General features: G+C 44.1%; 5 protein-coding genes across 9 annotated transcripts; 4 read left to right on the top strand and 1 right to left on the bottom strand.

The window, feature by feature from the left end:
• Positions 1 to 23,746: 23,746 nt before the first annotated feature.
• LOC120044529 (neurogenic differentiation factor 2-like) lies at positions 23,747 to 24,826 on the bottom strand. The gene has a single exon (XM_038989186.1). The coding sequence runs from the start codon at positions 24,824 to 24,826 to the stop codon at positions 23,747 to 23,749; it is 1,080 nt and encodes a 359-aa protein (XP_038845114.1).
• Positions 24,827 to 39,080: 14,254 nt separating this feature from the next.
• Positions 39,081 to 80,760, top strand: LOC120035669 (protein phosphatase 1 regulatory subunit 1B-like). The gene is made up of 6 exons (XM_038982240.1): positions 39,081 to 39,195; positions 39,453 to 39,632; positions 76,445 to 76,528; positions 76,644 to 76,719; positions 77,716 to 77,853; positions 78,841 to 80,760. Exons 2-6 carry the CDS (start codon positions 39,519 to 39,521, stop codon positions 78,975 to 78,977), a joined length of 549 nt encoding a protein of 182 aa, XP_038838168.1. The 5' UTR covers positions 39,081 to 39,195; positions 39,453 to 39,518; the 3' UTR covers positions 78,978 to 80,760.
• A 491-nt stretch (positions 80,761 to 81,251) lies between these two features.
• On the top strand, positions 81,252 to 95,197 carry LOC120035627 (stAR-related lipid transfer protein 3-like). 5 transcript variants are annotated; one of them, XM_038982217.1, is made up of 14 exons: positions 81,252 to 81,318; positions 84,284 to 84,504; positions 85,461 to 85,538; positions 85,742 to 85,819; positions 85,946 to 85,999; positions 86,549 to 86,666; positions 87,366 to 87,467; positions 87,609 to 87,757; positions 88,084 to 88,146; positions 88,943 to 89,038; positions 92,384 to 92,463; positions 92,639 to 92,743; positions 92,942 to 93,035; positions 93,144 to 95,197. In XM_038982217.1, exons 2-14 carry the CDS (start codon positions 84,286 to 84,288, stop codon positions 93,246 to 93,248), a joined length of 1,341 nt encoding a protein of 446 aa, XP_038838145.1. In that variant the 5' UTR covers positions 81,252 to 81,318; positions 84,284 to 84,285; the 3' UTR covers positions 93,249 to 95,197. The 5 variants fall into 5 exon arrangements, with proteins under 5 accessions (XP_038838145.1, XP_038838141.1, XP_038838155.1 ...); XM_038982213.1 differs by having other exon boundaries at positions 81,266 to 81,318; positions 84,281 to 84,504; XM_038982227.1 differs by lacking the exon at positions 85,461 to 85,538 and having other exon boundaries at positions 81,266 to 81,318; positions 84,281 to 84,504.
• A 2,009-nt stretch (positions 95,198 to 97,206) lies between these two features.
• Positions 97,207 to 100,770, top strand: LOC120044528 (melanoregulin-like). The gene is made up of 5 exons (XM_038989185.1): positions 97,207 to 97,372; positions 98,100 to 98,262; positions 98,848 to 98,938; positions 99,193 to 99,356; positions 99,582 to 100,770. The coding sequence occupies exons 1-5, from the start codon at positions 97,275 to 97,277 to the stop codon at positions 99,801 to 99,803; spliced, it is 738 nt and encodes a 245-aa protein (XP_038845113.1). The 5' UTR covers positions 97,207 to 97,274; the 3' UTR covers positions 99,804 to 100,770.
• Positions 100,771 to 107,426: 6,656 nt separating this feature from the next.
• Positions 107,427 to 109,216, top strand: LOC120044527 (telethonin-like). Its single transcript, XM_038989184.1, has 2 exons — positions 107,427 to 107,797; positions 108,129 to 109,216. The coding sequence occupies exons 1-2, from the start codon at positions 107,649 to 107,651 to the stop codon at positions 108,517 to 108,519; spliced, it is 540 nt and encodes a 179-aa protein (XP_038845112.1). The 5' UTR covers positions 107,427 to 107,648; the 3' UTR covers positions 108,520 to 109,216.
• The last annotated feature ends 21,091 nt before the right edge of the window (positions 109,217 to 130,307 follow it).

The following is a 130,307-nucleotide window of genomic DNA, read 5'->3' as shown; positions in this document are numbered from 1 at the left end:
GCTCATCATGGAGACATGGAAAGATTGAGTCGATTTTAGTCAGATTTTAGAAAGTGTCTTACGCTAGTTACTGGTGCTGAGCTTGATGTTGATTTGATCGGACACTAAATAGAACATATAGTCACGTTGACCTCTGCGGTAGGTAGTGAACTATTTTTCTAACTGTTAGCTAACGTAACCTAACAAAGCTAACGTTAGCTTGCAAAGTTACAATTCACATTGCCATATAGCAGCTGACTAACTACATTGATGTGCTTTGGAATGTCTAGCCAGCATATTATGAAAGCTAGCTAGCTAGATTTTGGTTCAGCCAAACAAATGTAGTTTGCTCGCTAGCTAACGTTAGTTATCCATGTAAAGTTAGCTACGTTACCTCGGCTTGACTTATTTTCTGCTGCTCTGATGCCTTCCTCTTTGAAGTGAAGGGGAAAGTCTATGGAATAGCATCACTTTTCAACATTCAACGACATCAGTTGAGACAGTCCCATCTGTTTTGAAATCCTCTGGCTGACAGTGCTGGCTACAAACACAGACATTTTCTACTGGATACACATCCATGGGGTGGTACTATGTCCTGAAATCGCTATGAATTCGGGATATTGTGGTATGCTTATAACTAGGAAATGTAAACTGTCCCGTTTCTACTGGTGAAATGAAGAAACGCTCGTATTTGCATGTTGTGAGGAAATTCTACATTTTATGACACTTATGATATGTTAGTAACATATTAATGGAGCAGCGGTGAAATTTCCCTTTAAGCCAATCACAGTCTCACCAATTGCAGTCTGACCGTGGATCACCAGTGGGGTCATCTGTACATATGCTAGCCTGCCCTGTTGCCTTATGGGTAGACGAATGGGCTCAACTCCAGGAGGTGTGGCTCAGCCAACACTCCGAGTCATCACTCTAATATGGCTGAACTCTATGGAGGCGTGTGTGTGTTCTTTGTGTCTATCAAAAGCTGCATCAGTCTGTCTATCTGAGGATGATGCCTTTCCTTCACATGATGTACATGGTTTTGTAATTTGGGTTTGTGCGATGTGCTGATACTATAAACATGTAAGTGCGTGTGTCCTGGCAGGGCAGTGGCTAGCAGGGCCGGAGTGATTGAGATATAGAGCATTAGCTGGTGTCAGGAGTAAATGAGGGGCCAGATCTGTTTTATAATCAGAGCACAAGCAGCGTGTTAGAGGAATTAGGGCGACAGCTGCTGGGAGCTTTTTATTCCTCTCTCTCTCTCTCTCTCAGCCAGAGACAGGCAGAGCCCAGCTCAGGGACCACCTCTTTACTGGAGCCACCTGTCAACACAACGGAGTGTGTATATGTATGTGTGTGGTGTGTGTGTGTGTGTGTGTGTGTGTGTGTTACACTCCCATTTGCATGCACACACTCTACTCATACACGTATGGGTGCACACACATATTAGCAGTTAGAAGCTAGCGCATGTGCATGGCAGTACACACACCATGCCGGTATGCACAAACGTGCGAAAACACACACATACACCGTCTGTTGGTACACTGACCTCCCTCCAGCTCTTACATTAATGACAGTGCAGGTTTGGTGTGTCTGAACCCATTGGTTAGTTTTTGTTTTATGTACAGTATGTGTGAAAGGGCCTGGTTCAATTTAAACATGGTAGTGTAGTGCGTGACCTTGCACATGTCGGTTTACTATGCATATCAGGCCATAATGCAATGTGAAATTAGCTATGGTTTTGTACCGCTCTATGGGGCAGTCTCAGGGCTTTAGACATTCATTTGATATTGGCATCATCCCTCCTCGTGCCTTGCTGCCCACTCACTCTTGTGGAAGCCCTTACTGTCCGTGTCCAATCAGAGGAAGCATGCAGGAATGCCTGCTCTGATTCCCTCCAATGACAGAACGTAGAGATGCAGTGACCGAGAGAGGCGCCTCAAAGTGACCAGGTGGAACTGTAAGGAGGTACAGTGCCTTGCAAAAGTATTCATCCCCCTTGGCGTTTTTCCTATTTTGTTGCATTACAACCTGTAATTTAAATTGATTTTTTGGGGGATTTCAGGTAATGGACATAAGCCATTTTGCCACAACTTTGGAAGTATGCTTGGGGTCATTGTCCATTTGGAAGACCCATTTGCGACCAAGCTTTAACTTCCTGACTGATGTCTTGAGATGTTGCTTCAATATAGACACATAATGTCCCATCATGATGCCATCTATTTTGTGAAGTGCACTAGTCCCTCCTGCAACAAACCACCCCCACAACATGATGCTGCCACCCCCGTGCTTCACGGTTTGGATGGTGTTCTTCGGCTTGCAAGCCTCCCCCTTTTTCCTCCAAACATAACGATGGTCATTATGGCCAAACAGTTCAAATTTTGTTTCTTCAGACCAGAGGACATTTCTCCAAAAAGTATGATCTTTGTCCCCATGTGCAGTTGCAAACCGTAGTCTGCCTTTTTTTTAAATGGGGTTTTGGAGCAGTGGCTTCTTCCTTGCTGAGCGGCCTTTCAGGTTATGTCGATATAGGACTCGTTTTACTGTGGATATAGATTATTTTGTACCTGTTTCCACCAGCATCTTCAAAAGGTCCGTTGCTGTTGTTCTGGGATTGATTTGCACTTTTCGCACCAAAGTACGTTCATCTCTAGGAGACAGAACACATCTCCTTCCTGAGCGGTATGATGGCTGCGTGGTCCCATGGTGTTTATACTTGCGTACTATTGTTTGTACAGATGAACATGGTACCTTCAGGTGTTTGGAAATTTCTCCCAAGGATAAACCAGACTTGTGGAGGTCTACAATCTTTTTTCTGAGGTCTTGGCTGATTTCTTTAGATTTTTCCCACAATGTCAAGCAAAGAGGCACTGAGTTTGAAGGTAGGTCTTGAAATACATCCACAGGTACACCTCCAATTGACTCAAATTATGTCAATTAGCTTATCAGAAGCTTCTAAAGCCATGACATCATTTTCTGGAATTTTCCAAGCTGTTTTAAAGCACAGTCAACTTAGTGTATGTAAACTTCTGACCCACTGGAATTGTGATACAGTGAATTATAAGTGAAATAATCTATCTGTAAACAATTGTTGGAAAAATTACTTGTCATGTACAAAGTAGATGTCCTAACTGACTTGCCAAAACTATAGTTTGTTAACAAGAAATTTGTGGAGTGGTTGAAAAACTAGTTTTAACGACTTCAACCTAAGTATGTAAACTTCCGACTTCAACTGTATGTATTCACCCCCTTTGCTATGAAGCCCCTAAATAAGATCTGATGCAACCAATTACCTTCAGAAGTCACATAATTAGTTAGATTGCACACAGGTGGACTTTATTTAAGTGTCACATGATCTGTCACATGATCTCAGTGTATGTATATATATATATATATATATATATATATATATATATATATATATATGTATATATATAATAATCTGTTCTGAAAGGCCCCAGAGTCTGCAACACCACTAAGCAAGGGGCACCACCAAGCAAGCGGCAGCATGAAGACCAAGGAGCTGTCCAAACAGGTCAGGGACAAAGTTGTGGAGAAGTACAGACCAGGGTTGGGTTATAAAAAAATATCTGAAACTTTGAACATCCCACGGAGCACCATTTAAATCCATTATAAAAAATGGAAAGAATATGCCACCACAACAAACCTGCCAAGAGAGGGCCGCCCCACCAAAACTCATGGACTAGGCAAGGAGAGCATTAATCAGAGAGGCAACAAAGAGACCAAAGATAACCCTGAAGGAGCTGCAAAGCTCCACAGCGGAGATTGGAGTATCTGTCCATAGGACCACTTTAAGCCGTACCCTCCACAGAGCTGGGCTTTACAGAAGAGTGGCCAGAAAAAAAGCCATTGCTTAAAGAAAACATGCATGTGGGAGACACCCCAAACATATGGAAGAAGGTACTCCGGTCAGATGAGACTAAAATTGAGCTTTTTGGCCATCAAGGAAAATGCTATGTCTGGCGCAAACCCAACACTTCTCATCACCCCGAGAACCACATCCCCACAGTGAAGCATGGTGGTGGCAGCATCATGCTGTGGGGATATTTTTCATCGGCAGGGACTGGGAAACTGGTCAGAATTGAAGGAATGATGGATGGCGCTAAATATAGGGAAATTCTTGAGGGAAACCTGTTTCAGTCTTCCAGATTTAAGACTGGGACGGAGGTTCACCTTCCAGCAGGACAATGACCCTAAGCATACTGCTAAGGGTCATTGTCGGGTGGTTTAAGGGGAAACATTTAAATGTCTTGGAATGGCCTTGTCAAAGCCCAGACCTCAATCCAATTGAGAATCTGTGGTATGACTTAAAGATTGCTGTACACCAGCGGAACCCATCCAACTTGAAGGAGCTGGAGCAGTTTTGCCTTGAAGAATGGTGGCTCTACAAAGTATTAACTTTGGGGGGGTGAATAGTTATGCACGCTCAAGTTCTGTTTTTTTGTCTTATTTCTTGTTTGTTTCACAATAAAACATATTTTGCATTTTCAAAGTGGTAGGCATGCTGTGTAAATCAAATTATACAAACTCCCCCAAAAATCTATTTTCATTTCAGGTTGTAAGGCAACAAAATAGTAAAAATGCCAAGGGGGGTGAATACTTTCGCAAGCCACTGTAAACCCCTGGCCCCATGCACGCACACACGCACACAACCTAACATACCCTAATCTCTCTTCTTTCTCTCTCTCTCTCTCTCTCTCTGTCTCTCTCCTTCCCCACCCCATGTCTCTCTCTCTTTTGCACATCACACACACATGCCCGGCCACACACTCATACATACACACATCTACAATCAGAGGCCTGGAGAGGAGCCAGGTCTGCAGCAGCTCATGAGTTAAATTATTAACATCAACTGGGAGAGACAAAGAGAGGAGAGAAGCAGGGAGGAGATGAGAGCAGAGGAGGAGATGCAGGGTGGGAGAAGAAGAGAGGAGGAGAAGAGGGGACATATAGGCAGAAGATGAGTGAGGAAAAAAAGAGTAAAGACGATCAATTCACAAAAGGGGTGATAAAGAAAAACGAGAAGAGAAGAGAGAGAGAGAAGGGTGTAAAGACGTAGAGAATGTGGGGATGTTGGTTCTGATCCAGAGAGTTAATGTTGCGATCACTGATGGATAGAGTGCCAGCCGCGAGGCTCCTTACCCACACAAGATGGATGGAAGACCAGCCTCCCTCTCTCTCTTTCTCTTTCTCTCTCTCTCGGCCCTACCGAATCTAAATAACAGAAAGATCCAGATCACAATCAAAATCCCCATCACAAATCACACTCAAATCCTTCTCGTGGACAACCCAAGTGCAGCATGTGTGTGCATGCTTCATGCAGCTTTGCAAAATGGAGTCATGTATGCGGCCTGTTTCACTGTTTTAATATGTATGGGGTACAATATAAAAGTGTGTTTTGTGCGCATGTTTGTTTGTGCGGGTGAGAGACTGTGTGTAAGAAAGAGAGAGTGTAAGCTTGAGAATTTTGTGCGTGCGTGCCCCCCCCAGCACCCCTCATTTCTGGCGGGGGCATCAGGGGTGAAGTGATCTGTGCGAAAGCCTCCTGTTCTGCTGCAGCGCAGGGCTAAGGCAGAGGGGAATTGTGGGTAGCTGTCTGCGGGGTGGGGGGGGTGCAGCAGATGGCATGCCACACTGAGGGCCGTCGGCTGGCATCCAGAGGAGGGGGAGGGGGGCACAGGGATTGGAGGGGCACTGCTTCCAAAGTGCCAGCAGGCATCAGGAGAGAGAGAGAGACCGAGAGAGAGGGGCGAGAGGATTGGTGGGAGATGGAGTGACAGACAGACAGAGATTGAGCGGGAAGCGGGTGACAGCAGCAGGAAGCTGAACCCTGAAATGAGGGATTTACTAGAGCTTCAGTGGAGGTTTCAGGGCTAATTGCCTCAACTGAAGGAGAACAGAACGACAGATCTGATCTGCCTGGAATCCAAACTCACTAGTGACTTTTGACCTTCTCAGCTCCGTACAGATAGTCAGGTGTCTTAAACCCCCACAGAACAAGTGATTTACATACGCACATACCAGATTGGGAGAGAGGGGTGGTGGTGGGTGCTCTGGCATAGGATTGATATAGGACTGCCATTAAGGGGGCATGAGGTTGGCGTGTGTGTGGCATAGGGTTGGCATGTGGAGGGTATGGATTTGACACTGGGTCTGTTTGGCAGAGGTCTGGTGTTGAGGTGGCATAAGATTTGCCCAGAGTTGGCTCACTCGGTTAGTGTGTGTGTGTGTGTGCGCATTTGTGTGTGAACATGGCAGGAACTCTCCCTGTCACAGTCACTCAGGAAACAGCACACACAGCAGCTGAATATTTCATGGTTAAAACTTTGCCCGTAATTTCACATACAGATGTGAACTCACGTACACACACATCTATCGTTGCGTCTCTCACCCACTCTAGCTCACACACAAATAGACTTACACACTACCGCACTTATGTGTTTAACAGTTGATTTAGGCACAGAAATTAGATAATCAGTCAATACATAGAAAAGAACTCCAGTTTCTGGTCTAATGTCTGTCAATGGGGTTGTGGACTCTGTTACAGAGGTGATCTCAGTGTCGTGGTGTTGAATGGTACTGTTTGTATTCTCTTGGCGTGTCTGAGAGCACTACAGATTACCTGGTGTTATTGTTGAAAATGAGTCTCTGTCTACCTCACATTAAAGGTCCGGTAGCAGAACACAGAACAAACACACACACACACACAAACTCACACACTTAAATAACCAGCTCCTACTTCCGAGCTCGGCAGAACAGATGTTGAGGAATTTAAGATGCAAACGGCAACTGGGACTCTCTCTCCCTCTCCACCATCTCTCCCCACCCCACGTCTCACACATACATACATGCACAACATTATCATACATGCATAACACAGAAAGCACACAGATGCACACTGTCCATCTCTCATAAACACAAGCACACACGCGCACACACACACATCCCCCTCACCCCTCTCCAGACTGGCCCTGCTCGTGGGGGCACCATGTGGAACTCCATTCCCCCCTGGCACCATGCTCCCACTCTTCCAACTTTGCATTGTCCTCTGCCGACTGGAGAGCAGGCACCCAGATCATGCCTTCTCTATTCCACTGTTATTTTCCTCCCTCTCTCTCTCTCTCTTTCCCCTTCTCTCTCTTTTTCTCTTGTTTCCCTTACTGAGATGGATGGCGGTGGCAAGCTTTTGGTCTCTGAAGTGCAAAAAGTTCAGATAAATATGTGTGCGTTACTATGTGTTATTGGGGAATCTCGTTCCCATGACGATGATGCTGGTAGCTCATTGTTTTCTACTTTCCCAAACGGCCAAAATACATCTCTGTACTTCCTCGCATAATTGATATGCATGTCTCCATTAGGAAAATTCAATACTATACCAACATTATACCAATATTTATTATATTGTGAGCTGACATACTCAACTGATTCATTAGGGTCTGCATTTGAAAAAAAAATACATTTTCAAAGTTATTTTATGCTGGTTTATTCATTGAGGTAACAAGAGCAAAAATAGAAAGGTTTTGGTTGTTCGGTCATCATCAGTGTGTATGCCTACTCAACTGACATGGGGCCAAATCACATTGAATCATAACTTGAAATGCACTCACTCACATAACCTGAATTTATGTGCAAATATCCCACCGACATGAATGTTCTGTAGGACAACACAATTATTCAGCCCATGGTGCTGGCTTGGGTCAAAGAAACCAGGACCAGTCTGAAAGAGCAAACTGACAATAAGACACCAAAGTTCCCATGATAGTAATGCATTGAGGATGAAGCCTGTTGGTTCCCTGCTACCCTGGAGAGTAAAGGGGACATGCTCTATCCCATCACAGATGTCGCTGTGCAGAGAGGGTCCATGGGGCTCCGGGTAGTTTAGCTAGTTTAGCTCTCTGTGTCTGGGTGAGAATTAGACAGCTTTACCGCTTCGCCTTGCTCTCTAATCTCTTAATCTGGCCTTCTGAAGAAGAGAAGGGCTGCAGGGAGATGGGGTGTCAATCCTCGTCTCCACATCATTCTCTCAAGCCATTTCTATTTCCTGTCCTGGCTGGCAGTAGAGACACAATGGCGGGAGAAAAGTTAACAGAGAGAGTGGGGAGGGAAGTTCCAGGTTGTGAGTTGTGCCCTGTTTTGATTTACAGAGAGAAAGTGGGAGGTGTGTGAGTGTGTGGGTGGGGTGAGAAGAGAGCAAGAGGGAGCATGAATTCAGTGGTGCCTTGCTTGTGTGAATGATGGATGCTAATGTCTTCTTTAATATTACCCCAACACACATTAGGTGTATTAACATGGAACGATGGTCCTTGGATTCTTGGAGCTTGCCACTGTGAAGTCTTAACCCTTTTAATCTAATCAATTTAATCCTTTAATCTAGTAATTTGATCAGGTAAGGAATATATATATATGTATATTATATTTAGGGCTGTGACGATACTAGTATGGCATTATTTTTTCCATGGCAAAAATAAAAACACGAAGCAGACCAAACCCGTTGGTCCTTTAAAAACCTGCTGGAGGCTAGATCTGCAGGACACTAATCCAGACGCTTAAAAGAAATCCCGCTACGACCTCTGACTCCGACACTGTGGCAGCGCTTGCAAACGATCACGGATTACAAAGGGAAACCCAGCCGCGAGCTGCCCAGTGATGCGAGCCTACCAGACAAGCTAAATGACTTCTATAATTGCTTCGAGGCAAGCAACACTGAACCATGCATGAGAACATCAGCTGTTCCGGACGACTGTGTGATCTCGCTCTTCATAGCCGATGTGAGTAAGACCTTTAAACAGGTTAACATTCACAAGGCCACAAGGCCAGGCGGATTACCAGGACATGTACTCAGAGAATGTGCTGACCAGCTGGCAAGTGTCTTCACTGACATTTTCAACCTCTCACTGACCCATTCCGTAATACCTACATGTTTCCAGCAAACCACCACAGTCCCTGTGCCCAACAATGTCAAGGTAACCTGTCTAAATGACCATTACCCCGTAGCACTCACATCTGTAGCCATGAAATGCTTTGGAAGACTGATCATGGCTCACATCAACACACTCATCCCAGACACCCTGGACCCACTAGAATTTGCATACCGCCCCAACAGATCCAAAGATGATGCATTCTCTATTGCACTCCACACTGCCCTCTCCCACCTGGACAAGATGAACAACTACACTGCATTTGGAAAGTATTCAGACCCCTTCCCCTTTTCCACATTTTGTTACGTTACAGCCTTATTCTAAAATGGATTAAATAAAAACAAATCCTCATCATTCAACACACAACACCCCATAATCAAAGTAAAAACAGGTTTTAGAAATGTTTGCAAATGTATTAAAAATACCTTATGCAGACCCTTTGCTATGAGACTCGAAATTGAGCTGCATCCTGTTTCCACTGCTCATCCTTGATGTTTCTACAACTTGATTTGAGTCCACCTGTAGTAAATTCAATTGATTGGACATGATTTGGAAAAGCACACACCTGTCTATATAAGATCCCACAGTTGACAGTGCATGTCAGAGCAAAAAACAAGTCATGAGGTCGAAGGAATGGTCCGTAGAGCTCCGAGACAAGATTGTGTCGAGGCACAGATCTTGGGAAGGGTACCCAAAAATGTCTACAGCATTGAAGGTCCCCAAGAATACAGTGGCCTCCATCATTCTTAAATGAAAAAGTTTGGAAACACCAAGACTCTTCCTAGAGCTGGCCGTCCGGCCAAACTGAGCAATCAGGAGGAGAAGAGCCTTGGTCAGGGAGGTGACCAAGAACCTGATGGTCACTCTGACAGAGCTCCAGAGTTCCTCTGTGGCAATGGGAGAACCTTCCAGAAGGACAACCATCTCTGCAGCACTCCACCAATCAGGCCTTTATGGTAGAGTGGCCAGACGGAAGTCACTCCTCATTAAAAGGCACATGACAGCCCACTTGGAGTTTTTCAAAAGACACCTAAAGGACTCTCGGGCAATGAGAAACAAGATTATCTGGGCTGATGAAACCAAGATTTAACTCTTTGGCCTGAATGCCAAGCGTCACGTCTGGAGGAAACCTAGCACAATTCCTACGGTGAAGCATGGTGGTTGGCGGCATCATGCTGTGGGGATGTTTTTCAGTGGCAGGGACAGGGAGATTAGTCAGGATCGAGGGAAAGAGGAAGGGAGCAAAGTACAGAGAGATCCTTGATGAAAACTGGCTCCAGAGCGCTCAGGACCTCAGACTGGGGTGAAGGTTCACCTTCCAACAGGACAACGACCCTAAGCACACAACCAAGACAATGCAGGAGAGGCTTCGGGGCAAGTATCTGAATGTCCTTGAGTGGCACAGCCAGAGCCCGGACTTGAACCTGATCGAACAGACCTGAAAATAGCTGTGCAGCGACGCTCCCCATCAGACCTCACAAAGCTTGTGAGGGTCTGAGGAGAAGAATGGGAGAAAATATCCAAATACAGATGTGCAAAGCTTGTAGCGTCATACCCAAGAAGACTCAAGGCTGTAATTGCTGCCAAAGGTGCTTCAACAAAGTACTGAGTAAAGGGTCTGAATGCTTATGTAAATGCAGTATTTTTTAAATTTTTTATACATTTGCAAACATTTCTCAAAACCTGTTTTTGCTTTGTCATTATGGGGTATTGTGTGTAGATTGATAAGGGGGAAAAAATGTAATCCATTTTAGAATAAGGCTGTAACGTAGCAAAATGTAGAAAATGTCAAGGGGTCTGAATACTTTCCGAATACACTATGTTAGAATGCTGTTCAGCTCAGCATTCAACAGCATAATGCCCTCCAAGCTCATCACTAAGCTCTGGGGCTGAACACCTCTGCCTGCAACTGGATCCTGGACTTCTTGACAGGCCGCCCCCAGGCGGTGAGGGTAGGCAACAACCCATCCGCCACGCAGACCCTCAACACAGGGACCCCTCAGGGGTACGTGCTTAGTACCCTCCTGTACTCCCTGTTCACCCACGTATGGCCACGCACGACTCCAACACCATTGTTAGGTTTGCTGACGACACCACGTGGTTGGCCTGATCACCGGCGACGATGAGACAGCCTATAGGGAGGAGGTCAGTGGCCTGGCAGTGTTAGCAAGACAAATGAGCTGATCGTGGACTACAGCAAATAGAGGGCCGAACACGCCCCATTCCACATCGGCGGGGTTGTAGTGAAACGGGTCGAGAGCTTCAAGTGCCTCGGTGTCAACATCACTAAGGAATTTTCATGGTCCACACACACCAACACAGTTGTGAAGAAGGCACGACAACGCCTCCCTGCCATCCAGGACCTCTATACAAGGTGGTGTCAGAGGAGGACCTTAAAAATGGTCAAATACTTTAGCCACCCAAGTCATAGACTGTTTTCTCTTCTACTGCACAGCAAGCGGTACTGATGCACCAAGTCTGGAACCAACAGGACCCTGAACAGCTTCTGTCCCCAAGCCATAAGACTGGTAAATTGTTAGTCCAGTTACAGTTGAAGTCAGAAGTTTACATACACTTAGGTTGGAGTCATTAAAACTTGTTTTTCAACCACTCCACACATTTCTTGTTAACAAACTATAGTTTTGGCAAGTCGGTTAGGACATCTACTTTGTGCATGACACAAGTAATTTTTCCAACAATTGTTTACAGACAGATTATTTCACTTAGAATTCACTGTATCACAATTCCAGTGGGTCAGAAGTTTACATACACTAAGTTGACTGTGCCTTTAAACAGCTTGTAAAATTCCAGAAAATTATGGCATGGCTTTAGAAGCTTCTGATAGGCTAATTGACATAATTTGAGTCAATTGGAGGTGTACCTGTGGATGTATTTCAAGGCATACCTTCAAACTCAGTGCCTCTTTGCTTGACATCATGGGAAATTCAAAAGAAATCAGCCAAGACCTCAGAAAAGAAATTGTAGACCTCCACAAGTCTGGTTCATCATTGGGAAAAATGTCCATATGCCTGAAGGTACCACGTTCATCTGTACAAACAATAGTACGCAAGTATAAACACCATGGGACCACGCAGCCGTCATACTGCTCAGGAAGGAGACGTGTTCTGTATCCTAGAGATAAATGTACTTTGGTGCAAAAAAGTGCAAATCAATCCCAGAACAACAGCAAAGGACCTTGTGAAGATGCTGGAGGAAACAGGTACAAAAGTATCTATATCCTCAGTAAACCGTGTCCTATATTGACATAACCTGAAAGGCCGCTCAGCAAGGAAGAAGCCACTGCTCCAAAACCTCCATAAAAAAGCCAGACTACGGTTTGCAACTGCACATGGGGACAAAGATCATACTTTTTGGAGAAATGTCCTCTGGTCTGATGAAACAAAAATAGAACAGTTTGGCCATAATGATCATCGTTATGTTTGGAGGAAAAAGGGGGAGGCTTGCAAGCCGAAGAACACCATCCCAACTGTGAAGCATGGGGGTGGCAGCATCATGTTGTGGGGGTGCTTTGCTGCAGGAGGGACTGGTGCTCTTCACAAAATAGATGGCATCATGTGGTAGGAAAATTGTGGATATATTGAAGCAACATCTCAAGACATCAGTCAGGAAGTTTAAAGCTTGGTCGCAAATGGGTCTTCCAAATGGACAATGACCCAAAGCATACTTCCAAAGTTGTGGCAAAATGGCTTAAGGACAACAAAGTCAAGGTATTGGAGTGGCCATCGCAAAGCCCTGACTTCAATCCTATAGAAAATGTGTGGGCAGAACTGAAAAAGCATGTGCGAGCAAGGAGGCCTACAAACCTGACTCAGTTACACCAGCTCATTCAGGAGGAATGGGCCAAAATTCACCCAATTTATTGTGGGAAGCTTGTGGAAGGCTACCCAAAACGTTTGACCCAAGTTAAACAATGTTAATGCAATGCTACTAAATACTAATTGATTGTATGTAAACTTTTGACCCACTGGGAATGTGATGAAAGAAATAAGCTGAAATAAATAATTCTCTCTATTATTCTGACATTTCACATTCTTAAAATAAAGTGGTGATCCTAACTGACCTAAGACAGGGATTTTTTACTAGGATTAAATGTCAGGAATAGTGAAAAACTGAGTTTAAATGTTTTTGGCTAAGATGTATGTAAACTTCCGACTTCAACTGTAGCTATTTGGTTAACTGTCTGCATTGACCCTTTTTGCACTAACCCTTTTAACTAATCACATATGCTGCTGTTACAGTTTACTACCATGTGATGTGACTCTGGATGACAACATTATGGCTGTTTTCCTAAAGAAGTTACATCTGCTTCCTGTTTTGTTTCCTTGCCACAATACTAACGAGTATCGCGATACTGGTATCGTCCCAACCCTAATTATTGTCCTTTAAGGGTACTACCTGTATCATAACCCCTCTTCTTCTTCATCATCCTTCTTTCTCATGTTGTCTCTCTCTCTCTCTCTCTCTCTCTGTTCCTCCTTCTCTCAGACACATGCAACATATTGAGTGCCTGCAGCGAGATTCTTCCCCTTGAGCGGCATTCCAGAGCAGACCATCCCATGGGAGGAGGAGAGTGGGACTGGGCAGGGGGGGCCAGAGGCTCCTTAGAGTAGATGGGACCTGAGTGGAGGGAGAGAACCCCATTGATGTACCCCATCATTACACACACACACGTGAGTACTTGCGCATACATACACACACACACACCGTCAGTGAGTGTGTTCTGGACCAAGCTAGGGAGAGATGTCCCAACTCCCACATTGTTTGTCTGGTGTGGTTGGTGTTTGCATCAGCCTCAGTCATGCCAAGCAGGCCTCTCTCCAGTCCCCCAGTCTGCAGAGGGGCATCAATTCAAACAGCTCCTATCCACCTATAGGTAAGGCCTGTAGCTGGAAGAAGCAGGTAGGAGAGGCCCAGTTCATTGTAGTGTCTGTCTCTGTTGAGCATCAGTCACATGCAAATGAGTGTGAATGTGAATGATCATATGAAATCAAATCAAGAACACAAACTATAGTTTAGTCTTTTCCGTGCTTTGTCCTGTTTCAGTTCACCCTGGCCTGTTTTCACCACAAACCGTAATGTATGTCCTGTCACATCACATCATACTGCTCATGTGGGAGTGTGTTAGAGTGACTTTTGGATTTGTCAGACTCTGTTCCTTGCTTAATTCAGTTAGAACAGGGACTTTGAGTGCGCGTGGCAATGCTTATCCGCGTTTGTGTGTGTGCATTTTTGTCACATATTATCTTATCATTTCTCTCGTTCTTTCCCTTCGTCCTTGCCTCTTTCTTCATTCTTTCTGTCTGCCACTAAATATTTAATTTGATGTGCAGTAGAGGCAGGCTGCTACATTAACCAGAGGTGCCAATTGAGCTCTCTGCTTGTGGCTCGCTGTATAAAAATAAACACACTCTACTTGTAATGAACAGATGTCACAGAATTTAAACGTGCACTCGCCCCCTCCTCTCCCCCTTCCTGCACATGCACACACAGCATACATACAGATGCACTAGTGCAAACACACACACACTCACTCCTACACACATAGCGCAACTCGGTGGCCATATTCACATGAACACTCTCTGAAACACACACACATACATTGACATGCATATGTAGAGCACACACACACACCTATTCCCATGTGCACTTTGCTTGGCACAAGACTTTGTATCATTCTGCCAGCTATGTCTCCCCTCTTCTCTCTCGCTCTCTCTCTCTCAGAAGGTAAAACAGCATGTGGGCCTGTTGTTAAGTTATTGCATCTGCACTGTTTTCCTGTAGTCCTCCCATCTCTCTCCCAGAGCCAGCCAGCCATCCCAGAATCCCTAGCGACAGCATCGGCTCCCATGTCTGTGCCGAGGGGAAGGGTTGCGTGTGTGTTTCCGACCCCCTGTTGTTCCCACCCTTTTCCCAGGGTGTGTGTGCCAACTCTCCATGTTTCCTGGCTGATAAGAGTGAAGGAGAGACGATGGAGAGACTTGCTACATACCTGGAGACTCCCGGCTGCCAAGGCTGGGCATGGCTTCCTCTAGCTGGGGATGAGCCTTCAGACTGCTCATAGCAAACCTTCACAACCTGTCTGTATTCAGAGAGCTGAGACGTCGGTATTAGTCCAGTAATACATGGAACATTAATTACATGTTGTTTAAATTATTGTTAGTGACCTACATGTAACTGAACACTAAGGAGTGGAGAGTGGGTAGAGGACAGGTGGAAGAGGACTAGGAGGAGAGTTGAGATGGTAGAGCTGAGGAGAGGAGTGGAAAGGACAGGTGGTGAAGGGTAAGGGAGGATAGGAAAGGGAGGAGGAGAGAGGAGGAGAAGACAGGAGATGAAAGGAGAGGTGCTGGAGGACAGGAGGGATGGAGAAAAGAGGAAAGGAAGATAGTGGAGAGGTCGTCAGGGGGGTGATCAGTGAGGTGGATGGGATGCCGTCTGACAGGTCCAGCTGGGAGACTGCCCGCCCCCCAGCACTGCAAACTGGTCAATATGGAGGCCAATTACTGCTGCCCATGTGACTGTGGCATCATCCAACCCTATCACACACACACACAAGCACGCAAGAGCACACTCACACACACTCCTATAACACATGCCATCTGTGCAGACCAGCAACAACCCACAGCTACCCCCTCTGATCCATCAGTGTCCCCATGCACACTCCTACTTAACCTCCTAAACATGGTTCAACCACACCCATCTCAGGGAGGGTCTCACTGGTGACCAGCCAGAACATAGCTCCACTGCCCTCGACAGAGATGACTGACAGTTGTCAGATGGAAGCATCCATCTGCAGAGAGTAAACAATAAACTATAGTTACCAAGCCATTGTCCCCTCACCCTCTCTGGTGTCTTCCCAATCTCCACCCCTGCCTGCATTGTCCCCAAAACCGCAAAACCCCAATACATGGCAACCCCAAAACCTCTAAACCTATGTGGCAAGTGGCAACCCCCCTAAGGTTCCAAACCTCTGTCACCCACCCTGGCTGTACCCTTCCTGTGTCCACCTCGTTCCTCCCCTGGCATTCAGTCCAACAGTAGCAGATTCTCCATTTAGCTTCTGCCTCGTCTGCCCCCGTCGCCAGTGCCCCACCGCCGTGCCCCATTGTGCGATAACAAACAGATGTTGTGGAATTTCCACTGAATCGCCTGCCAGTGACAGCCTTGCCTCCTTGTCTGGCATACAGTCTGGCACTGGGGCTGAGAAGTGCATGCATGGGGCTGGCTGTGTTGGATTGTGTGCATGCTTGTATTCACTATGTGAAAGGCAAGATATTTAATGTAAGCTTACTCTCTCTCCCTCTCTTTGTGTGATGTGTGTGTGTGTGTGTGTGTGTGTGTGTGATGTGTGTGTGTGTGTGTGTGTGTGTGTGTGTGTGTGTGTGTGTGTGTGTGTGTGTGTGTGTGTGTGTGTGTTCAATGGCACTAGATATGACCTGATGTTGATTTACTTTACTTACCTTCAGCATCATGGTCTCTTCTTAAAAAAAGTCCTCTCCTGTAGCTTTTATGATAATGACATAAAACAATGTATATTTGTATTTTATTGATACACACTGTATTATAAGTAGGCCTATAGGTTCTTAAATGTTTCCTGTTTAATTTGCGTTTCTAATATTTAGACTTGTTAATTGGAATTCACACCAGTTAAGGATACTTGTGACATTTTGATAATCGCACTATATTGCCTGTTATGTCGGACAAACACTTTTCTTTGATATATTCCACCAAGTTTAGCGAGAAAAGAGTGGGCACACACGATAATTTAAACAGCGAGATGTATTCTCTCACTTTGCAGAGGGCACGTGAATACTGTGTGTTCGGTTTGTGAAGTTCGTAGCCTTCAATACGATCTCTATTCCATTTCTGTTGCAGTGACTCCCTCCATCTCTCAGATCTGAGGATTGTGCTGCTGGTGGTCAACAATAAACACCATCCTGGGCAGAGAGGAGTTACTGTAAGGCCACAGTTTACGTTGGCCTAAATATTTTCATACGTAATTTAAAAATAAATCAATGTTTAGAAAGAATATGAATTGACGTGTGGGAACCATCCTATCACCTGTGCGAGCTCGTGGACAGCCTAGGCACTCGCCCAGGTCGGGAGCTCTCTCCATTGTGCAGAAAATTAGCCTACTGCCACTCTGTACAGGGTATCTGCATCCGTCGTGGTTCGGGCAGAAATAAGGGAATGATTATAATGCAAAGTTTTAGCCAGATACCACATTCGTTAACAATACCAAAATGTAAATTCCTGCTATGTCAATTGATCAAAAAACAGCATGAAGACATTTTCACCAGAGGATTTGTTCAGCACTTACTCGGTGTGTGTGTGTTTTGAAGTCAGAATAAGAACTTTCTTTTTAAACGTGCTGGATAATGAACAGATGCCGTGAAATTAGGAAAGAAATACAGACTCCTCCCAGCAGCGCCACTTTGGCCGGCAAACTGGCACGAGACAGCGGCGAGGCGCGCGGGTGTCCTCTCCAGAGCTCGTGCTGGTGCCGGGGAACATTAAGGAACTTGGCACGCGCAGCTCTGCACGGCTGCCAACTTCCGCCTCTGGAAAGCGCGCACCTCACGCAGGACGGGGGAATATTTTGATAGATGCCCTCTCCAACTGGCTCGAGCCTGCTCCACCGCCTGCACCGACTCTATAAACGCACCAGCACACTTCGGTTTTTGCTGATTTGCCTAAAAACGCATTTCAAAGAATAGACTAGGCCTATAGCATTATCATATGCTATTTAACCTTTTTTTATGCAATACATCATGCAGTACTCAACTTTCTGCACACAACTTTTATATTCCGTTTGTCAAGATAGCGTAAATCGTTCCGGTAATTGTATTATCCCAAAGTGAGTGAAGGCTCAATTTAGTCACATCACAGTCACGTGTAAGGGAATGCATCAATGACCACGTAGCCTAGACTTTAGTTTATTTCTCGTCCTCTCGCGCACTGTCATCGCAGAATGAAACGCGCGAGTGAATTGTGCTCAGTGTTCAGTTTGAAACGAGAGAAAGGAATAGACTAGCCTAAAAAATAGCCTAGATGATTTTAGTTACATATACTGTATAAGCAAACTCAAGTATTACTGAGATAAATGCACTGGATTGAGCCTAGGCTACATCAGACTAATTCCAATTTCATGCACCTGAAAATATCCTGCGTGCAAAATAGCCTGCTTTGGGGATTAAGTAAAGTTGTGTCTATTTTTATAGGCTGATATCCGATATGTAGTTATGTTCGTTTTATATTTGTATTTAGTCTATTGATGTAAAATGTAGCTAAACTTTCAATTTAGATTGCTGTCCAAATGTCACACCAGTTTTAGTCTAGCCTCTAATGCAAATGGACAACAATACAACTGGGGTTACAAAATGAATTTTGTCCATATATATGTTGTTTTATTTATTATATTTTTAACAAGGCTGTTCTCAATTTATACTGTTGGCTGTGCTGGCCTACATTGCTGCCGGTCATCATCACTCCACGGCTCAAGTCCAGCTCCCTTTCTTCTGTGAGCCGGAGTGTCCTCAGCTAATCGCACCCTGGACATTTTGAGGAACATATGGGTCCCGGGGCAGCGCTCCAAACCAACCCGGGTGACATCGTCTCATGCACAAGGGACGCGCGAGGGCAACTGCTGCCCCTTGCATTGTGCGTCTAGAAGGCTTGCCTCAAAATAACACCTGTGTGTTCAAGAATAATACAAATGAATGTCATTCTTTTTTTTCTCTTCACGTTATCATGGCATTGAATAAGCTTCATGAAGAGTTCAAGAGTTGCGACGACAATATTAGACCGCCCGAGCTGCCGGACATGATCGTATTGGGACTAGGCCTGTTGTCTCTTAAATGACATTTTATTTTCTCATTCCGATATGTACTTTACAGCACATGTCAATGTGTTTTTAATTATAGTTGATAGTCAGGAAGTAATCCCCTCCGTGAATTTAGTGATGTCTTATATGCTCCATGAAATTTTGAGAGATAGTAGGCTATTATCTAGTGCTGGAGACGTGTGAATTAAAAAATATATGTATTTAGGAATATGAATGTTTTACTGTTGTTAATGTGCTTATGCTAAAAACTGAAACGTATAAATATTTGAGTGCAGTCATCAATACCAAAAGCATTAGACAGTGCGGGAGGCCATTCAACTAGTTGATAGTCAATTTTGAAAAGCATGTTTGCACATTCAAAGACACGTTCATTCAGTGCATTTTACTCAAAATCCCAAAATTTAGCTCATAAGAATGCACCATGTACATTTTTTAAGGTTAGTGTAGAGATTCATTAAAAACAAATAATTTCAGTTGAAACAATAAGCCACTGTATTTTCTGACAAACAACAATCGACGAAAAAAGTTTTGCATCAAGGGAATACAATCACACAATACACTTTTGATTAAAGTTAAAAGCTGTAACTGTGACCTAGAGAATTAGCTACGCCTGGCAAAATAAATGCTAAAAGTCAAGCACAATGGAAATCTCTTTCTCTCAATTCATTTCAATTTAAGGGATTTATTGGCATGGGAAACATATGTTAACATTGCCAAAGCAAGTGAACTAAATAATAAACAAAAGTGAAATAAACAATACAAATTAACAGTAAACATTACACTCACAAAAGTTCAAAAATAATAAATACATTTCAAATGTCACATTATCTGCAAATAGTTAAATTACAAAAGGGAGAATATATAAACATAAATATGGGTTGTATTTACAATGGTGTTTGTTTTTCACTGGTTGCTCTATTCTTGTGACAACAGGTCAAATGTTGCTGCCGTGACGGCACACTGTGGTATTTCACCCAATAGATATGGGAGTTTATCAAAATTGGGTTTGTTTTCTAATTCTTTGTGGGTCTGTGTAATCTGAGCGATATATGTGTCTCTAATATGGTCATACATTTGGCAGGAGGGTAGGAAGTGCAGCTCAGTTTCCACCTTATTTTGTGGTCAGTGTGGACATAGCCTGTCTTCTATTGAGAGCCAGGGATGCCTACAGCAGCCTTTTTCAATAGTCTTTACATAGTCAAAGCTTTCCTTAAGTTTGAGTCAGTCTAGTTTGCTCAGTTTTTGTTGTTAATTCTTTCCAAAGTGTGAAATAATTATATTTTTGTTTTCTCATGATTTGGTTGGGTCTAATTGTGTTGCTGTCCTGGGGCTCTGTGGGGTCTGTTTGTGTTTGTGAACAGAGCCCCAGGACCAGCTTGCTTAGTGGACTCTTCTCCACGTTCATCTCTCTGTAGGTGATGGCTTTGTTATGGAAGGTTTGGGAATCGCTTCCTTTTAGGTGGTTGTAGAATTTAACGGCTCTTGTCTGGATTTTGATAATTAGCGGGCATCGGCCTAATTCTGCTCTGCATGCATTATTTGGTGTTTTACGTTGTACATGGAGGATATTTTTGCAGAGTTCTCTCTCAATTCAACGGGCTTTATTGGCATGGCAAACATATGTTAACATTGTCAAAGCAAGTGAAATAGATAACAAACAAAAGTGAAATAAACAATATCAAATGAACAGTAAACATTGCACTCACAAAAGTCCCTCTCTATATCTCTCTCTCTTTCTCTTTCGGTGTGTGTGTGAAAGTTATGGATGTTATGATGAGTTATGATGTCCTGCTTAGTCCATCAGGGTAGGCTACCTGTGGAGAAATAAAGGTGGGGTTGAAGAAATGCGCTGTGTCAAATACATGACTTTCTTTTGCTTGTTCCCAAAACATTCCAATATGGAGTACATGGGCTGTATTAAGGTCCTCGGCTGGCCGAAATATTTCAGCCTCTTTCCAATGCCGTGTTTTGATTACAAATGATATCCTTTGCTAGTTTGGGATCCCGTATGTTTCGTGCTTTTTTGGGCCACAAATCTCGATAATTTAATGTCAATGAATAGGGCCTATAGTCTCTGTATTTCTTCCGCGTTTCAAAAATCATCTCATATACATATACACCGCCCATTTGTCTCTATCCCATGCATTGTGACCCTTGTGTCCGCTTGAGTCAAGCTTACCTTTGATGCCAAGAATATTCTGGCATGCGCTCAAAGGGAGCAGGAGCACGGCTGCTTGTATGCACAAACGCAAAAGAAGCCCGAAAAACTCACAAACGCATGATCTAGAGCCGGGATGGGCACCATTGATTATCAGACTGCATAACTGCAAAGATTTGTCTTCACCCCATGGCAAAATATGTAGAATTGCAGCAAACTTGGTTTAAAATGGCAACATTTTCTCTACCCCCCCTGGCAAAATGTGTAAAATTGCAGGAAATTAACTCTAAAACGTCAAGTTTTTCTCTTCGCTGTAAAGAGGGGGGCTGCTAAAATGTTGGACCGGCTCTGACTGCATCTGAGCCGAACTGGGTATGGGTGTGGGTATGCAGACCCGCGAGCCACTGCGGCCCCTCATGATGAGTTCCTATGTTTTGTGACCCCACCCACATCAAAGTTGCACACCCCTGACCTAGAAGTTAGTTGTCATAGCAGTCCCTCCCTTCAAAGGAATTCGTTAGGCTTATTTCGGCTCCGATATCATTTGAACATCCTAGAAATCCCAGAAAGCTTCAGACAGGCCCTTTGGTAACTGTTAGGGATTTTGGCTCGCCTGCAGATCCGGAGGCCGTTTCCCAATCTGTCCAGATCCTGCTGTTCAACTCATTAGAGTCCATTGCAGGGCTTCTTTGTTGACACATTTGTCTTTGTAATATGTTCGTTGTGTTCTGGAAAGATGGTGTTGGCCTGTTGATTTGATCCTATAATGCCCGTTTCTGCCTCCATGCCTAATCATTAGGAATGCTAGCATCTCCCACCGTGGAAGTCTTTCGAAAATGGTTTCGAACTCATTCTGTAACTCTTTTTGTGGGCTTAATTGAAGAATGGGATTTACAGCAACCTATTGACATAGCTTATATATGTCTGCCATATTAAACCATTGGATATAGCCCGCCGAACCTGTTAGAGTCACATGTCAAGTGATGCTACTTCTTGAAATCGGTAAACGCACTTACCGAAAGCAGAGCGATATGGGGATGTTTATTAGTAAACCTATCCCTTTCCAGGCCACACTGCGTCATTTTTTCATAGAGAATTTCCAATGATAAGAATAATCACAGGAAGACTATAATACAGTCCTTACGTAGTTGATTATTATGCTGATAATTTAACCAGCTAGCCAGAATATACTTGTTTTACACTATGTAATGGTTCTCAAATTCACCGAGAAAATACAACGTTAACAGATAACTTGGATATAGGTTTAAAATGAAATGATGTAGCGCAATTTCATGTATTATCATTTTATTTTACCACACACACACATTGTTTAAATACAAAGTTTTAACTTTCACTTTCAATGAAAAATGCAACACATGTTGACGACTCTGGGGACCCTTAGTGGAAATATTTGCATTGATTAGTTATTATAGGCAAAATGATGCATTAAATAATACTGTTTGTAAATAATAATAACAATAATAATAATAGTCATGTTATTTCAGTGCAATATATCGACCGACCTTCTGATATAACTTCGACTATTTCGAAATTGAGTGCTAAATCCTGGCCCTTACACTTTTAGAAATGGGCCTATTCAACAAGTCAATGTGCTCGATGGATTAGAAAGTTACTTGACTTGCCATATTTATTCCTGTGGCATGACATGAAATATTGTGTTTAGCATATTTTATTGTCGGCCTATCCCATTCTCCGTTCAGTCACTGACAGGATTGTAGATGTATAAAGGCCAGTAGATGTATAAAGGCAAAGGCTATTGGCTTACATTAAACCATTTTCGATTGCATTTTAATGACATCTCAAATTTAGTGCAAACGTGCAAATCCATTAAAGGTAGCCTAATCTAATGAACGTAAACACTATCGAATCGTTTACAATAGAAAGACTTGAGCCCATATGTGCTTCTTTAGAATCATTCATTTAAAATGTTGGCTTTAGCCTTATAGGCCTACTCTGCCAAATATTGTTTGCTTTTCCTTTGCTTTTCCTTATCCATTGGTGGTATTCTAGGGATCGAAAATTGTATTCTCTGTGTCATTATGGTGACTTGAATCCATGTCCCTCAATAGAAAAATAGACGTCAAGCAATTCCCCCCGTGTGTGTTATGGCAAGTCAGAATAGGGGCCGAGAAGCAATGAAATGATATTGTTGAGAAGTATTAAATTAATGATTTAATGTACACTATTTTAGATATAGCCTATAGTTGGTCCTTGTATACTCGTTTGGCGTAGGCTATTTCTTGCATAGATGTGAAATATGTTTAATTTTCTGACATAGCTGTTGCCAATTGTCGACATTAAAAAATATATATCTTGCTATCTCTGCGACATGCTTGCTTTTAAGTGCACTGCTTGCTTCTTAATTTAATCCTCTATTTTCATATTAGGCTATTATTTCCAAATTAGTTACAGCATCATCGGTTGTTACAATGTTATAAACGCAGCTATGCGGTTGCATTTTAACTCTGTTCATCTAGCAATTTCAATAATAACCTATACGTCAATCACCGTCAAATCTGTACACATTCCATTTCAAATGCAACATTTTCACAGCATCCCATCGTCACAGAATAGAAACAAAATAAATACAATTATATAAAAGGACATAGAAAAACAATAAATAAAACGCTGTTTCCGCAATGATCAGTGTCTGGTGTCATAGTCCTTTGAGACTAAGTTTAAGGGTAGGGGCTGGGGGGTGACCGTGCACGCTCCTTGCCAAAGGTGGGCAACTAATTGATTGTTGATTGCAAGAAGACTCCCACGCATGGAAATATCACTGCCGTTTCAGTTGTGGAAAAACGCATTGAGTTCATCGTATACGGGGACCGGGGCCCTTTCGTGGTGCAGGTGCATGTCGTGGTAAGGCGATACGTTTTCAGAGTGGATGCTGCTCCGCACACCTGAAGAACCGTATATGTGGCCAGCAGTGGGGCGAGAGCCGGCCAGGCCGGAGTAATGCATAGAGTAATGATAGCTTTTCTCGGCTACCTCGGGGGACGTAGTGCCCTGGTGCTTCAGAGAAAAGTTGCCATTGATGCACACGGGAGGGGAGATGGGCCCCTCATACTCTGGGCTGTTGTATTCTGGAGATCCACTGCCACCGTACAGTGAATCGTAGGCTGAGCAGTACCCTTGTGTCCGTAAGGGATGCGAGTTGGAACCAGACTGATACTGAGGGCTGGAGAGGCGGGAGCACTGGTAGGGGTAAGGATGCATGGAGAAGGAGTTGGAGCCGGGATAGCGTCCCCCCTCCGGACACTGCTCCGTTAGGAAGTTTCGGGAGTTGAGCTGCAGACAACCCGCAACCAGGTTGGTCGTGGGTTGGGACAGTCCTTTACACAGCGTCTGCACGTAGGACACAAGATCAGGCTTCTTCCCGGAGCGCAGGATCTCAGAGAGGGCCCAGATATAGTTCTTGGCCAAACGGAGAGTCTCGATTTTGGAGAGCTTTTGCGTTTTGGAGTAACAGGGCACGACTTTACGCAGATTGTCGAGCGCAGAGTTCAGATCGTGCATGCGCGTCCTCTCCCGCGAGTTTGCCTTCTGACGACGCAACTTGGAGCGCTCGATACGCGCAGGTGTCATTTTACGCTTCTTAGGGCCCCGTTTTTTGGGCCCGTCCCCCTCTGCACCGTCCTCTCCTTCGTCCTCATCCGCCTCGTCGTCGTCCTCGTCTTCACCGCCGATCTCAGAATGTGCCCGGCTGCTTCTCAGGTCCGGGACATCCATGTCGTCATCGCCCACGCGGCAGTGATCTTCATCATCCTTGGTCTTCGAGTCCTCGCTCTCGCTGTCCTCTGCCCAGGCCGAATACTTATGCATGTCGGGAAGCAGCGACGGGTCACTGAACAGCCTAGTCAACATTGCGGCACTGAAAGAAATAAAGGACGTTGTGTGAGGAGTGAGGACATTTCAAATCAGAAAAGGGCTAAAGGAAAAAAAGAAGAATGTAATGAAATTCATTCAACAACAATGGGATAATACTCAAATTAGGATTAATATCTCTTCGTGATAAATGCAGAGGACATGAATAGCCTAATAAGACTGAAATGATACGTGTTGGAAGGAACTAAAACAGCATGCCATCGGAAACATTTCAGTGAACACCCGGGTCTATCGCCCAACCGGTCCCCTATTTAATTCCCTGCTGTCGTCCATGTGCCCCCTCTTGCCCTCGCGCAGCGGGTCTCAACAGCAGAGGCCACATCACAGACCCGTGGGGCGCGCTGTGAAGCAACGTGCCCCTACTTTCACTCCCCCCCGACGCCCACATACTCCTGGCTACATTCCAGCACTATTCCACCGCACTACCCACCTCCACAGAAAGCATGGCAAGAGGATATGTAAAGTGTCTCTACCTCGGTGTTGATCATCGTGTCAGAAGATAACAAAATAATGTGTGTGGATATCGGAAATTATTTGAATTAATAGGCTATCATATTTTTTTGTAAAAATGTGACATTGAGATGACTTCTACCACACCTGCAGAGCCGCTGTTGTCTTATCACGCTCAGCCTTATAGCCTACCAGAGGGCACTATAGGATAACATGGGTTAATATTATCCACAAAGATCCATTTTGATTGCCAATAAATAATTATAATGATAATAATAATGTACATTGTTATTATGGCACTCAATAATGATTTAATGTGTAAATATCTTACCCAAACGCCAATTAGAATATCATCCAAATATTATAATCCAAAAATACGAAGTTAATTGAGCCAGCCCTTTTTTGAAAATGGCATCAATTATCCGAAAAGGGGAAACGAGATGGTATTTGAATGTAAATAGCCAGTGCAAAGATATGATAGATGGACAGTTTAAACCATCTCAAACCAGTAACATATTGTCATCCTAAATCACTGTAAATCTCTTGTATCACTGGTAGGCTGGAGAACTGTGGTTGGGCTACGTGATGTGTGTAGACCCAAAGTCAACCAGGAGGAATACGGTGCTAATTATCTCGAGGGTGTGCCAGAGGCAAAATCTCGTTTGGAAATTTCAGGCTCAGGAGATTTGCTCAATTAAAAAAAAAAAAAACGTTTAATTAACAAACCATGTAGACTACCTTACAAGAAAAATATTTCACACATAATTCAGTATGCACGACAGAGCGATTCCAAACCACTTTTAGTTGGAAATGTTTGCATTTACCGATGGAAATTGCTTGTATCCCTTTAGCAGTCGTTAAATATATATCAAAAATGCATTTCCGAAAGCAGATTTGTATTTTCTTTAAATTGCAACAATAATCTCCTCTTGGATGGCCTGTGCTTGCGTGATTTAGGGGAGCTATCGATGTATTGTTATGTAGAAGGTTGTGCTGTTGAAAGAATAATTGTGGATGATAAAACTACACAAACACAAATAAATAATGTCCGTATTAGCCTACTGTACATTCGCTTTCAATAACGCCCCACCCACCCTTTCATTTTCTCCAAGATGAACACTCAGATAAAATCATCGATAAATCTTCTCTCTAAGCCATGAGAAGGAGAAATAATTAGCTGACGGTGAAGAATAATTCTGCATCCCCTCTCTCTCCCTATGTATCTCTCTTTCTCTTCATCTCTCTGGTTCCATAGGTCCATGGAAACAGGCTTCCTTTTGTATTTTTCACTAATCAAATTAATGCCTTATACTGTCTGACTATAGAAATTAATTCAATTCAGGAGGAAGATTGCTGCTATTTTTTCGATTGTCCACAGAGATAGACGGTAAACTAGAGCTTGTCTTTGTGTATAGCTGTTTTCTGAATAAAATAAGCATGGAATATTATATTGCACTCCTAGCATATAATTAACACACAGAATGGAGGTCCGCGCTGTTAAAAGTTGAAGGACAAATGGAGCATAACATCGTGCCAAACGAAGAACCATAGCTACACCATAATCCAAATGTTCAAAAATGGCATATAGCTGAGTGAACTCAAAACAGACGTTTACAGGAGGCACAGAAATCCACCGAAAAACCGTCACGAATTAACCTTGCATTATTAATCTCTATTTATTAAATAAATTACTTTCCATATTGGGAAGGTCACTCGTCGATTTGTTTACACTCCAACTTACCTCCGCGGGAGCTCTTGAAGGGGTGGAAAGCGCGTGAGTTCAGACCATCTTCTGGGACCGCGAGCAAACGCTCCTATAGGTGCGGCAGGGTGCTTTCAGTGTGCTAACCGCGCGCGCGCTCTGAGACAGTGTGGCATCGCTACCAGGCAGGGTTACATACCAGCTATGATGCCAGGCCATATGGTTGGCACGTCACTGGCAAGAACCATCACATGAGAGCCGGTGATTGACATGCGCCCGCATTCGGAGAGATTGTCTTCCCGAGGGAAGAGGGCCCCGCCATCTGTCACTGCGCTCGCGCTCACACAGCCAGAAAAAGAGAGAAACTGAGACGGAGGCAATACGAGTGAAAGAGAGGAAACAGAAAAGTGGGCGAACAAAAATGTTTGTTGTAGACAACTGCAATTATTGGTGTATTTGCCTTTATTTTTTATTTTTGTACATTTAACCTAAGGGTTAAGTTAAACGATAGCATGCATAAAACAACGGTGCTCAAGGAGAGGGGGTTGGGGTGCATTTGCAGACCTGGGAACAGAAGGCGATATTGTTTATCTATTTATTTACCTAATTGAATGGCATTATAGTGATCTATTCAGGGGGAAAATAATCAAAACAAATAGCATTGCGCGCAGACTCTACGGGCAGAATGATCAATGAGACTCATCTTCAATAAAGACCGACAGACAGATAAATATAGGCTATTGAGACCCTATTGATTGTTTGTTATTTATAGGTGCTCGTGAGATGAGATCGGAGATTAGACGTGAGCACGGGTAGGAGAGATGACGAGGTTGCTTGAGCGCTGGTGTTTTCAGAGTGAGACGCTGAGGGGGGCCTGGGGGGCGAGCGAGCTCCAGTCCTCCTGCACAGCAACAACGATGGGGCCCAGGTGTGCGACCCCACCAGGGACGGGATAAGGGCGGGGATCGGTGAGGGAGGGGGCCAGGGGTTGGTTGGAGCTGGCATCTGTGCTGTTGCCCAGAGTGGGAGGAGCGTTGGCACACTAACCAAATCAATGGCGTTATAAATAAGAGAGCTGCAAGCCTGCAAATTCCTGCTTTTCTCTTCCCCACTTCTTGTGTCATTGGTATCTCTGAGTTATCTCTATTCCAAGTTCCAACTCCAATATCTCACCATTAGGCAGGCATTAGTGAAGTTAATCTGGGAAACGAGCTCTGTGACCACCAGGTCCAAGTTGGCATGCATGTGTCTGTCCATTGGCACAGCAATGACAGACCATTGAGAGGTGGGAAAAGGGACATTTTGAAGCAGGAAAATAGCACCATGGGTTCATGTCCTTGGACCAGGTTCTCCTCCAACTCCCCAGAGATCCCAGTTAGACACCCACCAGGGGAGGGTCACCTGCGGGGTCAGCAGTAGTGTGGCAACAGCTGTGGCTATGGGGGTCATGATTCTGCACATTCGATAATGTGTCCCATCCAGTCCCTGACGGTCCTGAGAGAGAGGATGGCATCCTGGCACCACTCCAAAGGTGGGGGATGGAAGGCATCACGTCAGGCCCTGCTGCCAGCCAAATCGTTGCCCTACCTCAGCAGCACTAGTGAGGCGGGAATGGAGGGCGGTGAGCACGGGTTGCCTTACCCGTGCATTTCAACAAGTCCCAATCATCCTTCAAATCACCTTGCCAAAAGAAATGGCAAATGTCAACAGCATCGTTTTAGCCAATGACAGGCTAAAGGAGACAACAAACATGGCGGCTGTAAACTGGTATTAGAATACTGGGAAGAGTTTATGCAAAATAATGTGTTCGTGTGTATGGATTTTCCCAGATCAAATCAAATCGAATTTTATTGGTCACATACACATGGTTAGCAGATGTTATTGCGAGTGTAGCAAAATGCTTGTGCTTGTAGTTCCGACAGTGCAGCAATATCTAAAATGTAATCTAACAATTCCACAACAACTACCTAAAGCACACAAATGTAAGTAAAGGAATGGAATAAGGATATATACATATAAATATATGGATGAGCAATGACAGAGCGGCATAGGCAAGATGCAATAGATGGTATAAAATACAGTATATACATATGAGATGAGTAATGCAAGATATGTAAATATTATTAAAGTGGCATTATTAAAGTGACTAGTGATCGATTTATTAAAGTGGCCAATGACTTCAAGTCTGTATGTAGGCAGCAGCCTCTCTGTGTTAGTGGTGGCTGTTTAACAGTCTGATGGTCTTGAGATATTAGCTTTTTTTCAGTCTCTCGGTCCCAGTTTTGATGCACCTGTACTGACCTCGCCTTCTGGATGGTAGCGGGGTGAACAGGCAGTGGCTCGGGTGGTTATTGTCCTTGATGGTCTTTTTGGCCTTCCTGTAACATCGGGTGCGTAGGTGTCCTGGAGGGCAGGTAGTTTGCCCCCGGTGATGCGTTATGGAGACCGCACCACCCTCTGGAGACAGCCTTGTGGTTGTGGGTGGGCAGTGATACAGCCCGACAGGATGCTCTTAATTGTGCATTTGTAAAAGTGTGTGAGGGGTTTAGGTGACAAGCCAAATTTCTCCAGCCTCTTGAGGTTGAAGAGGCGCTGTTGCGCCTTCTTCACCACACTGTCTGTGTAGGTGGACCATGTCAGTTTGTCCATGATATGTACTCTGAGGAACTTAAAACTTTCCACCTTCTCTACTGCTGTCCCATCGATGTGGATAGGGGGGGGGGGGGGTGCTCCCTCTGCTGTTTCCTGAAGTCCACAATCATCTCCTTTGTTTTGTTGACGTTGAGTGAGAGATTGTTTTCCTGACACCACACTCCGAGTGCCCTCACCTCCTCCCTATAGGCTGTCTCGTCGTTGTTGGTGATCAAGCCTATTACTGTTGTGTCGTCTACAAACTTGATGATTGAGTTGGAGGCATGCATGGCCACACAGTCATGGGTGAACAGGGAGTACAGGAGGGGGCTGAGCACACACCCTTGTGGGGCCCCAGTGTTGTGGATCAGCGAAGTGGAGATGTTGTTTCCTACCTTCACCACCTGGGGGTGGCCCGTCAGAAATTACAGGACCCAATTGCACAGGGCGTGGTTGAGACCCAGGGCCTCAAGCTTAATGATGAGCTTGGAGGGTACTATGGTGTTGAATGCTGAGCTATGAACAGCATTCTTACATAGGTATTCCTCTTGTCCAGATAGGATAGGGCAGTGTGCAGTGTGATGGCGATTGCATCGTCTGTGGACCTATTGGGGCGGTAAGCAAATTGAAGTGGGTCTAGGGTGTCAGGTAGGGTGAGGTGATATGATCCTTGACTTGTATCTCAAAGCACTTCATGATGATAGAAGTGAGTGCTACAGGGCGATAGTCCTTTAGTTCAGTTACCTTTGCCTTCCTGGGTACAGGAACAATGGTGGCCATCTTGAACTGGGGAACAGCAGACTGGGATAGGGAGAGATTGAATAGGTGCGTAAACACACCAGCCAGCTGATCTGCGCATGCTCTGAGGACGCGGCTAGGGATTCCGCCTGGGCCGGCTGACTTGCGAGTGTTAACGGGGTTAAATGTTTTACTCACGTTGGCCACGGAGAAGGAGAGCCCACAGTCCTTGGTAGCGGGCCGCGTCGGTGGCACTGTATTGTCCTCAAAGCGGGCAAAGAAGGTGTTTAGTTTGTCTGGAAGCAAGACGTCGGTATCCACGACGCGGTTGGTTTTCCTTTTGTAGTCCGTGATTGTCTGTAGACCCTGCCACATACGTCTCGTTGAATTGCAACTCAAATTTGTCTCTATACTGACATTTCGCTTGTTTGATTGCCTTGCGGAGGGAATAACTACACTGTTTGTATTCGGCCGTATTCCCAGTCACCTTTCCATGGTTAAATGCAGTAGTGCACGCTTATGAACCACCTGGGTGTTATCATTGTCTGTTGACGACCACCCAATATATACTATAATTTAGAGACCCTTCAATGGGTGTTTGCTCTATAAAGGGGTAGTCCTTTAGGTGCAACACTCACATGTACTTCAACACTGTGACTCTCATTGGCTGCAGTGGATTGGTTGGTCAGATTATCTACCACAGGGGTGTCAAAGTCTGTACCTGTCACCTCCCAGCGTACCACACTCCCACGATTCTGACCAGATTACACGTATTCCACTTTTCCGTCTGTGATGCAAGTCCTACACTGCAACTTCCACACACACACACACACACACACACACACACACACACACACACACCCTCCCCCGCCAGACTCCCAGACCCCATCTGCACTCTCCTCTCTCCAGCCTCCTAATTGCATATGCACAAATGCAAATGCCTATTAATTAATTACTTGACTAATTAGTGCAGTGGTATTAGAGAGCGATAAATCAAGTGGAGATGGGGCCGAGGATGAAGGGGCAGGATGAGGTCTGTGTGCAGCCAGCATCCACAATGAACACACACCAGGGGGAGTGCTGCTACTGCTCATCTGTGTGTGTATGTGCGCGCGTGTGTGTGTGTTTCTGTGTGCCCATAAGAGTGTGTGTGCACTGGAGCTTCCAAAAAATCATTAAAAGACTGAAGAAGTGAAGAGAAAAGAGCGAGTTTATGAATACAGAGAGTTTGTGGTTCAGCTCATGTATCAGTTTTGACGCTAATGGTAATGTAGCCTAGTTGAGAGGCATACAACAAACCTGGCAGCCCTGGCAGCTCTGTCTGTGTTTGTGTGTTTGTAGGTCTGCCAGGACACATCATAGGTGCCCATAGAGATCTCCGGTCTGAAATATTCATCCCTGTGCGCTCACCGCTCACCAAGACAGTGTGGTCCTAATTGCAGCATCAGACAGCTCCACCTCTCTGTCTCTGTGCTGCCTGGCTCTGGCTGCCTGGCTCTGGCTGCCTCTGGATACCAGCCGCATTTGTCTGTGTGTGGGTCCATGTGTGTCTGTCTGTCTGTATGGAGGTGGAGAAAGGTACTCACATTACTTTGTGCTTTGCTTACACTCCCTCTCTCTCTCTCTCTCTCCCTGTCTCACTCTCCCTCACTCTCTCTCTCTCCCCTTCTCTCTCTCTCCCCTTCTTTCTCTCTCCCTCTCTCTAGCTCTCCCCTTCTCTCTCAGTCTCTGTCTGTCTGTCTGTCTGTCTGTCTGTCTGTCTGTCTGTCTGTCTGTCTGTCTGTCTGTCTGTCTGTCTGTCTGTCTGTCTGTCTGTCTGTCTGTCTGTCTGTTTAGACTGCCTGACTGACTGGGTGTCTGTGTGTGTGTCTCTGTGTGTGTGGCTACAGGGTGTGCGTGGCTCAGGGATTCTTCATCAGTTCCCGTGCCAGACCATGCCCGGCCAAGCTGAACCATCTTATGGGATTTCTGCCTTTTAATTATAGTAACGATAGAGGATTAATTGTGGCAGTGGAAACAAGGGCCCATAGATTATTGATGATATGAGTGAGGGGCTTGGGGGTGTAGAGGGAGGGAGGGAGAAAGAGAGAGCGAAAGAGAGATATATAAAGAGAAAGAATGGGAGAGAGAAAAATAGGAGAGAGAGAGAAAGTGAGAAGGAGAGGGAGAGAGAGAAGGAGAGATAGGTAGGTAGAGAGAAAGAGAGAGCGGGAGAGAGAGAAAAAGAGAAGGAGAGAGAGGGGGACAGAAAGAGGGAGAGAGCGAGAGATAGCGCTAAATAAATCACTGCCTTAGTCACAGCCACCTCCTCTCCTCATAATGTCATAATGTCCACTGCCTGCTACAGTACCATGTCTAGATGTCAGTGTCGGGGGTTTATTCAAATGATCAAATATGAGGCAAAAGCGACATCTGTAGGATATTAAGTGACACTCCATCATGGCAGGGTTTCTGTTTGTTTCATTGCTGCATCTCCTTTTCTACCAGTAGATGGTGGACTTTGGACACAAAGTGTTCCTGCCGTGGATCTTTTCATCACTTCTTCCCCCTGCCTCGTCTGTAATCCACCACTCACAGTGGACCTGGTCCATGTCAACATGTGCTTTGTGATTCTCCCTTTTTCCCTATTCTGTTCCTCTCGCTCTCCCTCTTTCTCTGTCTCCCAGGGATTATCCCATTATTCGGTGAGTGCGCCGCTGTTGTCCTAACACATTCCAGATGGATGTAGGTCCAGGCCAGAGCTAGAGTACTCACTTTCTCAGTATGTTCAGTGTCTGGCTTTGTCATCATAATAGTCCTTATGGTACAATAATCTCTCTCTCTCTCTCTCTCTCTCTCTCTCTCTCTCTCTCTCTCGCTCTCTCTCTCTCTCTCTCTCTCTCTCTCTCTCTCTCTCTCTCTCTCTCTCTCTCGCTCTCTCGCTCTCTCGCTCTCTCGCTCTCTCGCTCTCTCGCTCTCTCGCTCTCTCGCTCTGTCTCTCTCTCTTTCTCGCTCTGTCTCTCTCTCTTTCTCGCTCTGTCTCTCTCTCTTTCTCGCTCTCTCTCTCTCTCTTTCTCGCTCTCTCTCTCCCTCTCTCTCTCTCTCGCTCTCGCTCTCGCTCTCGCTCTCTCTATCTCCCTTTCTCTCTATCTCGATCTCTCTAGCTCTCTCTCTATCTCTCCCTTTCTCTCTCTCAATTCAATTCAAGGGGCTTTATTGGCATGGGAAACATATGTTAACATTGCCAAAGCAAGTGAAGTAGATAATATACAAAAGTGGAAAAAAAAGAACAGTAAACATTACACTCACAGAAGTTACAAAAGAATAAAGACATTACAAATGTCATATTGTGTATATATACAGTGTTGTAACGATGTGGAAATGGTTAAAGTACAAAAGGGAAAATAAATAAACATAAATATGGGTTGTATTTACAAAGGTGTTTGTTCTTCACTGGTTGCCCTTTTCTTGTGGCAACCGGTCACAAATCTTGCTGCTGTGATGGCACACTGTGGCATTTCACCCAGTATAAATGGGAGTTTATCAAAATCGTGTTTGTCTCTCTCTCTCGCTTTCTCTCTCTCACGCTCTCTCTCTCTCTCTCTCACGCTCTCTCTCTCTCTCACTCAATTTTTTCAATTCAATTTGCTTTATTGGCATGACGTAACATTGTACATATTGCCAAAGCTTACTTTGGATATTTACAATATGAAAATAATAAGAATCAAAATTGTCAACGGGACAACAGTAACAACAATAACCAAGGGTCAAAATAACCATACATTCAACAATAACAATAAGCATACAGTAGAGGACATGTGCAGGTTGATTGGTCTGTCAGACACTGTCCCTCAACTTATGGCAGGCAGCAATGTAGTGCGCTGCCAACCCACAGCTCTCTGCGTCCTCCCCCAACAGGACGGGTAGCCTATCCTCATCAGAGAGGTCTTTGGAACCTTAAATAAGGGTTTCAAATTTGGGGAAATGACACTGTCTAATTGTTTTATATTTTTGGCATTTTGTCAGGAAATGCAGCTCTGTCTCAGGTTCTGCTGTTGTGCAGTGGTTGTGCAGTGGTTGTGCAGTGGTTGCACAGCCTTTCCTCGACAGCGAGCCAGGTTTTCCTGTGTCTACCCTTCTCAATGGCAAGGCTGTGCTCACTGAGCCTGTACTTTGTCAAGGTTTTTCTAAGGTTTTGATCAGTAACCATGGTCAAATAGTTAGCCACGGTGTACTGTCGATTTAGGGCCAGATAGCACTGCATTTTGCTTTGTGTTTTTGCTTGTGTTTCCCAATAAGCAATGTAGTTTAGTTTTGTTTTGATTGTGTTGTAATTTGTTTTATTCTGATTGATTGGATGTTCTTGTCCTGAGGCTTCAGTGTGTTATAGAACAGGTTTGTGAACTGAGCCCCTGTAACGGGTGTCGTCGTCTGAAGAGGAAGAATCGGACCAAAGCGCAGCGTGGTAAGTGTTCATGACTTTTATTTAAACTGAACACCAGAACAAAATAACAAAGTGCAAAACGAAACAGTCCTGTCAGGGGCAGAAAACACTCAACAGAAAATAACTACCCACAAAACACAGGTGGGAAAATGCTACCTAAGTATGGTTCCCAATCAGAGACAACGATAGACAGCTGTCCCTGATTGAGAACCATACCCGGCCAAAACAAAGAAATACAACACATAGAAAAATTAACATAGAATGCCCACCCCAAATCACACCCTGACCAAACCAAAATAGAGACATAAAAAGCTCTCTAAGGTCAGGTGTGTGACAGCCCCAGGACCAGCTGGATGAGGGGACTCTTTTCTTTGCTCAGCTCTTGGTGTTGCAGGGCTTGGTAATAATATGAGAGGGGGTCACTGTATTTTAGATGTTTCCAAAACTTAATCGCTCTTTTTTGAGTTTTAATTATTAGTGGATATTGGCCTAATTCTGCACTGCATGCATTGTTTGTAGTTTTCCTCTGGACATGTAGGAGAATCTTACAGAACTCTACATGCAGGGTTTAAATGGGATGTTTGTCCCATTTGGTGAAATCTTGTTTTGCAAGTGGACCCCACACCTCGCTGCCATAAAGTGCAATTGGTTCAGTGACACATTCAATTAGTTTTAGCCAAATTTTAATAGGTATTTCAATTTGAATTTGTTTTTTAATGGCGCAGAATGCCCTGCGTGCTTTCTCTCTCAGTTCATTTACTGCCTCATTAAGGTGTCCAGTTGAGCTTATTTTTAAACCTAAGTCGTTGTAGTGTGTGCAGTACTCTATATATTTTTTACCAATTGAGAACTTTGGTCTAATTCCCTGAGATCTGAGATCTTTCGCTCTCACTCCCTCTCTCACTCTCTCTCTCTCTCCCTGTCTCACTCTCCCTCACTCTCTCTCTCTCTGTCTCACTCTCTCACACACTCTGTCTCTCCCCTTCTCTCTCTCTCCCCTTCTTTCTCTTTCCCTCTCTCTAGCTCTCCCCTTCTCTCTCAGTGTCTGTCTGTCTGTCTGTCTGTCTGTCTGTCTGTCTGTCTGTCTGTCTGTCTGTCTGTCTGTCTGTCTGTCTGTCTGTCTGTCTGTCTGTCTGTCTGTCTGTCTGTCTGTCTGTCTGTCTGTCTGTCTGTCTGTCTGTCTGTCTGTCTGTCTGTCTGTGTCTGTCTGTGATCTCATAGTGGTGCTTGTACTCATGTTACCATATCATATACCATTATGGTGTGTGTGTGTTTCTACTTGCACGCATGACCGTATGCATATTCATCTGGTTCCCACAGTGCCATCCCTGTACTGACAGACAGGCCAGTAGATAGTGCCTAAACAATGGTCTGTCTCATCCTCAGTCCAGGAGCAAGGCAGGAGATACACAGGTGGATTTGAACTAGCTGCCTCACCTGTCCAGTGCTACCTTCCCATACCCTATAACGACCACATGATCAGAATCATTGTATGATGTGAACACGTAGTTAATATTTGCCAGCTGTGATGCGTCAGCGATGTAGGTAATGTAGGTGGAGAGCAGAGGGATGAGTTTAAGTGAGGACTGATAAACACTCTCTTTCTGTGTGACCTGTTATAAATTATGAGAACACCTGCCGTCCTGGGACAAAGCCTCTCTGTGATCCTTAGAAATGAATGATTTCACATTTTACGTTGCTGTTGACGTCCAAACCCCAGGTGCTTCAGCTTATTACCAACAGAACACTTGGCTGGCGCTCATGAGGAATTAGGGTGGGGCAGGTTTGGACCCGACTGAGTGGGGGTGTGGATTATAGTTTCAATGGTCCATTACCTTTCCATAGCCTTGCCATCTCCATGTACGCAGGTATCTACGTTTCTTTACATCGTATGATCTTCTCTGTTAACAGGACCAGCCACAGAGGTTCTATAGTTGACTATTACGTCATTATATGGGACCAGCTCTCAAACCTCCACTCTTCTTAGTCTGAGCTCATTGAGCCAGAGCAGAGCTGAGCTGAGCATGGCTGAACTTGCCTCTGGGGGGCTGTAATAACTTTGGGGAGAAGCACTGTCAACCCCTGCCCTATTGGCTGTCACATGGATAGAGATACCCATTTACGAGAGGGTAGAGTTACATACTTGTCCAGTCTGTCATAGGAGATGCATTCTTCTCTCTCTGTGTGTGTGTTTATGTGTGTTCCCTGCAGCAGCCAGAGTAATTTCCAGGAGTTTTATGGCGGATTTCTGTTTTTTGTATTCTCTTTCCAGGATGTCTGGCTCTAATTCTGCCAAGATCATAGCCGAATGGCCCCTGGCTCTTTCACTCTTACATGCTAACAGAGGAGGTAGATGTGTGCAGAGAAGGATGAGGCCAAACCCTCTAAAGCCATGCTTCTCAACTTGTTTTGCCTCGGGACCCAAATTGAACCAGGTTGTCTCAGCTGGACCCAATATTCTCATTACGAAAAATGATCGCCAAAATACAATCTGGAAAACTATTTGTAATGCTATATTGATAGTAAATGTAGCAAGTATATGACATGGGAACAACATTCCCACCTCTTTCATTGCCAATAATACACGTTTTCTGATATTCTTAATGAAGAACGATAATAAACTCAGGCCCGGAGTAATGCAGGGGCTTACCGGGGCCGAAGCCCCAGGACCAAGGCCCGTGGGGGATCCAAAGGCCCGCAACTACTAAACTTCAGCCATCGAAGAGAAGTGGGACAACATTCCACAGGCCACAATCAACAGCCTGATAAACTCTATGCAAAGGAGATGTGTCGAGCTGCATGAGGCAAATGGTGGTCACACCACATACTGACTAGTTTCTGATCCACGCCCCTACCTTTCTTTTAAGGTATCTGTGACCAACAGATGCATATCTGTATTCCCAGTCATGTGAAATCCATAGAGTAGGGCCTCATTTATTTATATCAATTGACTGATTTCCTTATGTGAACTGTAATGCAGTTAAAATGGTTGAAATTATTGCATGTTGCGTTTATATTTTTGTTCAGTGTATATATACAGTATATATATTTATATTTTACTCAGACATCCGTGACCCGTTCAAAACCTCCCGTGACCCACAAGTTGAGAATCGCTGCTCTAAAGCCCACTGATGAACTTCCGATCTGTCCTCCCACATGTAAGCAGAGTGAATAACACGGCTGGCAGCGTTCCTCCTCTGACTGGCCCCCTCTGTCACCTAGTTGCACTCCTCCTCCACCAACCGCTGTGCTGTCTCCCTCATCCCACTCCCACTCCCACTCCCAACCCAATACAACCAAAGTCCTTCCCTGACCAGGGGCCAAATCCACCCAGCTTGTACGCTGATGTGTCCGAGATGTTGTTTTAGTGGCAAAGGTGCATAAAGATGGCAGCCCCCCATGTACTTACCACGAATGCCTTGTTTGCTCAGTTCGCCATCTTGTACATTGCTCTTCGTCGCTCTTTTTTTTTTGTACACCGGCTTTTGCACAGTATACATGATCCCAAATCTAGCTCCAAGACAGTTGCAATTTGAAAAAAAACGATTTACCGGCACATTGAACCATGTCGTGCGCTGTCGTTGAAGAACTCTGTCGGACCAGTGGTAAAAACAATGACGTAACATCGGAATTCCTCCATCTTTATGCACCTTCGCCGTTGAACCATCTCAGCGCCTGATTCGCAGCTCTCTGTGGAACAGAACAGAACAGGAATGAGACTGTTAACATTCTTCCTGCATCCTAAGATCTGGTTCTTTATGGAAATTCATTAGATGAGTACCCAGCATGCCATGAGTCACCATCAGATATTCATAGCACCACTGTTCACTAAATTAGCCAGCCAGTCATAGCACATGCCTCTCTGCCTCCATGCCTGATGCTGATTCTTCTGCATCTGTCATGATTTATTCCTTGTTTTGCTCGGTCACCTCTCTGTTTTTCATCCTTTCTTTCTTCCTTTCCACTCTCTATATCCCGTTGTGTCTCTATTTCTCCCTGTTTGTCCCCCCCCTGCTCTCTCTCTTTCTCCTCCCCCTCTCTCCCTCTGAGAGCACAAATCTCTCATTCACAAACAGAGGCCAAAAGAAGCTCAGCTGATGGGATGAGATTATCTTTTTTTTCTGATTACAAATCAACGTCAGCTTAAATATATACAAAAACACAACTCCCCCCCCCTCCGGTCCATCTCTTCCCTCCCTCACTCTAGCTTCCTCCGCCCCCTCCCTGCCTCTGTCCCACCCCCTTCTCTCTCTCTCTCTCTCTCTCTCTCTCTCTCTCTCTCTCTCTCTCTCTCAGCTCTAAGGACGTGTCTCAATTACTCTTGTTGCACAGGTTGTGAGCGAGGGAAAGAGAGGGAGGAGAGAGAGAGAGATAAACACACACCACCTAGAACGTCAAACAAGAGTAAGTGTCAGACAGAAACAGGCAGAGAGGAAGAAGGGAGGGAACAGGGGAGATAAAGGATAGGAGAAATAGCTGACCGTGAGTGAAAGAGGAGAGCGACAAAGATAAACAAAGAGAACTCCATCTGTTTTGTTTTTGAAAGGAGACAGTGGCAGAGAGGTGTATATATATATATATATATATATAGAGAGAGAGTGAGGTAGACCCAGCAGAAGCAGGACAGCTGTACAGTGTGTTGTGTTGGGACCTTCCTCCAGGGAGCCTAGTGGAGCAGAGCTTGGTGCCTGGTGAGAGAGTGACCCCCCCGGGACATAGACACAGCCATGGATCCCTCTGCGTCGGATGAGGTTGGGGACGAGTGCAAGGAGAGCAGGAAGATCCACTTTGCTGTGCAGTCCTCGGCACCCACCCAACTGGACCCCCGGCAAGTAGAGATGGTAAGTGAGAGAATTGGTTTGACCCGGGTAGAACAGTGTCTGTGTGTGTACAGTCAGTATGTGTTTAGCTTGTCCTCAGTTACCTATGTGTGTGTGTGTGTGTTCATCGTGTTCTGTGTGTGTTGCGTCTGATCTGTGTGTCTAGTGTGCTTTCTTGTATGCATCATCAGTTTCTCGTGTTACGCACGTGTGCTACAGATGTTCGACCTCACAGCCAAGCTGCGGGATATAACTTATAGTTGATCATGGTCATTGTCAGGATTGGAACTTGTGTTTTACCAGACTGGGACAAACTACGCCATATTGGACCGTCAGTCTCATCTGCAGTGTGACTTCTCTTTTTTGTTGTTGTATCTTGATCTGTGGCCTGATCCTCTCTTTTTCCGCCACACGGTTGAGAACACAGTGTTGTCATCTCCTTCTCTGCTGTTTCTCATACTTTTGTCTTCGGGCCGATTTAACTATGTGTCCCGTTGTCGCTGAATGTTATCACTGTGGCCAGTTAAACCGTATAAAAGTCAACCATGCTTTGTTATATCGTTGTAGTCACAGAACTGTAGTTAATGATTATACAAGTGACTAATATTTGTCTTGGTCTGACAGATTTTCTTTTGGACTGATTGTCCTTCTAACTTCACTTCTTCTATTCACTGCTCAGTTTGTACAGTCTGTTTCCCTGTCTTGCCTGGTTCTTTTCTGCCGTTTGCCTGTAGTCATAAAAGATGGAACGGGACAATTCTGGTTCTTCTCCTTGGCCCTGCAGCCTGTCGACAGTGTGTTCAATTTTAGTCCAGGAGAAAGTGGGTCAAAGTAGGAGTTGGTTGATGCTGTGTGAGATCCAGGCCAGTGGCTCAGCCTCAAAAGATGCAGAGAGAGAGAGCGCGAGAGAGAGAGAGAGAAATAGAGAGAGAGGAAGACAAGAACGCTATACGATGAAGGAGTGTAGAGAAAAAGGCACAACCTGTTTTCTCTCACTTTCACCTGTCTGGTGTCAGTCTGCTGTCCCTGTTACAGAGCTCTATCTCACATCAGCTAATAGTTTGGCACCGTCTCCATGCTTTAGCCTGATTGAATCACTTACACTGTACAGTCTCTGACTCAAGGGCACGACTGCAGCACTCAAATATCTTGGGATGTGAACCCAAGATCTCCTCTCCCTGTCCAACGGCCTTCTCTGCTTCAGCCCTGAAACCCTCTCTCTCTCTTAGAGAAGTGTTAAAACCCTCTGGTCTGTTAGTCAACGTTTTTCTGTTTTCTGTTGATGGCTCTCTTTCTTCCTTTTTCTCAGAGGAACTGTTGCTCAATCTCCCCTTACATCAGATGTTGTGATAGATGATTTCTCTCAGCCTGCAGCTGCAGGCAGGCTGACCCTGGCCTTTGCCTTTGGCCAGAGCCTCCTGTGGGGCCAGCTGGCTGGCCTGCCCCCGCACCCTCCATGGGGCATCGTGTCTGGCTGGCACCCCCATCCGGAGAGCAGAGGCTGGGGTCATCTGGTTTATTTGAAAGCAGTTCAGATAGTTTACAGTAAAGTCCACAGTAACATTCACATCTAAAGAGAGGTGCAGGTTAAATGGTGCTGACTGTTGTTACGACTCTCGTCGAAAGGAGTGGACCGAAGCGCAGTGTGGAAAGTGTTCATGATTTTTATTTTCAAAAAACACTCAAACAAAATAACCAAAGTGGAAACGAAAGCGCACAGTTCTCAGGCACAGACCACAAAACAGAAAACAAGATCCCACAAAACCCAAAAGGAAAATGACAACTTATTCATGATCCCCAATCAGAGACAACGATAGACAGTTGCCTCTGATTGGGAAACACACACACACACGACAAAAAACAAAGAAATAGAAAACATCGACTTTTCCCACCCGAGTCACACACACCCGTGACAACTGTACTCTACTCTGGGAGGGGCTCCATGAAGGGACTGCTGTCTGTGAGTTGTGTTGTTTGTGTGTGTGTGATTGAATGTAAGTACCCATGTGTACGAGCTAACTTGTGTGTTTGTGGGCGAGTGTTGAGGTGTGTGTAGTTACTATACCACACAAGCATACTGTCACAGGAACAACAAAAGGGAGTTTGGGAAGAGTGGAGGATGTTTCACAGCTGTGTGTGTGTGTATTACTGAAGATACAATCTAGCAGTGGTTAGTTTTGGGGCCCCAGGGACAATGGGGTGGGCATAGTTAATGAGACCCTCATTATCCCACAGCATTAAACACATCCACGCATGTATACAAACACACAAACACACCCAAGGCCAGTGTTTGCTAAGGGGGTGTAACGGGTGTCCTCCTCTTCTTCCGAAGAAGAGGAGGAGTAGGGATTGGACCAAAGCGCAGCGTGATAATTGGACATAATGAAGTTTATTAAAGAAAAGACGAAACCCGAAAACACTTCAACAAACTACAAAATAACAAACGAACGTAGACTGACCTAAAACATGAGAACTTACATATAACACGAAGAACGCACGAACAGGTACAGACTACAACAAACGAACGAACAAACCGAAACAGTCCCGTATGGTGCAACATACACAGACACGGAAGACAACCACCCACAAACAAACAGTGTGAACAGCCTACCTTTATATGGTTCTCAATCAGAGGAAACGTCAAACACCTGTCCCTGATTGAGAACCATATAAGGCTAATTACTACTGACCTAAACATAGAAACACAAAACATAGAATGCCCACCCCAACTCACGCCCTGACCAACTAAACACATACAAAAACAAGAGAAAACAGGTCAGGAACGTGACAGGGGGTTTGATACACAAATCACTTCAATTATGTTAGCGCCCCAGTTTTAATGACAGCTATCAACTCTAACTACATAGACTGCAGTACAGTTAGTATACAAAACTAGCAGAGACCCATAGGAGCCATTTACCCTGAAGCACAGCTAACATGATTTAACAAACAGCACCGTCACAATGACCGGTTGTATACTACCTCAGGGTTGTTTCCATGACGACCGACCGCACAGCAACGTTCCACAGCCTCCCTCACAGATCACCTCTGAAAGGTCACTGTTTTAATGGAGGAATGTCTCCGTGTGGTTGGGTCGTTTGCATAGGCGCTAGCTTGCACATGTGTCAATGTATGAGTGGCTCCAGGATCCCGATTTCTGTGCCCTGGACCTGAGTCAGACAGAGAGAGAGCGAGAGAGCGAGAGAGAGAGAAAGAGCACAGAAACATGCCCCACGATAAGGTGACCAGAATTTGGATATGAAAACCGTACATTTTTGTTGTAGCTAGCGGCGCGAAAAAATTATAAAAACAATGTCATGGAACTATATTTAATACATTTTCACTATAGTCCCTTCAAATACTTGTAGTAATTATAACACAGTAATGGATTACCCATCCTAGACTATCTAGTAGTTTTCAAGTTTGGTTCAGTGGTTAAAATGTATCACTGATCAAATGTTTGGCTGAACATTCTCATAAAAGGGCTATGGCGAAGCCACGGGAGCAAACAAGTTTGGTACAGGGACAGACAACATTTTTACATGCAAATCTGATTGGATACAGCGTTGGATTATTGAAATATCAGACTCAATTTAACTCCAGAGTTGCTTTTTTCTTTCTGAGGGCCAATCGGGGACATTTCTGGGGACAGCTCTGGTCGGGGACAGCTCACCAAAATCGGGGACTGTCCCAAGAAATCGGGGACGTCTGGTCGCCCTACCGCATGGCCTCATTCACACTTAACACTCAGACCAACTAGACAGACCCCAGCACGTCCACTGGCTTGGTACACGTGTAGGCTATGACCACTCAACATCTGTTTTAGGGAAACTTCATGCAGATAAGATTTGTTTTTCTTGACAGTCGTTTCAACATTAGATGTGTCCATCCACGCTCTAAGATTTTCCCAAATGAAATGTACGATTTTAATAGGGAAAAATGTAATGCAACTCTTGTGTCACAAAAGTCATTGTGGTGGCCTACAGTACTGGATCAACAGCACATAGCAGCGTGTTTTTAACCTCTGTATTCCCCCATGTAATGCTCTGGGAGGGACTGGTGTGGGGGAATGTTCATAATGGACACAGATTAGGGTCATCGGTCAGACTGAGAGGCTCCAGTTGATTCACTCACAGTGAGTCGGCCCGTCCCATCCGTCTATGGACTAAACACACAACACGAGCCCTCTCCATACTAATCCTAATGTCAATCCACCTCTGATCCTATGGATTGATAGATAAACTCAGGGGACCAAGGGTATCAAAGTACACCAAAGGGCAACAACCGCCCGGTCACCTATTTTAGGTCCAATCTAAATGAATCCAGCAGATGGGATAGAGAGACTCTGTTGGGGTGGAAGGGTGAAAACCCTCGCCCCACCTCACTCTCCTGAGTTACGTGCCCTTCCTCTGGCTGGGCGTCACACAGCAACCTTTGGTTCAGCGAGTGTTTGTGTGGTAACACTGTGGATCTGATGGACTGTCAATATGCACTCCTAACCAGAGCTTCTCAGCGGAGAGCACAGAGCATTCTGGGTTGGTAAGACATCATGATCATTTAGGCTGCATGTGTGTGTCATGTCACCGGAGTGGGTTCTAATCCAGAGGTGATTCGTTAATGCAGTTTATCTGCCAATGGGCTGTTTCTAACGATGAGTATTCCTGTAAATTAAAATAGTAGTGAAATATTTTATGCTTATTAAGGTGTTGCATTAGTTATACCTCATTCACAAAAAAAGGCAGTGCTTTCCCCCCCTCTCTAACATCATCACCAGAGCTCTTGTTGATGAGTGTCTTGTTATCAATAACAGCATTAGTGGAATTGATTTGGCTGGTGTGATCAAAGCACTATGGATTGCCAAATGTGTGATACATTACAAAGTAACAGCTGTTATTAATTATATACTATTGTCCCACAGTAACAACAAAAAATATAGAACACAATGGCTTAATCATGCCCATACCAATAAGGCCTTATTTTTTTTTACTTACACCATTTTGTTTTGTTGTGTTAATTTGAAGTGTGCGTCTGTATGTCTACCTTAACCTCTCTGCGCTACAGATCCCTTTAGCGGGATGATTTTCCTAAACAACCGCTGAATTGCAGGGCGCAAAATATTACTAAAAATATTTATAATCATGCAATCACAAGTGAAATATACCAAAACACAGCTTAGCTTGTTGTTAATCCACTTATCGTGTCAGATTTTGAAAATATGCTTTACAGCGAAAGCAATCCAAGCTTTTGTGAGTGTATCAATTAATGCTAGAACAGCCAGCCCCAAATTAGCATGGTCACGAAAGTCAGAAAAGCAATAAAATTAATCTCTTACCTTTGATAATCTTCGGATGTTTGCACTCACGAGACTCCCAGTTACACAACAAATGTTATTTTTGTTCGATAAATATTACTTTTATAACAAAAAAACGCCATTTGGGTTGCGCGTTATGTTCAGAAAACTACAGCCTCGTTCCGTTCGGCGAAAATTCCAAAAAGTATCCGTAATATTCGTAGAAACATGTCAAATGTTTTTTATAATCAATCTTCAGGTTGTTTTTAACATACATAATCGATAATATTTAAACCGGACCGTAACCTATTCAATAAAAGAGAGAAAGAAAATGGAGAGCTACCCCTCTCGCGCGCAGGAACTAATCAAAGGACACCTGACTAGTTTTGAAAAATCTCGCTCATTTTTCAAAATAAAAGCCTGAAACTATGTCTAAAGCCTGGTCACAGCCTGAGGAAGCGATTGGAAAAGGAATCTGGTTGATACCCCTTTAAATGGAAGAAAGACGGGAAATGAAACACAGATTTAAAAAAAATCACTTCCGGGTTAGATTTCCTCAGGTTTTCGCCTGCAAAATCAGTTTTGTTATACTCACAGACAATATTTTGACAGTTTTGGAAACGTTGGAGTGTTTTCTATCCTAATCTGTAAATTATATGCATATTCTACGATCTGGACCTGAGAAATAGTCCGTTTACCTTGGGAACGTTTTTAAAAAAATAAAAAAAATCTGACCCTAGCGTCAAGAAGTTAAAGAGCAACTGCCTCTAAAAAACAACTTCTCATTTAGATATTGGCCTATGTGGCGTCGATATGAGTCAGACACAGTTATTCTACTGTCAAAATTGGCCACACTACAAAGTGTAAATAGGATAATTTTGGTCATCAAGTCAGTCTCGTCCAAAATTTAGTTTTGTGAGACTTGTGGTCTTGACGTACATTAAGGTTGGGTTTGTTTCAATCCTGCCCACAGCTGGCAGCACACAAGTAATCATCAATTCGGAGTGTAGCTTTAGGTGACGCAATCGTGGTAAATTTGGGTTGACTTTGGATATCACTATGGGGCTAGATAGGGACCATTGGTAAATTACACAATGTACATGCGACAATATATTACATTTGAATATCTCCAAATTTCAATGACTTAAAACCTCAAACCAACTATAAATTGTAGGAATTCATATACAAATTTGGAAAGCATTTCATGACAAAACTGCAAGGTTTGCCCCCTACCCTAGAGAAGTTTTAAGAGGCATTCGAAGAAGACAAAAAGGATCCATCAAACACATTATTTTGGTGTGTCATCATAGGGGTCTCTGACTTGTGATCACGCTCGCTCAGGTGGAACAAACTTTAAACTTGTGCCATTTTTCAATGCTGAATTGAATGTCATTGAGAAAACAGAAAGGTGTCATAATGTATTTTTTCGCTAACATCCTTTCAGAATTTAAAAGTCATCCAAGAAGTAATCATCTATTTTTTTCCCAAAAAGTATCTGTAATCTGATTACAATCTTTTTTGCTGGTAACGTAACCGATACAGTATTTATTTTAGAATCAGATTACATGTTATCAGTTACTCCCCAACCCTGGCTGTGAGGGTGTACATTTGCATATCTAGATTCGATCTTATTCTATTAGGAAAGTGAATCCCATACTAATACTGCTCCTCTTTTTAATTGAAACTCATTGATAGACTATTATTAATAAACTCAGGCTGATTGATATTCTGTTGTCCTTTACATGCTTCCTATGATCAATCTTTTCCATGTGGCTTCTCTCTCTCATTATTTAACTGTAGTCAATATGGATGTTTCTCTCTTGTGTAGTGTAGCAGACCTATTCCTTTTGTGTGACTGTATGTAGTCATACTTGTGTGTGCCTGTCCTCTGAGTCTGCAGGTGTTGTATAAACAGGTGAAGCACAAATATTGAAAGTAGGCAGAGTGATTTGTGGTGTGATGACACTGCACACAGTCATCAAAAGATCAACCAGAGAGCACTTCAAGAGCATGGGGGCTTATTATGATGTAACGTGTGTGTGTGTGTGTGTGTGTGTGTGTGTGTGTGTGTGTGTGTGTGTGTGTGTGTGTGTGTGTGTGTGTGTGTGTGTGTGTGTGTGTGTGTGTGTGTGTGTGTGTGTGTGTGCGCATGCGTGCGTGCACTGTTAAAATGCTACCACCCAACCCTGTGTTATGATAAACGAGCTCCCTGTTGCCTGTTGGATTTGGGTACACACATATACAACACTGCAACAGCGCTCTCCATAAATCACACCTAGCACGGCCTACCTAAATGTCAACTCCATAGGAATTAACATTACATCCTGTGAAATGATTACCCAATGCCTCTGAATATAATTTCAGTAAAATGCATTAATTTACATAATCTCAGACCCTATTCTAAACATGCACATCCACGTAGTAGGTTGTCTTGTGCACTCTTGTACTACCCATCCACTCCAGTCAGTCAGTCAGCCAGCCTGTGAGCTACAGGCTCTCAGCAGTGCACCCTGCTGCTGTGACAATAACAGCAGTACCATTTCCGTTGAGGGGAGAGAGAGGAAGGATTATGATCTTACAGCTCTGTTGCAAACAACAGTGGTGGGGGTCTGGATCTGTCATGCTAGCTGATCCTACCAGGAGTGGATCAGAGGGTTCGGTCAGTACCAGGACTAAGAACTGTTGACAGGGGTCTGGGTTTACAGTGGCAAGAAAAAGTATGTGAACCCTTTGGAAATACCTGTATTTCTGTATAAATTGGTCATACAATTTGATCTGATCTTCATCTAGGTCACAACAATAAACGAAACACAGTCTGCTTAAACGAATAACACATAAGCAATTATACGTTTTCATGTCTTTATTGAACACACCGTGTAAACATTCACAATGCAGGGTGGAAAACTATGTGAACCCTTGGATTTAATAACTGATTGACCCTCCTTTGGCAGCAATAACCTCAACCAAACGTTTTCTGTAGTTGCGGATCAGATTTGCACAACGGTCAGGAGGAATTTTGGACTATTCCTCTTTACAGAACTGTTTCAGTTTAGCAATATTCTTGGGATGTGGTGTGAACTGCTCTCTTGAGGTCATGCCACAGCATCTCAATCGGGTTGAGGTCAGGACTCTGACTGGGCCACTCCAGAAGTCGTATTTTCTTCTGTTAAAGCCATTCTGTTGTTGAGTTACTTCTGTGTTTTGGGTCGTTGTCCTGTTGCATCACCCAACTTCTGCTGAGCTTCAATTGGCGGACAGATAGCATAACATTCTCCTGCAAAATGTCTTGATAAACTTGGGAATTCATTTTTCCGTCGATGATAGCAAGCTGTCCAGGCCCTGAGGCAGCAAAGCAGCCCCAAACCATGATGCTCCCTCCATCATACTTTACAGTTGGGATGAGGTTTTGATGTTGGTGTGCTGTGCTGTGCCTTTTTTCTCTCCACACATAGTGTTGTGTGTTCCTTCCAAACAGCTCAACTGTAGTTTCATCTGTCCACAGAATATTTTGCCAGTAGCTCTGTGGAACATCCAGGTGCACTTTTGCAAACTTCAGACGTGCAGCAATGTTTATTTTGAACAGCAGTGGCTTCTTCCGTGGTGTCCTCCCATGAACACCCTTCTTGTTTAGTGTTTTACGTATCGTAGACTCATCAACAGAGATGTTAGCATGTTCCAGAGATTTCTGTAAGTCTTTAGCTGACACTCTAGGATTCTTCTTAACCTCATTGAGCATTCTGCGCTGTGTTCTTGCAGTCAACTTTGCAGGACGGCCACTCCTAGGGAGAGTAGCGACAGTGCTGAACTTTCTCCATTTATAGACAATTTGTCTTTTTTATTTATTTTTATTTAATCTTTATTTAACCAGGTAGGCTAGTTGAGAACAAGTTCTCATTTGCAACTGCGACCTGGCCAAGATAAAGCAAAGCAGTTCGACACATACAACAACACAGAGTTACACATGGAATAAACAAACATACAGTCAATAATACAGTATAAAAAGTATATTTACAGAATGTGCAAATGAGGTAGGATAAGGGGGGTAAGGCAATAAATAGGCCATGGTGGCGAAGTAATTACAATATAGCAATTAAACACTGGAATGGTAAATGTGCAGAAGATGAATGTGCAAGTAGAGATACTGGGGTGCAAAGGAGCAAGATAAATAAATACATTAATACAGTATGAGGATGAGGTAGTTGGATGGGCTATTTACAGATGAGCTATGTACAGGTGCAGTGATCTGTGAGCTGCTCTGACAGCTGGTGCTTAAAGCTAGTGAGTGAGCCTCAGTGTTTTTTGCAGTTCATTCCAGTCATTGGCAGCAGAGAACTGGAAGGAAAGGCGGCCAAAGGAAGAATTGGCTTTGGGGGTGACCAGTGAGATATACCTGCTGGAGCGCGTGCAACGGGTGGGTGCTGCTATGGTGATCAGTGAGCTGAGATAAGGCAGGGCTTTACCTAGCAGAGACTTGTAGATGACCTGGAGCCAGTGGGTTTGGCGACGAGTATGAAGCGAGGGCCAGCCAACGCGAGCATACAGGTCGCAGTGGTAGGTAGTATATGGGGCTTTCGTGACAAAATGGATGGCACTGTGATAGACTGCATCCAATTTGTTGAGTAGAGTGTTGGAGGCTATATTGTAAATGACATCGCCGAAGTCGAGGATTGGTAGGATGGTCAGTTTTACGAGGGTATGTTTGGCAGCATGAGTGAAGGATGCTTTGTTGCAAAATAGGAAGCCGATTCTAGATTTAATTTTGGATTGGAGATGCTTAATGTGAGTCTGGAAAGAGAGTTTATAGTCTAACCAGAAACCTAGGTATTTGTAGTTGTCCACATATTCTAAGTCCGAACCGTCCAGAGTAGTGATGCTGGACGGTTGGGCAGGTGCGGGCAGCGATCGGTTGAAGAGCATGCATTTAGTTTTACTTGCATTTAAGAGCAGTTGAAGGCCACGGAAGGAGCGTTGTATGGCATTGAAGCTCGTCTGGAGGTTAGTTAACACAGTGTCCAAAGAAGGGCCAGAGGTATACAGAATGGTGTCGTCTGCGTAGAGGTGAATCAGAAAATCACCAGCAGCAAGAGCGACATCATTGATGTATACAGAGAAGAGAGTCTACCCGAGAATTGAACCCTGTGGCACCCCCATAGAGACTGTCAGAGGTCCGGACAACAGGCCCTCCGATTTGACACACTGAACTCTATCAGAGAAGTAGTTGATGAACCAGGCGAGGCAATCATTTGAGAAACCAAGGCTGTTCAGTCTGCTGATAAGAATGTGGTGATTAACAGAGTCGAAAGCCTTGGCCAGGTCGATGAATACGGCTGCACAGTAATGTCTCTTATCGATGGCGGTTATGATATCGTTTAGGACCTTGTGCAGCCGTACTTCCTGGCTGAGGTGCACCCATGACCAGCTTTGAAACCAGATTGCATAGCGGAGAAAGTACGGTGGCATTCGAAATGGTCAGTAATCTGTTTGTTAACTTGGCTTTCAAAGACTTTAGAAAGGCAGGGTAGGATAGATATAGGTCTGTAGCAGTTTGGGTCTAGAGTGTCTCCCCCTTTGAAGAGGGGGATGACCGTCCTACCGTGGACTGATGAACATCAAGGCTTTTAGAGATACTTTTCTAACCCTTTCCAGCTTTATGCAAGTCAACAATTCTTAATCATAGGTCTTCTGAGATCTCTTTTGTTCGAGGCATGGCCTTGTCCCGGACCTGCTGTTTTCGACTCTCTCTCTACCTCACCTGCTGTCTCTAACTGAATGCTCGGCTATGAAAAGCCAACTGACATTTACTCATGTACCCTCTACAACCACTGTGATTATTATAATAATTTTTCTGACCCTGCTGGTCATCTATGAACGTTTGAACATCTTGGCCATGTACTGTTATAATCTGAACCTGGCACAGCCAGAGGAGGACTGGCCACCCCTCAGAGCCTGGTTTCTCTCTAGGTTTCTTCCTAGGTTTTGGCCTTTCTAGGGAGTTTTTCCTAGCCACTGTGCTTCTACATCTGCATTGCTTTCTGTTTGGGGTTTTAGGCTGGGTTTCTGTACAGCACATTGTGACATCGGCTGATGTAAAAAGGGCTTTATAAATACATTTGATTGATTGATTGCTACACGGTATAGCGTGATTGGAATTTAAAGGCAATGTTCCCGCTGCATATGTCAGCTCAATCGAAAATAACCCTTACATTTCAACCGCACTATACTGTGGATTTTCCACGATGCGGATTGAATCGACCCCTTAGTGTATATATAAGAAAGGACAAAGGTGGAACAGTGGAACACTCCTGTGTTTGTATTAGACTGACTGTTGACCGATGGCTAATTAACTGAGCAGTGGGGTAGTGCAGTGGGCAGGTCAGTGAGGATGGGTAGTGGGGTGGGCAGTTGGGTGATGATGGGTACTGGGGTAGGTGTGACATCATACTGCCAGTAGCTATAATTACTTCCTGTCTCTTCTGATGTTTGCTGGTTACTCATCGAATCCCAGTGAATGGTGCCTGGATATCATCATATATTCTACTGTGACACTGTGACGAGTGTAAGTGGATCTGACAGAGGTGTGACATGATAGAGCTCCCGAGTGGCGCAGCTGTCTAAGGCACTGCATCTCAGTGCAAGATGTGTCACTACAGTCCCTGGTTTGATTCCAGGCTGTATCACATCCGGCCGTGATTGGGAGTCCCATAGGGCGGCGCACAATTGGCACATCGTCGTCCGGGTAGGCCGTCATTGTAAATAAGAATTTGTTCTTAACTGACTTGCCTAGTTAACTAAAGGTTAAATAAAAAAATACAAATAAAATAGAGCTGTGTAGCTACTGTACTGTAAATTACTCTTAGATGTTAGAGAAGCTAGAGAGAAAGGGGCTGAGGTTCCTATAGGTGGGTGTGTTAAGGTTTAAGAAGAGGTACATGGAGACAGTATGGGGATGCTGGTGTTTTGTTTTATTTATTAGGATCCCCATTAGCCGACATCAATGCCGACAGCTAGTCTTACTGGGGTCCGACACATAACGAAAAATACGTTACAGACAAAATACTTTACAGTTTATATACATTTAAAAACATGAAACATTAATGGCATCAAACACATCAAAGATGTGGTTTCCATGTGGTTGATACGATTCCATTGACTCCATTCCAGCCATTATTATGAGCCGTCCTCCCCTCAGCAGCCTCCACTGACATACATGTCAGTACATACACACAACAAGTAGGTCACATGGGGGAGAGGCGTTGTGAGGTGTTGCTTTATTTGTTTTTTGAAACCAGGTTTGCTGTTCACTTGCACTATTTAAGATGGGAGTTCCATGCACTCATGGCTCTGAATAATACTGTACGTTTCCTTGAATTAGTTCTGGACCTGGGGACTGTGAAAAGACCCCTGGTGGCATGTCTGGTGGGGTAAGTGTGTCACGCCTCTCCCTCTCTCTGGCGCTCGAGGGCGCCAGGCTACCCGTCTTTACACGCATCTGTCACCATCATTACGCGCAGCAGCACTCATTGAACTCGTCTGGCCTCCTTCACGTTGTTGATTACCCCCTGTATATCTGTCTGTTCCTCGGTGGTGTTCCCTGTGTTCACATTAATTGTTCTTATGTGTTCCTGTCCAGACGCAGTTCCTGTTCCGTTTCATGTCCATCAACTATTAAACCTTCACTTGCTGTACCTGCTTCTCATGTCCTGCGTCATTCCTTACAGAATGCGGACACCACTACAAGAAGCATCAGGAAGTTTTTTAGGGTTTTGTTTTGTTGGTGATGTCGAACCCGGGGGCTGCCACCGATGGAACCGGGGGTGCCTAAGCTGGCTCGTCGGGCTGTCATGCCCTAGCTGGCTCAAGAGGTTTCCTTGCCCCGGTTGGCTCAGCAAGTTCCCATCTCACTTCATGCTTCAGTTGGCTCGTTGGGCTCCTATGCCTCAGCCTGCCCATAATTTATTTTGTTTTGTTGGTGACGTCGCACTTGGATTCCGCCGCCAATGGAACCGGGGGTGCCTAAGCTGGCTCGTCTGGCTGTCACGTCCGAGCTGGCTCTTGAGGTTTCCTTCCCTTGGTTGGCTCGGCAGGTTCCCATATCACGTCATGCTTCAGCCGGTCCATCGGGATTTCACGCCTCAGCCGGATCGTCAGGCTCCCACGCCTCAACCGGCTCGCCAGGCTCGCCCAGGTGGCGCCCCTAGAGGGGGGGTACTGTCACGCCTGCTCCCTCTCCCCCTCTCTGGCGCTTGAGGGCGCTAGGCTACCCTTCTTTACACGCACCTGTCACCATCATTTTGCGCAGCAGCACTCATTGGACTCACCTGGACTCCTTCACGTTGTTGATTACCCCCTGTATATCTGTCTGTTCCTCGGTGGTGTTCCCTGTGTTCACATTAATTGTTATGTGTTCCTGTCCAGACGCAGTTCCTGTTCTGTTTCATGTCCGTCAGCTAATAAACCTTCACTCCCTTTACCTGCTTCTCATCTCCTGTGTCGATCCTTACAAAGTGTGTGTGTCAGTGCTGTGTGTAAGTTGACTATGAAAACAATTTGGAATTTCCAACACATGAATATTTCTTATGAAAACAAGAAGTGAGGCAGTCTTTCCTCAACTCTTAGCCAAGAGAGATTGGCATGCATAGTATTAACATTAGCCCTCTGACTACAATGAAGAGCAAGACGTGCCGCTCTGGCTATAGGGATGCTCTGACCCCCTATTTCAGTTTGTTTACACAAAGTTCCAACGTGCTATCCTTCTATCCACATGCAGCCCGCATGTGCTGTACATCCCTTCCTTCAAACACGATGATCATCAATGTCTCTTGTGTTTCAGTTATTTTTAGTTCATAAGCTCATAATACCAGCAGCATTCTGTTCAAGTAGGGAGAGAGATGTTCTTTATTTCTCTATTATATTTTGTTATCTGTCACCAAAAGAATTTCATTACTTTTCGGGCTGTGCCGAGTTTCCAAACCACGTCAGCACCACCAGGCTTTTGATTTAAACCTTTGATGGTTTTGTTCTTGACAGAAGTGTTGCCCCGTTGCTAATGCCTCTTAATAGAAACAACATAATCGCAGTGCACAAAGGGAAGGATTACTTTTCACTTTATTGTGTCATTTCCTTTATCACTTAGAGCGACCTAAAGGTCCAACCATTTCATTTGTCTGGACTCTCCCAGGACCTGACACGGAGAGGAAGGGAGATGCCCCTGGTGAATTGAATAGAGTGAGTCCTGCTGCCTTAGAGTTCAGGCAGACACAGAGCTGTGATAGCAGAGGGTGAATGAGGCTTTGCAGCTATGTGCTCTTAATCAGAGATGGACAGAGCAGAGATGAATTAAAGAGAGAGAGGGGGACAGAGATGGAAGTGTGGATTAGAGGGAGAGAGAGAATAGTAGCAGATGGGATATTGACCTGCTTGTGGGAGAGAGAGACTTTAATGAGTTGTGTTTGACAGTGTTAGGTTGGATGGGTGGTTAGTCACTCCTCAGTCGTGAGTACGTGCCTGGTTGCACACGTAAGTGTACTTTTAATTGCATAAAAGTTGCCATGCACATATGCAAACACTATTCCCTACTCATGTAGCTCATGAGTGTCTGTGTGAGGCCGGGCATCCTAATTGTACAGTATATCAATCACTTGTAAATCTATATGCGTTTGAGTTGAATTATGGCCCAATCATTACAGTGAGAGAGACAAGGATGGAATGCCGTTTTGTGGGACCAAAGTGCTGCGTCCACCTCTATATCTGGGATCTGCCATACGCTGGGCTAATGAGATGGGCTAATGTAATGAAGTAGTACCTACCATATACCTGGAGGACAGGACAGGACGCCTCCTAGGGTTGACAGGGGAGTATAACATGGGGGGGGGGGTGTCTCTCGTTGTGTTGGCATTGCAGGTGCTGGGTGGATATAGTGTCTCCCTTTAGAGATGGTTGGCTGGTATGATGTAGTAGAGCTCTGCTTAGTTTTAGCAGCATTAGCTAGAGAGAGCCTCTCTCTCGCCTACGCAGGGTCCACTGGGGGTCCTCCAATCTAGTTTAGGCTGTTCTACTGCTGTCTTTTAATAGGCTGGCCTGTTAGCTGGCCTATCTACGAGGACCGCCTCTGGAGAGCAGACCCACATCAGCCAGATCTGCACCCCACTCAGCAATGCAAGGGGTGCTAACCCTCACACTCTCTTTTTCTACACACACACACACACACACACACACACACACACACATACAGTACCAGTCAAAAGTTTGGACACACCTACTCATTCAAGGGTTTTTATTTATTTTTACTCTTTTCTACATTGCAGAATATTAGTGAAGACATTTAAAACTATGAAATACCACATATGGAATCATGTAGTAACCAAACAGTAACCAAACCGATTCTTCAAAGTAGCCACCCTTTGCCTTGATGACAGATTTGCACACTTGGCATTCTCTCAACCAGCTTCACCTGGAATGCTTTTCCAACTGTCTTGAAGGAGGTCCCACATATGCTGAGCACTTGTTGGCTGCTTTTCCTTCACTCTGTGATCCAACTCATCCCAAACCATCTCAATTGGGTTGAGGTCGGGTGATTGTGGAGGCCAGGTCATCTGATGCAGCACTCCATCACTGTCCTTCTTGGTCAAATAGCCCTTACACAGCCTGAATGTGTGTTGGGTCATTGTCCTGTTGAAAAACAAATGATAGTCGCACTAAACTCAAATCAGATGGGATGGCGTGTCGCTGCAGAATGCTGTGGGGGCCATTCTTGTTAAGTGTGCCTTGAATTCTAAATAAATCACTGGCAGTGCCACCAGCAAAGCACCCACACACCACCTCCTCCATGCTTCACGGTGAGAACAACACATGCAGAGATCATCCATTCACCTACTCTCCACCCTCTCCGAGTTGGGCATCTCCGGCGCGGCCCACGCTTGGATTGCGTCCTACCTGACAGGTCGCTCCTACCAGGTGGCGTGGCGAGAATCTGTCTCCGCACCACGTGCTCTCACCACTGGTGTCCCCCAGGGCTCTGTTCTAGGCCCTCTCCTATTCTCGCTATACACCAAGTCACTTGGCTCTGTCATATCCTCACATGGTCTCTCCTATCATTGCTATGCAGACGACACACAATTAATCTTCTCCTTTCCCCCTTCTGATAACCAGGTGGCGAATCGCATCTCTGCATGTCTGGCAGACATATCAGTGTGGATGACGGATCACCACCTCAAGCTGAACCTCGGCAAGACGGAGCTGCTCTTCCTCCCGGGGAAGGACTGCCCGTTCCATGATCTCGCCATCACGGTTGACAACTCCATTGTGTCCTCCTCCCAGAGTGCTAAGAACCTTGGCGTGATCCTGGACAACACGCTGTCGTTCTCAACTAACATCAAGGCGGTGACCCGTTCCTGTAGGTTCATGCTCTACAACATTCGCAGAGTACGACCCTGCCTCACACAGGAAGCGGCGCAGGTCCTAATCCAGGCACTTGTCATCTCCCGTCTGGACTACTGCAACTCGCTGTTGGCTGGGCTCCCTGCCTGTGCCATTAAACCCCTACAACTCATCCAGAACGCCGCAGCCCGTCTGGTGTTCAACCTTCCCAAGTTCTCTCACGTCACCCCGCTCCTCCGCTCTCTCCACTGGCTTCCAGTTGAAGCTCGCATCCGCTACAAGACCATGGTGCTTGCCTACGGAGCTGTGAGGGGAACGGCACCTCCGTACCTTCAGGCTCTGATCAGGCCCTACACCCAAACAAGGGCACTGCGTTCATCCACCTCTGGCCTGCTCGCCTCCCTACCTCTGAGGAAGTACAGCTCCCGCTCAGCCCAGTCAAAACTGTTCGCTGCTCTGGCACCCCAATGGTGGAACAAACTCCCCCACGACGCCAGGTCAGCGGAGTCAATCACCACCTTCCGGAAACACCTGAAACACCACCTCTTTAAGGAATACCTAGGAAAGGTTAAAGTAATCCTTCTAACCCCCCCCCCCCCCTAAAAGAGTTAGATGCACTATTGTAAAGTGGTTGTTCCACTGGATATCATAAGGTGAATGCACCAACTTGTAAGTCGCTCTGGATAAGAGCGTCTGCTAAATGACTTAAATGTAATGTAAATCTCACAAAGATAAGGCGGTTGGAACCAAAAATCTCAAATTTGGATTCATCAGACCAAAGGACAGATTTCCACCGGTCTAATCTCCATTGCTTGTGTTTCTTGGCCCAAGGAAGTCTCTTGTTCTTATTGGTGTCCTTTAGTAGTGGTTTCTTTGCAGCAATTCGACCATTAAGGCCTGATTCACACCATCTCCTCTGAACAGTTGATGTTGAGATGTTTCTGTTACTTTGAACTCTGTGAAGCATTTATTTGGGCTGCAATTTCTAAGGCTGGTAACTCTAATGAACATATCCTATGCAGCAGAGGTAACTCTGGGTCTTCCTTTCCTATGGTAGTCCTAATGAAAGCCAGTTTCATCATAGCTCTTGATGGTTTTTGCGACTGCAAAGTTCTTGAAATACTGTCTTAAAGTAATGATGGACTGTCGTTTCTCTTTGCTTATTTGAGCTGTTCTTGCCATAATATGGACTTGGTCTTTTACCAAATAGGGCTATCTTCTGTATATCACCCCTATCTTGTCACAACACAACTGATTGGCTCGAACGCATTAACTTCTCTGGGATAGGTGGCAGTATTTTCACGTCCGGATGAAAAGTAAAGTAAACTGCCTGCTACTCAGGCCCAGAACCTAAGATATGCATATTATTAGTAGATTTTGATAGAAAACACTCTGAAGTTTCTAAAACTGTTTGAATCATGTCTGTGAGTATAACAGAACTTATTTGGCAGGCGAAACCCCGAGGACAAACCATTCAGATCTTTTATTTTTGAGGTCACTCACCTTTCAATGGGTTTTCATTGGGAATCCAGATTTCTAAGGGACCTTCTTGCAGTTCCTATCGCTTCCACTGGATGTCAACAGTCTTTAGAAATTGGTTGAGGTTTTTCCTTTGAGAAATGAAGAACTAACACTGTTCAGAATGAGGGTAGAGGGAAGTGTACTCTTTGTTAGAGGCGCATGACCTGAAAGCACGCTCCACTTTGTTTTCCTCCGGTATTGAACACAGCATATCCCGTCTTCAATTTTATCGATTATTTACGCTAAAAAATACCTAAAGTTGTATTACAAAAGTAGTTTGAAATGTTTGGACAAAGCTTACAGGTAACTTTTGAGATTTTTTAGTCACGTTGCGCAAGTTGGAACCGGTGTTTTTCTTGATGAAACGCGGCAAATATATGGACATTTTGGATATATATCGATGGAATTAATCGAACAAAAGGACCATTTGTGATGTTTATGGGACATATTGGAGTGCCAACAGAAGAATCTCGTCAAAGGTAAGGCATGAATTATATTTTTATTTCTGCGTTTTGTGTCGCACCTGGAGGGTTGAAATATGATGGTCTGTGTTTGTTTGCTTGGGTGCTATCCTCAGATAATAGCATCGTTTGCTTTCGCCGTAAAGCATTTTTGAAATCTGACACGTTGGGTGGATTCCCAACAAGTGTAGTTTTAATTTGGTATATTGAATATGTGATTTCATCAAAGTAACATTTTTATAGTAATTTATTTGAATTTGGTGCACTGCATTTTCACTGGATGTTGGCCAGTTGGGACACTAGCGTCCCACATATCCCAGAGAGGTTTTAAGGAAAGAAATTCCACAAATTAACTTTTAACTTCTCTGCGCTACGGATCCCTTTTACGGGATCATTTTCCTAAACAACCGCTGAATTGCAGGGCGCAAAATATTACAAAAAATATTTATAATCATGCAATCACAAGTGAAATATACCAAAACACAGTTTAGCTTGTTGTTAATCCACCTATCGTGTCAGATTTTGAAAATATGCTTTACAGAGAAAGAAATCCAAGCTTTTGTGAGTGTATCAATCAATGCTAGAACAGCTAGCCCCAAATTAGCATGGTCACGAAAGTCAGAAAAGCAATAAAATGAATCGCTTACCTTTGATAATCTTCGGATGTTTGCACTCACGAGACTCCCAGTTACACAACAAATGTTCTTTTTGTTCGATAAATATTACTTTTATAACAAAAAAACGCCATTTGGGTTGCGCGTTATGTTCAGAAAACCAAAGCCTCGTTCGACGAAAATTCCAAAAAGTATCCGTAATGGTCGTAGAAACATGTCAAATGTTTTTTATAATCAATCCTCAGGTGGTTGTTTTTAACAAACATAATCGATAATATTTCAACCGGACCGTAACCTACTCAATAAGAGAGAAAAATAAAATGGAGAGCTACCCTCTCGCGCGCAGGAACTAATCTGAGGACACCTGACTACTTTTGAAAAATCTCGCTCATTTTTCAAAACAAAAACCTGAAACTATGTCTAAAGCCTGGTCACAGCCTGAGGAAGCCATTGGAAAAGGAATCTGATTGATACCCCTTTAAATGGAAGAAAGACGGGCCAGGAAACACAGATTAAAAAAATAATAATCACTTCCGGGTTAGATTTTCAGGTTTTCGCCTGCAGAATCAGTTTTGTTATACTCACAGACAATATTGTGACAGTTTATGAAACTTTGGAGTGTTTTCTATCCTAATCTGTAAATTATATGCATATTCTACAATCTGGACCTGAGAAATAGTCCGTTTACCTTGGGAACGTTATTTATCTGACCCCTAGCGTCAAGAGGTTAAAAAGGCATACCTGTTAAGATGGTTCTGGAGAGGATGGCTGCCGTTTCATGGGCTCTTAACCAAAAGTGATATTTTGTTTTTAAAACATTTTTAGTAACTTATTTTGTACATAATGTTGCTGCTACTGTCTCTTATGCCTGAAAAGAGCTTCTGGAAATCAATTACTCATCTTGAACTGGACGAAGAATTTCTCCTTAATGAGTCGGACGAGAGGGATTTACTGCAGACACCTGAACAGGCCCTCATCCCCGTCATTTGCAGGAGAAAGAGGCAGAAAATATATCTCAGAAAGAAATTGGGGTGCCTTGTGAGGATCCGCCGACGAGTGGCTAATCTACCCTTGCCATCCATACTACTGGCCAACGTACAATCGCTGGAAATAAATTGGACGAGCTAAAAGCACATATCCTACCAACGGGACATTAAAAACTGTAATATCTTATGTTTCAACGAGTCGTGGCTGAACGACGACATGAATAACATACAGCTGGCGGGTCATCCCCACGGTGACCGTACGTACATATCCCAACCAGAAGCCTTGGATTACAGGCAAAATCCCCATTGAGCTAAAAGCTAGAGCTGCTATTTTCAAGGAGCGGGACACTAATCCGGATGCCTATAAGAAATCCCTCTATGCCCTCAGACGATCCACCAAACAAGCAAAGAGTCAATACAGGATTAAGATTGAATCCTACTACACCGGCTCTGACCCTCGTCGGATATGGCAGGGCTTGAAAACTATTACGGACTACAAATTGAAGCCCAGACGCGAGCTGCCCAGTAACGCGAGTCCACCAGACAAGCTAAATGCCTTTATGCTCGCTTCGAGGCAAGCAACACTGAAGCATGCACGAGAGCACCAGCTGTTCTAGATGACTGTGTGATAATGCTCTCAGTAGCCAATGTGAGCAAGACCATTAAACACGTCAACATTCACAAAGCCACGGGGCCAGATGGATTACCAGGACGTGTACTCAAGGCATGCACAGACCAACTGGCAAGTGTCTTCACTGACATTTTCAACCTCTCCCTGACTGAGTCTGTAATACCTACATGTTTTAAGCAGACCACCATAGTCCCTGTGCTCAACGAAGCGAAGATAACCTGCCTAAATGATTACCGCCTGTAGCACTCAAGACGGTAGCCACGAAGTGCTTTGAAAGGCTGGTCATGGCTCACATCAACAGCATACTCCCGGATACCCTTGATACACTCCAATTCACATACCGCCCCAACAGATCCACAGATGACGCAATCTCAATCCCACTCCACACTGCCGTTTCCCACCTGGACAAAAGGAACACCTATGTGAGAATGCTGTTCATTGACTACAGCTCAGCGTTCAACACCATAGTGCTACGGCGGTCATCACTAAGCTAAGGACCCTGGGACTAAACACCTCCCTCTGCAACTGGATTTTGGACTTCCTGACGGGTCGCGCCCCAGGTGGTAAGTGTAGGCAACAACTTGTCTGCCACGCTGATCCTCAACACTGGGGCCCCTCAGGGGTGTGTACTTAGTTACCCCCATTATCCCTGTTCACTCATGACTGCATGGCCAGGCACAACTCCAACACCATCATTAAGTTTGCCTATGACAACAGTGGTAGGCCTGATCACCAACAACAACGAGACAGCATATAGGGAGGAGGTCAGAGACCTGACCGTGTGGTGCCAGGACAACAACCTCCCCCTCAACATGATCAAGACTAAGGAGATGATTGTGGACTACAGGAAAAGGAGGACCAAGCACTCCCCCATTCTCATTGATGGGGCTGTAGTGGAGCAGGTTGAGAGCTTCAAGTTCCTTGGTGTTCACAAACCAACAATCTAACATGGTCCAAGCACACCAAGACAGTCGTGAAAAGGGCACGACAAAACCTATTCCCCCTCAGGAGACAAAAGATTTGTCATGGGTCCTCAGATCCTCAAAAGGTTCTACAGCTGCACCGTTGAGAGCATCCTGACTGGTATGGCAACTGCTCGGCCTCCGACCGCAAGGCACTACAGAGGGTAGTGCGTACGGCCCAGTACATCACTGGGGCGAAGCTTCCTGCCATCCAGGACCTCTATACCAGGCAGTGTCAGAGGAAAGTCCTAAAAATTGTCAGACTCCAGCCACCCTAGTCATAGACTGTTCTCTCTGCTACTACACGGCAAGCGGTACTGGAGTGCCAAGTCTAGGTCCAAGAGGCTTCTAAACAGCTTCTACCCCCAAGCAATGAGACTACTGAACATCTAATCAAATGGCTACCCAGACTACTTGCATTGCCCCCCCCCCCCCCCCCCCCATTTACACTGCTGCTACTCTGTTATCTATCAATCAATTTTATTTTTTATATTTTTTATATAGCCCTTCGTACATCAGCTAATATCTCGAAGTGCTGTACAGAAACCCAGCCTAAAACCCCAAACAGCTAGTAATGCAGGTGTAGAAGCACTTATCTATGCATAAGTCACTTTAATAACTCATGTATATATTACCTCGACTAACCGGTGCCTCTGCACATTGACTCTGTACCCCCTGTATATATCCTCGCTAATGTTATTTTACTGCGCTCTTTAATTTGTTACTTTATTTAACTTCTTATGGCTGCAAGCCCGAAGCCGGGCACAATATGACAACAGCCACTTCAAGTGCAGGGCGCGAAATTCAAAATATATATTTTTAGAAATATTTAACTTTCACACATTAACAAGTCCAATACAGCATTTGAAAGATAAACATCTTGTGAATCCAGCCAACATGTCCGATTTTTAAAATGTTTTACAGCGAAAACACCACGTATATTTATGTTAGCTCACCACCAAATACAAATAAGGACAGACATTTTTCACAGCACAGGTAGCATGCACAAAGCCAACCTAACTAACCAAGAACCAACCAAACTAACCAAGAAACAACTTCATCAGATGACAGTCTTATAACATGTTATTCAATAAATCTATGTTTTGTTCGAAAAATGTGCATATTTGAGCTATAAATCAGTTTTACATTGCAGCTACCATCACAGCTACCGTCAGAAATGGCACCGAAGCAGCCAGAGTAATTACAGACACCAACGTCAAATACCTAAATACTCATCATAAAACATTTCTGAAAAATACATGGTGTACAGCAAATGAAAGACAGGCATCTTGTGATTCCAGCCAATATTTCCGATTTCTTAAGTGTTTTACAGCGAAAACACGCATTATATTAGCTTACCACAATAGCCAGAAACACAAGCCATTCCCCAGCAGCAAAAGTTAGCGATCGTAACAAACCAGCAAAAGATATATAATTTTTGACTAACCTTGATAAGCTTCATCAGATGACAGTCCTATAACATCAGGTTATACATACACTTATGTTTTGTTCGAAAATGTGCATATTTAGAGCTGAAATCAGTGGTTATACATTGTGCTAACATAGCATCTTTTTCCCACAACGTCCGGATATTTTTCTGGCACTCACATATTCTGACCAAATAACTATTCATAAACATAACTAAAAAATACATGTTGTATAGGAAATGATAGATACACTAGTTCTTAATGCAATCGCCGTGTTAGAATTCTAAAAATAACTTCATTACGATATGCAGTTTACGTTATGGCGAGAGCGTGCCCAAAACCTGGCCGCAACCTACTAGTACAACATGTTCGACAGATATATGAAATAACATCATAAAATGGGTCCTACTTTTGATGATCTTTCATCAGAATGTTGTACAAGGGGTCCTTTGTCGGGAACAATCGTTGTTTGGATTTAGAATGTCCTCTTCTCCAGTCAATTAGCACGGAAAGCTAGCAAAGTGGCGCTAAGCTCTCCTTCGTGAACAAACGCAGACAACGCAACACGCCTAACGTTCCGAAAAAATTTCAATAATCTAATAAAACTATATTGAAAAAACATACTTTACGATGATATTGTCACATGTATCAAATAAAATCAAAGCCGGAGATATTAGTCGTCTATAACGACAGCTGTACAGAAGGCAAAACCAGGTCCCTTCGCGCGCTCTCCAGAAAACAGGAAACTGGTGACACGTCATACAAAGAGCATTTATTCGAGCCCAGATCAAGTTATACACTCAATTTCTTCTCTCACTGCCTGTCGACATCTAGTGGAAGACGTATGAAGTGCATGTATTCTAATAAATATCAAGGACCTTTATAGGCAGCCCCTAGAAGAGAGCATCGATTTCAGATTTTCCACTTCCTGTCAGGAAGTTTGCTGCAAAATGAGTTCTGTTTTACTCACAGATATAATTCAAACGGTTTTAGAAACTAGAGAGTGTTTTCTATCCAATAGTAATAATAATATGCATATTGTACGAGCAAGAATTGAGTACGAGGCCGTTTGAAATGGGCACCTTTTATCCGGCTACTCAATACTGCCCCTGCAGCCCAAACAGGTTAAAGGATTTTTCTTAACTGCATTTTTCGGGGCTTATAAGGAAGCATTTCACTGTAAGGTCTTCACCTGTTGTAGTCGGCGCATGTGACAAATACAATTTTATTTGAATTGAAATGTATTCCAGGTGACTACCTCATGAAGCTGGTTGAGAGAATGCCAAGTGTGTGCAAAGCTGTCAAGGCAAAGGGTGGCTATTTTGAGGAATCTCACAAAATATTTAGATTTGTTTAACATTTTTTGGTTACTACTACATTCCATATTTGTTATTTCATAGTTTAGATATGTTATAGTTTTATTCTACAATATAGAAAATAGTAAAAATAAAGAAACCTTTGAATGAATAGGTGTCCAAACTTTTGACTGGTAGTGTACATGTACTGACACACACAAACACAAAATCATGCACACACACACAATGTCAACCATGGCATATGAATCCTACCTGAGTCATTGTCACGCATTGAATGCAGGAGTGAAGAGCAGAGAAGGGTTGTTGTGCCCAGTGCAGGTTTGACTTGGTCCTACCAGCTCAGTTTAATCTTCCATACCCCTATGCTACTGATTAAAATACCATCACTGAGTCGACGCACACAGCCCATTAGTGCCAACGGTTTTATAGGAGAATGGAAGAGAAACGTCCTGTTAAGCGGAGTGACACAGGGAAACCCAAGAGCAGACCCAGATGAGGAAACAGGGATGAATGAACCAAAATATTTGTTGCACAGAGAGATATGGAGTGCAGTAACTGCAATGAGGATAAATAGTGTCAGGCAGGGAAACAGGCACAGCAGAGTAACAGGATCTTGAGTAATAATAAATAGCTAGAATCATGAACTGACTGAGCAGAGTGGCTGAGTATTTGTAGAGGTCTTGATTATGGAATGAGTTGCAGCTGGTAGGGATCTGCTCTGACTCCAGCACACCTGTCTCCAACCACAGAGAGGGAGAGAGAGAACAGGGGGAGTAACTGCAGGTCAAGAAAACACCGGATGAACACCAGAGGGCGTAGCAGGAGCAGATGTGACAGTACCCCCCTCCACGGACGCCACCTGGCGCACAGCCCAGCTTGTCTGGGTGTGAGGTATGAAAATCCTGTAAGAGGGAGGGATCCAGAATGTGACGACAGGGCACCCAGCAGGGCTTCTCAGGCCCATATCCCTCCCAGTCCACCAGATGCTGCCAACCGCAGCCCCGACGGCGTACATCCAAAAGCCGCCGAATAGTATAGGCAGGATGGTCATGGATGAGCCGAGGAGGTGGAGGAGCAGCTGCAGGAGGGGACAGGAGCAGCCTGGTTTAATTAAGGATACATGGAAGGTGGGATGAATTTTGAGAGAGTCTGGGAGTTTCAGATGAACAGCAGAGGGGTTTATGACACAATCAATCTTAAAGGGGCCAATGAATCGGGGAGCTAGTTTTTTGGAAACCACTTTCAGGGGCAAGTCCTTAGATGAAAGCCATACCTTTTGACCTGGAGTGTAGACTGGGGCTGAAGCACGTCGACAGTTAGCTTGAGATTGGGTCCTGGTGGAGGCACAAAGGGCAGCCCGGGCCCTCCCCCAGGTGCGACAACAGCGCATGTGATCCTGGACTGAGGGCACCGCTACTTTGACCTCTTTGGCAGGGTACAAGAGAGGTTGGTAACTCAGAGCCACACTCAAAGGGAGACATACCTGATGAGGCGTTGATGAGGGTGTTGTGGGCATATTCCACCCAGGGTAGCTGGGCACTCCAGGAGGAAGGGTTAGCCGAATTCACACAGCATCTTTCAGTTTCCAACTCCTGGTTGGCCCGCTCGGTCTGGCTGTTGGTCTGGGGGTGATATCCAGACGAAAGGCTGACCTTAATACCCAGAGCCGTGCAGAAGGCTCTCCATACCTGGGGTGTAAACTAGGGTCCTCTGTCAGAAACAATGCCACTAGGGATGCCATGCAGCTGCAAAACATGGGATACCAGCAGGTCCACAGGTCCACAGTCTCCCGGGAGGAAGGAAGCTTGGAGAGCTTTGACATTTAAAAAAAAAAAAATGTCAATAATAGTTAGGATGACTGAGTTACCATTCGATGGGGGAAGGCCAGTGACGAAGTCCAAAGCTATGTGTGACCAGGGGCGACTGGGTATGGGAAGAGGATGAAGCAGACCAGGTGTAGGTTTGGTGGAGGTTTTGTTCCGAGCACGCTGAGATGAATTCCCAAGCGTCTCTCCATGGTGGGTCACCAAAATCGCTGACGCAGGAAGGCGACAGTCCGGTTCATGCCAGGGTTACAGGTGAGGTGAGTAGAATGGGCCCATTGAAGATCAGAACGAACTGAATCTGGCACAAACAGAGCCTTACAAGGACCGTTTCTAGGATCAGGCTGGTTCAGCTGAGCCTGACGAACACGGGACTCAATCTCCCAGGAGACAGCAGCAACGATGCTGGAGGATGGCATAATGTTTCTAGCTTGGAACTTGTGTTGTCTGCGGTGAACTGACGGGAGAGGGCGTCAGGCTTGGTATTCTTAGATCCGGGGCGATAAGTGAGTGTGAAGTTCAATCTTCCAAAAAACAATGCCCACCTGGCCTGCCGAGAGTTCAGACGATTGGCGGTCTGGATGTAGACTAGATTTTTGTGATCCGTCCACACAATGAAGGGAAGGACCGAACCCTCTAACCAGTGACGCCACTCCTCAAGAGCCAGCTTAACAACCAGGAGTTCCCGGTTACCCATGTCAATTTCTCTGCAGGTAAGAGCTTGCGGGACAAGAAGGCACAAGGATGGAGCTTCTGATGAACTGGAGTTCTGGGTAAGGATTGGAGCAGAAGTGAAGTGGTGCTTGAGTTCCCAGAACGCTGCCTCTGCCTCAGGGGACCAGTGGAATGGAGTGGAGGTCAGAGTGGTGAGAGAAGCTGCCAAACGACTGTAGTCACGGATGAATCATCTATAAAAATGGTCAAACCCCAGGAAATGCTCTAACTGCTTCAGATTAGCAGGTACAGGCCACTCTGTGACTGCCCTAACCTTGGCAGGGTCCATTCGTAGCTGTCCTTGCGCAATAATGTAACCCAAGAAGGACACAGAGGAAACATGAAACTCACATTTCTCCACCTTAACAGCTTATTCTCCAACAGCCTTTGGAGAACGTGTTGCTTGTGAGCCTCAAGGTCCTTCAAAAAAAATAAGAATGTCATCCACATAGACAAAAACAAAACACCCAATGACATCTTTCAGGACATCATTAACAAGGCTCTGAAAAAGAGCAGGGGCGTTAGTGAGACCAAAATGCATGACCAAATACTCAAAATGTCCAAGTGGTGTGTTGAACGCCGGTTTCCACTCATCCCCTTCTCTGATGCGGACAAGATGGTAGGCATTCCGGAGGTCAAGTTTAGTAAACACTGTGGCCCCATGGAGGGGGGCAAAAGCAGCACTGATGAGTGGCAAGGGATACTTGTTCTTGACAGCGATACTATTCAACCCACGGAAGTCTATGCATGGCCTCAGTGACCCATCCTTCTTCTTGATGAAAAAAACCCAGCACCCACTGGAGAGGAAGGCCTGATATGTCCGACAGCCAGTGAGTCCTGGATGTATTCCTCCATGGCTTCTTGCTCGGGGCGAGAGAGGTTATACAACCTGCTACTAGGGAGAGGAGCTCCAGGCTGAAGCTCGATAGCACAGTCGTACGGTCGATGAGGCGGCAGAGATGGGGTGTGTTGCTTACTGAATACAGGAGCTAGACCGTGATATTCTGGAGGAACAGAAGACAGGTCTGGGGGCTCTGGAATGGACTGGGGTGCAGACAAGGCAGGAGGAAGGGCAGAATGTAGACAATTAGAATGACCAAATGTACTCCAAGTAGTTACCCTTCCGGTGGACTAGTCAATCTGTAGGTTGTGTAGCTTTAACCATGGATGGCCCAGAACCAGAGGTGAGTGAGAACAGTCGATTATGTGGAAACGAATCTTTTCCTGGTGATTTCCAGAGAGACGCAGGATAACAGGAACAGTAGCTTTCCATTGAGAGCGTTGGCATCCAGAGGTGAATCGAGCGAAACAATGTCCAGACCCAACTGATTAACGACCCCTCGGTCCAGAAAGCTCGTTGGCACCTGAATCGATGAAAGCAGGCAGAGGAAAAGCCTGGCTCTGCCACACAAGGTTGGCCTCAAGCAGGGGTCTGGGAAATGATGGGCAGGCGATTTGGCTCAACAGTATATGCCCCACTACTGTTGAGCCCCCTCTTGCTGGACACAGGGAACAAGTGGAGACCCGGTGACCAACCTGGCCACAATACAGACAGCTCCTAGTACTGATACGCCGCTGCCTCTCCTCTGGAGATAGACGGGTCCGGCCGACCTGCATGGGTTCAGGATTAGAACATGCCTGGAGATGTGATGCAGTCGGAGAAAGTGAGCAAGGCACTGAAGCAGATGTTATGGGACATGCAACCCTACCTCCCCTATCCCTCCAATGCTCACGGAGATGGTTGTCAATGCGGATAGTGAGAGAAATTAGTTTGTCAAGTCCATCAGGCTCCTCTCTGGACACCAACTCGTCCTTGAGGGTCTCAGTGAGTGCGTTCCGGAATGCTCCCTGAAGGGCCTTGTCATTCCAGCCGCTCTCTACGGCGAGGGTGCGGAACTCATGCCATTTCAGCCACACTCTGGGAGCCTTGATGAAGGGACAGAAATTGTTTAGCAGCATCCTTTCCACAGACCGGGTGGTCGAAGACCTTCCTCATCTCATCTGTGAATCCACTGTAGGAGAAGTAGATAGGTGACTGTCTCTCCCACACCACAGTGGCCCAGGAAAGTGCTGCTCCCCGAAGGCAGCCAATCAAAAATAAATATTGGCTCATTCACTAGCATAAGAGTAGGGCTGTTGCTCAAATTCTAGTTAACATTGCACAAGAAAGGCTCTGCAAGCGCCAAGATTACCATCATAGCGCTCAGGAGTCGGAACAAAAGGTTCCCGGGGCGGAAAAGAGGGACTTGAGATTGGTTGTGAACTCTGGGCGGAGTTTCGGACCTGTAGGTCAGACAGGCTCTGTGAAAATTCTTTGATGTTCTCCAGCAGGGTTTTCAGGGCTTGGTCATGTTGCTCAAGAAGGGTGCCTTGACCAACAAGAATTTGGTGAAGAGTAGTGGAGTCTGCTGGGTTCATCTCTTGGCCAGATCGTACTGTTAAGCGGAGCGACACAGGGGAACCCAAGAGCAGACCCAGATGAGGAAACAGGGATGAATGAACCAAAATATTTATTGTTGCACAGAGAGATATGGAGTGCAGATCCGGGGTAGCTCGGATGAGTTGCAGAAAAAACAGATGTGGAGACTGAGGTTGGAGTTGGCTGAGTAGAACAGGGTAAACAGGTCCTGAGGGGAATCCAAGGTACTGATGGTGAGTACAATCCAGAGCAATGTAGTTGGGTGGTGAGATGTGGAACAGGAGACAGGAGCCAGAGCAGTAACTGCAATGAGAGGATAAACAGTGTCAGTCAGGGAACCAGGCACAGCAGAGTAACAGGATCTTGTGTAATAATAAATGGCTAGAATCATGAACTGACTGAGCAGAGTTTACGATCTGGCAGAGTGGAAGTGGCAGGACAGTATTTGTAGAGGTCTTGATTATGGAACAAGTTGCAGCTGGTAGGGATCTGCTCTGACTCTAGCACACCTGTCTCCAACCACACAATCACACAGAGAGGGAGCGGGAGAGAGAGTGTACAGGGGGAGTAACTGCAGGTCAAGAAGACACCGGATGAACACCAGAGGGCGTAGCAGGGAGCAGATGTGACACATCCAAGGGGGAGGTGTGAAAGTCACATAAATCAAAGTAGGTTCAAAACGCTCTCATTTTCCGCTCACCATCACTACAGCTCTACACACACACATGTACACACACACGTGCACACACACACACACACACACACACACACACACACACACACACACACACACACACACACACACACACACACACACACACACACACTGCTGCTGAGGGGAGGGTGGCTTATAATAATGTCTGGAATGGAGTCAATGGAGTGGTATCAACCACATGGAAACCATATGTTTGATGTGTTTGATTCCATTCCATTGACTCCATTCCAGCCATTATTATGAGCCGTCCTCCCCTCAGCAGCCTCCACTGATGCACACACACACACTTACCCTAATCAGCATGTATCTAACCCACCTTCAGTTCAAATAAGGTCTCCATTTAATTTAACCTTAGTTTAACCAGGTGAGTCAGTCAAGCACCTTCTTATTGATAATGACGGCCTGGCTCTCTTGAAGCTTAAGAGCTGTAATATTTCCCCTGTGCTTGTAGGCTCTGTGGGGGACAGGGAGTCCCGTGGGGACACATACCGGCTGTAGCCCCACCTGTGGAGCCCATGAGTGGCCCTGTGACAGCTCATCAACAGCCCACGTCTGTGTACCAAATGGCACCCTATTCCAATATAGTGGACTACCTTTGACCAGGGCCCACTCTGGTGCACTATATATGGAATAGGGTGCCATTTGGGATGCACTCCTGCCCTACAGAGCTGCTGAGAGGCCAGAAACAGTGGGACTGATACTTAAGGATACTGAACAATGGCTGCAACTGAGGAGAGTTGGAGTGGGGGGGGGGGGGGGGGGGGGTAAAGGAGTAATCTCACATGCTGTGGTCCAGTATAAAAGCCTACATGTGAAGGTCACAGATGATCTTATGTAACTACTGAAGTGGGGCGATTGAAAGACTGGAAAATTACAAGTGGCTGTGTGTTATGTCATCTGGCCTTTCCCACCGTCATCCGCCCTGCTGCCACCGTCACCCAGCCGGATGTGTGTGTGTATGAGAAATGCCAGGTGTGTGTCTGTGTGTTTGACCCGTATACGGTGCATATTATTCTTTGGAAATGGCATGAGTGCATAATCACTGTGCATTGATGCCTGTCACAGTAGCTGTTACTCACCCTGACCCCTCTATGCGTTTATAGCTGTATATACTCACCTTCTCTATAATCGATGGTGACCTTTTCCTGGAAGCAACTTGACGCCATTCATTGGTCCATTACAGGAAGTCATTAATCACTCTAGCAGCCCTAGTAGTCTACAGGTAGGAGTGACGGTAAAGAGGTTAAGGGTTAAACGTCACCGTCTCTTCATTAACATGGGGAGGCCAGTTGTGATGTCAGTAAGAGCTGAGTCACTCTCACACACACTCTGAGGGTCCAGACACACACACACACACACACACACACACACACACACACACACACATACTGTATAAATCCTTTTATTATACCATAATGACCTCAATTATCCAGCAACACCCTTTCAGCTCTAGGGCAAAAACACATACGCTTGCTCTATCCCCCAGTCTCTCTCGTTCTCTCATTCTCTCTCTCTCTCTCTCTCTCTCTCTCTCTCTCTCTCTCTCTCTCTCTCTCTCTCTCCTCTCATTCTCTCTCTCTCTGACTTGATTCTCTCTCTCATTCTCTCTCTCTCTGACTTGATTCTCTCTCTCATTCTCTCTCTCTCTGACTTGATTCTCTCTCTCATTCTCTCTCTCTCTCTCTCTCTCATTCTCTCTCTCTCTCTCTCTCTCTCTCTCTCTCTCTGCGTGTGTGTGCCACTTGCTTTCTCTACCTTTTTGAGCTCCCTTGACATTTGTTATTTTAATTTATCTCGCTCCGTCTACCTCACTGTTCTTTTCTCTCTCCTCTCTCTTCCTCTAAAGAACAGCGACATCTCAGAGCTCACACCAGAGCCCTAGGAAGATACCTGGATTGGTACTATGAGAGTCACACCAGAGTCCTCTACATACCTGGATTGGTACTATGAGAGTCACACCAGAGTCCTCTACATACCTGGATTGGTACTATGTATAAGACCACGAAGCATCCCAGTATAGTAGCTGGGACATGGGCCTGGTTAACATCTGGTCTGCTGTGCTCTGTCTTACCCACTCTTCCACCACTACCTCTGGCAGGCGGGCAGGCGAGGGGGTTGGTTTTACCCAGCAGAGATATCAGGTGTCAGCCAGGCTGACCAGCAGCAGCAGCCACAGCAACAACCAGGGCCTCTCACCATGTCAGTGGAGAGAGATGGAGACGTAGGGGGTCACACAGTGAGGGAGCCCTGCTGGGATGTCTCCCACCGAGGGAGTGGAGAGACGTCATTCAAGCTGAGCGCCATAATGAGATTACAGAACCCGGTGGGCACAGCCCGGTGATGTGTGGAAAGGGAAGAGAGATGGGTGAGAGAGAAAGAGGAAAACGATAGGAGAGAGGGGGAGGTTGGGAGAGAAGGTCGTAAAGAAACACAGGAGGGGGGTTGAGGATAATGTCATGTCACTGTCAAGGAATGAAGAATGATATGTGGGGTGAACAGCATAAAGGTAGGAGAGGATGAAGTGGAATTGGAAGTGGGGGATGAGAGAGAGTGAGAGCGAGGGATAGAGGGGAAGTGAGGAGAGATATACAGAACATTCATGAGGAGATTATGATGTGTTGTGTGGCCCACCAAGCCTGTGCTTTGGCAACAGTGACCTGCTTGCTTTGACGCACAGCTCCCAGACCCGGGAGGTTTTCCAAATGGAACCCTATTCCCTCTATAGTGTACTACTTTTGACCAGAGTTTTGACTGGGGCACATGGGGCTCTGGTCAAACGTAGTGCTCTACTGTATGTAGGGAATAGGGTGCCATTTGGGACGAAGACCCTGTCTGCCCTGGATAACTAGAGGAATGAGATCCACAGGGTCAAACACAAACACATCCAGAGAGCAACTTCATGGAAAATAGAGAAGTGCTACTGATGTTGTGTGACACCATAAACAGAGAGGAGCAAAGGTTCAGGCTATGGCCAAGGTTGGCTGGTCTAGATCTAGAGAGGATCCACTGGTAACAAACTGGTTAAATCAACATCGTTTCAACTTCATTTGTCAACGTATTGTGACCTGTTGTCTACGTGGAAAATACATTGGATTTGAAAAAAGTCGTCAGCGTAAACTGTTGTTTTGAAGGTGAGATTTCAACCACAGGATTATGTGATCATGGTAACCAATATTCAACATAGACAAACCTTGTATAAAATATGTTTAATTTTCACCTTTGAAACAACGTCATCTTCGACGTAATATCCACTATAAGATAGAAAGCAGTAGTCTGGGCAGCACCTCCTGCTGGAGAGCACCTTAGAGGCTGCTGTCCTATGAACATGGACTTGAAATCACTGGCCACTTTAACCAAGGAACACTAGTCATTTAAATAATGTTTACATATTTTGCATTACTCATCTTATATGTATATACTGTATTCTATACTTTTCTACTGTACCTTAGTCTATGCCGCTCTGACATTGCTTGTCCAAATATTTATACATTCTTAATTCCATTCTTACTTTAGATTGGTGTGTATTGTTGTGAAATTGTTAGATATTACTGCACTGTTGGAGCTCGAAACGCAAGCATTTCGCTACGTCCGCAATAACATCTGCATGTGACCAATAACATTGGATTTGATTTGATTTACAGCTATCTCGTAGTTCTCCCATCCAGACTTTTTTAACCAAGCCCAACACTGCATAGCTTTAATAGTTGTTCACTGTCTATTACCAATGTGCGCTAGTAATAACTATGTCAGATTCACTTCTCCATTCAACCAAAAATAAACTTTAAAGAATAGAGATGAAGTCAAATCAAACTGTATTTTGATTTTTGGTTGAAATGAAAACGGGAATCCAACATATCAATTGTTAATGAATTTGTAGACAAGCTGGAATTAAAGCCAAGCTCAGTGGCACCGATGGGGCTATCCATGCAGAAGATACATCTCCTTCTAAAGTTGATATTGGGTTGCGTTGTCTACCGAACACAATTCAATATTACTTTTGTACGACAGCAAATAGCCAAATGTAAAGGCTATCTTACCAACTAATGTAACACTATTTCTTCAACCTTAAAATGAGTGGCCACATTGAGGTTACTGTAACAATAAATGTCTTCTTATGTAATCATAGAAAGCGTGTATGTTCAGGTTTGCAGGTCTGTGGAAACCTTCCCAATTGCTGTAATAATCTGCATAGACTCTCAAACAGCATTGATCCCTTGTACTATGTACTTTAATGTAATCTCAACTAACTGCAGTCCAGGTCATTTGGTCATGCTGTTAGATCAAACACAGTGATAACACATTCACTTGTTGTAGAAATAAACAAAACATCTAACATTGTATTCCCATTTGAACTTGAATGTGCTTTAAAACGGTTGGAGGCGCAGTGATAAGACATACAACTAAACCAAATATCAGACATTGATCTTTTCCTTGGAATTTGGTTGTAATTTTAGATCAGGGGTTCTCAAACCTTTTGGGGCCAGGGACCTCTTTTGTGTTAGCAAATTCATCAGAGACCCGTTCGTAATCAGAACACAACTCGAGTGCGTTAACAACAGCCTACAAAAGGTTTTACTATGACGTCTGCAGTACATGGCTGGATGAACCAAGTCTCGGGCCCAGGGAAAGAACATTTAGAAGGCCTGCTTCTTGACATCAGAGGGAACGTTCAGCAGTTTTCAATCTAATTTCCTGTAATTCTACACATTTTGTCATTGGACAGATATTTGTTTTTACTGTTGCAGCTCTAAAGCTAATATCCTGCAATTCAACACAGAGAGACAACTTTGCAGTTTTAAATTACAGTGCATTTATGTCAAATAAAAACAATTTGGGGGGGGAATAGTACTGAATAGAAAAATGTACAATTGGTGGAGTACTGTGGATACCAATAACACTGTGTCTCCCAAGCCTATGTTGCCCAGTATTAAGAACATACATTGTAAGCATTTCACTGTTAGTCTACACCTGTTGTTTACGAAGCACGTGACAAATAAAATTGGATTTGATTTGATTGATTTGATTGTAGATTCATAATTTTACATTGTGTTGTTTTACATACGCTTAACTTATTCCACAGATCCTTGGCCAAAAGTCATTTAATCTGTTGTTAGTAATATCCCCCCCTCCAAAAAAATGATGTTAAAAAAAAAAAGAACCTCTGTTTTAGATTTTTTTTTTAAATACTATTGATAACACATTGGGAATTCAACAAACCTTTGGCTGTCTTTTTGAGTGGGTGAAAATAGGTTGGAATCTCATTAATCAACGTGCTAAATATTACCCAATTGTGTGCCCAGTGAGGAGACTTGTCATGAACTTCTCTGTTTGACTTTCCAGGATTCCATCCTTATAAGTAGTGCACTATTCATCTGACCTGAATGCATGTATCCAAAACAACTTACCACAGCTAGTTTGCAAACTGTTTTCTGCTTGATCTATTTTAGACTGTGGGAGACTGTGTTTGCGAGTCAATGCACTGTGAGTGTTGTTGCCAAACCTTCACAGTGGGGTTCTACCTGGAATTAAAACGACGGAACAGAACGCCCCATAAACTGTTCTCCTTGACCCTCTCTCTGCATTCCTTCCATTGTCAAATGAATGAACCTTGTACTGTAGCTTAAGAATGCCAGTGTTGACAGAATGAGAGAGCCGTCTGCAGTGTACTGTGAGCACCCAGTTAGAGTGGGTAGCAGGTCACCCATTGGGACAGAGAGTGTACATATAGTCATTTTATCTTTATTTAACTAGGGAAGTCAGTTAAGAACAAATTCTTATTTACAATGACAGCCTGCTGGGAACAGTGGTTTAACTGCTTTGTTCAGGGGCAGAACAACAGAGTTTTACCTTATCATCTCAGAGATTTGATCCAGCAAGTAATACCTACTATAGGGCCCTCACTAGAAACATTTTTTGATCAATTAGTCGCATGTTTTTGTTTCTACATGTTTTTGTTTGCAGATATGCAAATGTGAATTTATGCTCACAGACTTGTTTGCTTGAGTGACATAGTTTTGCATCAAACTACTGTTCTGCAGTGAATACCCACAGGCACATACATATTGATTGGTAAACTATGTTTGTACCATATAATGTATATATCAACCATGTACTAAGTACATGACTAAAGTAGACTAAAGTAGACTAAAGTAGAGTTCAGAGTGATACTGATTTCTCTCGGGGGGTTGCTCTGTTAAGTGGGCTAAATCGGGGTCACACAGAGAGTGTCTATATATACAGTGGGGAGAACAAGTATTTGATACAGTGCCGATTTTGCAGGTTTTTCTACTTACAAAGCATGTAGAGGTCTGTAATTTTTATCATAGGTACATTTCAACTGTGAGAGACGGAATCTAAAACAAAAATCCAGAAAATCACATTATATTATTTTTAAGTAATTCATTTTCACCTCTTGTTGACCCCTAAACTCTGACCCCTGGCCTTCCCCAGCAGTACTCAGACTTGACTCCTTGCCTGGAGTCAAATTAGGAGAACTGGACACATTACAAGCGCTGATGAGATCTTACACCCAAAAAAACAAATACCAGATTCTCTTCTTCTCTCTTGTGTGTGTCTAGATCCGGCGCCGGCGGCCTACACCTGCAACGCTGTTCAGAGTGGCAGACCAGTGTTCTCCTGAGGATGATCAGTCCACCCATCAGGTAACAGAGCGCCCCTAGTGCCTCAGATGATAACTGCATGTCACCCTATAGTCATGTGAATGGTTGTGTTATTTCAAAACTGTAGGCTACATTCAACTTGTTCTTCCTTCCACAGTGGATTGTAGGAGAGAATGGGGTACTCAAGCCCAAGCGAGTCAACTCAAATGTGTATCAGCCACCATCCCTGAAAGGTAAGCGTATAACTGACTGAGTAAGTAGTGTATACATGTCCTCTGTATGGTGAATTATCCCTGTGTTGATACTGTGTTTACCTTGCTTTACTGTTCTGTTGCCTCCTGATTATATCATTTGTGAAATGTCAGTGGGGTAAGGTACACGTGACAAGTCATGTCAATCGGTTGGAATGTCTTTATAAGAGTAGGTACTATACACACACACACACACACACACACACACACAGTTCTAAATGTTGCTTCATACTTGTTGTTTCACGCAGAGCCATAAACATAGAGCATGTGCTAGTAAGACCAGTAGATTTTAATTAAAGAATTAAAGGGGGATTACTATATGCGTGTAGAGTGTTATTATAATAACCCAGTCTTTGTTCCTGTATCAGTATTCGATTCTTCATTAGCTGAGAGAGAGAGAGAGAGAGAGAGAGAGAGAGAGAGAGAGAGAGAGAGAGAGAGAGAGAGAGAGAGAGAGAGAGAGAGAGAGAGAGAGAGAGAGAGAGAGAGAGAGAGAGAGAGAGAGAGAGAGAGAGAGAGAGAGAGAGAGAGAGAGAGAGAGAGAGAGAGAGAGAGAGAGAGAGAGAGAGGCACCAAGGTGACCTAGACAGAGTGGGATTAAGAGAGAGCAGGATGAGTCTGCATTTTTTTAGAGAGCAAAAGAACAGAGGACCAGACAGGAGAAATTAAAGGATAAAAACAAATGCAGGAAAGAGTAAATACGTGTATATATAGGACACAAATGTATTATACCAGTCCATTACAAACTGCAAAACCTGAAAGTGCTGGCTATTCTGCCTTTAAATTTGTCTGTATGTCTGTCTGTCTTGTTGGGTGATTGGCTGGCTGCTTATCTGTCTGTCTGGCATGCATCTGAAAGCCCATATGACGCATGGTACCGTTGACAGTGTTGAAGCCTGGTAAACCCAAAACAACCGATCCCTCTCTCCCTTTGTCCCTGTGTGTCATCCTGAGTATCATGTGTATGTGTGCGTCCAGCCGTCCAGAAGATGGCTGAGGCACACATGCAGAACCTGGGTGTCTACCCCCCCTTGGAAGACCCCTTTGAGGGGGAGGAGTACGACGACTACCCCTGTCATGAGGAGAGGGAGGAGAGATTCCCCACCAAAGCTGCTGGTGAGATAGGGATTCCATACACGGTCAACCAGTAACACACTATATACACTCACTCATATAATCGCATTGATGCTTTGACCAATGGTGTAACCGGCTTACATGTTTAGCTGTGTGTATAGCCATTGTTATTCAGTGCCCACTTTTAAGTCAAATGGGATGAACGTTGCACTATGCCATGTTCAAAACAGCAGGGCCTCAGATAAACTTTTCTCTGCGACAAGTAGCAGTGATATTATATTAGCACATATTAGCATCACTCCACCAAATCTATCAGAGAGCACAGCAGACCTCCCTGTGCTCCCATCCTGCCCTGTGCCAGTCAGGGGCCAGAGATGCTTAGCCACGGCTAACAGTCTATCTGCTTTCTCTGTGGCATCAGTACTGATGCTGGGCTGCCAGCCCAGATGGCAGAGCTTCCTAGTGAAATCTCCCCTGTAGCATCGTTAAACGCTGTTTCATTGGCTATTACTGTCATCATTTTTCTGTAAATCTGTCGTTTGAACGCAACACGGTTGCAGAGTGGCTGTAGTGTCACACATCGCTAGACAGGGACTCTTAAAGATACTTTGAAGTAGGATGTGACTATCCTAACTAGAGCAATTGCCTAATTAGGCCTGCATACACATGCACATTTATACAGAAGACACTTTCATATGTACTGGTATGATTTAGACCTGTATACCATGTTTCACACACATGTATTTCTACACACACACTCACAGGAGGCATATGCCCGACCAGGAAATGACAGGTAGAACCAGATTACCATAGACTGGTTTGGGAGTAGAGTTATTATGATGTCCCATAAATTGATTAACCTCTTTTCCCTAGTGCTGTTTGTTTACCTTCCCTGCATGTCTTTTCTGAAACATCAAAATCCACAAATCTAAGTAGTCATCAAGCTTACTTGTGTAAAAGGTTAGTGGTTTGATTTGAAGGAGACCAGTGTGTGCTGCTGTTCTTTGACGTCACCTCTTGTCTCCTTAGACCCCCAAGCGACCAGCACCACAGATCAATCAGAGAAGCCGGATGAAGAGGAGGAAGAGAAAGAGAAAGAAGAGGAAAAGACGGAAGAAAAGACAGAGGAGAAGGCAAAGAAAGTGCGCAAAAGTGTAAAGTTTTAACACTACTTTAAACCAAAAAAAGGAAGGGAGAGATGGATGGTTGCAGATGTGTAAATGATTGAGTGAATGAATGAGTGATTTAATGTGTGAACGTGTGAGTGAGAAAGAGAGCTTCTAAGTTTGAATGGTGCATATTCAAATTCAATGAATTAATGAATGTAGGTAGGTACTGTTAGCATATCTGTGAGCAAAAAAAATCAAAAAATCAGTACATTAATGGATAGGGCATTAATGGATAGGGCAAGGTCATCAAGGTCACTGTGACCTTGAGGTCCCTCACTGCAACGCTAGTCTTCTCTTCCATGTCAGGGGAACCATTCATTCACTTCTTACTTTCTAGCTTTGCTCTTTAATGTTACAGAGCAATGGAATAATGGCTAGAAATATCAACTACACATGACACTCAAAATAACTGTAAACGGACAAATGCTGATGAACAGCTTCAGTATAGAACACACACACACACACACACACACACACACACACACACACACACACACACACACACACACACACACACACACACACACACACACACACACACACACACACACACACACACACACACACACACACAGAGGAGATATCATCAGTCTCTGACTATCGGTCCAGACTATATTCTAAAGCTGCTCCATTACTGTGCAGATGTGATAATACAGACTCCCATATGGGTTCCTTTCAAAATCACAAAGACCTGTATTATGTGTACCAAATTTCACTCTGGCCTAGATTGGATATCTCTGCAGCCTAATCATATTGAGATTTTGTTCTTGGAAGAAGTGAGCAGATACTGCCATCTTGTGGCAAGATAGGGGATGTAGAATAACCAGAGTGTGTGTATTGACATGGATTCACATACAATAAACTGTGCACTGCATAGGCCTTCAGATAATATGCATCTATATAATTGAAAGGATCTAGATTTGTAATGCATTTGAAACATTTATTTGTGATGCATTTGAAGTTATTTTTGGTGCCCATCAAAGCTAGTTGTGTCAATGGTGTATTCTGGGTGTATGTGAGGATGCCATGCTTTTGTAAAAGTAGTCCAATTTAGTTTTTTTGTGAGAAAAAAAATGTTTTCATTTTGTATACCGAATCTGATTCTTATTGTTTGTTTGTTTAAATCATTTCCTGTGTAAAGACCTATTAGTCAACATAGCGGTATATGGTCTCTCTCTGTTGAACAATTGTCACAAAGTTTAGTAACCTTTTAGTCACAACTTGGATAACTGTGTTTTTCATATTGTCATGAAAAACAACGCAGACAATACAATACATAGTGACTCTCTCTCACTCTCTCTCGTCCTGCTGAAATGGAATGACACATTTGAATATAAAAATATTCACCCTCAGAATTGATCATGTCAGTCTAATAAACAGTTTTCTTTATTTCCATCACATCTGTTCTCCAACTGCAGGATTGCTTGAGTCAGCAGAATACATTTGTTGTAGTGTCACAGTTGAATGTCTCAATCTGTACCAACTGTTAATATATAGTCATTGTTTTGATTCTCTTTTTGTTGGACAAAGTGTTGAGACTTACTCCCTCCATTGTCTGGCTGGAGTGAGCATCCTCTCCTTCTCCAAGTCTATCTATCCTCTATGGTCAATAGACGAGTGCCATGGCAAGAATGAACTCTAATCGCACTATTCTTCTTTATTCTTCTTTATTCCACTTTTTGTTTTAATTCTTTTTTCTGTACTTGTTAAAGATGTAGACATTTCAATGTGAGCAACAATAACAATATCTAAATAAACACATTTTCCTGATTTGAAATTACTTTGTGTGTGTGTTCTGGTGTGTGAAACTAATTTTAAAATCCTAAAACTTTGAAAAATATACTTTATAAAATAATATATATGACCGCACAAAATTATTGCCACAAGATGGTCAGTATTTCACACCCTATGATGGAATGAATGAACATGACCCACATTCCAGAAGGAATTCTGATACTTGGAATGCTGTCTGGTTGCTTCTCAGATGGTATGTTCTTCTTGTGGAGTATGTCAGAAAACACCCTCATGGAAAACAAAACTGGCAAAGTCAGCTGACAAATTAAAAATAGGCTTCCTAGAAAGTATGCTAATTAATTTCTTTGGACTGATAAGTTATTGCAACAATAGACAAATATAATGGTAGGTCCTTTAATATTGCATTTGTAGCTTAAGTAGCCTAATGCTACTGTCAGATGAAAAACAAATAGCTAACATTGTACCACCATAGACATTAAAACCAGATTACCACAAATCTAAACCGGAAGTGAGATAGTGACCCGTTTCATGTAGAAGGTATTCCCGGAAGAAACGTTTCGTCGATGATGATGTACTAAATCAGGTGAGTTAAAGGCTCATGACTACAGTATTTCCTTTTTAAATTCAAACCAATTTCATGTGGTCATTGTTCAGATGTCAAAGTTGTATCATATTTATTTATATTTAATTGTAATATATTCATGGGGTGTATAATGGGGTGTATACTGTGGCTATTTTGTTAGCTAGCTAATGGTAATGCTAAAAACAGCGCTAGCACTGTTGTTTGCTCCAATTGTAATGCAAGCCTTTTTCAATTAAATATTACCCCCAGTATTATATACCAATTGTACATGTGTGTACGTAAACGGAACCTGCATGTATTGCTAATCCAGTTGTAGCTAGCCAGTTTCAGTTTAGCTGTCAGCTAGCTGGTTAGCTAACTAGCTATCTACCGTAGCTAGTTAGCTATGTAACGTGACCTAGTTATTGTACAGTTTTAGTACCATTTCTATTGCAGTGATTTATGTCGACTGGTTTTGATATGACTGTCTGAGCATAACTCATTCACGTTGGTCACTTATGTAATTTGGCTGGCGGTACACAGGCCAGATCTCAGGGTTAAGTTGCTTGTCTGTAGGAGGGTAATTTAGCCTAATGTGTTTAGTCTTCAACTGATACATTCCATGTTAATCAATACTGTAAATAGGCCTACTCAGAATCCGATAAATCAACAGCATTTATTGTTATCTCTAACAGTCGATTGTTCGAAGTAACTTGTTTACTTTATTAGAGGGTGGGCCGGCCATCACTGTTAATATCAACTCTTGTTGATTGACAAAATCGATCATCTTTTACGCTTTCCGTGCATGTATGCCTTTTTACTGAAAACACTGTGTTGTGTTACGTTTTCCTTGAGGTATTTACATTTGAATTCAATCACTTTTTGACGGCACTTTTTGTACCTGACTGACAAAACATCAAAGAGATAAAGGTGCTCAAAGTTGACCCGTTTTTGCATACAATGAGACATCCATATCTTCATCACTGGAAAAGATAAACTGTTAAGATTGATATCATTTAAAAGCTTACAAACAGGGTATTGGGAAATTCAGAAGATCATCAGGCAATAATTCTGTATGATCTTCTGTCTAGAATAGAATATCATCATTGATGCTGATCAAATCAAATGTTATTGGTCGCCTATACACATAATTAGCAGATGTTATTGTGGGTGTGGCGAAATGTGTGGTTTCCTAGCTCCAACAGTGCTGTAATATCTAACAATACAAGCTAATTTAAAAGTAAAAGAATGGAATTAAGAAATATAGACATATTAGAACAAGCCATGTCTGAGTCCGGAGTATAAATAAGTGTGTGTGTGTGTGTGATGTATAAGCAGTATGTGGATAGAAAATATAGTATATCTGAAGAATACATAAGATACAATAGTATATGCACAGCAATAGTTGAATAAGATGGCCTTGACTAGAATACAGTACAGTGCATTCGGAAAGTATTCAGACAGAAAGTATTCAGACCCCTTGACTATTTTCACATTTTGTTCCGGCCTTATTCTTATTCTAACAAGTCAGTTTGTCAAATTTCTGTGCTGTTAGTGTGAAGTGGAAACGTCTAGGAGCAACAACGGCTCAGCCGCGAAGTGGTAGGCCACACAAACTCACAGAACGGGACCGCCGAGTGCTGAAGCACGTAAAATCGTCTGTCCTTGGTTGCAACACTCACTACCGAGTTCCAAACTGCCTTTTGGAAAGCAAGGTTGGCACAATAACTGTTTGTCGGGAGCTTCATGAAATGGGTTTCCATGGCCGAGCAGCTGCACACAAGCCTAAGATCACCATGTGCAATACCAAGCGTCGTCTGGAATGGTGTAATGCTCGCAATTGGACTCTGGAGCAGTGGAAACACGTTCTCGGGAGTGATGAATCACGCTTCACCATCTGGCAGTCTGACTGACGAATCTGGGTTTGGCAGATGCCAGGAGTACATTACCTGCCCCAATGCATAGTGCCAACTGTAAAGTTTGGTGGAGGAGGAATAATGGTCTGAGGCTGCTTTTCATGGTTCGTGCAAGGCCCCAATGACATTGTAGACGATTCTGTGCTTCCAACTTTGTGGCAACAGTTTGGGGAAGTCCCTTTCCTGTTACAGCATGACATCGCCCCCGTACACAAAGTGAGGTCCATACAGAAATGGTCTGTCGAGATTGGTGTGGAAGAACTTGACTGGCCTGTACAGAGCCTTGACCTCAACCCCATCAAACACCTTTGGGATGAATTGTAACGCCGACTGCGAGCCAGGCCTAGTCGCCCAACCTCACTGATGCTCTTGTGGCTGAATGGAAGAAAGTCCCATCAGCAATGATCCAACATCTGGTGGAAAGTCTTCCCAGATATCCTGTTAAAGCAGCAAAAGGGGGACCAGCTCTATATTAATGCCCATGTTTTTGGAATGAGATGTTCAATGAGCAGGTGTCCTCATACTTTTGACCACGTAGTGCATGAGAATATAAAAAAAAAATGCCATTTGTGTTTTTAGAATTTACGTTAAACTTGTTTTTTCAAGAAATAGTCATAGTTCGACAACACTGTTTTTTGTAAGCTTTTAAATTGTAGCAAACTCCACCGTTTATCTTTTCCAGTGATGAAGACATGGATGTCTCATGGTAGGGTGGGGTATGCAAAATGGGTCAACTTTGAGCACCTTCTTCTCCTGAATGTTTTGGCATTCAGTACCAAAAAATCACTTTCTGACCACTTCTTCCATGGGCAAACATGTATAGAAAGTTTTGTTTAAATTTAAACGGATGCTGTCAAAAAGTGATTGAATTCAAATGGATTTACCCTGTGATTTTCCTCTTCTTATATCCCTAAACACTGGGCCAGTTTCCCAGACACATATACTCCATTCAAATAGCTTTTTAGTCCAGGACTAGGCTTAATCTGCTTCTGAGAGATCAGCTCACTGGCCACACCTCACCATTACTCCCCCTCTCTCTGTCCCATGTGGATTGGCCCCTCTCTCAGTAGTAATGCCGGGCGGAGTGGACTATGGGGAGTTTGGGGGGAGCCTTCCTGCCATCGCCTCTCTGAATGCGTCCTACTCCACCACTGTATCCCTCCCCTCCCCCCACTACCTGGTGGTGCCCCCTGGGGAGAAGAAGGTCATCTCGGACGTCCGTCGCACCTTTTGTCTCTTTGTCACCTTTGACCTCCTCTTCATCTCCCTGCTGTGGATCATCGAGCTCAATGTGAGTTCACTCATTGTCAATCTATTTCTACTCTTATTTTATTTATTTTTTGTTTTGTTTAACCAGGCAAGTCAGTTAAGAACAAATTATTATTTACGATGACGGTCTACCCCGGCCAAACCCTACCCCGGCCAAACCCTAACCTGGACAACGCTCTGCCCCTTGTTTTTGACTTTTTCTCAGTATCACTCTCCGTACTTATTTTCATTGTTCTATATTATGCCAATTGTATATATATTGTGTGTGTGAACCACAGGGTATACACTGAGTATACCAAACATTAAGAACCGCTTCCTCTACAAGGTGTCGAAAGCGTTCCACAGGGATGCTGGCCTTCCCTTTCCCGTGTTGACTGTCAAGTTGGCTGGATGTCCTTTGTGGACCATTGGACCATTCTTGATACACACGGGCAACTGTTGAGTGTAAAAAAAACCCAGCAGTGTTGCAGTTCTTGACACAAACCGGTACGCCTGGCACCTACTACCATACCCTGTTCAAGGGCACTTAAATCTTTTTTCTTGCCCATTCACCCTTTAAAAAGCATACATACACAATTCATGTCTCAATGCTTAAAAATCCTTCTTTAACCTGTCTCTTCCTCTTCATCTAAACTGATTTGAAGAGGATTTAACAAGTGACATCAACGAGGGATCATAGCGTTCGCCTGGTCGGTCTGTCATGGAAAGAGCAAGCGTTCTTAATGTTTTATATACTCAGTGTATTGCTCTCATCTCTTTACCACTTCCTTAAAAATGTGAACACGATTGTTAGTCAGATTCCCAGCAGAGCTGTTAACAGTTTACTTTAGGTTATTTTCTCTCCGTGTGTGTCAGTTACTTTCTGTCATTATGTCAGCGGTCCCCTAATGATGATGGTATGTATGTATGTTATAGGAAGAGCCTGCCTCTGGCTGCATGTTTTACATGTGGTTCTACTCTTGCTTTGTCCCACTGCAGATCAATAACTCCATTTGGCAGAGCCTTGAGCTGGAGGTTGTCAAGTACAACTTTCAGTCCTCCTTCTTTGACATCTTTGTGAGTGTAAACGATCAAGCTATAATTGTACTGGGTCCGAAAGTCGTACGTTTGAATGAACTGAGCGTACTGTCGCGGTTATTCACATGCCGACGCGTGCCTTTATTGACAGCAAAGTCGTCATGGCCAGCTCTCACGATCACGTACGGAAATAACTTTGTTTTACTGTTTTCTGGTTTTGTCTTTTTTTCTCTCCACCATAGCTCCTTGCCTTGTTTCGTTTCCTGTGTCTCCAGTTGGGCTATGCTGCTCTGCGTCTGAGGCACTGGTGGGTGATTGCGGTAAGAGCGCTCCTTGAGACGGACTGTTACCTAGATGGACTGATGGTCATATGTGGTGGGCTGACTGCTCTCACCCAATACCAGCTGTGAAAGCTCATTGTTTTTAACAGTGTTTCATTCTCATAGATCACCACTCTAGTGACAAGCTCCTTCCTTGTAGCCAAAGTCATTCTCTCCAATGTGAGTGCCTCCCCCTCTTCTCTTACCAGAAACAGTTTTGACTGAGCTCCACACTTGTCTGTGTTCTGGGCCACTTCACATTTTCACTTCTCTATTCAATTAGAACATGAATATATTGTCAGTTTGTCTGCAGTTGACCTTTACTGTGTATTCAGCATGGTGGGGATTATATATTCAAATCTATTCTGATCTGAGTTAAGCCTTTCTTCTGCCCTCTGTGTCTACGCGCCGTGTCGACAGCCGGAAGCCACACACCCCTACAATCTCTTTGCTATTTATTCATAACGAAGGGAAGGAGACAAAATGTTGCTGTTGTCAAGATACTGCTCAGCATAATTTCTCAGAAATGGCATAAGTAGTAGTGTTTATTCAAATGGGATATGGCTGTCTACACAAGTGTATGGTACAGTCCCAAATGCCACCCTTTCCTCTAGTGCACTACTTTTGACCCTGGTCAAAAGTAGTGAACTAAATAGGGATTAGGGTGCCATTTGGGATGTAGCCTATATATACCACTTGTCTCAGACTGACATGTCATTCCTCACACAGCTGCTATCCCAGAATGCCTTTGGCTATGTGTTACCCATCACATCCTTTGTGGTGGCGTGGCTGGAGACGTGGTTCCTGGACTTCAAGGTGCTCTCCATAGAGGCTGGTGATGAGAGAGGTGAGTCACAGAGCGATGGATACATTTGAATGGGTCAGTGGAAACTCCTGGAAATGTTTGTTCAGTCATTTTGCCAGAAAGCACATGAATATGCAGAAGAAGAGGACTGGCCACCCCTCATAGCCTGGTTCCTCTCTAGGTTTCTTCCTAGGTTCTGGCCTTTCTAGGGAGTTTTTCCTAGCCACCGTGCTTCTACACCTGCATTGCTTGCTGTTTGGGGTTTTAGGCTGGGTTTCTGTACAGCACTTTGAGATATCAGCTGATGTAAGAAGGGCTTTATAAATTAATTTAATTTGAAGGTTTGTGCCCTCAGGAAATCCCTTCAGAAGGAGGAAGTGGGTTGTAGTAGACATACAGAAGTAGGGATGGAATGATGCATTGGATAATGGAATGGACAAAGAGGAGAGGAAGATAGTCTTTTACATTTACATTTAAGTCATTTAGCAGACGCTCTTATCCAGAGCGACTTACAAATTGGACAAGTCAGTTAAGAACAAATTCTTATTTACAATGACGGCCTAGGAACAGTGGGTTAACTGCCTTGTTCAGGGGCAGAATGACAGATTTGTACCTTGTCAGCTCGGGGATTTGAACTTGCAACCTTTCAGTTACTAGACCAACGCTCTAACAACTAGGCTACCCTGCCGCCCCAGACAGCGTAAAGGTGAAACAAAGAAAGATGGTCTCTGTCTCCCTCAGCCTACCTAGCAGCAGTGAACGCAGCGTCGGAGCGAGCTTCCATGATCTACCCACGCGCTGTGTCTGAAGGACAGTTCTACTCTCCACCTGAATCCCTCGCAGGTACCACACTACATCTCCCTTTCTCTCTCCCTTATAATTCTCAATGTCTTTCTCAATCTTCCATGTCTCTCTTTCTTTGTTTCACCTTTCCGCTGTCTCTTACCTAACTAATCTCCATGCTACCTGTGTTATGCTGGTCAGGGTCTGAGGAGGACCTGGATGAGGAGGGGCTGGGTCGCAGGGCAGTCTCCCCCCAGGAGAAGGAGCTGGTGAGGCAGGGTAAAGAGGCCATGGCCGTGGTGGAACAGATCCTGGCCCAGGAGGAGAACTGGAAGTTTGAGAAGAACAATGTGAGTGGCTAGTTCAGGGGCGTCAAACTCATTCCATGAAGGGCTGAGTGTCTGCAGGTTTCTGTTATTTCAATTTGTATCTAGTTAAGACCTAGACAATCAGGTGAGGGGAGTTCCTAGCTAATCAGTGACCTTCATTGGTCAATCAAGTACAAGGGAGGAGCATACACTTGGCCCTCCATGGAATGAGTGACACCTGTGCGCCAGTTGCTTCTAGTTAGCTACTTGTTGTTGTACCTGTTAGTTTGTGGGTTGGACACAAGATGGTTTAATAGTGACAGATTTACTGGATGTTGCTAATATGTCGTTGTTTCTCCTTTTGTCAGGACGCGGGGGATTCTGTGTACACACTGGAGATCCCCTTCCATGGAAAGACCTTCATTCTCAAGGTACATGGTCATCGCTGTTTATTTCTGTGTATGGCCTTTGCTTTCATAACGTGTGGCTTGTCTGGTGTAAGTATTTGGCACATTGGGCTATATGCCTTCGGAAAGTATTCACACCCCTTGACTTTTTCCGCATTTTGTTACAGCCTTATTCTAGAATGGATTAAATATTTTTCTTCAGCAATCTACACACAATACCCCATAATGACAAAGCAAAAAACAGGCTGTTCGACATTTTTGTAAATATATAAGAAAAACATAAATATGAGACTTGAAGTTGAGCTCCGGTGCATCCAGTTTCCATTGATCATCCTTGATGTTTCTACAACTTGTTTGGAGTCCACCTGTGGTAAATTCTAGATGCGCAGTGGTCTAAGGCACTTCATGTCAGTGCTAGAGACGTCACTACAGCACCCTGGTTCGAATCCAGGCTCTATCACAACCGGCCGTGATTGGTAGTCCCATAGGGCGGCGCACAATTGGCCCAGTGTCGCCAGGTTTGGGCGGTGTAGGCCATCATTGTAAATGAGAATTTGTTCTTAACTGATTTGCCTAGTTAAATAAAGGTTACAATTCAATTGGACATGATTTGGAAAGGCACACACTTTGACAGTGCATGATGAGGGGAAAAAATGATTTAATCCATTTTAGAATAAGGTTGTAATGTAACAAAATGTGGAAAAAGTCAAGGGGTTTCAATACTTTCTGAAGGCACTGTATATCGTATATTCAAGGTCTTCTTAGACTGTTTGATAGGTTTTGTATTTATAGCTATGTGTTTGTGTGTTGTCTGTCCCAGGCCTTCATGCAGTGTCCAGCAGAGCTGGTGTACCAGGAGGTGATCTTACAGCCAGAGAAGATGGCCCAGTGGAACAAAACTGTTTCTGGCTGCCAGGTAACCTACACTATCCTGTCTCCTCTTTTTCTCATGACCAGTCATCAGACAAACAGGCTTAACCTAGTACAGTGAATCTACTGTGAAAACCAATTTGTTATGATTCGGATAAGTTGTTGTGGCCCGTATGATGGTGATGTAGAGGTTAACCTATGTCCCCAGGCGCTCTCATTTGTTGACTTCTGCAACCGTAAAAGCCTTGGTTTCATGCATGTTAACATCAGAAACCTCCCTAAGTTTGCTTTATTCATTGCTTTAGCACACTCCACCAACCCTGATGTCCTAGCCGTGTCTGAATCCTGGCTTAGGAAGGCCACCAAAAATTCTGAAATTTCCATCCCCAATTACAACATTTTCCATCAAGACAGAACTGCTAAAGGGGGTGGAATTGCAATCTACTGTAGAGAGAGCCTGCAGAGTTCTGTCATACTATCCAGGTCTATGTCCAAACAGTTCGAGCTTCTACTTTTAAAGATCCAATCTCTCCAGAAATAAGTCCCTCACTGTTGCCACTTGTTATAGACGCCCCTCAGCTCCCAGCTGTGCCCTGGACACCATATGTGAATTGATTGCCCCCCCATCTATCGTCAGAGTTCGTACTGCTAGGTGACCTAAATTGGGATATGCTTAACACCCCGGCCGTCCTACAATCTAAGCTAGATGCCCTCAATCTCACACAAATGATCAAGGAACCTACCAGGTACAACCCCAAATCCGTAAACATGGGCACCCTCATAGCAGCACTTCGAGATATTAGCTGATGTACGAAGGGCTATATAAAATAAACTTGATTTGATATCATCCTGATCAACTTGCCCTCTAAATACACCTCTGCTGTTTTCAACCAGGATCTCAGCGATCATTGCCTGTATCCGTTATGGGTCCGCGATCAAACGACCACCCCTCATCACTGTTAAACGCTCCCTAAAACACTTCTGTGAGCAGGCCTTCCTAAACAACCTGGCCCGGGTATCCTGGAAGGATATTGACCTCATCCTGTCACTAGAGGATGCCTGGTTGTTCTTTAAAAGTGCTTTCCTCACCATCTTAAATAAGCATGCCCCTTTCAAAAAAATGTACAACTAAGAACAGATATAGCCCTTGGTTCACTCCAGACTTGACTGCCCTTGACCAGCACAAAAACACCCTGTGGCGTACTGCACTAGCTTCAACTAGTCCTCGTGATATGCAACTTTTCAGGGAAGTCAGGAACCAAAACACACAGTCGGTTAAGAAAGCAAAGGCTAGCTTTTTCAAACAGAAATTTGCATCCTGCAGCACTAATTCCGAAAAGCTCCATGGAGCTTAAGAGTACCTCCTCCCAGCTGCCCACTGCACTGAGACTAGGAAACACTGTCACCACTGATAAATCCACGATAATCAAGAATTTCAATAAGCATTTCTCTACGGCTGGCCATGCTTTCCACCTGGCTACCCCAACCCCGGCCAACAGCTCTGCACCCCCCCGCTTCCCCTTCACCCAAATCCAGACAGCTGATGTTCTGATAGGGCTGCAAAATCTGGATCCCTACAAATCAGCTGGGCTAGACAATCTGGACCCTCTCTTCCTAAAACTATCCGCCGCCATTGTTGCAACACCTATTACTAGCCTGTTCAACCTCTCTTTCGTATCGTCTGAGATTCCTAAAGATTGGAAAGCGGCCGCTTTCATCCCCCTCTTCAAAGGAGGAGACACTCTATACCCAAACTGTTACAGACCTATATCCATCCTGCCCTGCCTTTCTAAAGTCTTCGAAAGCCAAGTGAACAAACAGATCACCGACCATTTCGAATCCCACCGTACCTTCTCCGCTGTGCAATCTGGTTTCCGAGCTGGTCACAAGTGCACCTCTGTCACGCTCAAGGTCCTAAACGATATCATAACCGCCATCGATAAAAGACAGTACTGTGCAGCCGTTTTCATCGACCTGGCCAAGGCTTTTGACTCTGTCAATCCCCGTATTCTTATCAGCAGACTCAACAGCCTTAGTTTCTTTAATGACTGCCTCGCCTGGTTCACTAACTACTTCTCAGATAGAGTTCAGTGTGTCAAATCGGAGGGCCTGTTGTCCGGACCTCTAGCAGTCTCATTGGGGGTGCAACAGGGTTCAATTCTTGGGCCGACTCTTTTCTCTGTATATATCAACGATGTCGCTCTTGCTGCGGGTGATTCTCTGATCCACCTCTATGCAGACGACACCATTCTGTATACATCTGGCCCTTCTTTGGGCACTGTGTTAACTAACCTCCAGACGAGCTTCAATGCCATACAACTCTCCTTCCGTGGCCTCCAACTGCTTTTAAATGCTAGTAAAATGAAATGCATGCTCTTCAACCGATCGCTGCCGGCCCGCCCGACAAGTATCACTACTCTGGACGGTTCTGACTTAGAATATGTGGACAACTATAAATAGCTAGGTGTCTGGCTATAAACTCTCCTTCCAGACTCATATTAAGCATCTCCAATCCAAAATTAAATTTAGAAATGGCTTCCTATTTCACAACAAAGCCTCCTTCACTCATGCTGCCAAACATACCCTCGTAAAACGGACTATTTTACCAATCCTTGACTTCGGCAATGTCATTTACAAAATAGCCTCCAACACTCTACTCAGCAAATTGGATGCGGTCTATCACAGTGCCATCCGTTTTGTCACCAAAGCCCCATATACTACCCACCACTGCGACCTGTATGCTCTCGTTGGCTGGCCCTCGCTTCATATTTGAAACCAAACCCACTGGCTCCAGGTCATCTATAAGTCTTTGCTAGGTAAAGCTCCGCCTTCTCAGCTCACTGGTCACCATAGCAATACCCACCCGTAGCACGCGCTCCAGCAGGTATATTTCACTGGTCACCCCCAAAGCCAACACCTCATTGGCTGCCTTTCCTTCCATTTCCAGTGCATACAGATCGCTGCAGCTGTACACAGCCCATCTGTAAATAGCCCATCCAACCAACTACCTACCTCATCCTATATTTGTTTTTGTTTTTCTGCTCTTTTGCACACCAGTATTTCTACTTGCACATCCTCATCTGCACATCTATCACTCCAGTGTAATTTGCTAAATTGTAATTACTTCGCCACTATTGGCCTATATATTGCCTTACCTCTTTACTTCATTTGCACACACTGTATACATATTTTTCTATTGTGTTATTGACTGTACGTTTGTTTATTCCATGTGTAACTCTGTTGTTTTTGTCGCACTGCTTTGCTTTATCTTGGCCAGGTCGCAGTTGTAAATGAGAACTTGTTCGCAACTAGCCTACCTGGTTAAGTAAATAAAGGTGAGGGGGAAGAAATGATGCCAAAGGCTGACATTGCTCTCCATTTGTTCCTTTAGATCCTCCAGAGAGTGGATGACAACACCCTGGTGTCGTACGATATCTCTTCCGGAGCAGCAGGGGGGGTAGTGTCTGCCAGGTAACTCAACACAACATGGACTACCTCGAATATGGAGTCACCCCGTTCCCTATGTGGTGCACTTCTTTGGGTCAGAAGTAGTACATTATATAGGGTGCCATTTTATATAGGGTGCCAACCCTCGTTTTGTCCATGTTTTGAATGTAACAGTAATTCATGTCCTTGTATCCCTCAGGGACTTTGTGAATGTGAGGCGGGTGGAACGCAAACGAGACTGCTACATCTCTGCTGGCATGGCAACCGACCATGGCGCCAAGCCTCCGCACAGTCGCTATGTCAGGTCTGGCCTTGCCTCTAGACAGCCTCATTTCACTGGGAACAATACTGAAAGCAGATCATGTCAACCAAACCATTCATGCTAATTAGCCGATATGTGATACTACCATCCCTCTCCTCTCTCTCTCTTCTCTCCACTCTCCTCTCTCCTCTCTCTCTCCTCCCTACCATCCACCCCTCTCCTCTCTCTTCTCTTCCCTAGAGGTGAGAATGGTCCAGGAGGGTTTGTGGTCCTGAAGTCCAGCAGTAACCCCTCGGTTTGTACTTTTATCTGGGTGCTCAACACAGACCTCAAGGTAAGAACAGACTGTTAAGGATGGTTTGCGTGTGCTTGTTGCTTTGATATATTGTCGGTGGGCTGGAGAAGCAGTATAACTTTCATGTCTGATCTTGTTTTGTCTCAGGGTCGACTGCCCCGCTACCTTATCCACCAGAGTCTGGCTGCCACCATGTTTGAGTTTATGGCCCATCTACGCCAGCGCATCACTGACCTACGGTCCACTCGCTAGATGCCCACTTACTTCCTGTAGGGAAGCTGGATGCCTGCAACCCACAGCGCCACCGCAGGTTTGGTGGTGCTACTGCAGATGTTTAGGAACACCTACATTTGGAAGTGCACCTGAGATTATGGTGGATATCAAACTTACTTAGACTAGAGGAAAGTCAACAGCCTAGCAGATGGGAGACTGCTGTGTCTGCACTTTCACCGGTCTTTTAGATGTGAGGAGGTCTGGGGCTGTGTTCCTCCTCTCCCATTGACTCCTTGTTGTTTTTAAACATAGTTACACACATTTTTATGTAACTTTTCTGCTGTTTCTCTCACTCGGACGCTAGTGCTGGATGCATCTCCCTCTAGCCAAGACGTCTAACAGTATTGAAAGTGTAATGGAGGTCGGATTAGGACTATGCTTGACGAGACTTGATGAAGGTGGACGTCTTTTTGACTGCGTAGGTTTTTTTCCCTCTCTCACTGGAACAGAACTGGTGCAATGACTGAGTTTGCTGCATCAGACCGCTAACTCTGAGCCTTATCCTACCGCACATATATTTTAGCCATAGACTGTCTGTTTTGCTTTTTTCTTGTTATTTTTCCACTGTCTTCACTGTTATTTTCTTGTAACCGGGGAAACCGCTGCACATGACCACATTATGAACAAAAATTGAGCTGTTGGAACACGATGAACCCACAGTGTGTCCCTTTTTGTCCTCGTTGGCCCTCACTGTACTGTTATCCATGGAAGCTGACTGTAGGAGTGCTGTGGTCCTCCAGCCACTAGGGGGCGACACCACCACTGATCTACTAACAACGGGAGACCACCTACTTAATGGAGCTCAAGATGGGTGGTTGTGATGACTTATCGGTCGCTCACGGGTTCATAAAGAGTTTCAGATACTGTACTCTTCTGTGCCAAGCCTTTAGTGGCCTTTTTAGCTAGAGGGAATCCATCTGCCCTTAATGATGGTTGATCTAAATTGTAACTGTATTGGTAAATGTATCGCAGCCTTCTGAAATAAGCCTTTACTGCAGACATACTATAGACGGAGAAGTGGCAGTAAATTGAGTTATGTGATTATTTATGTTAAACATTTATCATTGTGGTGGATGCAATATTGAAATTGACTATAATTGGAGTTCTGATTCTCTACTGTCTGTATGTAATAAAAATATGACAGCTCCTCGATGGCAAAGCAAGCTGCTTCGCATATCACAACCTTCAGCCATCAGCCTGCTGTGTGCATGTTGATGCAGTGCTGAATGTCTGGTATGTCAGGTTATTGAACATTACGCTTGTGAGAACTCATGTTCCCCTCTCATGCCTTGCAGTCCTGTAAAAAAAAGTTTTAAAAAGTCATAATTGGAACTTGTTCTGTTTTTGGCTCCACTCTATTTTAGGTCCCTAGTTAACAGGCTTAGCTACATCATTATTGTATCAGAACAGAAACACAACATGTTGAACAAAGAAACAATGTTACATTTTTTTTTTACGGGCTGTCTGAAAGTGAAAATAAGGTCTTCGATTTCCATGAAGACGAAAAAGAAAGTCTGAAGTTAATTTGAACAGTTTGCCATCTGTGTGAGTGGGAGTTTCACACTTAAACCAGTTCTGTAAATCCCTTAACTAATAATTGGGCTGAGAAAGCAGTTGGTTTTTTTGGTGCCTTTGTCACAGTGACAGAAATGGGCATAGTGTCACTGTGACCACACTTTTCTTTCACTGTTAGGATCTATTACTACAATATCACTTGTTTGCTAAAGGTTTCTTTTTCAGTTTTGTATGTTTTCATTTCTATGATTGTTCTAATGTTTTGAAATCATACGAACTGCAGATCATTTACAAAAATGTGTCAATTTAAGATCGTTTTCAAACATTTTAACAGGATACTGACCAACTGTATTTTTTTTAAACAGAAGATTAGCCCACCTCGAATCTCTAATAAAATTTAGAAATTAGTTATAGATTAAACGTCCTGACTCTCATTTCTCAGCCTTTCCAGTAAACCAACCCCTCAACCCTGTAACACAAATTGTCCAAGATGCCATTTCTCAGCCTTTCCAGTTAACCAACCCCTCAACCCTGTAACACAAACTGTCCAAGATGCCTGGGTGAGTAGGTTATCCTGTAGGCCTACATAGAAAGGCCCGATTTACAAAATGTACGCTTGTGATGTTAGGAGTGACTCCGCTGAAAAGGAAGACTTGACAGGGAAGGTGTCTGGGGTCACAAGCAGTTGATTTTAAACCACTGTGTGTTTGTTAATTGGGTTGATGCAGGCAAAATACAGGATTTTGTCCATTAGGTGCCAAACTGAACAAAGAGGACGGGAACATGGAGAGACTACCTGGACTTGTCCACAGCAACCTTTGGTTTGCTAGACGTTTACGTTATATGGCCGACCAACCACACTACTTTCATTTTTGCCTTAAGTAACCTTGGGTGTTATGTAACCATACCAAACGTGACATGTCATACTAATATGAGCATCCCGGATTTTCGTTTACTATGTTACGCCTAGTCTGAGACCAGGCTGTCCAATAAGAAACACTTATTGTTTTAAAAAGTTTCTTCTTGCGTTCCCTAATGAACATGGTCACACTCCATTTTTCTCAGTCTCCCTCTTTCTCACCCTGTCTACAATTTGTATGCTTCTCTGTGTGCTTGAGGCTGAGGTGTTTATATCATGATTATAACACTGACTAAAGTTGGCCTCACATGAAAGTCACCCTGTCATGGGAGCTGTCCATTAACAGTTACACTATGTTGTCCTTTTTTGCCTTTTGGAGTGTGGTAGATAACAAGATACAGAATTTGGGTAGAGATAATTTTGTGAACCAAGCGTACATTTAGTCTAGAATAAAAAGAGGTCCATTCTGCATGGATAGAATCTAGTCTTTTTATAATAGGAGCACTGATTATCTTGTTTACTGATGAAACAGTTCTCTGATATATTTGCTATTTTACCATTTCCACTATGTTTAGAATACATCCAGATTATTGGCCTAGGGGCGATGACATCTAACAACAAATATTTTACTTCGAAGCAGTACATTCCCTAAACAAAAGCTTGTTTTGTTTGAAATATGTAGCCTAGGCTTCTTTCATCTGTGGAGTATGTAGTTTTAAGTGTATATGATTGGATGGATAAAGGAGATAAGAATGTGGGCAGCAAAGTGGGGGTACAGGAGCTAGGGCCTTGCTATTGCTGCTGGGGGGCAGAGGATCGTTCGGCTCACATGACTGGGTTGTGACTGAGTTGGGTCTTGTGTGGATCTGTGGTGATGAGTAAGAGGGGAGCGGCTACTCGGTACTCTCTTTGTGCTGATACATTCCCTGGGTCATCTTCTCTTCCAGCTTCTCTTTTCCAGGAGGAAAGTCTCTGGGCCAGGATTTGGAGACCCTAGCTAGCTACCTCTTCTGGACCTCAGACATCGGGACCTGGAATGAGAAGAGGATTCCACACTAGTATATACAGGGTGGATGTCGGATGGAGATTTGAACCCATAGATCTGTAACTTTTGTGTCTGGAAACTAGTTGAAAATGACCTGTTCACTCTTGACTCTCTTTTAGAATAGTTTCTGTCTGAATGAGATATTTGTCTTGAAACTAATTTTGTCAGTGTGGAGGCAGGGTATTAACAGAGCGAGAATCGTGGGTGTTCAACAGCTCTGTGAGTGCTTGACAAACTTTTTCTCTTTGCTCCTGTGGATATTGTTTTGGAATCAAACTCGGAGGGTGTGACCAAGGTTCCAAGCCCTCATTCTACACCACTGGGTCACCTATCCTCAGCAGCCACAACAGGGAACTGGTAGACAGAAAGAGGTGGATATAGTGTGACCAACTACACCGGTGGAGAGGACATTTTTTTCCCTTCTTACCTGTCCTGTACCTGGATAGGACTTGAAAAACGGTACCGTTTTTCCTCTTGTTTTGAAGAGTTTAACCATATCTGGACACTAGACCTTATCTGGACCTCTAACTGCTCTCACACTATCTTCTCCGACCGCTCTACTACCCTCTCTGTCTCTCTATCAGAGATGGGGGCTGCCTTCAAGAGGTTCTGTGCTCGGTTCTGTTGCTGCTGCTGCTGCTATAGCGATGATGAAAGTGAGGAGGAGAAGGAGCCTTTAATCAGGTATGCAATCCATGACACACTGACATTCACACTTATCGCTATGACACTGACATTCACACTTATCGCCATGACACACTGACATTCACACTTATCGCCATGACACACTGACATTCACACTTATCGCCATGACACACTGACATTCACACTTATCGCCATGACACACTGACATTCACACTTATCGCCATGACACACTGACATTCACACTTATCGCCATGACAGCCCATGACATATGCACTTATCACCATGACAACCTGACACACTTCCACCACAGGAGGCTGCTGAGGGGAGGACGGCTCATAGTAATGTCTGGAACGGCATCAAAAGTGTTTTGATGTATTTGATATCATTCCACCTATTCCGCTCCTGCCATTACCATGAGCCCGTACTCCCCAATTAAGGGGACGCCAACCTCCTGTGACTTACACACACTTATCGCGGCACACAATATGATGCTTAAAAAACAAACTATGTCACAATTCCTCATGTGATTTCTCACCCTCCTTATGTCTCTCCACACCAGTCCATAGATTTGAGAGATATGCCATGCTCTCCATCCACAGCCCTCCGATTTAGTCACACTCGTGTAATTCACAGGTGTGGAACCAACCAACAAACAAAGATCCTCTCTATATCTATTGAATTGATAACAGCTTCACAGTCATCCCGATGTTCCCCTGGTAGACCACGCGCCTGTGTGTGTGAGTGTCTATTTGTCTATTTGTTTCAGTCCTGACACTTTGGAGTACTTTGACCGCGAGGCGAAGAAGCGAAGGGAACAGGAACAGAATCTATGGAGTGAGCCAGGCGACCCGAGCCACTCGGAGAGAGACGATGACCGGATCCTGTACAACCTCATCCAGAACAGGAACCAGACCCGCAGGGGCTCGCTGGTACCAGAGGGGGGACCTAGGGAGGGGGACGGGACACTTACTGTATGACAACAGAGAGTTTGGGTCCCTAAGAGGGGGAAACAACCCACTGGGCACACACTGGTTGAATCAATGTTGTTTCCATGTAATTTCAATGAAATTACATTGAATCAACATGGAATAGACGTTGAATTGACGTCTGTGACCAATGGGAGGTGGACAAAATTAGAAATCTGGGGAGAGGCAGCGTGAAGTTATGCTAGATTGTCTGCTCTGTCTACAAGGTGAATGCACCAATTTGTAAGTCGCTCTGGATAAGAGCGTCTGCTAAATGACTTAAATGTAAATGTACAAGGTTTTGCAGGCCAGCATACAACACTTTACCTCCATCAGCCAGTAGATGGCGCATTTTATGCACTCTAGTATAATGTAGGCCTACATTATCCAACTGGGTACCATGCCTGTCCTCTGTCTCCTGTTTGTTGGGTGAATGTGCTGCACATCTCACAGTAGGCTTACTCTAGTTGATTGGCCTGTGTTTGTGGTGATAGTTGTGCACTAGGTTAATATTGTTTGTATGTAACCCTGTACCCTTTCCCTCTGTAGGCACACCGGCGTCTGAGTGTGGACATTGAGGGTATGAGAGATCTGCGTCGGGAGGTCAGGGACAAGTGGAAGATGATCCTGGAGAATTTAGGTGAGAGAGAACAAATGGAAGGGTAAAATGAGGGTGAGGGAGAACCAATGGAAGGGTAAAATGAGGGTGAGGGAGAACCAATGGAAGGGTAAAATGAGGGTGAGGGAGAACCAATGGAAGGGTAAAATGAGGGTGAGGGAGAACCAATGGAAGGGTAAAATGAGGGTGAGGGAGAACCAATGGAAGGGTAAAATGAGAGAAAGACAAAATGAATAAAATCTCATCTCAGCAACTGTGAACTCTCATTGGCTCAGGGTTCATGGCGGAGGCGGAGTCTCTGCTGACGGTGTCTGCCAGTGCGTCGTATGACCGTATGAAGAACGCCTCGGCGTCACGCACACTACTGCACACTCTCCACTCTGAGACGTCTATCTTCAACACCCGGGAGGCCCCACCTGAGAGATACCTCTTCATCCTGGTGAGAACAGAATCTAACAGAGGGGGACATTTTGTATCATGGTTATGTCTTCCACTTCTTTCTCCAAATCACTTCCTGTTTGATGATGATGACTCTTATGCCTCCCCTCTTCCTCTGTTTACTCTTTCTTCCTTCCCTCTTTGGGTCTTTTCTCTTTTTCCTTCACTCTTTATTTTTCACCCTCTATCTTCCTCTCTCTTCCCCTTCTCTCTCCTTTTCATATAGGATCGTCTCATATACCTGGATGCTGCTGAGGACTTCTTGGCGAAGGCTAGACGCTTCTATCCCAAGCGTGATACTGATGATGAAGATGAGGACAACCCATTAGCCGTCAACCTGCCGTTGCTACTGGCCAGAGTGAACCGCACCATGAACGGAGAAGGGGGCGATGATGAGGACGAGAGGCTGGATGAGGAAGATGGGAGTGGAAGAGAGGACAACTTCTAGACAGAACAGGTGCTGCAATGACCTCAAACAGTAGACAGGGGGCAGTAGTTAGTTTATTTTGCAGAGTTGGGAGTATACAGTACTAGGATGTCTGATTCTGAAAATACTCTCCCAATTTGCACTAACACTAGGGGCTCTATTCAATCTGTGTTGCTGAAGTGTTACAAATTGTGCAATAGAAATGTAAAGGTCATTTTTGATTGAACAGACATATGCAGTGTTTACCGTGAATGCAGTCTCTGCTAACACGGGAACTTTGCCTTTACATTTCAATCACTCTGTAACGCTGCACTTCCGCGATTCAAATTTAGTAGAGCCTGAGGTTTCAACAAAAAAATACAGCTTTCCTTTCTCCTCATCAGAACCGTGATCCAATATGGTTCTGTTTTTCTTATTTTTCTGTTTAGGCATACTTAGCTGGGTCTCAGATATATTAGGGAGAGTTTTGGAGGTTATCACCCTGCCATTTTTTTAATCCATCTGACAGTGTTAGTTACCCAACTCCTTGGGTCTGTTCATTATTGGTCTCCACCAGGGAACACAGTGGACACAGTAAACACAGCACTGAAACCCGTAGGGCACAGCTGTCCTGTTCCACATCAGCACTTTGTCTCATGATTATCAGCACTTGTTTTATCTAGTCACAAGACAGTATTTTAAAACCAGTAATTAAGATTACCTTGTAATAAATGTGTAGTAAACAAATTAAAAATATTTTTGAGTTGTCAATTTCCTTACGGATCATGCTTATCAAGAGGTACTAGTGTATTTTTGTTCATGAAGTTTACAGAGATGAGTTTAGTAACAAAATGACTCAACTTTGAATGAGTGTGTGGGTCTGTGTGAACAGTGGAGGTTGCAGTATGTGGGTATCTAATGGTCACTTAAAGTACATGTCAAGATTGTGAGAGCATTTGGGATGTTTGGTGAGTTGAAGGGGATGCAGCATGTGTCTTATGTTCTATTGTAAAGTTGATATGGGAAATAAAGTGGCAACCTGATACTGCAGACCAAGTTGTGTGTTTGTTTGGGAGGGTTAATGTGTCCACGGGGAGCTCTAAACTCCCAGTCACATGTCGGCATGGTGTGGTCACAGCTCCAACACTGGCTCAGCCATGCCTGCTGTGAGCCACGCCCCACAGAGATAGCCTCTGTCCTGGGCGTGCTCGTCCCTCTGGGTTCACAGGGGTGTGAGGATGTTGATGGTCAGCTGTCTGTAATGTTACGTGAGAATGACACTGGTGAGGGTACATCTCTCAACACGGCAGCAGCCTGTTTCTTAGAACATAGACAGACAGTGGGGAACAAGGGGGAACAAAGCCACGCGCTCCCTCAGATTTGCCCTGTTTTTACATTTTTCAGATGTTAAATTAATTACTCAACTTTTTGTGGAGGGGACACACTGACTGGACAAGGCTTCTAAAGTTTGTAATTTCCACTTTGAAATTTCAGACTTGATTTGCCCTAACGAAAAATGATTCAACCCCTACGAAAATGGCCATTAATTACAATCCACATAATTTACATTTCCTGTTGCTCAGGAATATATTCCTGCTGCGGTTCAAATTAAGATTCTACATCCGTAGCCACCTATCAATTTTACAAAGTTGGAGTTACATACACTTAGGTTGGAGTCATTAAAACTCGTTTTTCAACCACTCCACAAATTCCTTGTTAACAAACTATGGTTTTGTCAAGTTGGTTAGGACATCTACTTTGTGCATGACACAAGTAATTTTTCCAACAATTGTTTACTGACAGATTATTTCACTTATAATTCACTGTATCACAATTCCAGTGGGTCAGAAGTTTACATACACTAAGTTGACTGTGCCTTTAAACAGCTTGGAAAATTCCAGAAAATTATGTCATGGCTTTAGAAGCTTCTGATCGGCTAATTGACATAATTTGAGTCAATTGGAGGTATACCTGTGGATGTATTTCAAGGCCTACCTTCAAACTCAGTGCCTCTTTGCTTGACATCATGGGAAAATCAAAAGAAATCAGCCAAGACCTCAGAAAAAAAACATGTAGACCTCCACAAGTCTGGTTCATCCTTGGGAGCAATTTCCAAACACCTGAAGGTACCACGTTCATCTGTACAAACAATAGTACGCAAGTATAAACACCATGGGGCCATGCAGCCGTCATACCTCTCAGGAAGGAGACGCGTTCTATCTCCTAGAGATGAACGTACTTTGGTGCGAAAAGTGCAAATCAATCCAAGAACAACAGCAAAGGACCTTGTGAAGATGCTGGAGGAAACTGGTACAAAGGTATCTATATCCACAGTAAAACGAGTCCTATATCGGCATAACCTGAAAGGCCGCTCAGCAAGGAAGAAGCCACTGCTCCAAAACCGCCATAAAAAAAGCCAGACTACTGTTTGCAACTGCACATGGGGACAAAGATCGTACTTTTTGGAGAAATGTCCTCTGGTCTGATGAAACAAAAAAATAGTACTGTTTGGCCATAATGACCATCGTTATGTTTGGAGGAAAAAGGGGTATTCTTGCATGCCGAAGAACACCATCCCAACCGTGAAGCACGGGGGTGGCAGCATCATGTTGTGGGGGTGCTTTGCTGCAGCAGGGACTGGTGCGCTTCACAAAATAGATGGCATCATGAGGCAAGAAAATCATGTGGATTTATTGAAGCAACATCTCAAGACATCAGTCAGGAAGTTTAAAGCTTGGTTGCAAATGGGTCTTCCAAATGGACAATGACCCCAAGCATACTTCCAAAGTTGTACAAAAATGACTTAAGGACAACAAAGTCATGGTATTGGAGTGGCCATCACAAAGCCCTGACCTCAATCCTATAGAATATTTGTGGGCAGAACTGAAAAAGTGTGTGCGAGCAAGGAGGCCTACAAACCTTACTCAGTTGCACCAGCTCTGTCAGGAGGAATGGGCCAAAATTCACCCAACTTATTGTGGGAAGCTTGTGGGAGGCTACCCGAAACGTTTGACCCAAGTTAAACAATTTAAAGGCAATGCTACCAAATACTAATTGCATGTATGTAAACTTCTGACCCACAGGGAATGTGATGAAAGAAATAAAAGCTGAAATAAATCATTCTCTGACATTTCACATTCTTAAAATAAAATATAGTGGTGATCCTAACTGACCTAAAACAAGGAATTTTTTTTCTCTCTCTCTCTCTCTCACTCTCTCACTCTCTCACTCTCTCACTCTCACTCAATTTAAGTGTCTCTTCCTAGCAGCTGAGGCTGACTGTATAGTTATGTAACAGAGAAAGCACGCCCTGGCACTGTGGAGGGGGACGGAATGATCAGCCTGGCAGGATCACCTTATCATTGCTCACTGCCAGACATTTGACTTGTGTTGTTGTTGTTGTGTGCTTAAAGAACCCATGCAGTCATTTTTATTTCAATATCTAAGCATTTCTGGGTTACAATTAAGTAACTTGCTGTGATTGTTTTCAATTAGAATGGTAAAAAATAAACAAAAAATCTTCTTAGCAAAGAGCAATTTCTCAAGCAATAATTTTGCTAGGACTGTCTGGGAGTGAGGAGGACAACTGAAAACTAGCTGTTATTGGCAGACAGGTTTGGAACTCTCTTTCTTTTTGGTCTATCAACTAATTTACAATATACCACAAACCCCAGAGGTGCCTAATTGCTATTATAAACTGGTTACCAATAAGCGCAGTAAAAATAAATGTTTTGTCATACCCGTGGTATACGGTCTGATATACCATGGCTGTCAGCCAATCAGCATTCAGGGCTCGAACCACCCAGTTTATAATCTCGAATGTACTACTATGATGATGACTGTTATGATTTTACTTCACAGTAAGGGGGGGGGGGGTCACACTGCTTTACTAAAATTGCATTGGCCAACACAGTACTGTAATACCTACCATTTACATAGCAGACACAAAATGATAACAGTCCACACATTTTGGTATGTGTCCCCAGTGGGAATTGAACCCACAACTCTGGTGTTGCTAGTGCCGTGCTCTTATAATCTGAGCAAAGTACAGGACCACTACAATACATAAATTCAATACAATACTGTAAAATACAATACACGATTACCATACAGGTGAAATATGTAGGATTGCCATCGCCACGAGCGTGCCACCCTCCTTCACGCCATGGAGGAGGCATGCAATAGCATCAACCCAGACCTATGTCAGGCTTGGATTCGCCATGCCAAAATGTTTTTCCCCATGTGCATAAACAATGAGAATATTTACTGCGATTTCGATGAGAACCTATGGCCAAATGCTCAAGACAGGCTTGATGCAAAATAGTGCCTGCTAAACATGATGTTTCTGTCATTTATTTAATTTGTTACATTGTGAAAGACGTCTTTAATGATCACACCTTTGATCACACATGGGATATAAATGATGGAAATTTGATGTTCAGTCAATTGCTATGGGTCGTGCAAGTGTATTGCCTGATGTGAAAACAGTGTAATGTAATGTAATTTACAGTACCGTAGCATTTACATTCAAAGGGCAATTGTGAAACATGTATCTTACATTGTTTCTATTGGATTAACTGGTTGCTAAAATAACTACATTGAGAACGTGTCATTATGTGGTGTTTTGGTGGTTAACCCTTGTGTTGTCTTATTAAGGGTAAAAATTGACCCTTAAACAGCAGAGAAAACCCCCTAAATGATATTTTTTCAACTTGAAATTTGATTACTTTTCCTAGAGTGACCCCAACATTAGAAAAAATGAAACATCGCCTTCGTTCATATTTCCATGAAAGCTGTACACCAGCAGGGTACAAAGATTGTCTTAGGGTCATTTTTGACCCGGCAGTCATAAAATAATTTACACACCACAAACACACACACACACACATACACGTAAATAGCTATCTAGCAATATGACATGAAATGCTGTGTCAAATATCTAAAAGGCTGTAATGTAACATTAACTGTAAATCTATCAGTCACTAGCGGAAACATTTACAGCTGCAATTAAGTTACATAATCTACAATCAGTTTGTTTGTTCGACCTGACGAAGTTCCGTTTCGGATGGATACGTTGTCAATAAAGAGGTGAATTGGGAGCTTTAACAGTGTGCGGGCCTTCTTGTTCTTTACTCGTATTACAAATATTACCAGTTTGGAGTTTTGTACGAAGAGTTTTTCAAATTCACCACATATTTGTGAATATAGCACCAAAGCGATAAAAAAAAGCGGTAACACTGACTCATATGACAGTCACTAATGTACTGTACGTGCTAGGTGAATGAGTGTCAAAAAAAGACTGATTGACTTATCAAATGTCAAAATGTATTTAGTTCTGTTTTTTGAAAAGGAGAATGATCTCACTGCAGAAGTATGCCTCGAGACATACTAGGTTTCTGCAATTGGAATCCTGAACTGAAGTGACATTTTATGGTTACCATGGCTGCATAACACATAGTGTGTGTGTGTGTGTGTGTGTGTGTGTGTGTGTGTGTGTGTGTGTGTGTGTGTGTGTGTGTGTGTGTGTGTGTGTGTGTGCATACGTGCATCTGCGATGTGATATCTTACATACGTTGTTGTGTCATTACGGTACATGTCTTAGACGTGAGAATAGGAATATATTGCTGTACTTGGGGGCCATTTTTATGAGGTTTTATTTGAGGACATTTAAACTAAATGAAGGACATGAGAATATTAATTGAAACTAATAAGTCATAGCTCATGTATAACCTAAAGTTGAGCGAGAGGAACGAATCTAATACTTTATAATTATTTGTATTATCCGATAACTATGCAGCTGTGTAAAATATTGTACATTGAAGAATAGATTCATATCTAGTTTCAATATTAATTTGAAAGCAACGAATACATGCGTAACTTTAAATGTATTCTTGCTATGCAGGTGTTATATATTGGATGACATCAGTGTCTGATGCGGAAGAGTTAGTCATTGACAGAGTGGCTGGTAGTGACACCGAGGCGACATTACATGTGTGCGTGAGCGTCTGTATGTGTGTGTGTGTGTGTGTGTGTTGTGTGTGTGTGTGTGTGTGTGTGTGTGTGTGAGAGAGAGAGAGAAAATCTTTAAGACTGTAACCTGAGAGACTCTTGGCTGGAGTGGGTCTCTGTCATCAGACTAATAAATCAAAGTTAGAAGTCACAGTCCATGACAGTCAAAACACTGCTACAACACAGCTAATAAGCCCGATAACAGATTCACAAGGTACTGTTCTCCAGTCAAATAGAAATGACTTGTGTTTTACTGACCGTAGTTTATACAAAAAAAGAGTTGGTCCCTTGGTCAATGCCTTGGCCTGGTATCTGTTCCGTAGCACGTATAGCTAAGCTTTATCCAAAACAGACTGACCACCTGCCTACAGAACATCACCTTTGATCTCTAGTCTCTAAAAGGAACTGTTACCCCAAATATAGCCAGGCCGTACATGCCAGGGCACTCCAGGGTTACTGAAAGAGACAACCTTAAACTCAGCAGTTTCACACTGCTAGCTATCAAGATAACTGTCAGTTTCAAAATCTGTATGTATATGTACAGTATATGTACATGTACACTGAGTATACCAAACATTAGGAACACTTTTACATTATTGAGTTGCCTTTCGCCCTCAGAACAGCCTCAATTCATCGGGGCATGGACTCTACAAGGTGTTCGAAAGCGTCCCACAGGGAAGCTGGCCCATGTTGACTCTAATGCTTCCCACAGTTGTGGGAAGTTGGCTGGATGTCCTTTGTGGGGTGGACCATTCTTGATACACACAGGAAACTGTTGAGCTTGAAAAGCTAAGCAGTGTCGCAGTTCTTGACACAAACCGGTGCACCTGGCACCTACTACTGTACCCCGTTCAAAGGTACTTACATTCACCCTCCGACTGGCACATACACAGTCAATGTCTCAATTGTCTCAAGGTTTAAAAATGCTTCTTTAACCCGTCTCCCCCCTTCATCTACCCTGATTGAAGTGGATTTAACAGGTGACATCAGTAAGGGATCATAGCTTTCACCTGGATTCACCTGGTCAGTCTATGTCATGGAAAGAGTTCTTCATGTTTTGTATGTTCAATCTATGTATTCTCTCTTGGGGCAATAGTTTCCCCTCAACACCCAGCATTATTAGCATGAGCTAATCTCTTTCCACATTAGTGTTCTGCCACTGGTTACTATATGTACATCAAGACCTGAGCTCTATTCAGATGCCAGCTCTCAGAAGTACCCCCCTGTGTGCTCGTGTGTGTTTACATGTCTCTGAACACTGGGTCCAATAGTGCTCTTATGAGGGAAACGTTCTACTTCGTTTGATAACCAGATCTCCCTCAATTTAGCATGTTAGGTCGAGGTGATTATAGAGGGGATTGGGGGTATAATTTGGGTATCAGGGGATTCTGAGTACAATTACCGGTAACCCACCCACTCCCATTTCTTTACCGCACTCTCTTTCTCTCTCCCCCAGCCACCTCCCTCTCTCTTTCTCAACAGCTGCCCTGAGTGAGTCAGTTCTAACTCCCGGGACAAAGTCAGAGACGGGCCGCTCTTGGTGTCAGGTGTCAGCACACACTAGCTGTGGAGTGACAACATGGCTTAGAAATAGCAGCAGGGCTTCTATAAAAGAGATAGACGGGCATGGTCCCAGACACAGACAGCAGAGACCCCCAGACCATCACCATCACCATCACCACAGACGCAAGAGAGAAGAGAGACCTGCCTGAACCGTCACAGATTACCTTGGCTAGCAACTACAGACAGACAGATAGTCCAGAGAGAAGAACACCGAACACAGAGATACCAAGACAGACAGATAGAGGAGTCTGAGAAACTAACGGAGGTGATAAATCCGATATAAGGACAGAACTTCACCCACACGGAACCGTGATAATGCAGGTGTGTACCGTTGTTGAGAAGCGTGCTGGGGCCGTGGTGGGGGCTGAGCTGGCCTGCAGCGTACGGGAGGAGAACCAGGCTCAGAGGGAGAGCTACAAAGCCGACTGGAACAGTGTTAACATGAAGACCCGGGCCATGGACAGGTGAGTCCCAGCCTTTAGACAAACTGTATTAATTTCTTCTGGTAGATGTAACATATTGAACAACATTAAGTAATTTCTTCTTATTTAAAGTCTTCGATATCAATAAAGCTAGACGTCCTCCTATATTACCCTGCGAGTCATCATACTCAAGACTAGCCTACTGTATAATGTATCTAGTTATAAGAACTGTCAGGCTAATCTATCAGCTGACTCTAAAATGCATTTCGCTGGTAGGATTCTCAGCTTGATACTGAGAGAGATTAGAGTTTGAAAATCACTGCGCAATGTCCAACTGTTCATTCCTAACTGTGTCGGTCTCATCTCTTCACAGACAGACAATGAACATGAACGATGACTCTCGTCGGGAGACCTACACTCGTCAGTGGGAGGCTCGCTCTCTGGCCCAGGCCTGTCCCTCGGGGGTGTACAGAGTGGGCACCGTGGAGAGGGGTGTGAGGGAGCACCAGCTCCTGCCCAAGAGGAACACCCTGCCCCTGCCCATCTTCACCCCCGCACAGCTGGGCATCCGGCTGGGCCGCGGAGCACCACACACCCAGGAGGACCTCCGTACCTTCCCCATCCCCGACGGTGCCTGCCCTGGCAAGAGGGCCGTGGTCGAGATCACACAGGACCTGCCCCCCGCCAAGCCACTCAGGATGGAGTTCGCCAAGGCGCCCAAAGCACTGGGCCGCTCCATGTCACAGGAGGTCCAGAGAGGGTGAAGGAAGAGGAGAGGAAGAGGAAGAGGAAGAATGGATGTTAGGGAGAAAGGTTCATTGTGGGGCTCAGCCCATCAGATAATAGCATGGAGGGGTGTGTATAGATTTATACCTAGTGACATTTATTCCATCCCTATTCCCTAGTAGAGCCGTCACACATTGCATACCTTTCCGGTTTCATTACTGTAGGTATTACATGTCCAATGTCGTACTGTTTGTTATACAAGGTATTATTCGCTTAGAGATCTGATGGCATCTTTTGACTGACAGAAAGGCAGACAAATGCTCTGTTCTTTCAGCTGTGCCATAAACTAATCTCCCTGCTGACTGGAAAAGACCAGACTGTCATTGTCACATCTACACACTGAATGAACTGCCCCTGCCGCCCTGCCTGGCTAAAGCCAGCTGTGGATAAGCCACACAGCGTAGTATGGTATGCAGTGGTATGCATTGTATGCAGTGGTACATTCTACCTCACTTGTCATATTATGGCAATGACACCTCACAGTATTGAGACAGCAGGATGTTTTATATGCTCAACCAATGTGTGTATGAGGATGTATTTATTGATGCATTCATGTGGAATGACCATGCACAGATGAGGGAGGTGAAGGAAGGGCAATATGAAGATATCAAAGACACTTCAAATGGGACAGAGTGGGAGAGAGCAGAAGAGAATTGGAACTGTAGAGAGGAAAGGAACAAGAAAGTGGGCAGGGAGGGAGGGGTGGGCTCAACATACCTTGGCATCCATCCCTCTTCTTTTGTAACAATGGAGAGCTGGTGAGCCTCCAGACCTTCAGAAGTCCTTGACACACACTAATCCTGGGTGAGAGGACAGAACGGTACAACACGATCCCACACTGGGAACCCAGACAAAGGAGCCCCGTGGTCACAGACGTCAATTCAACATCTATTCCACGTTGGTTCAATGTCATTTCATTGAAATGACGTGGACACAACGTTGATTCAACCAGTGTGTGCCCAGTGGGAGGTGTGTGTGAGCTGACAATTCATGACTCAACTCATTGATATAGACTGACCATCTGTACAATCAAGACTTATTGTCTATATTTTAACAAGGTGTAATTTGACCGTGTATGAGCTGATCTGCCCACCTAGCTGTGTGTTAATGTTGACATCTGATGTATCTGGTAGAGTTAGTGAACAGATCATACAGAATGATGTGTCTCTACTGTTGTTGAGGAAAGTGGGGTAAGTTGAGCCATTTCTTACATTCAGCATCACCCTGTCAAGGGAAATATAGTATTCGTTCTAACAAAGATATCTACATGTATTTCAGGATGTTGTGTATCCCTGGAAATAAACAGAATTCATGTAAACATTATAGTTTTGAAAGCATAGTTTGTCCAAAAAAAGTGGTCTCTTGGCACAACTTAGTTGAGCCGGGGGCCGGGTAAGTTAAGCCGTTTACAAAGTTCTGTACTGAATGAAATATTACCACTACCTGTTTCCCAAACACAATTCAACACCATCACAATCGCTTTTTTGTCTTGTAATAATTTGAAGCATCTTTTAACACTTGCCATTGGCTCAACTTACCCCAAGGCAAACATTTTGACAATATCAGCCCACACAGTTACAAGGATGCACTTTCATGCCAGGTTTAGGACCTCATATTGTAGCTTATAAAGACTCCACATTATGTATAGAACAATTTTTCACAGACTCCATGAAATTATGACCTCTTCCTAAATATTTTGTCAAATTATTAATTTTGTGTATGGTTTCCAAGAAACAGCTAACCCCTTTGGCTCAACTTATCCCACTCTCCCCTATCTGTTTTCATGTGTTTTTAAAATGTTTTTAGAATAATTTTTGTATAATAAAATCTGAAGTGCTTTTCACTTTTTTTCTGTGTGTTGACCTGTCTTAATAAAATAAGTTGAGTACAACCATCACAAAGACCACACACAGACACACACACACACACAGTACATGGGGAGTGGTGATGATAGATGAATCTACGCCTGACTGATTATCAGCTGTAAACAACATGGCTGACTCATGACCTTGCACCTACAGACTTCTGTTCAGGCAGCAACAGCTGGACTGGGTTAGACACTTCAACATACAGCTTTATTAGTGGGGTAGAATAAATATGGTCAAGCTCTGGGCTAAGGAGAGTACAGATGTAAGATCTTAATTTGAGCAAGTTTGTTACAGCAGGAAAATAGTCCTGCAGTAACAAGAAATGTGAATTATTATGTCGATTATAATTAATGGACATTTTTGTAGGGGCTTATATATTTTTTTGTAAGGAAAATCAAGTCTGAAATTTCAAAGTGGAAATTAAAAACTTCAGAAGATTTCTCAAACTTCAAATACATTACAAGTTTTACATTTCTTGAAAGTTCCCCTGCAACAGGGTGATACAATTAGTGCCTAACATCTTACCGTAAGGATGGAAACTTGTAGACGGACTGAGCTGGACATCTCTCATCTCTATCTCTTGACTTTTTCAACATTTTGTTACGTTACAGCCTCATAATAAAATGTATTAAATTGTTTTCCCCCCTCATCAATCTACACACAATACCCCATAATGAAAACGCAAGAACAGGTTTTTAGAAATATTTGAGAAATATTACATTTACATTACATAAGTATTAAGACCCTTTATTCAGTACTTTGTTGAAGCCCCTTTGGTAGCGATTACAGCCTTGAGTCTTCTTGGGTATGATGTTACAAGCTTAGCATACCTGCATTCAGAGACTTGTCCCGAAGTCATTCCTGCATTGTCTTGGCTGTGTGCTTAGAGTCGTTGTACGGTTGGAAGGTGAACCTTCGCCCCAGTCTGAGGTCCTGAGAGCTCTGGAGCAGGTTTTCATCAAGAATCTCTCTGTACTTTGCTCCGTTTATCTTTCCCTCGATCCTGACTAGTCTCCCAGTCCCTGCCGCTGAAAAACACCCCCACAGCTTCCACCACCATGCTTCACTGCTTCAGCAAGTTTCCTCCAGACGTGACGCTTGGCATTCAGGCCAAAGAGTTACATTTTGGTTTCATCAGACCGGAGAATCTTGTTTCTCATGGTCTGAGAGTCCTTTAGATACCTTTTGGCAAACTTCAATCGGGCTGTCATGTGCCTTTTACTGAGGAGTGGCTTCCGTCTGGCCACTCTACCATAAAGGCCTGATTGGTGGAGTGCTGCAGAGATGGTTGTCCTTCTAGAAGGTTCTCCCATCCCCACAGAGGAACTCTCTAGCTCTGTCAGAGTGACCATCGGGTTCTTGGTCACCTCCCTGACTAAGGCCCTTCTCCCCCGATTGCTCAGTTTGGCGGGTGGCCAGCTAGGAAGAGTCTTGGTGGCTCTAAACTTCTTCCATTTAAGAATGATGGAGGCCACTGTCTTCCTGAGGACCTTTAATGCTGCAGAAACTTTTTGGGTACCATTCCCCAGATCTGTGCCTCAACATAATCCTGTCTCGTTGCTTTACGGCCAATTCCTTCAACCTCATGGCTTGGTTTTTACTCTGACATGCACTGTCAACTGTGGGACCTTATATAGACAGGTGTGTGCTTTTCCAAATCATGTCCAATCAATGGAATTTACTACAGGTGGACTCCAATCAAGTTGTAGAAACATCTCAAGGATGCTCAATGGAAACAGGATGCACCTGAGCTCAATTTCGAGTCTCATAGCAAAGGGTCTGAATACTTATGTAAATAAGGTATTTCTGTTTTTTATTTGTCCCTGTCATCTCTCTTTATTGCTTTTTCCCCAGTAGGCTAACATCTCCACCGGCTCTCTGCCTAGGACACACTGTTCCAGTCTCGACCCACATACTGTGACCTCTCTACTACTTTCTCTCCCTTGTCCCTTCATGTTTACTCTTTCCTTCCAACTCCAATTCCAACTGGGATTGTTCATTTTCTCCCACTTCCCTTTCTTTTGGTCTTTCTCTCCATCTCTCCCTCTCTCTATCCTTTTCTCTGCCCACCCCTTGTCTCTCTGTTATGGGGTCTAGTATGGCTCTGTGTAGGGGTCTAGGTATTATTAGCAGGGTAAACATTGCTATCACTAGAGAGACAGAGCCAGAGAGACAGCCGTATCTGCCTGTTCTTCTCCTCTGAGCTCTTAATCCCTCACTTTTTAATCAGAGCTTTGGTTCATCTGGTCTGCTTCCTTTCCCCCATATCTAGAATATTCCCCCCCTCTACCACCCCCCTAAACCCTATCTGCCACAGCCACACCCCAAACAGGCCGAGACAGAATCCACCATAGACGCTGCCAAGTCACGAAACTCCCCTCCAGTAGCCAAGGAATGTCAGTGACACGGAGAGTGAAGTTCATGTGGAAAATCTCAACACAACACGGACTCCCCCAAGTCTCAGTCCATCAGATAACCCTCATCCCATATCTCCTACTCCATCGACTAACTGTACATGCATTCTAGCACAGATATTACTTGTGTGTAACTTTAACTTGATTGAATTAATCCATCCATTCATTGAGTGAGTGAATTACCGGTATGTGCTTTATTGTCTCCCATTTCAAGACCGACCCCAGATTTCCTTGTATTCTTCATCACCTTCAGTGTTCATGGAGTCAGTTTGCTTTTGATCTCCTGCCTTCTAACCCCCCTATGTACTCATCACAGTACATTTAAACCCTCGGGGGGTCATGAGAGGTCATACTGTGGTGAAGTACGGTAGAATGAAGAGTCACTGTGAACGCCTGTCAAAACATGTGTTCTATTCTCTTGTGACCAATCAATAGGCTCTTAAAAGCACTTATGTCACACCCTGATCTATTTCACCTGTCTTGTGCTTGTCTCCACCCCCCTCACCAGGTGTATCCCATTTGTCCCTAATATCTCCTGTGTATTTACTGTATACCTGCGTTTTCTGTTTGTCTTTTGCCAGTTCGTCTTGTCCAGTCATGTCCTATCAGTGTTTTTTTCCCAATTTTTGAGTTTCCATAGTTGCTGTTTTCTAGTCCTCCCGGTTTTTCCAACATTTTCGGACTACTAAACAGCTATTGATTTAGAACAACGGAGATACCACAAGTCGAAAAGAAAACAGGAGCTGCCTCCAATATTGCAGCACCATTTCAACTTAATCTTCTAATCCCCTATGCTTAGTATAATACAGTGACAACTAAAATATACCAAAAAAATGATTTAGTTCAATCAACGTAAGCTAAATATGATGTGGCTGTCCATGGCACTGATTTCTGTGTGTGCATGCAAGTAGAAAAACACATTTTGACTGACCCTACTTGAAGGGAAACGCCAATGCCATCCTCCTCTTTCATGTTGCCCTATAGTCTGACTGTCATACAGTACACACTTTTAGTTTTTATTGTCATAGGCTACCTGTCTAAAATGCTTGCTTGCTAGTCTAACTTCCTTTCATAGACAACGATGCGCCAGGCCAGCTAGTTAACATTAGCGTACTACATCTAGCTACATGTTGAACTTTAATCCTCTCAGTCCAGGGGCACAATATATGAATTTATGGTTGGATCAGAATCGCCATTATAATCATTGGCCAGTACGGAGAATTAAATAAAACCACAAGTCCAAATTCCTATCTCCATCCATGGCTGATTTAGGAAAGGCCAATTTTAGCTAGCTAGCTAACCACCGGAGGACATTGACATAGCGAGAAGCAACAAATCAAGTTTTTTTCTGTCAATGACGTTTGGTTTCTGATGTGATTGGTGTGAAGCCAAATCCAAACTGGCTTCCCTTGACACTTTTTTTGGGGTGACCCAGGACCATCTTCTTCACCATTTTCTTCTTCTTTGGTCTCATGGTATTTGCACATTTTGTTTGTGCATGCCGCCACTTACTATGTGTTCAATCACGTTCAATTTGTGATACAAAAATAAAAAGGGGGAAAAAATATAAAATTGCACCACCAACCAACCCTACACATATACCACTATTTCATACAAATTAAAAGCCTCAGAACATCTTATAACTCTTCTGCAGTAAAATCTCATACACCCAGGTACTTCCCTGCAGCTGCCACCTACACTCATTAAAAACCCACTGCCCCATTCCACTACTTTGACCTGATCTGCTCCTGAACCATGCCAACAGCCTGGGAGGACGGGACACCACCACTCAACACCCCCTGTAACTCTTCTGACGTCAGATCTCGTATACCCAAATACTTCTCTGCAGCTGCCACCACAACATCTATTTTCTGTGATTTACTTCCCTCACCCTTGACCCATCCTCCTCTACTTTCTTCACTGCCACAGCATACGACACCTTCTGCACTACTCTGATTCTAGCCACTTCAAACTGCCTCTATCGCACCGGACACTTTCGATCCCCAGCACTGATCTTTACCCAAGTCGCATGACACTGAGCGCCTGCTCCCTCTGGTCAGAAGAAACACAAACAAATATCTCAAGTCCACTACAGATTACCTTCACTGATTCAACTGCACCCAACTCCTTTCCCACCCACCCTGAAACCACAAATGGAACCGTCAAAAGGCAAGGATCCACTTTCTCCAAAAATGGCACTCCTACTGGACCAGATTCTTCTTTATCCATCGATGCCAGGCTCGGGTTCCGAGCTCTTCACCACACCTTCCACCTCACTTAACTCGCCCTCATTCACTTCCATTTTACCTCCAGATCTCGGTCTGGCTCACGGCTCACTCGGTTTTCACTTGACACCAATCTTCTTCGAAACCCCATGTCCGTGTTTAGCGCCATCTTCCTCAGATTCAGATTCAACATCTGCTTTCCTCGTTCTCTTCAACCTCTTCATTCCTCCTCAGAAACTCACCTTTATGTCCCCCTGTTCCAAAATTCCTGGTCCATGATTCCTCCTTCAACGGTTTACAAATGTTTGCTAATGTTATCAACTCTGTTGCGTCAGGACAGCTGAGCTCACTCAGTTTAGCGCAAACACTGATTGGCTGTTATTATTATTTTTTAAATATCAAGGGAGGCAAAATGCTCTCTAGCTTCCCTTGCTACGGGCAATAACCATGTCATACTCTTTTTGAACAAACAGCATCAGATAGATGAGCTACATACTGAGATAAAGGGTCTCTGTTTTTTTTTCTCTCTCCAGTGAGAAATATTTTTTATTTAACTAGGCAAGTCGGTTAAGAACAAATTCTTATTTACAATGACGGCCTAGTGGGTTAACTGCCTTGTTCAGGGGCAAAACGATAGATTTTTACCTTGTCAGCTCGGGGATTCAATCTAGCAACCTTTCAGTTACTGGCCCAACACTCTAACCACTAGGCTATCTGCTGCCCCAAAACTCAGTCTCTTGCAAATTTTTTCTTGTTACATTTTTGGGGGAAGCACAGGGGCCCCCTCAGATTTGTCCTGTTTAATAATTTTTTAAATAATTTGTTGTTCATTTTGCTGTTGTTTCTCTGTGCCCCCTAGCAATTTTATGAAGTTCGCTTTAGCTAGCCCAGATAGTTATGAGGTTGGGAGATTAGGAACCTAACTACCAAAAGGGCAATTCAGGCTATCAATCAAGTTAGAGTAGCCTGTCTAACTGTCTCAGCTGGCATGCCGGTTGGTAAACTTTAGAAAAGCAAGCAATAACGAAATGTACTGAATAAGTCACATTCCTTTCCATCTTTTACCCAGATTTTAGTAGAGATGCAGAGAACCATATTTAGTTTCTTTAAAAAGAATAACAACTAGTCTGGAGGATACAGACAGCTCATGGAGTATGCTTAGATATGCAGAAAAATATACAGATTTTTGACATACACTAAATATACAGAAGTATGTGGACACCCCTTCAAATTGGTGGATTCTGCTATTTCAGCCACACCCGTTGCAATCTCCATATACAATCATTGGCAGTAGAATGCCACCTTTCCAACAAGTCAGTGTGCAAATTCCGGCCCTGCTAGAGCTACCCCGGTCAATTGTAAGTGCTGGTATTGTGAAGTGGAAATATCTAGGAGCAACAACGGCTCAGCCGCAAAGTGGTAGGCCACGCAAGCTCACGGAACGGGACCACTGAGCGTGGAGGGTGGAGCTGGGACTGGGAATAGCCAAATGAGCTGAGGGCTGACATGGTCATGGTACTGAAGCGTTTAGAGCGTAGAAATCGTATATCCTCAGTTACAACACTCACTACTGAGTTCCAAACTGCCTCTGGAAGCAAAGTCAGCACAATAACTGTTCGTTGAGAGCTTCATGAAATGGGTTTCCATGGCCGAGCAGCCGCACACAAGCCTAAGATCACCATACGCAATGCCAAGCGTTTGTTGGAGTGGTGTAAAGCTCGCCGCCATTCCTGTTTCAGCATGACAATGCCCCCGTGCACAAAGCGAGGTCCGTACAGAAATGGTTTGTCGAGATCGGTGTGGAAGAATTTGACTGGCATGCACAGAGCCCTGACCTCAACCCAACTGAACACCTTTGGGATGAATTGGAACGCTGACTGCTAGCCAGGCCTAATCGCCCAACATCAGTGCCCGACCTCACTATTGCTCTTGTGGCTGAATGGAAGCCAGTCCCCGCAGCAATGTTCCAACATCCAGTGGAAAGCCTTCCCAGAAGAGTGGAGGCTGTTGTAGCAGCAAAGGGGTTACCAACTCCATGTTAATGCCCATGATTTTGGAATGAGATGTTTGACGAGCATGTTTTGGTCATGTAGTATATATATGAACTTGTCAGATACTCACTGAAATAACAAGTGACATCCTGATAGACATGCTGGTAGACATGGATATAAACGAGCGGCTTGACATTTATTGTCATGAATCTTGCCGTGGAGGCAAACCTGAGCGATTTCCGCTAGATGAGCCAGTTGCAAAGTAAAAATTGGCTATATCATAAACATGTACAGTATGAATACAAAAATTAGCTTTTTGGTCTTAATTTAAGGTTAGGGTTAGGCATTAGGGTCAGCAGTGTGGTTAAAATCTTATTTTATGACTTTGTGGCTGTGTTAGCTAGTGACCTCTCTGCAGAGCTGCCTCCAGGTCAAGATTCATGACAATAAATGCCAACCTGCTGTGAACTAACTCACACGCTCATAGAAAAGCACCATCTGACTTTGTCATGACAAAGATGATGCTGCTCCCTGCTGGGTGTTTTATGTAATGCATGTAGGAATAAGGCCCAAAACTGCTATAATATTGAATAATATATGCCATTTAGCAGACATATATCCAAACTGACTTACGGTCATACATTTTATGTATGGGTGGTGTCAGGATTCAAACCCACAACCCTAGTGTTAAAAGTGCCATACCAACTGAGCTACAGTACAAGTCTGGAAGTGAGCTTAAAAACATTGAACAATGCTGAACAATGATGAGCTTGGCCTTTTCTTTACTTGAAATAACATGTAAAGGAACAACAATCTAAAAAGGAAGGCCCACATTAAAATGTGTCAACAAAAAAAACAGAAATACAGTGAGCATTCTACGATTTCTGCAAGATACACAAACATGATATTATGAATATCTATTATTAAAGAACAAAACTGCAGTGCCTCTGAAATGTATTTCTGTTTACTATGAGTTTAGAATGATTCTATCTAAAATCTATAATAATAAGGCTAACGACGAATGGATGCTGTAGAGGGTGCTAATGGGATGTTAGATCCATAGAATTAGTAGTAGTAGTAGTAATTGAAGAAGATATCTATGGTTAGATCCTACATGTTAGAAGAATGTTACGCAGCCCCTTACATGCCCAATAAGGGCTTTGAGACTTCCCATCCCCCCCACTCAATGTTCTGTATGTACAGTACCACAGATTATTGAGTCATTCTATTTCTATGGTAACTCCCTCCCAATGTTTTATCTGGTGTTCCGCTATGGACACCCATGTGTTAACGTTAGTGCTGCGATATGTGTTAGACAGATATACAGCAGAGATGTACAGAGTGTTCCAGTTGTGTACCTGTTGCTGGAGGGACGTCAGCCCCCACGGTCCTGGTAGCACTGGGTGGGGGAGGAGGTGGGACTGCCCTCCTGGATGACATCACATATCATTGTTATCTCTGGCCCACATTGTTTCACAACATCAGTCTATGTAAGTGTGGGTACAGTAGGGGTTATGAATGGGGTTGTGTTGTGATTCACCTGATGGTGTCTCTGTGTGGGGAGGGTGCTAGCTCCAGGGGTTCAGCAGTGTTGTGGTAGACCAGGCTAGGGTGAGGCTGGGGTGGAGGCAACCAGGTTGGGTATGGCAGGTAGGCCGGGGTAGGCTGGTAATGGTACACCTCTGGATCCTCCTCCTCCTCATCCTGCAGTATGTAACCCTTATTTAACTAGGCAAGTCAGTTAAGAACAAATTCTTATTTACAATCACGGCCTACCCCAGCCAAACCCTCCCCTAACCTGGACGACGCTGAGCCAATTGTGCGCCGCCCTATGGGACTTCTGATTACGGCCGGTTGTGATACAGCCCGGGATCAAACCAGGGTCTGACGCCTCTAGCACTGAGATGCTGCGCCTTAGAGCGCTGCACCACTCGGGAGCTGTAAAATCCCTTGGGGACAGCTGGCCTGGAGGGGAGGATAAAAACAGCCCATTCAGACACAGCATTTGTCAAATGGCACCATATTCCCTAGTAGTGCACTATATAGTGATTAGGGTGCCATTTGGGGCTCATCCTCACTCTCCACTGCAATGGGTTGGACGACCTACTGCTTATGGAGCCTCAACACAACCACTTAACTGAAAGTGAGTTGAAAGTAAGAGGAGCAGAAAGGTCAGTCAGAGCAAACAATCACTGCCCTGGCCTGAGCGACCAACAGACAGACAATGGTGAGGCTAGAGGTGGAGAAGGAGTGCTATAAAGAACATGACTGTAATTATAGATGGTTGAGCTCTGGCCCTTAGGTCCAACTGGCACCTGCAGCGACATTCACAAACACAGAAATCAATCCACACAGAGAACGAGTGAGGCGGGCTCTGTCTGAAAAGGGATCTTGACAGCCTGCCTGCCATACGCACCCTGCTTGACGTGTGCTGGCCGGATGGAAGGAGTGGGAGATGACATGGCAGCAGAGAGCTGCTGTAGGATGGTGGTGGGCTGCTGGGAAGCCTGGGAAGGAGACATGAGACTGTAATGAGGATCTCTTCCTGGAGGCATACAGCCAGGGAGAATATCTATCTCCCATATCTAATACTGCCATGGATGAACTACTGTTTAGAGGCAGGCAATATCAGCCCACTCACTCAACATAGTTAACAGTAGCAATGCGTGATAAAACATCCAATTAAAACTATAAGGTAGTGAGCCTGAGATATGCATCAAGAAGATATGACTCATCAAGCTATTAAGACAATACTCAAATCACAGCTGTTGTAGGCTAAGATGCCTCCCTTGATGATGCTGCGCATGATGTCAATGGCATGTAGAGAGCCAACTTTCTCTGTAAATGAGTGTGGGTGTTAAATATCACATAGAATTACAGTTTCTATGATATGCCAAGAAAACAGGTCAACTGTATTTTTTGCTACCAAAAAAATCCCTGTTGGCCAAACGTATTATTATCTGCACATTCTGTGCGTCCTGGTTCCACTGCTGAAACTGTGGGTAAGTATCATCTGTCCATGCCATTGAGTTTCATATGTCGGTAAAAATAGAGCTGTAAACAGTAACTGAAGATAAACCTTGTTTTGATGCAACCCAGGCTTGGAGTATACACGCACTAGTTGAGTTGACAAGGCGTCAAAGCGCAAACAACAATTGCGAGAAATAAGCTCAGGTTGTTGAGCACATATAAGCTGGTGCGTCACTCACTGTAATGATTATGCTGCTATGGGATATTTAAACTAGGACTAATTAGTCACTCTCTCTATCACATGTATTTTCTTACCATTTAGGCCTATATGATGTAACTGACTTTCTAAAAGTTTCTAAAAGAGCAAATGAGATGGTCACACTTGAATTGATTTTGACAGCTGTGGCACAAAGGTAGCCTTCTTCCATGCAGTTAAGTGAGTGAATTCCTAAAAGTAGCCTATAATTGGGATTTCCCGCCCCTAGACAATGAGCCTGGCAAGTCCATATGGTCACATGCATCAACGTTGACGGAAAAGTCTGGGAACAGGTGGGCCGCCGCCACCTAGGTCTCTCACTCTAAATTGAGTGGGCTAAGTTATGGACACCTGGGATAGGCCTGGGCCAGCTCGCTTTCACTTCACAGACCACTAATTAGGCTTCCATTTGACGAGTTTTCCACTCCGACTCCCGCTATCTCCGTTCTCCTCCTCAGCGTCTCTCTCTCCACTCCTTCCCTTCTCCTATATGCTGTCACTGTCTCCCACGCGGATCCCATCCGCCCCCACCGCAGCATTTCAAACGGTGTAATTAATCAATGTGTGCGCCATCTCGGAATGATCGCCTCTATTTTTAAAAAGCCCAGTCACCAGGGCCATTTCTAGCATTTTTGGGGCCCTATGCGAGATGTGGTTGTGGGGCCCCACCACCTCGTGGACAAACCATTTTAGTGGCCCCACTCTAGGCAGAGGAGAGGAATAATCGCAGCTTTAAAGTGAATGTCCTCCAATTCCCCCAAAATGTGCCATGAGGAATAAAGAAATTCTTGTAGTTCTACACATTTTGTCATGGGACGGAGAGAAAATGTTGCCATTTTAAAGCTAATTTCCTGAAATTCTGAGTGAGAGAGACCAATTAAATCAACGGGGGCCCCCTGGAGGTCAGGGTCCCTGGACACCAGTTGGGCTCAATTCAAATTGAAGGCAGTCAATTCAGGAAGTGATTTGAAACACTTTTGAAATAAATAGCTTCTACTTTTCAGTTTATTGAGAAGTTGTTGAATTTTTTAAATATTTTTAGATGATTGAATTGTGATTTTAGTTTACTTCCTAAATTGACTGCTGGGCATGTGCCTTGCGATTTGGCCATGATTACTACAAGGTTTACATCGCTAGAAATGTACCTAGCAACCTATAAAATGTTAGCTGACATGGGCTAATTGAGTGACTGTCAACGACTCTAATAGAGAAAAACTGCTGATGGGTCTTTCTATAAACTGGAGTACCAGTTAGCATTTCTTGTAGTGGACAAGTGTGTGTTTGGAGCTGTTACAAAGTCATTAATAATAATTAGCTTCAACATAATTAACGAGTTGAATGAAAACCTATGTTTAAAACCCTTTCTCATGCTTGGAGTCTTTACAGATTTGGCAAAAATCGTGACATGAAAAAAAAATACATTGACCTTGATTCTGTGAAATTCTGGATATTGCTGTCAGATTCTTCTTTGTATTGATGTCTCAGAAGTGTACTGTAACCTTTTAACATTTCGTATCTCCCTATCTTCCTATCTCCCTATCTTATGGTGTGAAACTGTTTTTATGGGCACACATATTCAAAAGAATGTATGTGATTGCAAAATCCAATGCTTCAAACAGAAATAGCTGCTTTAATATGATTAATAAAACAAAAATAGATACTGTCATTAATGAGGTTCTTTAATAATTATGCATAATAGTTTTTTAATGTGCTTTTGCAGCCTGGTCTCATAGACTAGACGTAATCTAGTAAATGTAAATGTAAATCAAATTAGTATGATACACTACATGGCCAAAAGTACGTGGACACGCCTTGAAATTAGTGGATTCAGCTATTTCAGCCACACCCTTCGCTGACAGGTGTATAAAATCGAGCACACAGCCAACTGTAATTGCTGTAAGTGCTGTTAACTATAAGTGCTGTTATTATGAAGTGGAAACGTCTATGTTGCAACACTCACTCCTAAGTTCCAAACTGCCTCTGGAAGCAACGTCAGCACAAGAACTGTTCATCGGGAGCTTCATGAAATGGGTTTCCATGGCCGAGCAGCCACACACAAGCCTAAGATCACCATGCGCAATGCCAAACGTTGGCTGTAGCAGTATAAAGCTCGCCACCATTGGACTCCAGAGCAGTGGAACACGTTCTGTGGAGTGATGAATCACGCTTCACCATCTGGCAGTCCGACGGACGAATCTGGATGTGGCAGATGCCAGGAGAACGTTACCTGCCCCAATGCATAGTGCCAACTGTAAAGTTTGGTGAAGGAGGATTAATTGTCTGGGGCTGTTTTTCAAGGTTCAGGCTAGGCCCCTTAGTTCCAGTGAAGGGAAATATTAACGCTACAGCATACAATGACATTCTAGACGATTCTGTGCTTCCAACTTTGTGGCAACAGTTTGGGGGAGGCCCTTTCTTGTTTCAGCATGACAATGCTCCCGTTTACAAAACAAGGTCCATAGAGGTTTGTCGAGATCGGTGTGAAATAATTTGACTGGTCTGCACAGGGCCCTGACCTCAACCCCATCAAACGCCTTTGGGATGAATTGGAACGCCGACTGCGAGCCAGGCCTAATCGCCCAACAATGCCTGACCTCACTAATGGTCTTGTGGCTGAATGGAAGCAAATCCCCGTAGCAATGTTCCAACATCTAGTGGAAAACCTTCCCAGAAGAGGGTAGGCTGTTATAGCAGAAAAATGGGGGACCAACTCTATATTAATACCCATTATTTTGGAACGAGAAGTTCGACGATTAGATGTCCACATACTTTTGGTCATGTAGTGTATGTTACGTTACGTTTGGTATGGTTACGTTGCGGTGGATGGGTAGGCGTATAACACAAATGTCTCGCAACCCAAAGGTAGCGAGTTCAAATCTCATCATGGACAAATGTATAACATATTGTACGTTTTGCAAATTCATAACATATAATACGAATTTTAATTCGTAACATATACTAAATGGGTTGTCTTGGATTTATGTACAGAATAATACGAAATGCTCTGAGACCAGGTTTGCATTTGATTTCTGAATGACATCAAGTGATAAAGAGCTTGTGTGATACTGCACTCAATTTAAAAACAGCCAAAGTGCAGGAATTAATATTGATCTTGAGGATTGACAGAACATTTTAGTGTCTGTTGTTAAACGGTCAAGGTAATTTGCCTATTTCATTGACAACATTAAATCAAGATTCCTGAGGTAAGATTAAGGTCTATGTACATTTTGATCCTTTGTTTTCTGAGGAGTAATGGGGAGCATGAAAAAATTGCATGTAATTTATTTTTGCATATAAAACCAAAAAATTCATTGATAATTCATTGATAAAATGTGGGTGGGGTTAAAAATGGAATACCTGGTCAAGTGCACAGCCAACTGTTCTTTCAAAGTTGGAAGTCACCCTTCTGAATCCATTCTATGAATCTATTAATTCATTGATTAATAGCTGCTCATACTATGCCACAGTGCCAAGATAAGGTAAGGTCAATTTCTGCATAAGATTTAGTGTGTATTGACTTATTAATGAACTGCTGTTACTGTAAATGGTTCACTGACTGATATATCCTAGTTACTTAACTAACCATTGGTAATCTTATTAAATTATGTCATACAGAGCAGAGCCCCAGCTGTTTTGAGCCCCCACTGTTGAGCAATTAAGAAAATATATATATATTGGTTGTTGCATGTGTTTCAGCCTAGCTCAGTGCTTTCTGTGGTGGTGGGGCAGCCAGCGGAAAATACGAAGTGTAGGGTTTGGTAATGTTCTCTAGTTTTGCCGTGATTGGCTCAGTGTTCTGTCACTCATGGGGAAACTACATCACCGCAAAATCTACGGGGAGAGGTCGAAAATTCAAGCCCATTGGGTGCTGCCATAGATTTACATTAGAAGTGCCCATCCAAGAAGGCTCAAGGTCATTGGCCACAGATAAAATGACGTCAAATGACATTATACCTACCGTAGCTTTGATTAGACTGATCATGTCAAGATCATACTTTCAAAATCTTAGCTAGTAAGCTAGACAAGCAGTCATCATCATGAACCAAGTCGACAATCTACAGGCAAATCCTTTTCAATCCTTGTCATATGAAGAGAGATTATAGATAAACACGTATCAGTGCTCATCCTTCATTGCACATAAACATTACACAACATGTTGGAAATCGCAAATTCAACAATGTGTGGTTGGAAGGAATCAGTGGCTAACTGCAAGCGTTGAAAAGCAATCACTAGCCTGCTATTCAGTGGAGAGGGTGTGTGGTCCAAGTTTGGGTTTAAGGGTCTCTTTTCCAAGCTTAAAAGGATAAACATTCACATGCAACACCATGGACTAGAAAAAGTTGAATACAGTGGCCATGCTGTCAATCCAGCATGACTTTTGCTGCGTTCAAGACAACTGGGAGCTAGGCAAAAAATGAGCTCCGACTGGGAAAATACATTTTGACGGTCATCCGACGCTGAATTCCAAGTCGGGCCTCTTTCTAGTGCTCCGACCTGAAGATCACTGACTTCATGATTCGACCTTGTTTTTTTTCAGAGTTCCCAGTCTTCTTGAAAGCACCATAAATCCAGAGAATGCCAGACTTTGATGACAAAGATCGTTGACAGGAAGGACCGCCGCACCACCTTCCTGTTCAAGTGAGCACAGCACAACAAGGTGAGTCCAAAAATGTATTGTATGCTGCTGCATAAATGGTGTAATATGCCCAGGAGATATGAATACTGTAGCTAAGAAAGTAATACTAAGTGTATGTTGTGTAGTAAGCTGTTAGAAGCCCTTGTGCCTCACCCTAATAATTTGGTCCCTTTCTCCCTCATAACTTAGCCTACTGTTCTAACTTGGTGGTGAACGTGTAGACTATAGCCTGTTTTAGAGAAGTGTAATCATCGAATATTGTGAAAGCTTTCATTGTCTGCTTATGTGCCCCCTTTATTTATCTTGGTGTACAGGGAGAACACTGTAAGAACGGCTCATGTTCTGAATTCTGTCGCTGTACATTTCAAAAGTGCTGAACAAATAGTTATATTGACTACGACCATCTTAGCTCACTCATTAATGTCTTAATCGAAATTATGGATCGCTTCTTATCTGCTCATGGTTCCCTTATGCCATAGTTTGTACATCTCAATTATCAGTAGAAACCACATTTGTTTAAGCAAGTCAGCCATATCAGCTATGTTTTTTAAAAGGCAGTAAATGAGGTTGAATGAACTGTTTCACTGCCAGACAAGGATCAGCTGATAGCCAGGTGTAGCAGTGGTAAGGATTCACTCCATGGTGCTGGAAAGAAATCTCTGCTGTTGGGACACCTTTATCCAGGCCCTAACAATTGTGGGCACCGTTTGTCACCGTTATAGTGAAATGAATGTATTGTTTAGTGTTGTGTAGTGTAGTGGCTTTGCTTGCATGCATCTAAAAAACATTTTGGGAGTTTGCCCCACCAAGATTTACATGCTGGAATTGCTACTGGTTAGTGGTTGCACATCTAACTAGCTGGAATAGTAGTGAATAGTAGAAATGTAAATATATCCTTTCACTGTTTGCAGCAGGTCTTCAGTTCACTGTTTACAGCAGGTCTTCAGTTCACTGTTTACAGCAGGTCTTCAGTTCACTGTTTACAGCAGGTCTTCAGTTCACTGTTTGCAGCAGGTCTTCAGTTCACTGTTTACAGCAGGTCTTCAGTTCACTGTTTACAGCAGGTCTTCAGTTCACTGTTTGCAGCAGGTCTTCAGTTCACTGTTTGCAGCAGGTCTTCAGTTCACTGTTTGCAGCAGGTCTTCAGTTCACTGTTTGCAGCAGGTCTTCAGTTCACTGTTTACAGCAGGTCTCCAGTTCACTGTTTGCAGCAGGTCTTCAGTTCACTGTTTACAGCAGGTCTCCAATTCACTGTTTGCAGCAGGTCTTCAGTTCACTGTTTACAGCAGGTCTCCAGTTCACTGTTTGCAGCAGGTCTTCAGTTCACTGTTTGCAGCAGGTCTTCAGTTCACTGTTTACAGCAGGTCTCCAGTTCACTGTTTGCAGCAGGTCTTCAGTTCACTGTTTACAGCAGGTCTTCAGTTCACTGTTTACAGCAGGTCTTCAGTTCACTGTTTGCAGCAGGTCTTCAGTTCACTGTTTGCAGCAGGTCTTCAGTTCACTGTTTGCAGCAGGTCTTCAGTTCACTGTTTACAGCAGGTCTCCAGTTCACTGTTTGCAGCAGGTCTTCAGTTCACTGTTTCCAGCAGGTCTCCAGTTCACTGTTTGCAGCAGGTCTTCAGTTCACTGTTTCCAGCAGGTCTCCAGTTCACTGTTTACAGCAGGTCTCCAGTTCACTGTTTGCAGCAGGTCTTCAGTTCACTGTTTACAGCAGGTCTCCAGTTCACTGTTTGCAGCAGGTCTTCAGTTCACTGTTTACAGCAGGTCTCCAGTTCACTGTTTACAGCAGGTCTCCAGTTCACTGTTTACAGCAGGTCTCCAGTTCACTGTTTGCAGCAGGTCTTCAGTTCACTGTTTACAGCAGGTCTCCAGTTCACTGTTTACAGCAGGTCTCCAGCTACCCAGACCTGCCTAATCAGCCTGATAGGGTGCCGTGTGTGTGTCCAGTTTACACCAGTGCAAATCTGTGTGTGTATAGCAATGGAATGAAACATCCAACCAACGCCTCAAGTGCCGTACTGTAGGTCCACCATACACCTGAAGGGTTGTGGGGTCCTGTCCAGAAACAACCCCTAGCCCCTACCCCTTACCCCTAGTGGATATCTGATAGAATTGGACAGGTTTAAGCAATACCGCCAACATTCCACAAAGCATATCAGAGGGTAAGGTGGAGCTCTCACCATGTCACCACCCATCAATCCCTCTCAGATCTCGACAAGTGTCTAGACTCTGGGCAGTAGGGGCTATGGGTTGTTTCTGGACAGGCCATTGGTATTAGGGTAGCTCAGTCAGTCTGGCACTGTCAAAAAAAGGTATAGCTGTCAAATACTTGCTTCCTCTGTCCTCAGTTGCATTTCCTTGATTCGTTGCGTCCTCTCACCTCGTCTCCTTCTCAAAAACTATTGGATGAAAAGGTCAGAAAAGGTCCCCTCTCACCTTCATATCTAATGGGTTTTGAGAAGGAGGCGAGGAGAGAGGATGTGAGGAATGAAGGAAATGCAACTGAGATTCTCCCCTTGTTTCCTCCATTCCTCACCTCCCTCTCGAAGCACATTGGGGGAGTGGAGGGCAGGTTCCTCCCCTCGGGCTCTAATGCACAGAGGCAAGGAATGGAGGAAACAAGGACAGAGGAAGCAAGAATATGATATATAGATTTCACACACACACACACACACACACACACACACACACACACACACACACACACACACACACACACACACACACACACACACACACACACACACACACACACACACACACACACACACACACACACACACACACACACACACACTGCTTGAAGAGTTTACTGATTATAATTATTTCATTATTGGTTATTATTATTATCAATTATTTTGTTGATAGAACCCATTGTATTATATTATTGTATTCAATTATTCTATAAACTATTAAAAAATATATAGAAAGGCAGTTGTTTATCTTTTTCATTCTTCTGGAAGGTCCAGCATGGCTATAAATGATAGAGAATCTTACTAAAGAAAGTGACATTTTAAAATTACTTGTAGATGTTTTGTTGTTGCTAGGAGTTATGGTCTCATTGTGCCTATCTAGACACTTATTCCTGTAACTACACATGTGGAGATACAAGAAAATCATATTTAAATGTATATCAAACCATTTAGAAATGTTGACCCTTATGTCACACATTGGCCCCTTTATTTATACACTGAACAAAAATATAAACACAACAAGTAAAGTGTTGGTTCCATGTTTCATAAGCTGAAATAAAAGATCCCAGAAATGTTCCACACGCACAAAAAGTTTATTTCTCTCAAATCTTGTGCACAAATTTGTTTACATCCCTGTTAATGAGCATTCCTCCTTTGCCAAGATAATCCATCCACCTAAGTTCCCCTCGCCATTTAAGCTGCCAGACATTTTGAATTTCCCAACATCGTTACAATGTGCAGCGAGTAAGCATTTGTAGTCATGTGTGAATGTTGCTGTCTTATCTGACTTACCAAAACTGAAGATCCATCTGGAAAAATCAAGTAATTCTATTCTATACAGTTAAAGTGCTTAATTAAGTGAATATACACCTGGCCAGCTGCATTAATACAGGTAGGCTATCCTAAATAAATATCCACTGCCTGCTGTGTGCTGCCTGCATCTGAATTATGCTTAAATTATCTTCAGTAATATTTCATGAAGACACACACACACAAACACAAACACACACACTGGACAGTGTGGGGTAAGGGTTAGCTCCATCCCATTAGGGATCATTTATTAATGCTGTAAGCCCCTGATGAAACCTCATGCCTGAGATGAGTTCCCCTTCTCATCACAGATAACATCATTAACATTAACTCAGCATTAACTCAATCCTCCACTGAACACATTACGGAAAATAGAGTGACAACGCTGCAAATGTTATCACATTACTGTAAATGTTATGCTATTAGTGAGTTCATTTTGTGTGCTGGTGTTGAGTAATGTTGAGGGTGCGGTTATGAATGGGTAGACGAGAGAAGGCTTTGCTTTTTTAACTTCAACCCCTCATCACCGGTCCTTATTCTGACTCACTTGCACCCCCCGCGTCCCCTCCCCTCCTTTGCCCCCCTCAACCCCTGCGGCATGTGCTCAAGAACATGGCCATTACCTTTCCCGGGTTCCTATGGCAACCCTACCCTGCTCTTGCAGCCCATAGATAATGGTGGTAGCAGTGACAGTATGTGTGCTCAGTGGGGTTTGTTGGTATAACAAAAATGAATGCTTACAGTTAGGATAGATATGTCCTGTTTTGGAACATATACTCAATCTCTCCTTCTCAGTCTTCCTCTCCATCTCTCTCTCTCTCCCTCTTTATCTCACTTGCTTGGTTTCACACGCACACACACACACACACACACACACACACACACACACACACACACACACACACACACACACACACACACACACACACACACACACACACACACACTAACACATCTCTTCATAATTCTTTAAAACATTAATGCACCCAACTAGGGATGAAGAGAGAGAGCCTCAGAGAGAGAGAGAGAGAGAGAGAGACTAAGTAAATGTTATTCTTTCTTTGTAGGAGAAAGAGAGAGAGAGGGAAGGATGGAGGGAGGGAGATAAGGCCATGAATACATGTCTGTCCTCCCTTTTTCTTGTCAGTACCCCGAGGAGAATAGTTGAATGACAGGCACACACACACACATACACACACACTATGTGGTGCACCCCACCACCGACTGCTTCTAATTAACACGTCTCTGTACACACACTCCGCTCGTGAATACTGCATTACCCAGTTAGTAACAGACTCCAATCTCATTTAGTCTTTGAGGGAGCTTGGGAGTTGGGGAATGTTTCTTCCCACTGTTTACCCAACATCCCTGGTGTGGTTACGCAAGCTCATTACAGGTGATTTTCAGTGGAAATTAATGGCACAATACCCAGAGTCCTCCTGGGATAGAGGGGTCAGAGAGAGACACCTTCATGTCAATTGTCTCAGGCAATTCTAAGCTCTCCAGAACCCATTGTTTGTTTAATGTTTTTTTAAAGGCAGGCACAGAAATTGAGTCCCATTAATACTGAAAAATACCTGCCTCTGTCTGCAGTGAATGTAGCAGAGCTGTCATGCCCGTCCTTATGCTACTCCCATTCGGAAGGGACACTTAAAGAGATGTTATCTAGTACATTTTTTTGTCGTTACTTATCTCAGAACTGCTCATGAGTTGCTTTAGGTGCTAATGGATGGGGGGGATACCTTATGGAAAGAACCCCCCCAAGACCTTTGTGATTCATTTTACTGAAAGAAAGATTCCAGTCCCCCTATAACCCAGGGGTGTCAAACTCATCTTGCCCCGGGGGCCACATTCGGTCTTCAATGAGGTCCGGGGGCCGCACAAAAAATGTGTTATTTCAAAA

Source organism: Salvelinus namaycush, chromosome 3 (genome assembly GCF_016432855.1).
Source record: "Salvelinus namaycush isolate Seneca chromosome 3, SaNama_1.0, whole genome shotgun sequence".
Classification (NCBI taxonomy): domain Eukaryota; kingdom Metazoa; phylum Chordata; class Actinopteri; order Salmoniformes; family Salmonidae; genus Salvelinus; species Salvelinus namaycush.
Note: the sequence above shows the minus strand (reverse complement) of the source record. Positions and strands in the feature narration are given on the sequence as shown.

Coding starts and splice junctions, on each gene's coding strand:
- LOC120044529 (XM_038989186.1), bottom strand. CDS start 24,826: ATGTTGACTAGGCTGTTCAGTGACCCGTCGCTGCTTCCCGACATGCAT.
- LOC120035669 (XM_038982240.1), top strand. CDS start 39,519: ATGGATCCCTCTGCGTCGGATGAGGTTGGGGACGAGTGCAAGGAGAGC. Junction 39,633..76,444: donor ACCCCCGGCAAGTAGAGATG/GTAAGTGAGAGA, acceptor GTGTGTGTCTAG/ATCCGGCGCCGGCGGCCTAC. Junction 77,854..78,840: donor ATTCCCCACCAAAGCTGCTG/GTGAGATAGGGA, acceptor TTGTCTCCTTAG/ACCCCCAAGCGACCAGCACC.
- LOC120035627 (XM_038982217.1), top strand. CDS start 84,286: ATGCCGGGCGGAGTGGACTATGGGGAGTTTGGGGGGAGCCTTCCTGCC. Junction 86,000..86,548: donor CCAAAGTCATTCTCTCCAAT/GTGAGTGCCTCC, acceptor TTCCTCACACAG/CTGCTATCCCAGAATGCCTT. Junction 87,468..87,608: donor TCCACCTGAATCCCTCGCAG/GTACCACACTAC, acceptor TATGCTGGTCAG/GGTCTGAGGAGGACCTGGAT.
- LOC120044528 (XM_038989185.1), top strand. CDS start 97,275: ATGGGGGCTGCCTTCAAGAGGTTCTGTGCTCGGTTCTGTTGCTGCTGC. Junction 97,373..98,099: donor GAGAAGGAGCCTTTAATCAG/GTATGCAATCCA, acceptor TATTTGTTTCAG/TCCTGACACTTTGGAGTACT. Junction 99,357..99,581: donor AGAGATACCTCTTCATCCTG/GTGAGAACAGAA, acceptor CTTTTCATATAG/GATCGTCTCATATACCTGGA.
- LOC120044527 (XM_038989184.1), top strand. CDS start 107,649: ATGCAGGTGTGTACCGTTGTTGAGAAGCGTGCTGGGGCCGTGGTGGGG. Junction 107,798..108,128: donor AAGACCCGGGCCATGGACAG/GTGAGTCCCAGC, acceptor ATCTCTTCACAG/ACAGACAATGAACATGAACG.